The 144,179-nt window shown below is 42.6% G+C and overlaps 4 protein-coding genes across 6 annotated transcripts in view; 3 read left to right on the forward strand and 1 right to left on the reverse strand.

The window, feature by feature from the left end:
* The first annotated feature begins 17,484 nt into the window (after positions 1-17,484).
* Positions 17,485-35,030, forward strand: CIMIP5 (ciliary microtubule inner protein 5). The gene is made up of 3 exons (XM_089672051.1): positions 17,485-17,916; positions 29,275-29,314; positions 31,029-35,030. Exons 1-3 carry the CDS (start codon positions 17,681-17,683, stop codon positions 31,218-31,220), a joined length of 468 nt encoding a protein of 155 aa, XP_089528177.1. The 5' UTR covers positions 17,485-17,680; the 3' UTR covers positions 31,221-35,030.
* KRTCAP3 (keratinocyte associated protein 3) lies at positions 32,354-54,562 on the reverse strand. Of its 2 annotated transcripts, none has more exons than XM_089672049.1 (7): positions 54,484-54,562; positions 43,406-43,590; positions 41,122-41,181; positions 40,216-40,416; positions 35,165-35,299; positions 33,618-33,714; positions 32,354-32,686 (listed from the first exon to the last, which is right to left on the reverse strand). In XM_089672049.1, exons 2-6 carry the CDS (start codon positions 43,562-43,564, stop codon positions 33,631-33,633), a joined length of 639 nt encoding a protein of 212 aa, XP_089528175.1. In that variant the 5' UTR covers positions 43,565-43,590; positions 54,484-54,562; the 3' UTR covers positions 32,354-32,686; positions 33,618-33,630. The 2 variants fall into 2 exon arrangements, with proteins under 2 accessions (XP_089528175.1, XP_089528174.1); XM_089672048.1 differs by lacking the exon at positions 54,484-54,562 and adding an exon at positions 54,203-54,278.
* Positions 54,563-54,704: 142 nt separating this feature from the next.
* SLC66A3 (solute carrier family 66 member 3) lies at positions 54,705-79,094 on the forward strand. The gene is made up of 7 exons (XM_089672050.1): positions 54,705-54,974; positions 63,406-63,488; positions 67,482-67,551; positions 69,753-69,810; positions 70,817-70,937; positions 71,854-71,895; positions 74,585-79,094. The coding sequence occupies exons 1-7, from the start codon at positions 54,826-54,828 to the stop codon at positions 74,689-74,691; spliced, it is 630 nt and encodes a 209-aa protein (XP_089528176.1). The 5' UTR covers positions 54,705-54,825; the 3' UTR covers positions 74,692-79,094.
* Positions 79,095-104,708: 25,614 nt separating this feature from the next.
* The window catches only part of LOC149467250 (5'-3' exonuclease PLD3-like), a 65,780-nt gene continuing 26,309 nt past the window's right edge, over positions 104,709-144,179 (forward strand). Inside the window, exons 1-3 of one of the 2 annotated variants that reach the window (XM_089672053.1) lie at positions 104,709-104,851; positions 135,714-135,776; positions 139,549-139,617. In XM_089672053.1, coding sequence (XP_089528179.1) covers positions 135,750-135,776; positions 139,549-139,617 — 96 coding nt within the window. In that variant the 5' untranslated portion in view covers positions 104,709-104,851; positions 135,714-135,749. Of the gene's footprint in view, positions 104,852-135,527; positions 135,547-135,713; positions 135,777-139,548; positions 139,618-144,179 lie in introns of those variants that run through there. The other variant, XM_089672052.1, reaches the window with a different exon arrangement.

Here is a 144,179-nt window from a genome sequence, read left to right on the forward strand (position 1 = left end):
TCACACAAATATAGCTTTTTTTTGGTGGTATTTAATTGCTGCTGGGTGTTTTATTGTTTGTGCTATAAACAAAAAAAAGCAAAAAATTTGTAAAAAGAAAGTTTTTCTTTTTTTCTAATATAAAATTTTGCAAACAGGTAATTTTTCTCCTTCACTGATGTGCGTTGATGAGGCTGCACTGATAGGCAGCACTGATGGGCACTGATGGGCACTGATAGGTGGCATTGATGAGGTGGCATGGATAGGCAGCACTGACAGGCAACACTGATGAGCTGGCACTGATGAGGCGGCACTGATATGCAACAATGATGGGCAGCACTGATGGGGGGCACTGGTGGGTGGCACTGCTGGGCATAAGTGGGTGGCACTACTAGGCATTGATGGACAGAGGTGGGTGGCACTGCTGGGCACTTGTGGGTGGCACTGCTGGGCACAAGTGGGCGGCAACTTCATTTACCGGTAATCTGCTATGTCATTGGACACAGGAGGGTGTGTTCTGGGAGGACCTCATATGATGCCCTCCCAGAACTGGACAATCATGCTGTAGCCATCATTCGGCTATAGCGCGGTTGGCAAGTGGTTAATCAAAGTATAGCATCAAGTCAATTAAACTCCTGGGATATTGATCTGGTCAGTTAAGTAGCAGAGAGAGTTGTTAATCAGTTTCAACTGCTTTGCTGTTAATGAAAAATTAACAACAGATGCACTAGATGGGCAACAATGAGACGATCCCCAAAATAGGAATGGTTTTACAGGTGATGGCCACTGACAGTTTTTTCGCACTCTTCTTTTCTGACTGTTTTTCACTAGTTTTTCATTTGGCTAGGGTCAGTGTCACTACTGGCAGCATGAGGTGATACCTGGACCCTACAGAGGTTGCACAGGCAGTCCAACTCCTCCAGGATGGCACATCAATACGTGCCATTGCCGGAAGGCTTGCTGTGTCTCCCAGCACAGTCTCAAGAGCATTAAGGAGATTCCAGGAGACAGACAGTTACTCTAGGAGAACTGGACAGGGCCGTAGAAGGTCCTTAACCCATCAGCAGGACCGGTATCTGCTCCTTTGTGCAAAGGAGGAACAGGATAAGCATTGCCAGAGCCCTACAAAATGACCTCCAGCAGGCCATTGGTGTGAATGATTCTGACCAAACAATCAGAAACAGACTTCATTAGGATGGCCTGAGGGCCCGACATCCTCTAGTGGGCCCTATGCTCACTGCTCTGCACCATAGCGTTCAATTGGCATTTGCCATTGAACACCAGAATTGGCAGGTCTGTCACTGGCGCTCTGTGCTTTTCACAGATGAGAGCAGGTTCACCCTGAGCACATGTGACAGGCGTGAAATGATCTGGAGAAGCTGTGGAGAATGTTATGCTGCCTGTAACATCGTTCAGCACATATATACTGTATATATATATATAAAATTCTAGATACCTCTTTTTTTATTTTTTGTAAGTGTCCACATGACCTCTGTTCTCTACTGCATAAGGCTACATTCACACAGAAAGAAAAGACTGCATTTACAAGCATTTTTTATTTATGGATCTACACACAACTTCATTGTTTTCGATAGAGACATTCACACAAGTGCATAAGCATGCACTATGCTCAGATTACATTTAGATCCATAATAATCCAAAATCCAAAAATCTGCATTTTAGCACATGCACATACATGTATACCAGATGGAGGTACTAGGGAAAAAAGCAGGACAATTTTACAGATTTAAGGCAGATCTAAAATCAAACACATACACGGGAACTTTTATGCTAGAAAAAAACATGCATATTAAGATCAGTAAATTTGTGAATCCATGTTAAGAGAGGTGGGGTAGAGAGTGCTTATGACAATGGATTGGGATGGAATGTAGCAGCAGCAGGTTAAACAGAGAACATCCAAAGTCCATTGTAAAATGCAAAGACAGAAGAGCTGTGCAGGGGGGATGTCAGCAGGAGGCAGAGAAAGCAGCAGTACAGTGATCTTCCCAGTGAAGGGGTGAACAGCTGTGTGTGTGTGGGGGGGGATGTGTCTGCAGAAGTTTGACCACTGGAGTACAGGCAAGCTGTGCTCCCAACTAGAATGCAAAGAAGATGAAACATTAATGTGCTTACATGCCTGACATGGTCAGTTTGAAATAGGAAAGCAATGGGACCGATCACTATGTATTTCACACAAATGAAGCAATCCAAAGAGAACAGGATACCATTAATACAAGAACAATGTAACACAGACACATGCCAGAAATATGAAATGTTGGGATAGCATACACTTTAACTGTTACAGATGTGTTTTAACTTAAACTTACAATGAGTCCACTCACATTTGGAATTGTGAAAAAGAGGTTAAAGATATAAGTGGTCTTCAACTTATAAATAACATTTGAACTTCCCAGCTCAGGTAGTATTGCTGTAACCGGAACAGTGAGTGCTAGCAACCCTTCCAGGATGGATACGGCTGTGACAGATGTGAGCAGGTTGTCCTCATGGAAGCTCACATTAGAGATCTGAAGGAGCAAGTTGCAGCACTGAACTGACAACCTCAAAAAGAGTCTTCTGCTCACTGAGCAGGTGTTTAATGAACTTGATGTGGAAGATAGATGGGTAAGTCAGGATGATCAGGTGGGTTGCTTTAGTTAGAGGCAGTGGTAGGGGGTCCTAGAAAAGGAAGGCCAATTCTGTGTTTGTGCACCCAAATTTGCCAAGTTGGGTAAAATTAAGCAGGAGGCAAACCCAGAGGTGGCAGCCATAGATCTCACTGCTACCCCTAACAGCCTTAGGAGCAGCCCATTTAGTAGGGGTAGTGAGGGTAATGCAGGATGGACTAGACATTTGGTGGTAACTGAGGATTCTACAACCAGAAGGACTATTAGAATCATTTGTTGCACTTCAAATAAATGTTTTGCTTACTCCCTGGTGCCAGGTTTTGGCATGTAGTGGACTGGGTGGACAAATTACTAGGAGGGGCTGGGCATGACCCTGATGTCTTGGTCCATGTTGGGACCAATGATAGAATACATGGAAAATGGAGGATACGTGAAAATCAGTTTTAAAAAATGGTCTGCAAGTTGAAGGAAGTGCCTGTATCTTAAACACATCTGGGTTTAAGAGCCATTCTCTCAAACAAAGCTTCTCATGCTTCAGGAAATCAGCTCTCACGGCTGGTATCCTTATTAAAAGGACTACTGACAAAGAAAGAGTCCATAGTTTTTTTAATTTGAAAAATCCTTCCCAATAGAGCTATGAGAGCTGGACTGCATGGGCCACTGTGCTTGCTGCGGAGAAGGTCCAGAATGCAGAAGACCTTCATTATGTACCTTCATTTTTGAAAGCACAGGTCCCCATATACCACACGGTACAGCGTTCAACCACATCCAACTGCAGCCTGCCATAAACTTTGACCCTGTAGGGGCTTTTCATTCTTCAAATACCCTTTTATTGCTTGTAGTTCTATCCATATTGCCATTATTTCTTTTGATTTAAGGTGAAGCTGTTCCACTGCAGACCCCGGAACTTAAAGCTACAGTTCCTACACTTTAGGTGCCAACCCACCAGACCCATATCTCTAGTGAATATGACCTATTCACCACTGACTCAATAGGCACAGATTGTATTTTGATTTTCTATTGAAGTCTTGTTACTTTCGTTTTCAAGAAAAATTAAAGAGGGATCTCATAGGTCCCTGATGCCTAAATAAAGAGGACCTGTCAACTGCCACATGCTATCACAAAGGGGGCTTGTTAGGCACCTTGTGATAGCAATGCAGGTAATTTTAAATTTTTTTATAATTTTGAAAAATATAACAAAATTTAACAAAACTAAAATTAAAAGCACACCCGATGCCCTACAAACACACTTATGAACAGATGAAGAGTGACATCATTATGAGGTGGGGGGCTAGGGATAATAACCTGTACATCTGGATTGCTGGTCCCAACATCTGGGCCCAGACTGAGTATATATTTTTTCACCAAGTAAGGCAGAAAAGCATGATGGGTTAGAATGGGAAAGTTTCCACTTTTGCCTGGAATTGGGCTTAAGGAGGTCTTCCAATTGAGCTCAGAGATGTGCAGAAGACTGAGCGTGATTTACCGCTCCTAACTGCAGCAGTATATGATTCTTTTTAACACATCAAAATCCTCACAAGTACTAAACAAGACTGATGGATTGGGAGAGACAGCTACAAACAGACATCAACAGATGCACATTGTGATGGATGGAATCAGGTTGTGACAGGTTGTAGACTCTGAGTAACAGACATCCCTTAATAAATTGTACAGTTAGGTTCATATACAGTATAGATAGCCATGCTCTTCTCAAAAAGCATTCTCTGCAAGCACCTGAAGGTACGCACAGATACACAGATTCACATTCTTTGGCAATACCAATACTGCACCATAAACAGCAAGAAGTTGAAAGCAGATTTACCTGGAGTCTTACAATGACCTCCCTATAGAACAGTAAAAAGAGAGATCCAAACTTTTACAAAACTTCAGTACTGTTTGGACCTTGAAGAAAGAGACATACCCTGAAAGACAGTATTCAATTGTTCTTCAAACTTGTACAAAGCAACTATAATGCTCTCATGTGTGTGACTCTACCCAGGAAAAAGATGAATTGAAACAATATATTGCTAGGTAGGGAGCCGCACAATACCCCCTCTTTTTGCTGTGGGTGGTATACACACAAGAGGTCTTCAGATGCCTTCAGCAAGTCTGGATCTCTCCAGTGACTTTGTAACATATGTAGGAATAAGTTGTATTGTAGTTTGCCTTTAGGGGTATCACTACTGTGATACCAAAGTTGTTTGTAAACTTATTGGTTATCTATTCATTGTAATAGACATGCCTTGTCAAGATTTCTCTGCTTCATTAAACACTTGGGGATTCATTTATAAAGAATATTCATAGCCATTCTCCTAGTGATAGTGCATGTACATTTGTGTGTGCAACAAAAAAAAAACAAGGTTACAGTACATCCTATGGCTTTCCAACTGTAAATCATTGATTTAGTATGGGAATTACCACATTTGGCCAATAGCTGGAGCAAAGTATTATAGGAAATTTATATGATACTTATTTCCATCTAGGGATCAAATGCACTATTTTACATTTTAAATCAATGGTTTACATCCCTGGCACCCAGCATGTTGCATGTGGCTGCATCCTGTTGGGCACTATATAGATAGCAGAGTGACACCAGGGTGCTGGGTGCTGGAATGCTTTTTTTTCCAGCTACTGGCACTGAAAGAATCACTGTATTGTGAGTTATCTCCACCCACAGTAGAAGTAAAATCCCGGCCTAGGGAGAGGGATAGTGGCGCAGGAGCGGGTGATCAGGTAAGAGGGATGTGGGGGATAACTTTCACTACCACTGACCACCAGTGATTTTGTGGGTGTGGCTAAATATGTGGATGTGATTTTGTGATGGTTATACATGGACATGGCCAGTAGGGGGTTCCCTGATTTCATTTCAAATTACTGTGCTGCACATTGATTTGGTTTGGGGACTTTTTTTTATTATTCCTTTTGTCCCTTCTCTCCATAACTTGTAAAAATAATTATACTGTTGAGTGCTAAACCCTTCTGCGTATTAGCCCTAATTTCCATACACTACACTGATGATGACCAAAAAGTGTGAAACAGTTGAATGCATTTTGGCTCTATAACATTAGCCTATATTCACAGTGTACACCGTTGGTTCTGGATGTTATTTTTTATAACAAAGGCACTGAAATCAAAACGTCTTTCCCCAATCCCTCTAAAAGAAAAAAAAACACTTTAAAATCACTAGGAATACTCTCTGCTCAGGTGGTAAAACAGTCTAAGTGCTCTAGTATTGCCACAGCTGGAGGAAAACACCTTCAAATAAATCAGAGTTTGAACACTGCCTCTGGTTACTGACCCACAACAGCTTCGTTTATTTTTAGGAAACCCTTTTTTTATATATTTTTTTTAATCAAAAGTCCTAGATTGTAAGCTCCGAGGTGCAGGACCCTCAAATCCCTGTTGTATTGAACTGTATTGTTACTGTATTGTCTCCCGTTATATTGTAAAGCGATGAACAAACTGTTGGCGCTATATAAATCCTGAATAATAATAATAATAATACACTGTGTGTGCCAAAGGGAAATGTCTTGCAATCTGCAATATAGCTAAAGTTTGCCATCTACTGGCTAAATATGAAAATGGTTCATGTAAAATTATGCTCTCCCTCACACTCATGAGTAGGGACGAGCAAATCTGCCTAGGATGGATTTGTGGGGGTTCATTGAATTCTGCTTGAAATCCACAAAACTCAAAGAGCAAACCCCACTGAAGTCTATGGGGGTGAATTCTGATTCTAAATTGTGTTCAATCTTTAAGACAAGGTATTGTACAAAAAAAAAAAAGTAGTCATAAGGAGCTGGGCACTGGGACATTTTATCCAGGGCCAATCACTTGCAGGTGATTGCTGTATGAGTGATTGCATGCAAGTGGCCATGATTAGCTGAGAGAACGGGCAGTCTCCCATTGCTTTCAATGGGGCTGCCTTTCCACTAATCGCCAAGAACCCCCACTGGTGATCTTGTATGTAAACGGATTCAGACCAATTAGCAGGACTGAATGCAGCCTAAAGCTCAATTACAGCTTAGATTAACTGATGCGTGCGTGAAATGGTTAAAACAAGTTTATGGCTGCAGCTTCAACCATGACAACTTGACAACTTGGTGTCATTTTTTTCTGCAGAAAGAGATCAGCTGTTCTATAAAAGTGATCCAGGTGGCTCTACAGCTGACCAGATCAATTGTAGATTGTAAAATTGTGCATTCATGCGTAGGCATATAGATCTTGCAAGTGTATGTAAACCAAAAGAAGGGTAGTATACAGTGTTTGTGTGCACTATAATTAATTTTATTGTATCCTAGATAGAAAGACAACAGCAGAGTCACCTGGTGAAAATGCAGTAAAAACAAATTAAAAAAATAATAATAATAATAATGTAGTCAAGACATCTAGGGAAAGATGAACTGCAACTATAGTGTTACCAAACCCACAACAGTAAAATCAGTCTGTATATGCAGTAAAGCATGCTTGTTATACTCATATTAACCTAAGGGGTTAATCCTCCGCATTGTGTAAAAATGCAGTTTGATCCTTTCTTCTCTGTTCCTCCCCTTTTTCAAGTGACCACCTCTTATATCCTGATAAGACAGACTGAACCGTACGCATTTGCACATGCTAAGTTTGGTGTGTATTGCTAGAGAGGTTTTTTTCCCCTGGGGGATTTGGCCGGCGGCTTCCGGTCTTCTCATGTCACATGTGTTGTTGGGAAGTTGAGTAGAGTTGCAATGTGAGGAGCTGTACACAGAGCTGCATTAGGAGAATGGCAGAGCCATTGTTGGCAGCAGAGGAAGCAGTGAGGGAACTCCAGACCAGACCATACTTATCCTTAAAGGGACCTTCAGCTGACCTACTCAGAGTGTTATCTCTAAATGCGTGATTTTATTGTGCATCTGGTGAGTGCGCAATCCTTACATTATTGGACACATCACCATACTATTGGATAGATCTTATAGATCACCAGCAATTAAAGATCATCATTGGATCTTCCGTACATCACTTTTTGGACATTTTAATCAAATATACCAGTACCTTATTAAGCACTATTGGTCACTATACAGTGACAAAAATATATGTTGTCACCAAATCACTTTATGGTTGTTACATTTTCACCTTGATACACATCACTAGTCACTTTAAATTGAATTGAATATTTATTCATATATTCATTATTAATTTTATCTGTGATTATTGCATTTGACACTTTATATTGTGTTATATATTTAGCGCTGCACCCATTTTATATTGATGCTTTGGATGGTTTTTTGGTACCTTTTTGGTGTTTCAGCAGCTCAGACGTTTTTAGCGCTCACTTACCTTTCTGTGCTTTCTAGCGGATTCCACCATTGGATGGATTGGTGACTGGCAATAAGAATTGGAAGATTTGCTTCAAAGAGTCATTTCATTCAATGCTGTTTTGATACTTACTTCTGCTGAGTGCATAATGGTGGAGGAGTAACACGGAAGTCAAGAAGTCACAATCATTGTTTGTTCACATCACTGTCTGGGACTAATATTCAGCCAAGTTCTGTTTTGGGACATATCATAGTGGAGTATCTGCGTCCCTGTTTTTCATATTTTGGACATTCTTTATTGGCTATACATTGTATTGTTTGGTAACACATTTATGCCTGTTTCATATATTTTAGCTGCACCATTTTGTTTATATGTCTTAGTGGGAGCAGAGGGTTTGCTACATTGTGCCAGCTGCTTCCTTTATTATCATTTTCTTTCACTTCATTCACATTTTTTCATTGGCTTGTGAGATACTGTATTCACACAACCACAGCAACTTGGAGTGTGTGTAAACCCCCAAACCCCACCCCGCTGCCATATGCCCGTGGCAGTAAGAAAGGTTAAAGTGACTCCATCACTAAAATCAGTGTAAATAAAAGCTGTACCTGCTGGCACCATAATGATGACTGAAGGCAGAAAAAAGGAAAAAAATAACAGTCATTAGCTTGTCAGCCCCGGCCACACACAGAGCAAAGCGTCAGGCTCATTTCAAGTGAACATTCAGCAAAAATATTTTTCTTACAATTAGACAAAGTGGAGAAAAGTAGGAAAAAAGATATAAAAAACAAAACTCACAACATTCAATGTAGAAAGTTTGCATCTTAACCACTTCCCTACTGCCCTATAGCAGAAATACTAGGGCAGCACAGTGACTAAATGGTTAGCACTCCCGCCTGGCAGTACAAAGGTTCAAATCCCAACCACAGCACCACCTGCCTGGAGTTTGCATGTTCTCCCTGTGCCTGCATGGGTTTCCTCTGGGTACTCTGGTTTCCTCCCACACTCCAAAAACGCTGCTAGGTTAATTGAATCCTGTCTAAATTGGCCCTAGTATGTGTATGAATGTGAGTTAGGGACCTTAGATTGTACACCCCTTGAGGGTTAGGGACTGATGTGAATGTACTATATATATGTAAAGCGCTGAGTAAACTGACGGCGCTATATAAGTACCTGAAATAAATAAATAAATGGCCTTGTTATAGGTGTAGGCCATTTATGTACCTGGCCGCTACTGCTCACCTCTACATCACAATCTCTGAATCAGACCCCCTCACATGGTCTCTCTCTCCCCTGATGCAGTAGCTCAGACCTTCCTGACCAGGCCATTTTTTGTGATACGGCGCTGCGTTACTTTAAATGACAATTCCGCGGTCATGCAACGCTGCACCCAATTAAATTTACACCCTTTTTTCCCACAAATAGAGCTTTCTTTCAGTGGTATTTGATCACCTGTGAGTTTTTAATTTTTTGCGATATAAACAAAAAAGTATTTTTTACTTTTTGCTAATAAACATAGCCAGTAAAAAAAAATGTAAAAATCAAATTTCATCATAAATTTAGGCCAAAATGTCTTTGCTAAAAAAAATCCCAATGCCTGTAAATTAATTGGTTTACGTGAAAGTTATAGTGTTTACAAATGGCGTGATATATATTGGAATTTTTGTTGTTTTTTTTTTTTCACTAATAATGGCGGCAATCAGTGACTTATAGCGGGACTGCAGTGGGCATTCTAAATTCTGACAGGGGGGAACTGACTTGGTGTCACTGACATCTCCAGTGACATCAATACAGTGATCAGAGCTAATAAAAAGCACTGACAATGGACAAATGGCACTGGGCAGGAAGGGGTTAACATGTGGGGCGATCAAATGCTTAACTGTGTGCTGTTTTACTATGTGGGCTGTATGTGTGTTTTACTGTTGGCACACTGCTTTTTATGGCTCTGCTATGCAAAGCTATACAAAGCAGTGTGCAGGAGCTGACAGGGGAGAGATCTGTATTGTTTACATACAGGCCTCTCCCCTGTCGGAAATCCTCAGAGATCGCCGAGTGCCGGCGGGGAATCACCAACTGGGACCCGGTGACTGACAGCCAAGGTCGCGAATGGCGGCACACGCCCCCTACCCAGAACTGCAAAATCACATGCGTATACGTGATTTTGAACACCCGTGCCGCCCTGTATTTCTGCTATAGGGCGGCACAGAAGCGGTTAAGGACGTTGCTAAGTGAGGCCCAGTTTTTACTGTTCACCTTCACCATCACAGGTGTGAGCTCTCAAATGTTGGGCTCATAGCTACTACATCAGGGGAGAGAAAGTGCATGTGAGGGGGTGTGAAGGTAGATTCACACCAGGTGCGGTGAGAGTGCGTTGGGCGGCAATTCTAGTGCAGTCCCATCGCACCCCCACCACAAGAATAGGCAAAATGCCTTGTCAATGCTATGGCCACTTCACACCAATGCATTGTGGTGGTGCGCAGGCAGTGTGTGCTGAAAAAAAAAAGTAATGTATGTTGTACTTTTTTCCAACGCAGCACAGTCACTGCATACCAGCCAAATGAACTTCATGAAATGTCACTGTGTAACATTTCATTAAAGTTGATTTTAAAAAATTAAAAAAAAAATGAACAGTGCGATGCATCGGGATCGCCACATCAGTACTGCCTCCACCACAGTGCATACCAGCCACTTATGCAGGCCATAGACGGTTTGTTTATCGGCCGATTTTTCGTTCGTTCTGTAAACCGTTGTTGCCACCAATGATTTTGAATTTTCCAGCATGGCCGATAAACGAAATGAGGAGGAAGCGCAAAAATCGGCCGATACCATTGCCCCACTAACAGTGCGAAAATCTGCTGATTATTCTTTCGGACGAAAAATTGACCGATAAACGAACCGTCTATGGCCTGCATTAGTTGTAATGCAGCTGATGATGTGAATGGAACCTGAATCACAAAAAGAACTCACTCCTGTGATGGTAAAGGTGAATGGTAATAGCTGGGCCTCTCTTAGCAACATCCTTTACAACGCCCTGGGAGTTATGTAAATGACCTACATCTATAGCAAATGATTCAACTGTGGTCAGAGCTGCAGTTTGTTTTTATCTACAGCCATCATTTATCTGCATAGGCAGTTTTTCTTTTGGTAAAGCTGAACTATGCCTTTAAGATACAATACTTTTATTGGCTCATTAAGTTATTACAAATGCCAATATTTAGGATCCTTCTTGGGTCCCAAAAACTTGCATCTTCAAAAACCTTAAATTAGCCAATAAAAAGTATCACTTAAGGCTGGACTCTGGGCAGATATACAAAAGACACAAATGAATGCAGCTCTGTACTCATTAATACAGTGGGGAAATGAAAGGTCTATAAATTTTATCATAGGTGCATTTTAAATGTTTGAGACAGAATATCAACCAAAAATCTAGAAAACAAAACATGATACAAGTGTTATAAATTGAGTTGCAGTTCAGTGAGTAGAATAAGTTTTTAATTCCCAAGCAAAACACGACTTAGTACTTGGTGGAGACACCCTTGTTGGCAAGCACAGAGGTAAGATGTTTCTTGTAGTTGGTTACCAGGTTTGCACACATCTCAGGAGGGATTTTGGTCCATTCTTCTTTACAGATCTTCTCGAAATCCTTCTTGGCTGTCTCCTGGCAATTCAAAGTTTCAGCTCCCTCCATAAATTTTCTATAGGATGAAGGTTTGGAGACTGGCTAGGCCACTCCATGACCTTACTGTACTTATTCTTGAGCCACTCCTTTGATGCCTTGGCGGTATGTTTTGGGTCATTATGGATACTAAAGTGTGGGGTCTTGTGAGCTACTATGTTGTATACAAAGTGCTAATAAATATTTAAATAATAATATTATAAATAAAACTGAGTTAAAATCAATACAATAATGAAAATAAAAATTGTGTATAAAAGCTGTGAAAAATAGTGGTTCGCTTACACTCTACACATACTCATACCATTGTGTCATAGAGAATAAAATCATAAATAGTGTCACACTCCACTACCAATTGCAAAATTTTGCGAATAAATAAATATTAATTAACTAATAGTCCAGCATTGAAAGAATAGATATCAATATCACTGCAATTATATTACTACTGCAAACATTACGTCCGTGACCTTGACGCTTCTTCTAGTGCTGTGATGCGAAATAATAGCCCTGCAGTCCACCAATTCTAAAAATATATTGTGCACCTTCACCAGTTGTGCTCTTACCTGGTGTGTATGACCAAACTGTTAAGTGAGGTCATAAAAGGCTTGTGTTCCTTTAATTGGACTTAGTGGTAAATGGATGGGATTATCCCTCTTTCCCTGGGATGGATGGATGAACGGAGTGATCCCTCTTTGCAACAGGGGGTCTCCTCGCTTCCTTATGAATTTTCCTGAAGCCAGATGGATGGATGGGAATATCCCTCTTCCGACTAAGCGGTCTCTTTGCTTCCTTAGGGATTTTGCTCCATAAGTGTAATTGCCATGAAATGTAATAAAATAATATAGTGCCTTATCCTCTTTAATACATAATTTATTAAATAAAGTAGTGCACTCACATGTGTTATAAGTTAAAAACACATTAAAATGTTGAAATTTGAATCCACAGTAAAGTTTTCCAATATTGCTGAATACTTGCTGTATGTTGCTTTAAGCATTGTGACGTCAGAGCCCCTCCCCTACGTGTTACGCCACCGGGTCATGTTTCTTCATCAGAGCAGATCAATTCCCCTGTTGTCACAACAGTTGTCTCCTCACCAAGCTTCTTGCTGATGGTCTTGTAGCCCATTCTAGCCTTATGCAGGTCTACACTCTTGTCCCTGACATCCTTTGACAGCTCTTTGGTTTCGCCAGTGGTGGTGAGGTTTGAATGGAAGAGATTCTGTGAACAGGTGTATTTCATAGATTAGGAGCACTAATCTGTGTGCCACATGAGCACATAGCCAGTCTGTGGGAGCCAGAATTATTGTTGGTTGGTAGGGGATCAAATACTTATTTTACTCGCTGAACTGCAACTCAATTTATAAAACATTTGTATTGTGTTTTTTTCTGGATTTTTGGTTGATATTCTGTTTCTATCATTTAAAATACACCTATGATAAAAAATTATAGACCCTTCATTTCTTTGTAAGTGGGCAAAGTTACAAAATCTGCAGGGGATCAAATAATTATTTTTTTCACTTGATATCATTAAGTGTATTTTTTAAATGCAAGCCATGCAAGTACCCAGCTTTGACCTGATATCAGCCTTTTGCAGCCCCTGTACAGCAGAGCTGAAGTGTAAGAAGAAGTAACAGCACAAGCAGCCAATCAGTCCATGTGCCAACAAGAAGCATGCTGATAGGAGGAGAGACCGGAATGACAAAGACATGAGCTTATCATCAGTTTGCTGCTCCTTCTTCCAGTCCAGGATGACTTGGGCTCAGAGAAAGTAACTGAATGATGCTGGCCACAGGGGGTATCTTTTTTATGATTGCACTGGATGGACTTTTTGTCTTTTTTTAGCCAGACTAACTATGTAACTATGTGTCTATTCAGCCCGCTCTGGCTAGTTTTCAGTGAACTACCAGGGAGGTGGTGAGTGCTCTAGTTAGTTCCTTGATTCTTCCTGTCATTATGTAAATGCATACTCATACAGTATGTGGTACGAGCAGACAGCTTACAGTGACAGTCTGCAGGAGCCCTGCATTGCACTCTGTGATCCGCTGATTGCAGGTGCAATGCTCTGCAGGCTCCTAATTAAACTAAAAAAATAAATGCACATTTTTTTTACCTGCAAAAAAGGTATGTATTTATTTTATTTTTAAAAAGTGAACGTATCATTTAAAGCAATATTGTAGCCTAAGATCAATTTGTTATTTTATCTTTAAATAGGCTAGTTTTGTTATTTTGTTATTTGTGGCTGGAGTTCTGCTTTAAAGCGGTAGTAAACTGGAGCTTGCAAAAAAAATAAAAATTTTAAAAATCCCCTGCAAGATAATATCACAATGTGGTAGTATGCATCGCATACTAGCACAATATGAAGGACTTACCTTAAAACAAAGCCCTCCAGCAGCGCTTCCATCTTCACCCGGTCTTCCTTCCAGGTTCGTGAGCTCCAGCTATCTGACTGGCCAAGCCGCGATTACGTCACTCCTGCGCATGCACGTGGGAATCTCAGGCCACAGCACAGTGCTCTGAAGGAACAGCATGGGTATGCCATTCCTTAAGAGCACATGCGCCAGCTGTCCAAAAAAAAGCAACTATTTCTTAAACAGTGCATGTTTTGGAGATGTTCATTTTACCTACAGGTAAGCTATAATATAAGGTGACCTGTAGGTAAAAGATACAAAAGTGCATTTACTTCCATTTTAAGCTACAAACTTTCTGCATTAATCAATGGCTAACAAGGTACAAGACTGTACTACTAACTAGAAATAAAATATATGTTGGTGACGGATAGAAAGGGAAGATACAAGTCAAAATGACTTTCCAATTTGTTAAGAAATTATTAACTCCTGATGGTTGTTTAGCATGCAGAGCAAATCCTGTGTTGCCTAAAACAAGTGTAAACTGTATGTTTCTATTATTTATGCACATTTAGGACTCATAGAATTCATAGCTCAAGCCATGCATTAACATGTGTGCACGTGACTAAACCTGGCCATACAGCCTACAATCTGATTGTACAATCTATCAACAACTATGTAGTGTGGGGGTGTCTGGTACATCCAGTCTGAAGAAGGTAAAACAGGCTGCTGGCTCCTGCCTTTTAAGTAAGGGTTCATTCACAGCAGATGTGCTGCCAGTTGTTGATCAATATACATCAAAATTGAAATTCAATAACAGTTCTCTTGAAAGTTTGATGAAAGAAAAAGCAGACTAAGCCCTATTTTTTTTCAGAGCAACACATATATATGCAAGAATTAAAAGAGTCAGGTAAAGTGGCCTCAAAATTTTTTTCCTTAATGCATTTCCTGCATTAGGGCAAAAAAGGTTTTAGCATTTCTGTCTCCCCTTCTTCCCCCTTATACGTACCTGAGCCCTCATTCAATCCAGTGCATTCCCCTTCTGCAGTGGCTCTCTTCTCTTCTTCCCACTCTCACAGGTTTGGCTGATGGGCAGCACAGCAGCTAAGTGGTTAGCACTTCCGTCTGGCAGTACTAATGTCGTCGGTTTGAATGCCATCCACAGCGCCACCTGCCTGGAGTTTGCATGTTCTCCCTGTGCCTGTGTGAGTTTCCTCCCACACTCCAAAGACATGCTGGTAGGTTAATTCAATCCTGTCTAAATTGGCCCTAGTATGTGTATGAATGAACGCGTTAGAGACCTTAGATTGTACACCCCTTGAGGGTTAGGGACTGATGTGAATGTGTCAGTCAAATTATGTGATGAGAACACAGTCTGCATAATTGACTGTATATATGGTCCTCTTTTTGCTATGATTCTAAGTTTGTATTTTTTGGGTGGTCTGTACTGTAATTTTGGAAGTTTAACCCTTTGTAAAAACCGTAAAAAAGTTTTTGATCTGAAAATAAACAAAAAAAAAATCCTGTGACGAGGGAGTGTGGGCAGGGCTGAGTCTCTTTGTCAATGGTCATAGGCAACGGAGCTCGGGATCGAGCACCCAGGTGTGCCAAGAAGAGGAGAAGCCAGGAGCACTGGTTCAGGAATGTTCTGTGCTATTCCACTGCACAGAGCAGGTAAATATAAACCTGTTTGTTATTTTATTTTTTTTAATTGTAGACTTTACAATCACTTTAAAGTGATATTAAAGGTAGATTTAAATAAACAAAAAAAAACACAGGGCAGCCCCAAATCTCCTCTTCTCAGGTCCCCTGCCGATGCTCCTGGCCCTGCCACCCTACTGAGTGCCCCCAAAGCAAGCCACTTCTGCGTGCTCACTCCTGAGTGCCGCTCTGTGTGTCTTATGCACATGGCTCAGTCCTGCCCCTGCAAATGGCTCCCATTGCTGTCTCTCATCCAATGATGAGGTAGAGACTTGGGAGAGCAGCCGCTCTCGTGCATATCGCTGGATCGTGATTGGACTCAGGCATTAGGAGTGGGTTGCGGGGAAAGCTGCACAATGAAGGTTTTTTTACCTTCATGTATAGATTGCATGAAGGTAAAAAAACTTCAGCCTCCAGAACGACTTTACAGTCTACTTTACAAATAATCCTTTGTGCCGGCCCTTTAAGAGTTTCAGAAGCCGGGAGGCAGGGCGGGGTTTTAGGGTCATGTGACCGCCGTGATTCGCCTTCACGGTGGTCACATGATCGGAAAAGGTCCCAATCGGAAGGGGAGATCGGGACCTTTCCGGGAGTATCGGACATATGTGCTGGGAGCACGCAGGGTGCGCTCTCTCGGCACATATGTATTTTTTAATTGCACACAAATATGCGGCCGCTCGGCATCAAGGCCCAGACACCAAGAGGCCGCATATTTGCAAGCGCTCGGCGTCAAGGGGTTAAAGAAAAAAAGTATTATTTTCAGCCACAACCATTCAACTTTGTTGATCGGAACCATTAAAGTGTTACTAAACCCAGGACCCTGTATTCACTGTATCTGGTCTCCTCCAGTACACACAACATGGAAGTGCAATTATTTTAGTAAATATAAACTGCTAAACACCTTTTCTCATCAACAGTTAGAGCAGTCTTGTGACTTCAGCTGAGCACTGGTTAAAGCTTGTAGGAGGAGTTTTCTCTAGGAGGATGGAAATCCCCTGACCTCTGTCTGGACAGTGCTCATTGGCCTTGTGCTGATCACATGCACTCTGCCAAAAAAAAGAGACCTCTCTAGCAATACACACTAAACTGAGCATGTGCAGAAGGGCACCAGTCTGTCTTATCAGTGAGGGCATTTGAACATTGAAGAGATGGGGCAAAGAAGAAAAGATCAAACAGCCGTTTTACACAATGCAGAGGATTAACCCCTTAGGTTCCACAGTGAGTATAACAAGTATGCTTTACTGCATACACAGACTGATTTTACTGTTGTGGGTTTAGTAACACTTTAATATCTGACATTCATCACAGTTCTGTTATTGTCTCGCTTGCCCAATGTCTGAATTTATAATTTTGTGGAATCGGACATTGATGGGTCAGTTATATCGCACTGTGTAAGGACACCATTAAAGAGTGTATACAATCAGATTGTAAGGTGTATAGTCAGCTTTAGATGTGTTGCAGATTTGAAAGGATTGCATAGATTTAAATGGTAAAAAGAATATTAACAATGGAAATCCTTTTGGAATGTGGATTCTCTTGTCTATTCACCTTGAAAATGTATTGTATGTATAATATTCTATGGAAAATGCATAAAAATGAATATGAAATAAACATACCCTTACAATGTGGTTGTTGTATTGTATTTATAGTAATAAAAAAATATATAAATGTGCTTTATATGTACTGTATGTAATACAATCCAGCCGTATTGATCATTTATTCTCCGTTTCTATCTGGCCCTTGTGCCTTGTGATCCTCCCCATCTCCATAGCAGTCCCCTATGAAGTAATGCATGCAAGTCTTGGCTGCTTGGTTCTTTTGTTCTGCTAAGTATTCATGATCCCTGCCGTAGATCTGGTTACCCATGGCTACAATAAACACACCGGGAATGTGTATACTTCTCTGTGCTATTTACTTCCACAACACAGCAAAAGCACAGCTCACTTCCTCCACCTCCACATATTAATGAAATCATTCTAAGATCTCGTCTAATTACACAACATACAAGAAGCCAAGGATTTCATCATTGGAACTTAATCGCCTTGTCTTTTGATTAAGCAGACACTAAAAATGGGCAGCAAACACATTCCATTAAGGAGGGCCACTTCAGCCGGCTATAGGATGCCAGACAGAACGAAAACAAAGCTGACATCCACTTCCTCCGTGTCACTTAGCCACGCCGGGACCAAACATTCTCCCATTCTGCCCAAGAAGGATAAAGAAAAGGAAGCCTGGGGGGATGTGGTCAGGCAGGACCACGTATGGAGAGAGTTTGTGGATGCCGAAAGGAGAGGTGAAAAACAATGGTAAGTCACTGAGATTAAAAAATATATACATAGAGTTGTTTTGGCACAGTTCTACAACTTTCTCTATTTGAACTGCTACTGATCACACGATGCTCCAAATGTGGGCAATCCCTACCACGTGCTACCTCACTCCATAGGCAACCATTGGTTTGCAATGTGTAGTTATTACATTATAACTAAAGGCAAAATTTTTTTTAGATTTTGATAGAGTGGAGTTTGAACCACTGTCATGTTTTTATTGCTACCTGTGTCCCCTTTAGGGAGATGCACTGTCTCAAAGGCCCCTTTCACACAGACAAAGGACTTTACCACCCCATGCTAAGTTAAATTTGCAAAGCATCATGGCTTGGGCAATATGAATTAACTAGATTAAAGTATAACCAAAGGCAAAACTTTTTTTTTTTTTGGGTAGAGTGGAGGTGTAATAGAACCCCTGTCAGTTTTTATATGTCTGTGACCTGTTAAAAAGATTTACCCTCTCTATTAGTCCTGTTTACCATTATCACTTAAAAGTGAATATAAAAGAAACCCCAAATTTTGAGCTGTCCCCAGAAAAGTAATAGAGGGGAAATCTTTTGATGGGGACACTATTTTGGTCACCTGGGGGTCCCCAAGGAATTCCTTTAATTTGCAAGCATTTTCTTTCATTTCCTGTTTGGCTATGGGACAGGAAGTGAAGGGAAATCTCCACAATGGGTCACAGATGGCGAAAAAAAAATGGGTTATAACCCTCCCTTGCTCTATCCAAAAAGGAAGATAATGGAAAATTGTATCAAATACTTACCATAATTTTCCTTTCCTGACGCCAATCCATTGCAGCATACAGTCAGGTCCATAAATATTGGGACATGGACACAATTCTAACATTTTTGGCTCTATACACCACCACAATGGATTTGAAATGAAACGAGCAAGATGTGCTTTAACTGCAGACTGTCAGCTTTAATTTGAGGGTATTTACATCCAAATCAGGTGAACGGTGTAGGAATTACAACAGTTTGCCTATGTGCCTCCCACTTGTTAAGGGACCAAAAGTAATGGGACAGAATAATAATCATAAATCAAACTTTCACTTTTTAATACTTGGTTGCAAATCCTTTGCAGTCAATGACAGCCTGAAGTCTGGAACGCATAGACATCACCAGACGCTGGGTTTCATCCCTGGTGATGCTCTGCCAAGCCTCTACTACAACTGTCTTCAGTTCCTGCTTGTTCTTGGGGCATTTTCCCTTCAGTTTTGTCTTCAGCAAGTGAAATGCATGCTCAATCGGATTCAGGTCAGGTGATTGACTTGGCCATTGCAGAACATTCCACTTCTTTGGTTGCTTTTGCAGTCTGCTTTGGGTCATTGTCCATCTGCACTGTGAAGTGTCCAATGAGTTGTGAAGCATTTGGCTGAATATGAGCAGATAATATTCCCGAAACACTTCAGAATTCATCCTGCTGCTTTTGTCAGCAGTCACATCATCAATAAATACAAGAGAACCAGTTCCATTGGCAGCCAGACATGCCCACGCCATGACACTACCACCACCATGCTTCACTGATGAGGTGGTATGCTTAGGATCATGAGCAGTTCCTTTCCTTCTCCATACTCTTCTCTTCCCATCACTCTGGTACAAGTTGATCTTGGTCTCATCTGTCCATAGGATGTTGTTCCAGAACTGTGAAGGCTTTTTTACATGTCGTTTGGCAAACTCTAATCTGGCCTTCCTGTTTTTGAGGCTCACCAATGGATTCCATCTTGTGATGAACCCTCTGTATTCACTCTGGTGAAGTCTTCTCTTGATTGTTGACTTTGACACACATACACCTACCTCCTGGAGAGTGTTCTTGATCTGGCCAACTGTTGTGAAGGGTGTTTTCTTCACCAGGGAAAGAATTCTTCGGTCATCCACCACAGTTTTTTTCCGTGGTCTTCCGGGTCTTTTGGTGTTGCTGAGCTCACCGGTGTGTTCCTTCTTTTTAAGAATGTTCCAAACAGTTGTTTTGGCCACGCCTAATGTTTTTGCTATCTCTCTGATGGGTTTGTTTTGTTTTTTCAGCCTAATGATGGCTTCACTGATAGTGACAGCTCTTTGGATCTCATCTTGAGAGTTGACAGCAACGGATTCCAAATGCAAATAGCACACTTGAAATTAACTCTGGACCTTTTATCTGCTCATTGTAATTGGGATAATGAGGGAATAACACACACCTGGCCATGGAACAGCTGAGAAGCCAATTGTCCCATTACTTTTGGTCCCTTAACAAGTGGGAGGCACATATGCAAACTGTTGTAATTCCTACACCGTTCACCTGATTTGGATGTAAATACCCTCAAATTAAAGCTGACAGTCTGCAGTTAAAGCACATCTTGTTTGTTTCATTTCAAATCCATTGTGGTGGTGTATAGAGCCAAAAATGTTAGAATTGTGTTGATGTCCCAATATATATGGACCTGACTGTATATGTGATATACTGTAGCTCTGCCCCTATATCCACCCACAGGACCTGTGTAAATCTATAAACGTCTGACTGAGAGTAACCTCCCCCATTCTCTGTACAACAAAATCAAACAAGGGAGGGTTCGTATGCTGCCATGGATTGTCGTCAGGAAAGGAAAATTACAGTAAGTATTTGATACAATTTTAAGTTTTTATGACGCCAACATGGCAGCATACATGTGATAAATAACTAGCTAAACAGAGAGGGCTAAACTGTATAATCAAACTGAATTACAATGAACATGGAAGCCTAGACTGCAATTCTGTTGAAGTCCATTGACGTATAAGCCCCTGGATCTTTCCTGTAGTGCCCGAGGCGGGTGCACTGTGGTAACTAGCTTGCTGCTTTACACAAGTCTTCATAAACACTTTGCATGCGCTGCCCGAATGTAGAGATGGACCTGGCTGAATGAGCCTCTACCACTTCTGGCGGCTCTTGCCTGGCTGCATGTTTCCAGGATGACCTTGACACTCCAAGATGACAAGGTTTTCTGCAGCTTCCTCCCCTGAATTTGCCTGATGGAAACACGATCAGCGTCTTAGAGGATTTAAACTAGGAAGCAGCTTGAAGGTAGGCATCTTAGATACCTGGTACATCCAGCTTGTGTAGGTTAGGTACTACATGTGCCAGAAAGGATGGAATCACCAATTTGTAAGATGAAAACTGAAGCCACTTTGGGACAAAGGTGCTCAATAGACATAGGCCCCAACTTGTTCAGAAGAAATAAGATGTAGGACTCTGTAGTTTGAAGCTCTTGCCGATCCAAAACTCTGCCTCCTGAAGTTATCGAGGGACACTGCTTCTTGACTGATGTCCTACTGAGGACTCCTTTCTTTTGGTGCAAACAGAGTCCTGGCAAGGAAATCCAGTGCCAGAATAAAATCCCACAGGGGAAATGTTTTTCCTCCTCAGGGCAAAGTCTCAGGACCAACCTCCTGAAATGCTCCCCTGGCAGCTCACACGGTCATATACCCTGATGAAGCTGAAATGGCTGAAATTTGAGCCCTTACAGAACTAGCTGAGTCCCAAATCCAGATCTGTGTGAGGAAATTATAGCAAGTGGGTGACCCCCGGGTTGCTAGGATCAAAATCCTACTCAGCTGCAAAGACTGTGAACCTGTTCCAGACTTCAGAGTAAATGGCATTTGTTGTCATCCTTCCTGAAACCCTGCAGGATTTACCACTGAAAGAGGATGGCTCTAATCCGTCAATCCTTCCTTTTCAATTTCCAATCCATCCTGGGCCAAGTGTTGTGGAAACACTGGTAGCTGAAGTGCTTGGACTCCAGTTCCATGGCTAGGGTAAAACCCAGACCTGCAGGCTAATCGGGCATGCGTGTTATCACAATGAGACTCTCGGACAACAGTCCCCCCTGGAACTTCATGACCAAAGGCAGTAGAGGAAAGCTATTTGCTAGGTAACTATTGCTTGGCTGAGTGAGCTTCCGCTTCCTCCACCAATGGGTGAGGGTAGCATAAGAGGCACCTTGTGATAGAATGGTGATGCAAACAGGATCAACTGAGGGAGGCCCCATACTTGAGTGATAGGGGAAAGATAAAGACCCATTCATTGGGAACCAAAAACACCTGGTGCCACAGCCCCTTTTGGCATCCTGGGCCCCCGCAGCCCCTGAAGATTACATTCGGTCATGAACATGATACTTCCACTTCCATTGGAACCTGCCATTGAGTTTCCTTTATTTCTAAACGCATGACATTGTGTTAACATCATGCTAAATAACCAGTCAAGCCTGAATGCGAGGTAACAGAGGACATAGTAACTGCAGGTGGCGATCCACCCTGTAGCATAGACCACAAAGGTGACAATGGTCCGAGATAATGAACCTACCATACGGGATCAAGTGATCCTCTGTCACACCCATAAACAGACTCCTGCATATCTGAGGAGAAGAGCTTTGAATCAGCTCAAGTGTCGACTTCTGTGTTGCAAAAAGGAAATTCTTTGGAATGTGCAGAGAATACAGTGTGCCCAGGGTAGCATAGGGAATTGGAAAGCTTGACAAAACTTCCAGAGATACCACATTCCAAAGATGCTTCCTGCTCCTTGGCCTATTCTGAGAAGGAGCAGAAGAGTACTCACTTGAGCATTGAACTGGGTTTCCATATTGATGACTAGATGGGTCTCCTCCCACTGTTTTGACACCTCCAATCCAGCCAAAACTTCTCAGGCTGGCTGTATAAATACCCTTTTGAACTAGTAGGTGATCTAGGCTCTGGTCCAACAGCAGAATACCATCCAAGTAATGATGGATGCAAAGCACCCCATTTCCTCAGGGGGGCTACACAGAGATTAGGACCTTCATAAAGCTCATCTGTGAGGTGGGGAGCCATGAAGGAAGGTATGCAAACTGGAATTGTCAATCCCCCACTGAGACTCAGTTACTATAAACTCAACACCAGTTGAGTCTTCCGTCTTCTTTGTACAGACACTGAAGAGAATAAAAGATCTGTGAGGGAGGACTTAGAATCAATGCCATTTGCAGTCATATTATTGATGTACTGAAAGAGGACATCCACCTCTTGAGCAGAAAATGTTACTCTGGTCTGGATGAAGAATAATTCTAGAGGGCAATGTCTGAACCACTAAAAGTGGTTTTAGAAGGCACCCATGGATCCCAAAAATGGGTTTTACCGTCTGTGCGCCGAATAAGCCACACTAGCCTGGGGGGGGGGGGGGTCCTCTCAACAAAATTCCTGTAGGGGTTGAAAGGAACAAAAATGAACGAAAAGGACCATGGCTGTTCTTACTTCAGAAAGGTGCCTTTGCACTCTTCCACCAGCTCTTGAAGTTTCTCATTCTGGCGAAATAGTCTTGAGTCCTGAAATGTAAAGTGGGCCAAACTAGCAAGAGAACTCACCTGAGCCTTGACCTCCTATGAAGAGGAAGGCCAGACTAACCATTGACAGCTCTTGGAATAGTGCTTGGTGTAAGGATGCTGACTGGTATGCAGAGCTGCCTGTCAAATGTGAGCATTAAGGCTTGTTTGCATGTGTAGCTAACATAGCCACTCCCCTGAAAAAGTATTCCATGTAGTCACTTTTCATAGGGCGTTTAACAGTTACTTTAATATTGTCCATATCTTTGCAGTGGAGTGCAGTGCTGTAATGTGTGTTACTGCAATGCCTGTTAAGTGCGTTAGCATGTGGCAGTGCCATTATCTTCAACAGAAGTGGTGATTTTCTCCTGGATAGTGTATTATTTTGCAACCTTTTTATCCTTCCATTTATCAAGCAGAATGGAAGGCTGTACCTTGAAAACGTGAAGTATGTTCTGACATTGAAAGGCAGTCATCTGGGTCATCCCGCTCTGGGATGATTGACCTTCTTCTGCCGCTGGTGAAGCCAGGTGCAAGGCAAATGTGAATGGCTTGGATAAAGGTGCCCTCAGAGCCACGAATAAAGATGGGTATGATGGGCTTAAAGCCTCCTTGGTAAGGAGGGCTAACTGTGGTGCCCTGTACTCCTGTGCAGGGCACAGTCCTTGACGTTGTGCCCGGAGTCTGCTGGCATAAGTGGTTGGAGAACTCAGAGGATCATTAACTATTTGTCCATGAAGGACCATGACTTGCTGGCTCCCAGCCTCCTTTGTCCTTAGAGAGGTTTCAGCAGCAATATCCTCAGACATGTTAGTATGGTATTAGGTCCGCACCGCAAGATCAGCACTTTTTCCCTTTGTCACTGTTAGAGCTCAGGGAAGCAGAAATGCCAACACTCATTGGGAACTTTAGGTGCATCCTGGGTGAGACCTGCGGGACTGGATGAGCCACTGGACTCGTCATGCCATGGCAACGCTATTTTAGCGTGACCTTAAGCGAGAGCGGGCTAGGTTGTACCAAAAGATGAAGGCCACGCTCATGGAAAGGTTCTCTTTTTCCTCTTACCCTACTGATGGTCCCTACCTAAGCACATGGAGGTCTTGGTTATGTGGCAGAAGGCTCATGCTGGAGCAAGGATATCAGCACTGCGCAGAAAGTAAAATGAAAGAGACTAAGAGAAAAAAGAAAAGAGATCATAGACATGTGCCTGAATCATCTGCCCCCTTTCCCTCATTCATCTGCAGCATAACCAAGGGAAAACAGAAGATGTTTCAATGCAAACCCACCTTGCACATGCATGAGCCTGGACATGACTTAACAAAGATGGTCGCCACAAGAGGCCCTCTGCACAGTGTATGTGTGGATGCCATAACCGGCCATGAGACCGGAAACAGCCACGAGTCCGGAAACAGCCACAAACTCTGGACCGGATCGTGTATGCACACTGGTCACAGGTGAAAGGAAAAAACTGCTGACAAAAGAAAGCCCCCCAAATCACTCTCACAAAGGAAAAATGACAAAACCTAATGAAGGTAGAGGCAAGGGAGGAAGACAAAAAGGAATAGCACTAACCTGTGGGAGAAAAGAAAAAGGCAGCACCAACTTCAGTATCATGATTCTGCTCAGGTGTGCAGAGAAACATATGCAGCATGGACCACAGCAAACAAACACCAGCTAAAGTGCAGAACATGAGGTTCTGACGTCTCTGGTTAGAGAACATCTCAGCCCCAAAAGATCACCAGAAGGGGCTCCCCACCTTGTTGGTGCATTTAGCAACCTAAGATACAGGACTGCGCCTGCGCCTGGGGTTGGCAGGTAGGGACTTATCACAACATCACGGTCTTGCAGGTGTAGATCTTGAGGACAAAAAGGAGAATGGGGGAGGTTACTCTCAGTCAGACTTTTATAGGTTTACACACGTCCTGTGGGTGGATATAGGGGCAGAGCTATATCACATGTATGCTGCCATGTTGGTGCCAGGAAAAAGTTTTGCCTATAGTTCTACTTTAACTTGTAGGTAGGTGGTTACGGGGAGGTCAAAATGTGGGCCAACCACCTTTTTATTTTTTTTAACACCCATTTACCACCTGTGTGAACTGGATTGTCCTGATCACCAATGTCACTGGTAATGAAAGGAAAAATAAAAAATTTTGAGCTGACACCAGAATGGAAATAGAGGGTTAATCTTCCAAAGAGAATGTTTGTTCCTGTGACAACTGTATAAAGCTGGCCATATAGTTAGATTTTCACTTGAACGTTCATGGAAAAATCGTTCATCAGGACATTCTTTCTTGTCATCACTAAGTCAATTAATTTAATTTAAAAGCCTTTAAAATTTTGTCCAGAGCTACTATTTGAATGAAATCCCAGATGTAATAAACAGGCTTCATTACAATATGTACGATTTTATTCTGAACAAAAAATTACATTCACAGTTAAAATTTTGTCCATTCACAAACAGTTTTCCATCCTTCTCCTTTGAATTTTCTCATCACTACGGTTGAAAACAAGCATCAGTTTGACTCTGCTATTAGGCCTCTTTCAACCCTTTTTAACAATCCTTAAGTTAACTTTCAGGTTTCGAGGAACCCCTGGTAATAATTACTATATTATCAGCTTATGGTACATTAGTTTGGTGGACAGGGGAAAGAATACTTCTAATATCAATGGTCAGTGGGAAGAATACTTCTTACATTGATGGCCAGTGGGAAGATTGCTTCGAACATTTGTCGTCAGTGGGAAGATTGCTTCGAACATTTGTGGTCAGTGGGAAGATTGCTTTGAACATCGATGGTCAGTGTGAAGAACACTTCTTACATTGATGGTCAGTGGGAAGATTGCTTCTTACATTGATGGTCAGTGGGAAGATTGCTTCTTACATTGATGGTCAGTGGGAAGATTGCTTCAAACATCAATGGTCAGTGGGAAGAACACTTCTTACATTGATCATCAGTGGGAAGATTGCTTCTTACATTGATGGTCAGTGGGAAGATTGCTTCTCACACTGATGGTCAGTGGAAAGATTGTTTCATACATTGATGGTCAGTGGGAAGATTGCTTCCTACATTGATGGTTAGTGTGAGGAATGCCCCTCTTACAGACAGCTTAAAAGATCATTGGTGTCAGTGGTTACTTATCTGAGAGGTAGAAAGTGCTTATTGCTTAAGGAACCCATAGCAACCTTTGGAGGAACCCTGGTTGACAAAGGCTGCATTAGAAAGTTAAATGAACATTCTGGAAATGAAAAAATTCATTCAAAATTCTACTGGTGTATGGCCAGCTTAAATTGGAACTTCACTACACCTGAGCACCACAAGCCAAAAATGCTATTTATTTTTGATATTCAAAGCAAACTCCCATCTTGAGCAAGGGCAGATGAATCATGTAGCAGTTAATTCCTGGAATCCATTTGCCTCTAGCTCCGGCATGCAGGCAGGAGGGTGTGCTTAGCTGAGAAAACCCCTCCTCCCATCCTGCAAACTCCTGGGATGTATGACATCATTTGCCTAGGCATGAAAATCAGGAAGTAATTGAAAAAAATTTAAAAAAAGGTTTAAAACAAGTAAGTATGAAATGCTTTCCTATCTATTTACTAATGCTAGCTGCAAAAGGACTGGAAATAGTCAATGTTGATTGAGACAGTGAAGTTCCTCTTTAAGAGATTTCCTTCACATTGGAAAGATATCCTCTAACTTCCTCACTGTGTCTACAGGGCAGTGAGTTAAGGGACATCTCCGTAATGAGAAAAAAAACTAATTGAAAAACAAAACAGTGGTTTTAACCTTCCCCGATTCTTTTCACAAAGAGAAAAAAAGGTTTGGGCTTTAAATATCATGTAATCCCTAGAAATTTAAGTAGTGTGATTGACTATGTACTCCTAGACTACAGCTTTTCATGGCTCCTTTTATATAATCCTCCTATAGGACAGCTGTAGTATTTGGCTGTTTTTACAGTTCTGTGTAGGTATGCATTAATAAGCATTGACTTCTATGATATTGATGTTGACAGCAATGCTGATCATCAGGCTGCTTGACCCAAGTCTTCTATTCTGGGTCATTTCAATTGTTTTCATTTCAATACATTTTTATTGAAAATTTTTTTGAAGATTTTAAATATACGAGACAGTGATACTTTATTCCAGACTTCTTGCTGACAATGTTTTCAAAATGTTTACAAAATGACCTTTCTCAAAAGTAAACAATTATGATATGAGTGATCATTGATCAGGTATGGATGCGTCTGCCAGATTTCAAGTATCATACACTGCTCGGCCGCTTTATTAGGAACACCTTGCTAGTACTGGGTTGGACCCCCTTTTGCCTTCAGAACTGCCTTAATTCTTCGTGGCATAGATTCAACAAGGTATTGGACATATAAGCATTATTCTGCTGGAAGTAGCCATCAGAAGATAAGTACATTGTAGTCATAATGAGATGGCCATTCTCCTCTGACATCAACCAGGCAGCATTTTTGTCCACATTGCCGTTCACTGGATATTTTATCTTTTTCGGACCATTCTCTGCAAACCCTAGAGATGGTTGTGTGTGAAAATCCCAGTAGATCAGCAGTTTTTGAAATAGTCAAACCAGCCTGTCTGCCATGAACAACCATGCAACGTTCAAAGTCACTTAAATCCCCTTTCTTGAGAGAGAGAGAACTCTTGGTATGAAATTGTTGGTAGGTGAAAGTCAGAGCAAAAGAATAGGCAAGTTGGGAGTTATAGTGGGATCTAGAAAGGACAGATGGGTGTGAGTGGGGCAGGTTGGGTTCTCGTCACCCTGTTGGTGAGATTAACAGCTACTTCGTCAAAGTTTCATCATCGTGCAATGAAAATCATATGGGTGTTAAGAATCAATCCAGCGCATACAAAGTCATTTAAATTTAGGGTTGTGGTCTTGGAGTTATGCTGCCATTTTCTTATTAGGGACAAAAACCAACTAATTTACTCTTTCAATTGGCCAGTTGTAGAGTTTGGCAACCATCATGCTTTTGCTAGAACCTGTTTAGCCACCATGAAAAGAACTGTGAGTAGATTAAATTGGTTATTCATACAGAATTCATGCTTCAAGTTTATTAAAACTTCTCTTGGGTTTTTTTAAATATCTTTGCCCAAGAGTGTATATGCCACTTGATATACACCAGTCCACTATTTCTAATTTTAAGGCGTTCCCACCATACGTCTAAATGGGTACCCTAGATCTGACATGCCCCAAAGAATTTAAAAGAAGCACTGGAGACAAATTTTGCCAAAAGGGACAATGTACCAGACCAGGAGTAATTTCTAATTAGATTCAATTCCCAAGCCACTGTTTTAACTGTAATGAACAGAGAAATTTATCCAGCAACCATTTAAACATTTTTTTTTTGTTTTGGATAGGGTGGGGTAGATTGATTACATTTTCTTTATTTCTGTCTGTGACCCCATTCAGGATATGTTACCTCATTGACATTATGTGGAAAGGTCTAGTCACACTTGCATTGTTTACCATGAATTTTCTATATGTGACTAGGAGGGAGGGTACCAATTAAAAAATATATATATACTGTATATATCTATGTATCTAGCTATCGGTTTGACTATACAGTAGACTATAATAAAGATGAACAATTAAAATTTCAGGCTTGGAATGTTTTTACATAGGTGCATTGGTCCTGCTTGGACCAATGTAACCATTTATATACCATACCTGGGAGATGTCCCTGCATGCTAAATGTCACTCAAGTAGACATCAGTATGCCAGTGATTTCCACTAGCTTCCAGGTACAGTGCCAAGTGGCTGCCCTGCTGTCTCCTGAACACAGGTCAGCCACTTGGCTTGGCCACCATTCAGAGAATGTTTTGCCCCTATTGGATGAGGTGGAGAGACAGAGCAGTGAGGTCAAGGTAATCGACCAGATATGGTATATGGACCAAGCTATAGCAATGTAACTATGTGTAAAATATCCATACCTGGAATTCTTTTTTTTTTTTAAGCTGTTACAAGGATAATGTAACAAACAAGTATTTAAGATAATTTATATTTTGCTTCTTCTAGGCATGAAAATTGGAGCTTCCTAACGGAATATGACGCATTGGTGAGGCAAACTTTTAAGAACTGTTTAAAAAAAAAAAACTGGATAAAAAAAATGTAGGCTGCTGTAACTGCCCTCCTTCTGAAAATGCTAGTTTTCTAGCTGTGTCTTGCTTTAGTAGGTGTGTTAATAGGTGTGTCTTAGAACAAGCATGCAGCAAGTGGAAACCTGATCTGCATACTTGTGTTGCAACTAAAAGTACTAATGTCATTTGCATAGCATAACAGACAGGTAACAAGCATTTTTAGGAGTGGTTTACAATCAGCAATGGTCTGATTTTTTTTAAGAAAAAGGGAAGACAATGTTCCATTTCCCATGAAATAGGACAGTGGATCTGCAAAGGACACCCTCCAACCCAGGATCCCCTCCCACCCCTTCCTTTTCTGCAGCTCGTGACACTACCTGGCTCTTCCTAGTATGGGGAATCATGTGACCTCCTTCCCTGTGAAAGTTCTCAGGCCTATCAGCCAATCGAGAGAGATGTCATCACTTCAGCTACAGTGATATGACATGTATACAGTATGTATATCCCAGCTCCCCTGTACTCCATTATAGTGATATGACATGTATACAGTATGTATATCCCAGCTCCCCCGTACTCCATGATAGTGATATGACATGTACACGGTAATGTATATCCCAGCTCCCCCGTACTCCATGATAGCGATATGACATGTACACGGTAATGTATATCCCAGCTCCCCCGTACTCCATGATAGCGATATGACATGTACACGGTAATGTATATCCCAGCTCCCCCGTACTCCATGATAGCGATATGACATGTACACGGTAATGTATATCCCAGCTCCCCCGTACTCCATGATAGCGATATGACATGTACACGGTAATGTATATCCCAGCTCCCCCGTACTCCATGATAGCGATATGACATGTACACGGTAATGTATATCCCAGCTCCCCCGTACTCCATGATAGCGATATGACATGTACACGGTAATGTATATCCCCCTCCCCTGTACTCCATTACAGCGATATGACATGTATACAGACATGTATATCCCCCTCCGCTGTACTCCATTACAGCGATATGACATGTATACAGTAATGTATATCCCAGCTCCCCTGTACTCCATTATAGTGATGTGACATGTATACAGTAATGTATATCCCCCTCCCCTGTACTCCATTATAGTGATATGACATGTATACAGTAATGTATATCCCCCTCCCCTGTACTCCATTATAGTGATGTGACATGTATACAGTAATATACATCCCAGCTCCCCTGTACTCCATTATAGTGATATGACATGTATACAGTAATGTACATCCCAGCTCCCCTGTACTCCATTTTAGTGATATGGCATGATATGACAAGTACAGGATATGATCAGTGAATTATTTGAGATCTTTCTCACATTACTTAGGACGGATCACTATGGGGTATACTCAGGTGACAGAGAGGAAAAATCTGGGCTGTCAGTAAAGTTGGCAGAGGGAAGGACTGCACAGGGTAATGCCAGGGACTGCACCAATCACGTTGGGCAAGATGCCTAGTGAAGGCAGTGGGATCACCCTCATATATAAGCTGCCATTGCTGACTCCCTAAACACTAACTGCCATTTCCAAGACCATCAATAGGTTAGTAGAAGTAGTACTTATTGGAGGTAGGGGGAGAGTGTCAGGTAAGCTGTACAGGGCCCCGTGATCTTTCACCTCCAACTAAACCAGCTTTGTTTTCTGTTCTGTTTAGGGCAATAAGAAAGAAGTAGAGACGCTACCTGAACAAATGGCAGTTTTCTCAGACCAAGTGCCCAATACCACCAATCAGAACATTGGAAGCAGAATGAGCACAGAGCTGGGGAAGAGCCTCATACACATGGATTTCATTCTGACCAGTGGAAATCAGAAGAGGAGGCTAGGAACAGAACTTCTGCCTTGTTAATCAGAAGCATGTTGAACTGACTACTTATAAATATAACATTGCAGTTGCTGATAAACGATCATGATCTCTATATACCTCAGCAGAACATTTTCTACACATGGTTTTTAAAAGGATGAAAGAACCATGCTACAATTTAGCACTGTAAGCAAGATCGGACCAGGTGTCTTTATGGCAATCTTTGGTAACATAAGACATGGGCCACAGCATTAAGGGTACTGTTTCGCTGCTTGCCTGAAATAAGGTGAAACAGATCAGCTCCCAGATTATCCATTTTTACTAAAAACCTGAAAAGGGAGTTGCAATTTCTAGAAACTGAGAGTCGTGCATTGTACATAGCAACAGATAAGTCAAATTGACCCTTTAGTTTAAACTGGCTAAATAAACTCCAGGCACATCAAACCAAAAAGGTGTTCAATGTCTTGCAGTTTGTTTTCTTTAGAAAGCAGCAACTGCCCAAGTAGAAAAGCCTGTATCCTGCCAGCAGAAACAGGGTGAAACCCTTGCTCACTGTGGGGAAGCAGTGGTTTCATATCAGAGGTCTAACCCCCACCTCCCTTCCCTACCGAGACAGACCTATAGCTCTGTGCTTCATAAAGCTCATGCCCCCAGCTGATTAGGCAGCTGGAAGTTAGACCTCTCCAAAAAATATGCACATCTCTGCAGTAATAAAGAGCCAGCAAGCTCAGTTTTTTTGGCCCTTGTTTCAGCTTTAAAGGCTAACCTCACCTTTTTCACCATGTTATATTTAGGGTGTAACATGGTGCAAATGGGACACCACCCCCCAAAACACAATGTCCCCCCTCTCCTCGCACAGCCATGTCATTCATTCATAGAGATCTTGAATATATTAAACTACAAGTCCTTTCTGCCACCACACTCTTAGTGCAAGGATACTTCCTCCAGTTCTCCAAATGAAAGTTCACACCTCTCTATGGAGCTGGAAGAAAAGTCTGCAGGAGCCTGCCATTGCAGTCATGTTTTTATGCACCCTAACCCGAACTATTAGTTTAAAAAAAAAAATAGCAGCCTTCTTTGAAGATATTTAAAACCTTGCCAAGTGATGCCACACAATGCACACACACAAAATAAAAAAAACATCACTAAAAAGTAAATAAAATAGACAAACCCCTATCTCCTGTAAATATATTTACTTTTCAGAAAGAGTCACAATCTCACCTGAGCAGAATAAACAGGAAACAATGGCTGTGTTTTATTTAATAAAAAATACATAAAAAAAAAAAAAACACAACATGAAACAAATCTTTACATAGGACAAATAAAAAAAAAAAAAATAACAAAAAAAAAAAAATGAAGAGCAGCTCCTGCTGGCACAGGTAATAGTGTCTCAGTTGGAAGGACGCTGTGTAGAAAACATTATGACCGTCAGGTTTTTATATCCTGGTTCTCCAGACCCAGTGGATACTTCACAGAAACACATCCACACAGCCCTCCTATTCATCAAACATCTGAAGGGAAGAAAAACCCAACATATTCAGTGGCAACAACTGCAAATATTAACTTTAAAAGCTATCCAGGACAAAATAGCGTTTATTTAAGTGTAAGAAGTTTAATCTAAATCTATATACAAGGATGCATCTATATTTGCACAGTATATATGCAGACTATAATTTCCTGCTTATTAATGACTGTTCAGCGTCACTGCTGCTCTCTCTTAATATCAGCTTCGGAGTCTGCAGACTCTAGCCAAAAAAAAAAAAAAAATCTCATCTCAGCAATCATCTAGCAGGGTTCTGACTGTACTGGATGAAACAAAAAATTGATAACTAGAGGGGAGGAAAAAAAAAAAAAAGGAAAAAAGGTCACCAAATATTGGGAAGTTAAAGTAGGTTGTCTGCCAAAGTCCTAGTTGTCAGAAACCTAGTACTTCTAGATTTACACACTTCTCACAGGAGATCTGGGTAGGACTGCGGCTTCTTGTCACATGACTAAGTGCTTTAACTTCTTTCCTACCCCACTGTTTGTGTGCCAGTACAGCCTGAGCTACAAACTGTTGTATATGAAGCACTGAGCACATAGGGCTGCTTTCTCAAACTCCGTTTCAGCACTGGTGAGCATGCCATCAGCTACTATAGGGTCTCAAGCTGCCCATACACCATACAATTTTCTTATCAATTCCTACTATGTAGTGCAAGGGCCTGCCTGATTGCATACAAATTTAAAGTGTTTAGGTTTGATATCATATTATATGGTTTTGGTAAATCTGAACGGAAACTTGTACAAGAAAAATTGTATAATGTACAGCCAGTCTTAGAATGCTGGACATCCAGGTATAATATAAATGTTCACGCCCTCATCAGGTCCTGTTTCACTGGTGAATAAATTTAAGGTCTCCTGATAATCCTCCCCAGATATCTGAAGTCTGGACAGGCCACTGACCTCAGTGCAATTCTCAGGCCTGTGCTTCAATCAGCTGGTGGGTTTCTGGTCTTCTTACATCCTCCAGACGCTCCCTCTCAGCCTCCTCTTCCTGAAGCTGAAATACCATGCAGTAGAATTAGTTAGAACCTTAGTAATCCATAACCTCAGGTCATGGCCACCTGGTACTTCATAGTTCTAAATGCTGTATGACCTTTAGAAGTCTCTGTCCTGAAGATTTCTGCACCTCCAGTTCCTAAATTTTTATTGGGTTTGGGGAGAGATAAAATATTTTTTGGGTTATGCAGACAGCAATGGTCAAAAGTAAGCTGACCGTATACCAAGTGTGACAATTTAATTCCCAAAATAAACACTAAAAAAAAAGAAAAAAAATCCTGTTTGCTAACCTTTACACTAGCGGCTGTTGTCACCTTCAAAAAGTAGTCCCCTTGTGAAGCAATTCACTATTCTAGACAACTGCTGGAATCATTCCTAGAATTTTTTTTCCTCAGGAATGCTGTACAGTATCTTTGTCGCAGTGTGCTGTATGCCCAGAATGTAATCCAATCTGCGGCTAAGGCATTTTTTTTAAATTTTGGAAACAGCCAAAAGTTGCAGGAGTTCAAAGTCAGGGAAATAAAGTGGTTGGTCAAGTTTCAGAAAGGATTTCTGGCCCAGTAACTCGATCACTCAAAGCATCACGTGCAGGAGTATTGTCATGGTGGAGAATAAACTTGTCAGGGCAGAGTTCTGATCTTTCCTCCTAACAGACTGTCCACATTTGCATCTGTCCCTTGATGCCCACTTCTAGCGTTCTCATCGACATCTTCCCAACCCTCCTTAAACCGCCTATGCCACTCAAAAACACTTGATTTCTTCATGACTGTTCAGATCTAAAAGTTTCATTACTACTTTTGCCAATTTTCGCGCGAAAATCTGGTAATCCGCTGCTCCAGATTCCGGTCACTCATTTTTCACCAACACTGCAACCCACACACGTTAGTCTTTAGAGAATAGTAGAAGACAGGAGTCAACTGGTCTGCGCCCCAGACGACTGCAAATTAGAACATGCTTGAGTGAGAATGGCTGTGCAACTCCCCACCATAGTGCTGAGCTACATGCATTACAAGAATTAAATTGTCACACATCGTACAGAAACCTTGTGGTAAGCAGATATGTGCTGTTCTTCAGCAATATATATGGTGGCTGAAGATGTTCATTTTTCAGCAATGACCTGCAGGCAACACCATCTACACAACTGAAATACAAAAAGGTTTATGGTTTGATTGTCCAAAGGTTTTGCAAATCTGTATGGGAGACAACCTGAGCTAAAGCTTCCAAATGTTTACAATGACACTGCATATAAGCAACATTTCCCAATATTTATTCTGCCATTTATACTCTTTATATAAAAATAAAAAAAAGTGAAGTGTATCAAGTGTGCGGTTTTAAGACCTATCAGCACTACACCCAATCAGGTTGTATGATAAAGTAAAGAGGATTCTGGCCCCCCAGACAGAAAAGTTCTCTTAGACACTTTTATTAACCCCATTGTATTTGGCATATACCTTTTCTCTGAGGTAAGTCTCTCCACATGGGCCAATGCCCCTCAATATGAATGCCACAACACAGAAGCGGATAGACAGTGCAACCTCCACTGCAGACAGGAACATGGAGGGGAACCAGAGAGCAAGGGTTGTGTCCTGCACAGATAAAGAAGAGACATCAATAGGTACGATGCAAATATATGAAATATATGAATACTGAAGGTAGACTGAGGAAGATTGGTGGTTCTGATGGGTAACCAAGCACATCTGGAGACCGATGAGTTGCTATAGGCAGTTTATCATTTCCTCCCTCTACCATTTTTTGCAATTCAGAAGCATAGTCCAACAGAAATAAAACAGTCAAACTGGCTTCATATTTACAAGGAAAGCTGTGGAAGTAGTAATAAACCCTCTTCTGCTCTTCAAAAGAAATCATCAATAGTGAACAGTGCATGCTCCAGCCATTCCATTAGCTTGGAGAAGGTGGGGTGGATGGGAGTTTTGCAGGGGGAAGAGTGCTTTGTCATTCTAGGCTATGGGGCTGTGTGTTTGACAGACCTATTGATTGATTGCTATAGAGAGATGCAATGCTAGTCCCTGCATGCAAGGATGGCGTCATAGGACACTGCAAAAGAACAGAGCCCACCTGAAACAGGAACACTGGGACAGTGATCATGGCACCAGCCTAAACTGAAAACACATGAAACTCAGGCAAGAAATAAAAAAAGAAGCTGCATACTCAGTAAGTGATTAAAGATATAATACCTTTGTGTAGCAGCATTAGTTTCCTTTTTATCCTCCTCTGCTTTCACCTGATGATCTGGCCAGTAGCATGTATTAGAGTGACCCCACTCTGGATGAAGGAGCACAGGGGGCACAATTGGACAGCAGCATTGTTAATGTAGATACACTAACAAATTGAAGTCAAACTCCAGCTAACACTTTAAAAGCAGTTACAGCCATTTTTTTCCCCTTTTGCGATACATTTTTAAATAAATAAAACAGATCATTGTAAGCACCCCTGCCAGGGGTAATTCTTTGTCTCATCTTTGTAACGGATTCTGCTGGAGAGCTTGTTCTTCCGAAAAACAGACTTACTGGTCAGATCACCAGATACAGTGAAGGAAATAAGTATTTGATCCCCTGCCGATTTTGAATGTTTGCCCACTCACAAATGATCACTCTAAAAATCGAATGGTAGGTGTATTTAACACAGAGACAGACATGCATTTCTTTTGAACTTTTTGCTGCTATTCTAACAAATTATGCACGGATTTGCATGCTCATAAAAAGGGAAATAAGTATTTGATCCCCTATCATTCAGCAGGATTTCTGGCTACCAGGTGTCTTTCATACAGGTAACAAGCTGAGATTAGAAGCAGTCACTTAAAGGGAGTGCTGCTCTCATTTTGTTACCTGTATGAAAGACACCTGTCCACAGGAGCAATCAGATTCCAAACTCTCCACCATGGCAAAGACCAAAAGAGTTGTCCAATGATGTTGGGGACAAGATTGCAGACCTACACAAGGCTGGACTGGGCTACAAAACGATCGCCAAGCAGCTTGGTGAGAAGGTGACAACCGTTGGTGCAATCATTCGCAAATGGAAGAAACACAAAACAACTGTCAGTCTCCCTAGGTCTGATGCACCATGCAAGATCTCACCTCATGGAGTGTCAACGATCATGAGAACAGTGAGAAATCATCCCAGAACTACACGTGAGGATCTTAATGATCTCCAGGCAGCTGGGTTCACAGTCACCAAGAAAACAATTGGTAACACACTACACCGACAAGGATTGAAATCCTGCAGTGCCCGCAAGGTCCCTCTGCTCAAGAAAGTACATGTCCAGGCCCGTCTGAAGTTTGCCACTGAACATCTGAATGATGCAGAGGAGGACTGGTTGAAAGTGTTGTGGTCAGATGAGACCAAAATCGAGCTCTTTGGCATCAACTCTACTCGTCGTGTTTGGAGGAGGAGGAATGCTGTCTATGACCCCAAGAACACCACCCCAACTGTCAAACATGGTGATGGAAACATTCTGCTTTGGGGGTGTTTTTCTGCTAAGGGGACAGGACAACTGCACCGCATCAAAGGAACGATGGACGGGGCAATGTACCACCAAATCTTGGGCGAGAACCTTCTTCCCTGAGCCAGGGCATTAAATGGGTCGTGGATGGGTGTTCCAGCATGACAATGACCCAATACACATGGCCAAGGCAACAAAGGAGTGGCTCAAGAAGCAGCACATTAAGGTCCTGGAGTGGCCTAGCCAGTCTCCAGACCTTAATCCGATTGAAAATCTGTGGAGGGATCTGAAAGTTCGAGTTGCCAAACTTCAGCTACCAAACCTTAATGACTTGGAGAGGATCTGCCAAGAGGAGTGGGCCAAAATCCCCCCTGAGATGTGTGCAAACCTGGTGGCCAACTACAGGAAACGTCTAACCTCGGATTGTCAACAAGGGATTTGCCACCAAGTACCAAGTCATGTTTTGTGAAGGGGATCAAATACTTATTTCCCTCATGAACATGCAAATCAGTGCATCATTTGTTAGACATGCATTTCTTTTTAATTTTTTGTTGCTATTCTGTCTGTGTTACAATACACCTACCATTCAATTTTTAGACTGATCATTTCTTTGTGAGTGGGCAAACATTCAAAATCAACAAGGGATCAAATACGCATTTCCTTCACTGTATAAAAAGAAGAAAGCCTATTAACAGAAAATGAATGAATGCAGCAATTGCATCTAAGAATTGATAAGCGGAAATACAATAAATGTTTGCTTTTTGGTTCAATCACACTAACTGAATGCGCTTAAAAAAAAAAAAAAAAAAAATCAAGGTTTATCCTCACTAAGTGCACAGTTGTTCATACAACCAACTCGCAAAAGGGCAATCTGCCAAACACCAGACTCTGGCTCCTGCATGAAATGCTCAGTTCTCCCTGTGTTGTGGCCGATACAAAAAAGTGATCTGTCACCCCAGCTCAAAAAAGACAAAATGGTGGCCTTTTCATCATATTGAACGAGTAAATATAATGAAGTGCTCCAATCAATACATTAAGCGTACCAAAAACAACAACAGATTCCACAACATACTAATCTAAATAAAGCAAAAAAGTCAGAAGGGATGCAATGCGTCAAGTGGGCATGGTTCGCTGATGTCATCACGTTGGTCGAGCCCAGGACAGTATTTGGATCGGTCTGTCATGGTATGCACTCTGAAGTTTTTTTGCGTTTCTATATGAGTCCCCTGAAGGAAGAGACCTATGTGGAGGAGGAGAACTGGAGAGTGCATCTATTAAAAAGCAATATCAGACCTTTTACTCATTACCAAGATCCATCACAGGAGGTGAGGGTACATCCTTAAACTGTTACTAAACCCAGGACCCTGCATCTGGTCTCCCACAGTACACATAACATGGAAATGCAATTATTTTAGTAAATATAAACTGCTAAATACCTTTTCTCATCAGCAGTATATATCAGTCTTGTGACTTTAGTAGAGCACTGGTTAAAGACTGTAGGAGGAGTTTTCTTTCTGCTCTAGGAGGATGTGAAACCCCTGACCTCTGTCTTGACAGTGCTGCTTGGCCCTATGCTGGTCATAAGCACTCTCCAAAGAAAAAAAAAAAAAAAACCTCTCTAGCAACACACACCACAGTGAACATGTGTATGTGACTAGGATTCAGTCTGTATCAGGTGGTCATTTCAACAAGGAGAATCAGAGGAGAAAGGATCAAACAGCCTTTTTACACAATGCAGAGGATTAACCCCGTAGGTTCCACAGTGAGTATAACAAGCATGCTTCACTGCATATACAAACTGATTTTATGGTTGTGGGTTTACTAATACTTTATGCAGACCTGGGTGACAAGTGTAGAAGATTGCAGACCTACTATCATTTATGTTCTTAATGCATTGAAATTTTTGATGTGATTTACACAAGAGTGTGAGACTTTTGGGGCATATACATTTTCTCGCCAAGCAAAAAAAAATGTTCACGTGGTATTTGGTGTGGGTTTATTGAATTTACACATTTATATACTTTAGTTAAATAATTAGTATATTGTGAAATGCATTGATTGGAGCACTTCACTATATGTACTTGTTCATTTTGTCTTTTTGAGTATGGTGACTGCACATTTTAGTGGGAGCTATTCTATTAGAATTGAGTTATTAGGGGCAGCACAGGGTATTTAATTATTTTCTATAATAATCATTAAAATAAATATAGCCCACCATGTCTGTTCGGTATCTAGCTCCCCAATGGCAGCCTGGAGCTGTGCTGTGGAATGGAGGGGATTGTCACATGGCAGGTCATATTCACGTTCGTGCTTTTAGAACAAGGTTTGTTCACAGTTTTCAATAGCAACCAGATTGCAGGATTGTAGGTAATGAAAAGGTAAAATAGGATAAAAAGGTCCATATGAAGTGCCCATACTACAAGCATTTCAATTGACTTTTCAGTCAAAATAGAAATCTTACTGGGCTGTATTTTTATATCATACTGTGATGCTGAATCAAAGTGTTATCATCGAAGACTGCTTGTTATATTTAAGTTGCAACAAGCATGAATTATAACCATTTCCCATAGCTGAAGTGGTCTGCTATATCATAATAGGTCCAACTAAAACATCAGGCAATCATCTAAAGACACAACCTGCCAAGGGACAGAATTCTGTTCAGCCAGACTTGTGATTCACTAACTGCATGACCACAGCCCTATCGCATGGTCCTGCTTTGCTTCACTTTGTGTATCCTCTCCACTTCAAGGTAACTTATTGAACATTTAATCATCCCCACCATCATGTCCTATAGGCAGAGAGAAGATACAAAAAGCTGTAGCACTAAACCAGTAATTGCCTTGCTTGGCTATGGAGTGTGGCGGTGGTGTTAATCACAAGAATGCAGAATTCCAAATCTTATGGCAGGTAATATAATTTGCATAGACATTTGTCAACTGTGTATTTAGTCATCTTCCTGGAGAAGAGTTTTAAATCTACATATTCAAAATTTAAATAAAACAAACAACCCAACATATATAACCAGTCATGCCAGAAACTCACATAGATTCGTGTAGTGTCGAAGGGGCACTCATTACTCATGATGACAGAGCGGGTGTCCGCAGGGAGGACGGTGGCATTACATCCAGATATGAGGTTCTTGCCTCCATCGGCAATTGTAAGCGAGATGGATAAGACGAGACCCACAAAACAGGCAGCCGATAGCAGAGCGTTCAGCAAGGAGAGGACCAAGAGGGCCCAGTGCTGTATGGATACAAGCAACATGTTGATGACATAAAACTAAAATAGTCCCAATTTAGAAAAAAAAAAAAAAAAAAAAAAAAAAAAAGAAGAGATGAAAGGAGGAGAAGAGTGGTAAACCAAGACATAAGGAAAGATTTAGGACGGAGGTAGAATAGGCTACCATAGACAAAAGGTGAATAGACACAAACACTGTTCTGCCTCTCTGCTCCTTGGCAGTAGGCTGTTTTCTAAGATTGGTCACACTGCTTGCTAATACAGTAGGGTATATGGTCATTCTAGGGGACAGAATATAAGCACAGGAACAAATCTAGAGAAAGTGAAGGGTTGTCCACAGCAACTAGCTTCCTTCTCTTTTTACCAAGGCAAAATGAAACCTGACTGGGGGCTATGGTCAATTACTACACTGGTCTCATTCCACTTATCACTACAGGTAATTCTATAGCACCAGCTATTTACCATATATTGTACATACAGATCAGACCTTGCACTCAACGGGCTTACAATCTGAGGTGCCTACCTCATATGGACATATTAGGGGCAAATAACCTAGCCTGTCTTTGGCGCGTGGGAGGAGACCCATGCAAGCGCCATGGTCCTGGTTGGGATTCGAGCAGAGTACCCTAGTGCTGTAAGGCAGAACTCTGATCAAACAAAGAATTCATGGGAGAAAAGAGATGGCACACATTCACAAATTTTGTCACTTACAAGTTTGGCTCTTGCAATGTTCCTGGAGGCCAAGATAGCGCAGATCCCCGTAGTGATGCTCTGCAGAACACAGAAAACATTCAATATATTGAACATTTCACTAAAACAGTGAAAGTTAGTAAAGGTTAAATGACTTTTCAGCTAACTTTGCTGTACAGAAGTCACTTACAAAGTGTCAATAAAAAAGAATTTAGTATTAACAACTAAAGTCTGGTAAAAGGTGCATAAATTGACTACAGGGGCAAGTTTATTCAATATGGGAGGGTACAAGAGAAATAAAAAAAGTTTAAAAGTAGCAAGTAAATATTTTATTTTATTGTTTAAGGGAAATCCATACAGAGAAAAAGATGGTTATATCGCAATGTTTGCGTCTGTGCTTTTAGGACTAGGCTCATTCTCAGTTTTCTATAGCAACCAGATTGGAACATTGAAGGGAATAAAAAAGGTAAACATAGGACCATAGACTATGTGGAGCATTCATACTGCCAGCACTAATACAGGCTTCCTAATAACAATTCTGGTTTCCTGGCAAGTTCACATATTGTACAGGGAAAAGAAAAAAAATACTAAAATATTTTAAACAGTTCACCACTCTATGAATTATGAAAGAAAGATGTTCCATCCAGGTCTCAATATGTCTATATCTCTTTAGGCACAGTAGAATTAGTTTGCAGATGCAATCTGCCATCCAAAAATCTGCTGGTGAAAAAAAAAAAAAAAATGGTGAATTGGAGGTGTAGCTCCAAGGCAAGGCTATGCTGGAGAACTAACAAATTCTATCTGGCATGTACCATGCCTAAAGACAAGGTCATATTGAGACCTGGGTGGCACTTCCTTCTTTCAGAATGGTGCACTGTAGTAATATCTGATGTAATCGTACCTATGGATAGCATCATATGGTGAGACTTTGTTAATTTTATACAGGTTTTTAAAAGAACCTACACACGCACCCTCTACTAGGTGAAGAACTACTTTAGGGAGAACCATATTACTGGTCATATAATCATTGCAGATGGATGATAACATATACAGAGAGACTGCCACTTTTGTCTATACCAGCCTTTTAAAACCACATTGGCCTTGAGGAACCCCTGAAATAACCTTCAGGATCCTGAAGAACCCTGCTAAACCTACAGCTTATGGTACAGTAACATAACTACAGAATACCCAGGGTTTTTCTATCAACCTCCTACAAAATTATTTTCAGTACAACTGTTGAAATAAAATAGCTGCATAAAGGAAAAGCATATGGAAGAAATCATGGTGTCCTCTAGCATTAATGATCAGTTGAAAAATGACCCCTTGCATTGGTGATCAGCAATGGTGAGATCTAGCATTGCTCACTGCTCAAGGAACCCCTAGTAACCTCAGGAGGTACTCTATAGTTCCACAGAACCCTACCTTTCTTCTTCACATCACATTTGTCTGTACAAAAATACTGTATGCTTTGCATACTTCTAACATATGTATTTTTTTTTTGTGAAACCCCACAAGAGGGTGGCGTGTATTAGAGCAACGCCATATCCAACTTTTGGAGTATTCAAAGTGCATACTTGAGGGGTCAATATCCACAAATCAATTTTGGTACTTCATAGAAGCCATTATCAGCTTAGCACAGGAATCCCTGTTGAGATCGAAACAAATAGCATAGAACAGTGGTCGGCAAGCCGTGGCTCGTGAGCCACATGCGGCTCTTTACAGACTTTAATGCGGCTCTTCTGTGTGCCGGGCGCCCGCTCCCCTCCCTCCTCTCGGGCGGCCACCCCAAAAGTCAGGACTCTGCAGCTAGCCCAGCAATGGGCAAACTACGGCCCGGTGGACCTTTTAATCCGGTCCGCGGAGCGTGGCAAACATTGGCTGTCAGGGTGTAGGCGGGGCAGCCAGGATGTAGGCGGGGCAGCGTGACGAACTCCTCTCCTCTCACAGTCCGCCCTGAAGACCGGTGATTACTATATACCCTACTGGACAGGCCTATGTAGATTTATATATTAATTATAAACTGTATACTATATGTGGATTTAAAATATGTGTATGTGATTTTGACTGCATAGGCCTTTTTTTAGTATATTAATTTATTATGGGTCCATAGAAACCATATGTGCTGGCCAGCCTACCAAGGCAATATTCCTGTGAGTTCCATTCACACCACTGTGCTGCATTGGTATGCATTGGAAAAAGTGCCTAAAGTGGCAATACCATCATAATGAATAGATCACTATAATGCAACACACTGCACAGACATAATTCTTAATAATGCCCCCCCCCCCCCCCAATCCCCACTCACCAACAGTCCGGACACAACAGAGATGATATTGGCGGTGCAATATTCCGGGCTCACCCTCTTCTCTGGATTGGCCACATGCCTTAATACGGTTCCATGAACAATGGCTCCCAAGATAAAATTGATATGGCCCACAAAGATCAGGGCAATACCAGCTCTCATCAACTGCCGGGGCCCCTTCTCCAGGCCTAACGAACAGTAAAACAAAGGCTTAGGTTTTCATTGTATTGAAAATGACTAACAAAACAGTCATAGTAAACCTGTACATATAACCCATTCATATGCTTTCAAGATGAAAGTACAAACATTTTCCCCATTTAGCAAGTCTGTGACCAGAGATTGTTTGCTGCTCTCCTTCAGCTTTTTCAAACTGTCCTGTTGAGGTTTACTGAAAATGGATAGAGTTTTTGTAGATTTCAATCAAGACCACTTTTCTTATTGTGGGACAACAAAATTTACATGTGTACATATGTTCTCAAAGCTGAATGTCAAGTACTGTATATGTTCTGTAAGAAGAGTATTTATACAAATGAAGAAAATGCAAAATTGGTCAACAAGAGACATTTGAAGGCTTAGAAAGCATAAATCTGAACAGGTTGCTGAACATGGAATGCCACACTTTCCTGCTGAAGCCACCCCAGCAGGTCTAAAGGCTGGCCATATATTAGTAGAATGTTTCTGAAATTTTTTAGTTTTAACCACCTTCTGCCCGCCCTATAGTACAATGACGGGCGCAAGGTGGTTCTCTCATTCTGATAGGACGTCATATGACGTCCTACCATTCTCACTGCGCATGCGCGGCTCAGGGAGCGCGCAGCGAAAGAGCCGAAGATGTCGGCTCGGTCATGTGATCAGCTGTGTCCAATCACAGCTGATCACATGTAAACAGGGAAATGCCGGTTATCCGTATTTCTTTCCTCTCGAGCTGCCACGCTGACAGCTCGAGAGGAGAGGAGAGCCGGTAATCGGCTTTCCGTGGAGGAGACATGTACACTGATCATCAGGGCACTGATGATCAGTGTGCCCTGATCAGTGTGGCCCCAGAAGTGCCACCTGTCAGTGCTCAGTGCCCATCAGTGCACATCAATGCCACATATCAGTGCCCATGTGAGCTGACTTTCAATGTCACCTATCAGTGCCACCTATCAGTGCCACCTATCAGTGCCACCTATCAGTGCCAATGTCGCCTACCAGTGCGCATCAGTGCCAGTCAGTGCTGCGTATCAGTGCCATGCATCAGTGATGCCTGTCAATGCCCATCAGTGCAACCTACCAGTGCCTCCTCATCAGTGCCGCCTATCAGTGCAGCCTATCAGTGCCCATCAGTGCAGCCTCATTAGCGCACATCAGTGAAGGAGAAAAATCACTTATTTACAAAACTGTATAACAAAAACTAAGAAAAAACTTTTTTTTCAAAATTGTCAGTGGTTTTTGGTTTAAGAAAAAATAAAAATCCCAGAGGTGATTAAATACCACCAAAAGAAAGCTCTGTCTCAAAAAAATGCTAAAAATTTCATATGGGTTCAGTGTTGCATGACCGCACAATTGTCATTCAAAGTGTGACAGCGCTGAAAGCTGGAAATTGGCCTGGGCAGGAAGGGGGTATAAGTGCCCTGTAGGCTAGTGGTTAAGAACATTCAATTTTCTGATTGTTAGTGGGTGTCAAATCGGCATTAATTTTTGACCACAGTGATGAGAACATTCAAAAATTTTTTTTGAACAAATGAATGGGCTGCTGTGCCTGCACAAAAGCAAGCCACATCAAACGCATAGGTGTGAATTTGGCATAATAGCTATAAGAAAATGCACTAAGAAACAAAAAACACAACTATATCACAAAGCAACTTTAATGCTGTAACAAATTTCCTCCAATAATAAAAAAAAGTTCCCTTGGAAAGGCAAAATCATAATGTGTTAGTATGCATCAGATACTAGCACATTATGAGTGGCTTACCTTGAAACGAAACCCTCCAGTGGTGTGCGGTCATCACTGTAGGCGCTGCCATCTTTACCTGGCCTTCCTTCCAGGTTTACAGGCTCTTGTTCTTTGAATGGCGCATGTGCTCTGAAGGGACGGCATACTCATGCTGTCCTTTCTGAGCTCTGTGCGGCAGCCGTGACAGCCTCACAGAGCTCAGAAAGGACAGCATGAGTATGCCGTCCCTTCAGAGCACATGCGCCATTGACATCATCGGCTGTTGCTCACTGGAATATCTCCTAAATGGTGCATGTTCAGGAGATATTCATTTTACCTACAGGTAAGCTTTATTAAAAGCTTTCCTGTAGGTAAAAGTAGCAGAAACATGTTAACCATCATTTAACAACTATTGAAAAAGTCCACCGAGTCCTCTCCAAATTAGCAATCACATCCACAGTGCTCAAATCCTGCACTGAAACTGCATCGTACCTGTAACTTCAGTGTTTTTATATCTGGTCCCAGTATCTTCTGTCAGCCTCCATCCCTGCCTGCTGGCCCGCCAGCCCACCCACCACCTGTAAGTCTTAACGATTCTTAGATCTGCCGGGTCTAGTCCTGCATTATCTGTCGGCTTGGGTCCTCACACGCCGGCCCGCCCATCACATGTAAGCATTCAGTACCCCTAGATCTGCCGGGTCTAGTCCTGCATTATCTGTCGGCTTGGGTCCTCACACGCCGGCCCGCCCATCACATGTAAGCATTCAGTACCCCTAGATCTGCCGGGTCTAGTCCTGCATTATCTGTTGGCTTGGGTCCTCACACACCGGCCCGACCTTCACATACAAGCATTTAGTAGCCTTAGATCTGCCGGGTCTAGTCCTGCATTATCTGTCGGCTTGGGTCCTCACACGCCGGCCCGCCCATCACATGCAAGCATTCAGTAGCCTTAGATCTGCTGGGTTTAGGCCTGCATCCACTGTCAGCTTCCGTAACTGCCCACCACTTAACAGACCTATAGAACAAAGCCTAGAAGAGTGCTACAGATGATGGGTGGGGTGGGAAGCAGGGACAGAAGCCAACAGTGCATGCATGAATTGTGAGACTAGACCTGGCAGATCTATGGGTACTAAATGCTTACATGTGGTGGGCTGGCCGGCGGGTGGGGACACAAGCCAACGGAACACAGGAAAAGCCGGGACTAGACCCCGAAGATCTAAGGATACTATAGTCTTACAGGTGCTGGGTGGACCAAAACAGAACCTGACAGCTTTGGTCCTGTCACTGAGACGCAAGAAGAGTCAAAGCTCCCAATGCACCCCTTCAACACTGCGCCCAGGGCAGGTGCCCCTTTGCCCCCACCTTGTTCCAATATGAAGTAATTTTTATTATGTTTCAGTGGAGATTGGTTGGCTATGTCACCTGCTTGTTTTTCAAAGACCCCCGCCCTGGGATACTTGGCATCAAAGGACACAAGTACACCATTCTCCGCACAGAGGATAGAAGAGACAGAGCTGAAAAAGAAAGGAAAGGAACAAAAAAAAAAAAAAGCCACAAAACACAAAGGAGAACATATGGTCATTGAGATGTTGACATCACAACGGCACCTACAGGGATATGTTCATGATGGTCAGCTCAGGGAGGAAGGCTGTGCATGATGTCTAGTGTCACACAGGACATAAGTCCGAGATGGGCACTGATAGAAACTTTGCATGACTGCAGAGATTACAGTGTATTGGAATACAGAGGCTTCCAGGCTAGGATTCCAACCACCGAAAAGGCATTGGGCCTGTTCACACCAGATGCCTTGGGCTGTGCTGGGCAACCTTGCTAATGCAATCCCATCTCATAACAAGGCAAAAAGCCTAATTTTCCATCATGACAGTTCACACCACATTGCTGCATGGTGCCATGCAATCCACTAGATCACACTGGACCAATAGAACTGAATGAAATGTCACTTCACAACTTTGACAGTTCAAAAAAAAAAAAAAAAAAAAAAAAAAAAACACACACACAAAAAACACCCAAAAAGCACAAAAAAAAATTCAAAAATTAAAAAGTTACAGTGCTTGGACACCGCTGCCTTCACATGGAACGCCAGCAGGCTATGCAGTAAAATGCGCTGCTGGTGGAACTAGAATCGTGTGTCTGTACCAGGCAATCAGTTGCTCCCTCAAATTTCCAGTACATGACATGCAACTCATTACCCTGTGAACAACACAATCAGGGAATGTTCATGTAGGAGGCTCATTGTGTCTTCTTCCTTCCTCATGGGGAGTCTGGAAACTCATACAAGCCATGTATTTACATGATTGAAGGATCAGAGTGACTGAGTAAGGTCTCACAGCACACAATACAGGCTGGGCGTGGAAGCTGTGATCTCTCCTCTACAATACATGACTACGTCTTAATTGAGTAGCAGGGAGAAAACAGAATACTCGTCCCCAATAAAACCAGGTAAGGTGTACTGAGCAGCAGATAACACACAAAAGGTAAGATCAGTCATAGACATCCATAAAATGATATCTACAGAGCTAAATGTTAAAAATCTGGTATAAATCCTGTATGAATGAGAATTTGTCCATTCCAAGGTGCCAGCAATGACAGCTGTGGGGTCCTTTCCCAGAATTCCCCCCCAGCCCAAGGATCATGCAAATACTCTTCCAGCACGGCATACATTCCAACTCTAGCCAATGGGGGTGGGTCACTTTTTTTTTTTTTTTTATTATGGGTTTTCTATGATCCCTTTGGGGAGATTTCATCATGTCACCTGTTCCTAGTTCTGAGCTCCGCCCTCTGCACTTCCTAGAGAGGGAGGTTGCACAGAACAGAATACGTGAGAAGTAGGCTGCAGACATGCCAGGAGGAATTGTACATATAAATTGAGCAGTCGGGTTTGGCACAATTACAAAGAGTTCAGAATAGGAAAGCAGTTTACTGATCAGTTCAAACCATGGCGGTGATCAAGTAAAACCTCTAATACTCAGAAATGAGTCAATCCATGGATATCTATGATAGCTACGCAGTAAAGGTGGGCAGAGATCATAGATGGCTGTATATTATCACCTTTGCTGAAGAAGGACAACAAACTGTGCATGATCTCCAGGGACAAGCTCATAGGTTAGCGCTCTTAGGCAATGGGAGGGAAAAAAAAAAAAAAAAGTGTCAGTGCCTGTGGTCAGTAAAAGGAGAAATAGTGTCCCATCCTTGGCATCAGTGGAAGAATTCATGACCAATCCTTGCCTTGGAGTCCGTGTCACTCCCATGTATGCACACAGATGGCTGAGCGACGTATGTGGGGGTCCGTGTTCGTTAACTCTGACAGACAGGGTGAAGCAATTATGACAAAAGACAGAGAGTCTCTTCTATCATAAAAATTGTACCGGTCAGTGATTTTTTTTTTTTTCTTTGCATGTGCGCGCTTCAGTTCTTTAACAGTATCTAATGCCAAACATTTGTTTCGTTTCAGAAAGGGTTGGGAATGTTTAAAAACCACAGCTGCCCAGGAAAAGCACTACAAAATGCTCACGGCATGGGACTGCTGCCCCACAACACTTCACAAGATATACAGTCAGGTCCATAAATATTGGGACATTGACACAATTCTAACATTTTTGGCTCTATACACCACCACAATGGATTTGAAATGAAACGAACAAGATGTGCTTTAACTGCAGACTGTCAGCTTTAATTTGAGGGTATTTACATCCAAATCAGGTGAACGATGTAGGAATTACAACAGTTTGCATATGTGCCTCCCATTTGTTAAGGGACCAAAAGTAATGGGACAATTGGCTTCTCAGCTGTTCCATGGCCAGGTGTGTGTTATTCCCTCATTATCCCAATTACAATGAGCAGATAAAAGGTCCAGAGTTCATTTCAAATGTGCTATTTGCATTTGGAATCTGTTGCTGTCAACTCTCAAGATGAGATCCAAAGAGCTGTCACTATCAGTGAAGCAAGCCATCATTAGGCTGAAAAAACAAAACAAACCCATCAGAGAGATAGCAAAAACATTAGGCATGGACAAAACAACTGTTTGGAACATTCTTAAAAAGAAGGAACGCACCGGTGAGCTCAGCAGCACCAAAAGACCCGGAAGACCACGGAAAATAACTGTGGTGGATGACCGAAGAATTCTTTCCCTGGTGAAGAAAACACCCTTCACAACAGTTGGCCAGATCAAGAACACTGTCCAGGAGGTAGGTGTATGTGTGTCAAAGTCAACAATCAAGAGAAGACTTCACCAGAGTGAATACAGAGGGTTCACCACAAGATGTAAACCATTGGTGAGCCTCAAAAACAGGAAGGCCAGATTAGAGTTTGCCAACAACATCTAAAAAAGCCTTCACAGTTCTGGAACAACATCCTATGGACAGATGAGACCAAGATCAACTTGTACCAGAGTGATGGGAAGAGAAGAGTATGGAGAAGGAAAGGAACTTCTCATGATCCTAAGCATACCACCTCATCAGTGAAGCATGGTGGTGGTAGTGTCATGGCGTGGGCATGTATGGCTGCCAATGGAACTGGTTCTCTTGTATTTATTGATGATGTGACTGCTGACAAAAGCAGCAGGATGAATTCTGAAGTGTTTTGGGCAATATTATCTGCTCATATTCAGCCAAATGCTTCAGAACTCATTGGACGCTGCTTCACAGTGCAGATGGACAATGACCCAAAGCAGACTGCAAAAGCAACCAAAGAGTTTAAGGGAAAGAAGTGGAATGTTATGCAATGGCCAAGTCAATCACCTGACCTGAATCCGATTGAGCATGCATTTCACTTGCTGAAGACAAAACTGAAGGGAAAATGCCCCAAGAACAAGCAGGAACTGAAGACAGTTGCAGTAGAGGCCTGGCAGAGCATCACCAGGGATGAAACCCAGCGTCTGGTGATGTCTATGCGTTCCAGACTTCAGGCTGTAATTGACTGCAAAGGATTTGCAACCAAGTATTAAAAAGTGAAAGTTTGATTTATGATTATTATTCTGTCCCATTACTTTTGGTCCCTTAACAAGTGGGAGGCATATATGCAAACTGTTGTAATTCCTACACCGTTCACCTGATTTGAATGTAAATACCCTCAAATTAAAGCTGACAGTCTGCAGTTAAAGCACATCTTGTTCATTTCATTTCAAATCCATTGTGGTGGTGTATAGAGCCAAAAATGTTAGAATTGTGTCAATGTCCCAATATTTATGGACCTGACTGTACAAGTCAATTGCTTTGAATTGCTGGAGGTGCAGTCATCCATGCTCCATATTTGTTGGGATTGTATATACAGTGGGGATCGAAAGTTTGGGCACCCCAGCTAAAAATTTGTATTAATGTGCATGAAGAAGCCAAGGAAAGATGGAAAAATCTCCAAAAGGCATCAAATTACAGATTAGACATTCTTGTATGTCAACAAAAGTTAGATTTTATTTCCATCATTTACACTTTCAAAATAACAGAAAACAAAAAAATGGCGTCTGCAAAAGTTTGGGCACCCTGCAGAGTTAATATCTTGTACTGCCCCCTTTGGCAAGTATCACAGCTTGTAAACGCTTTTTGTAGCCAGCCAAGAGTCTTTCAATTCTTGTTTGAGGTATCTTTGCCCATTCTTCCTTACAAAAGTCTTCCAGTTCTTTGAGATTTCTGGGCTGTCTGTCACGCACTGCTCATTTAAGGTCTATCCATAGATTTTCAATTATGTTGAGGTCAGGAGATTGTGAAGGCCATGGCAAAACCTTCAGTTTACGCCTCTTGATGTAATCCCCCGTGGATTTCGAGGTGTGTTTAGGATCATTATCCATTTGTAGAAGCCATCCTCTCTTTAACTTCAGCTTTTTCACAGATGTCCTTACAGGATGTCTCCAATTTACAAGCCGAGCTCAATGCACAGTTTAATTGGGCAACTATGTGGCAAATGAGGTTTAATGTTGATAAATGTAAGGTTCTGCACTTGGGGGCTAAGAATATGCAAGCATCATGCATACTAGGGGGGTACAACTGGGGGAATCAATGGTGGAGAAGGATCTGGGAGTTCTAGTAGATCACAAGCTTAATGATGGCATGCGATGCCAAGCTGCAGCTTCTAAAGTGAGCAAAATCCTCTCTTGTATTAAAAGAGGTATAGACTCCAGAGCGATATCATATTACCCCTGTACAAATCAGTAGTAATACCTCATCTGGAATATGCAGTTCAGTTTTGGGCACCAATTCACAAAAAGAACATTGGGGAAGTGGAGAAAGTACAGAGAAGTGCAACCAAACTGATAAGAGGCATGGAGGAGCTCAGCTATGAGGAAAGATTAGAGGAACTGAATGTATTATCTCTTGAGAAGAGGAGATTAAGGGAGGATATGATCAACATGTATAAATACATCAGTGGTTCATATAGTGAACTCGGTGTAGAGTTATTCACCCTGAGGTAATCACAGAGGACAAGGGGGCACTCTTTACGTCTGAGGAGAAGAGATTTCATCTCCAAACACGGAAAGGTTTCTTCACAGTAAGAGCTGTGAAAATGTGGAATAGACTCCCTTAAGAGTTGGTTCTGGCCAGCTCCATGGATTTCTTTAAAAAAAAGTGTGGATTCTTTCTTGGATACACAGAATATAACTGGATACTAACATTTAGAGGTAAAGTTGATCCAGGGAATATCCGATTGCCTCTCGGGGGATCAGGAAGGAATATTTTCCCTTGGAGTAGCAAATTGGATCATGCTTTGCTGGGTTCTCTGCCTTACTCTGGATCAACTGTGGGTGTAGGATTAGAACTTTTTTTTTTTTTTTTATATGATTGAACTGGATGGACTTTTGTCTTTTTTTCAGCCAGACTAACTATGTAACTATATGTAACCTAACGAGAGACTTTGAATGCCATATCTTCTCATGTTCCCCACTATTGGGCATGGACTACAGTTGTATGTTAACTACCTTCTATTCTAGTGTACTCACAAACCCCCTCTAATGATCTAGTGTCTCAAGACACTACAGCTTGAAATCATCTCAAAAAAGAGAAGTCCTCTTGTAGATTGTGGTCACCAAACAAGTGTCCCCAGTGGAAGTTTTCCCTTCTATTCCTGTTAAGTAACAACATCATTTTAGATTTTCTCTCACTTTGTATTGGTGAAAGTGATCTTCAAACACAAATCCCCCCCAAAGTGAAATAAAAACTAAATAGGAGTTCTAACTTCTTACTTAACCACTTGCCCTCCAGAGGGTTTACCCCCCCTTCCTGACCAGGCCATTTCTTGTGTTACTTTAACTGACAATTGCACGGTCATGCAACGCTGCACCCAAAATAAATTTATGTCCTTTTTTCCCCCCACAGAGCTTTCTTTCAGCAGTATTTGATCACCTGTGCGCTTTTTATTTTTTGTTCTATTGAAAAAAAAAAAACTTAAAATACTTTTTGCTATTAAACATGTCCAGTGAAAAAAAAATGTAAAAAAAAAATGTAAAACGCTTCAAATGTCTTTGATCATTACTATTATTATTACTAATACAGGATTTATATAGCACCAACAGTTTGCTCAGCACTTTACAATATAACGGGAGACAATACAGCAACAATACAGTTCAATAAAAGAGGGTTAGGAGGGCTCTGCTTATTATTTGGACTATGCCCCTCTCGCCTTATTTAATAATCACCTGACAATTAAAGTGGATGTAAAGGCTCCAGGTTTTTAACAATCTATACATGAAGGTAAAAATCCTTCTGTGTGCATCAGCCCCCCCAGCCCCCTAATATTTAACTGAGCCCCATCACAATCCAGTGATACACATGAGAACCTCAGCTCTCTGAGGACTCTCCCTCATCATTGGCTGAGACAGCAGCAGGAGCCATTGGCTCCCACTGCTGTCAATCACAGTCTGTGAGCCAGTGGGGGGGCGGGACCCAGCCACAGCTGTTTGTGAATGGACACACAGAGCACCATGTCCCGTGGCGTGCAAGTGTCCACTTTCAGCCGATATGTGAGGGGGGTCAGGGTGGGGAGCGGAGCAGAGCATGGGAAGGTTCTTCCACTCCTGTCCTAATCCAGCATCTCTGTGACCCCTATCCTCCCCGCTCATGGGGGCTAATAATGTGTTCACACACCATCATATAGACCGCACATTCTCCAGTAGGACAACACTAGCTAAAGTCTCTCTGTGAAAATCAGCATTCACATGGAATTTTTCATTCAGAATATTTGCAATCTAGAAGATAGTAAGTGAACACAACAAGTACGGTTACAGAAGGCACCTTCAAAACTTCAGAGATCATGTGAGTGCAGCATAATTCATAGTCATAGGGGACAGGACCTCCAATGATGGGGGGTGTAGGAAGGACAATATCTGAAGATGGTTTAGGTGGAGCCATGATGTACCCCTTCATCACCAGTATCTACTGGCCAAGATCACACAACCAGTACTACAGTGCTGATCACATGGCCAATGCCCCAGTGCCAACCACATGATCAATGTCCAGGCGCTAATCACATGACCAGTGCTAATCACATGGCTGATGCCCCAGTGCTGACCGCAGGATCCATGTTACAGCGCTAACACAGCCAATGCCCCAGCCTCCCATAAAGCTGTTGTAAATCCATGCAGAGAAAAATATATAAAATAATCTACAAAAAAATATATATATTTAATAGTGTTAAAATAAAGCTACATCTACATTTCTTCCAGTACATCAAAAGTCGTTATAAAAGGTTTGCAGCTTCTAAGAAAGGAAACTACAACAACCAATCAAAGTGTCCCCATCACTGATCAGATTACATGCAACTGACGTGTGATTGGCTGTTAGGCATCCCTGCACCTGGCTCTGCTCTGTCATCATTAAATATCCCCCTTCTCAGCATTGTGAAGCTTGATGGGGTCAGCCCCGAGCCCCCCCGGTACTCACTGAATCCACAGGGATCACCCCCACTCCTCCCGGCGGCCATGTCTGCTTTCCAAGTTTCACCTGAGCCCCGCCCCGGGAGAAATCATCTTCCCGGGACCCGCCCACTGACATCATCGCACCTGTCCGCTCAGGACTCACCTGAGAACGTTGGGCTTCGAAGTTCTAAAACCCCGCCCCCTGTTTATAGCGCCTCGCCCCTCACTGCCTTCTCTCTCAGTAGGGGAGAGGCCTGAACATTAGGGGGAGGAGTTGGGACATCTCTCCTGCCGCTCAGGACTCACCTGAGAACGTCAGGCGTCCAAGTTTTGAGAACGCCTCCCTTGTGCCCCGCCCCTGTCATCATTTTCAATGTCCAGGCAGTAGGGGAGGAGCCCATTTCATAGGAAGAGGAGCGGCAGCTCATCTGAGAACGTCGGGCTTTCAAGTTCTGAGAACCCCGCCTCTGGAGTTTGCAGCCACGCCTTCCACGGTCTTCTTTCCAGCAATGTACAGGCAGTAAAGGAGGAGCCCGTACACGAGGGGGCGGATCCTGCACATCGCTCCTCCCTCCAGGTCAGGAAGAGGAAATCATCCTCGTCCAGTGGCAGTACACGGGGTAGGGCTCCTCCGGCAGAGCGTTCATCATGGGGCCGGACACGGAGCTGCTGGTGTTCGCTAACTGGAGCACTCTGCTGGTGTGCATGGTGCTGAAATTCCCGCAGATCGTGTCTATCATGGGATCCAGGAGTACGGAGGGGCTGAGCCTGGCCAGTGTACTGCTGGAGGTGACCGGGTAAGATCGGACAGTCCCTGCGCTATGATGACCAATGGGAACGGCCATGAGCTCATTTCTGGCCATGAGATGTATTCCCCTCCCCGGCCAGTCATTGGATCCTGGATGACTAGTGCAGGTTAAGCAGTGGGCTTTGGATGACTTAGAGGGATACTCCACCTTTCTGACAGTCCCCCCCCCCCCCCCAGCCTAAATCTCCCTTCCTAACAGAAATCCCCCCTCCACTCTTAGTGACCCCACTTCCCAAATCCCCCTTCCTAACAGAAATCCACCCTCTTACTGACCCCACCCCCTAAATCTTCCTTCGTAACAGAAGTCCACCCTCTTAGTGACCCCCCAAATCCCCCTTCCTAACCGAAATCCACCCTCTTAGTGACCCCACCCCTGAATCCCCCTCCCTAACAGAAATCCACCCTTTTAGTGACCCCCCCCCCAAAATCCCCCTTCCTAACAGAAATCCACCCTTTTAGTGACACCCCCCCCCCCCCCAATCCCCCTTTCTAACAGAAATCCAACCTCTTAGTGACCCCCTTCCTAACAGAAATCCACCCTTAGTCACCCCCTCCCTCCAAATCCCCCTTCCTAACAGAAATCCACCCTTAGTGACCCCCCAAATCTCCCTTCCTAACAGAAACCCACCCTCTTAGTGACCCCTCCCCCCAATCTCCCTTCCTAACAGAAATCCACCCTCTTAGTGACCCCTCCCCCCAATCTCCCATCCTAACAGAAATCCACCCTCTTAGTGACCCCCCAAATCCCCCTTCCTAACAGAAATCCACCCTCTTAGTGACACCCCTCCAACATCCCCCTTCCTAACAAATCCACCTTCTTAGTGACCCCCCCCCCCCTCCAAATCCCCCTTCTTAACAGAAATCCACCTTAGTGACCCCCCCCTTCAAATCCCCCTTCCTAACAGAAATCCACCCTTAGTGACCCCCCCCAAATCTCCCTTCCTAACAGACATCCACCCTCTTAGTGACCCCTCCCCCCAATCTCCCTTCCTAACAAAAATCCATCCTCTTAGTGACCCCCCACATCCCCTTTCCTAACAGAAATCCACCCTCTTAGTGACACCCCCCCAAATCTACCTTCCTAACAGAAATCCACCCTCTTAGGGACACCCCCCCCCCAAATCCCCCCTCCTAACAGAAATCCACCCTCTTAGTGACACCCCCCCAAATCCCCCTTCCTAACAGAAATCCACCCTCTTAGTGACACCCCCCCCCCCAAATCCCCCTTCCTAACAAATCCACCTTCTTAGTGACCCCCCCCCCTCCAAATCCCTCTTCTTAGCAGAAATCCACCCTATTAGTGACACCCCCCCCCCCCAAATCCTCCTTCCTAACAGAAATCCATGTTTTAGTGACCCCCCCAAATCCCCCTTCCTAACAGAAATCCACCCTTAGTGACCCCCCAAATCCCCCTTCCTAACAGAAATCCACCCTCTTAGTGACCCCCCCCCAATCCCCCTTCCTAACAGAAATTCACCCTCTTAGAGACCCCCCCCCCCTCCAAATCCCCCTTCCTAACAGAAACCCATCCCGCTTAGTGAATCCCCCCCAAATCACACCTTCCAGCACAACCCTTAAATTCCCTCTGCGCCCTGGATAAAATTTGGAAAACAGGTAATTTTTCTCCTTCACTGATGTGCGTTGATGAGGCTGCACTAATGGGCACTGATGAGGTGGCACGGATAGGCTGCACTGATGGGCATTGATAGGCGGCACTGATGAGGTGGCATGGATAGGCTGCTCTGATGGGCATTGATAGGCCGCACTAATGGGCACTGATGAGGTGGCATGGATAGGCTGCACTGATGGGCATTGATAGGCTGCACTAATGGGCACTAATGAGGGGGCATGGATAGGCTGCACTGATGTGCATTGATAGGCCGCACTATTGGGCACTGATGAGGTAGCATGGATAGGCTGCACTGATGGGCATTCATAGGCCGCACTAATGGGCACTGATGAGGGGGCATGGATAGGCTGCACTGATGGGCATTGATAGGCCGCACTAATGCGCACTGATGAGGTGGCACGGATAGGCAGCACTGATGGGCATTGATAGGCCGCACTAATGGGCACTGATGAGGTGGCATGGATAGGCTGCACTGATGGGTATTGATAGGCCGCACTAATGGGCACTGATGAGGTGGCATGGATAGGCTGCACTGATGGGTATTGATAGGCCGCACTAATGCGCACTGATGAGGTGGCACGGATAGGCAGCACTGATAGACCGCACTAATTGGCACTGATGAGGGGGCACGGATAGGCTGCACTGATGGGCACTGATAGGCTGCACTGATGGGCATTGATAAGGAGGCTCTGATGATGTTGCACTGATATGTAGTAATGATGGCCCCTGTTGGGTGGCACTGCTGAGCACTGATCATCAGAGCCCTGATGATCAGTGCCGATCTCCTCTGTGACAGCTGCCGTTTATCAGCAGTACTTTCCTCGTGCTGTAACAGAGTGAGGAAAGTGCAGCCGATAACCATCAACTGTATTTACTCAGTGATCTTCTGTGTCATTGGACGCAGCTGATCACATGGTAAAAGGCCGCTGTGATTGGCCTTTTACCTCATCATGTGATCAGCTGTGTCCGTAGGACACAGCGATCATGGAGATGGTTGGTTCATGCTGCTGGGGATGCTCGGGAGGGCGTGTTCTGGGAGGACATCATATGACGCCCTCCCAGAACTGGCCCACTGCGCTGTAGCCGTCATTCAGCTATAGCGTGTTTGGTAAGTGCTTAAATGACAAGTTCACTTTTCTAGGGAAAAAAAAATGCACCTTTTTTGCATTTATTGTTATTTTCTTTTAGGAGCCCTTAAAGCATTGCACCCATGATCATCGGATCTCAGACTGTCAGTGTACCAGTCTGCTTGTACCTCATACTGGCAACAGTTCCACAATGACAGGAAGCATCAATGAACTACCTAGAGAACTCACCAGCTCCCTGGTAGTTCATTGGGAGCCACATGTCATCAGCCACAAAGGCTGTCAGGACTTGTAGTTCATCTATTCTCAGAGCTCTGTGAAGGAATGATGTAGCTGTGTGGGCAGAGCCCTGCATGGCAGCGTTCTTGTCAAATTGTGATAGCGGGTGCAGGGAGAAGATCCCTGTCCTGCTGTCACAAAAGTGGGGGGTGGATCGGGGAGAGGCTGCCAGAGAGGGAACATGTTGCATGATTCCAAAGGTATTATTCCTTTAAAATAATAATAACCCAAAACATCATCTATTGCAGTTCACCAATCACTGCATGTGGTGCCTGCATTTGTTTTCTTTTTTTTTAGGCTTTTACTCCTCTGTTTTCACCTGGTGATCTGGCCAGTGACACACCTCCTTTTTTAAGCCACCCTGGATGAAGGATCATGGGGGATACCTTTGGGTAGCAGCATTGTCAGTCTGGGGGGAGGGGAGTGTTAGATGTATTAGCAGATTTAAATACACCAACAAATAGAAGCCACACTCCAGCTCACATTATATAGTCCGTTACTGAAAACAGTTTTTTCTTTTAGGATTGAGGCCTCATGCACACTTGGTATTAAAAACTCCTTTTTGATGTTTTTTTTTCCGCCTCTAAACACCCCCCTGTGTTAGCCATTGGGGTTCATTTACTAAAGCTGGAGAGTGCAAAATCAGGCTCACCTCTGCATAGAAACCAATCAGCTTCCAGGTTTTATTGCCAAAGCTTCATTGAACCAGCTGAGGTTAGAAGCTGATTGGTTTCTGTGCTGAAGTGAGCCTGATTTTACACTCTCCAGCTTCAATGAACCCCTGTGTGTCCATACACATGTTGGCTTTGCCAGGTGTTTAGAGGCCAGGAGAAAGGTGTTCAGGAGAGCTAGGCAAGTTGTCCAGTGTGCATGAGGCCAAGGGTTTTACATAAATAAAAGCTGATCATTGTACACTCCCCTGTCAGTGTTCAATGGTTTGTCCCATCCCTGTAAACTGCTACATCTGCAAGGGAGCATGTTCTTTTGAAAAACAACAGACTTGCTGGCTGGGTTGCCAGATGAAAATAGAGGAAAAAAAGCCTATAAAAATGTAAACTAATGCAGCCATCACATCTAAGAATTTTAAGCTGCATTATAATAAATATTTACTTTTGAGTTTTATGCCACTTGAGCCTGGCTTCACACTGATGCGGTGCGGAGTTCACATCAGTTTCTGTGCGGATTCCCCATCGCATCAGTCGCACCCCGTTCATGGGAACCGCTGCAGATGTGTATGCTAACAACATACCGAAATCAGTCCACAGTGCGATGTGCAGAATCGGATTGCATAGGTGTGAATACGCACGCAATCTGATTCTAGTGAGGGCCAAAATGTATGGCTCAGATCGCACCGCACAGAAGTCGAATTCAGTTCCTGTGTGAATCACATGCGATATGCCGCACCGCACAAGTGTGATCCCGGGTTTAATGTTCCATCCAGGGGCGGATTGACCATTTGCGCACTCGGGCACTGCTCAAGGGCCCGGGGTCAGTAGGGGGCCCCATGAAATGCCCCTGGTTCCTTATTCATAGGCTTTTTTGAGTGTGGGCAAGGACACAGGGGCCCCATGATCCCCTATTGCCCGGGGGCCCCATGAGTTGTCAGTCTGTCCCTGGCTCCACCCATATTTGTGGTATAACGTGAAACACTGTGCCATTGTGCAGCCCCGCCCCCTCAGACTGGGATCAGTACACCCTGATTCATGCCTTTCCATTCCTGGAACTTCTTCATGTGCTTCACAAGATTGAGATGGAAACTGCTCTGTGGTTTTCAGTTCCGTTAAGGCTCCTTCCACACGCGGTGGTTTCTGCTCCAATCAGGAGATCAGCTTAGGCTGGCCATACATTATACAATTTTATTGAGAATTTTGCTTTCGATTTACCAAAAACCATATAATATAAGGTTAAATCTAAACAACACTTTCAATTGTGTCCAATTAGGCAGGCCCTTGCACTACATAGTTGAAGGTAAAGCTAAAGGAAATTGGGCAGAAATTGGGCAGAAAATTGTATAGTGTATGGCCAACCTTAGAGACCCCTTGCTGATGGGAGCAGAGCGGGCGGATGACACATCTGTGTCTGCTCAGTTTCTGCAGCGAGGACACAGACAGAGCTTGCTCTGCTCTGTGGGCAGCTTGGAGTAAGTGAACTCTGCTGTCCATTTACCCCCAACTATCCTCCAATCTGCCTAAACGGAAGAGGACGGATACCCTTCTCCTTTTTTTTTTTTTTTTTTTTTGACCAGATCGGACCTGGAGGTAGGCAGATGTAAACATACACAAGTCCATTTACACCCGCCTGTCCTTGGACCTTCTGATCAGGTCTGCCTGAAAAACTAGCGTTCAGACATGAGGATGGGATTGCCCATGTGAAAGGGCCTACGAATTAACAGAATCCCTGCACCTCTGCTATCAGCAGTGTGGTTTTGATGCAGAAAGTGTGAGATTTCACTCAGTCCTGCACCCGTGTATAGTGTGAAGCTAGTCTTAATCTTGATTCACATAGTACGGCTTTGAAATCGCACTACTTCAGATCAGAACCGCAGATCGGTGCTATTTTGACATTCAATTTAATTGCGGCAGAAAAGTAGTGCAGGAACCTTTTTCTCAGTCGCAGTATTTTGAACGGTTTCATTGTCGGAAATGGGGTGCGAGTTGTCATGCGATTTTGAACTATCAGGTCGCTTGGTGTGAACTTAGTGTTATTTTTTTGTGTTTTATTGTCATATTTTTCTCAAGCTTTATTTACACTAAACTTAAGCACTTTTCAGGCATTTTGTTCAAGCGGTTTTTTTCAGACGTCTTTGAGCTTTTTTTTGAGCAGATTTGCAAATATTATAGGCGTTTTTCATTTAGGCATTTTTGCTGTGGCCAATAGAAATAGCTGCTGTTTGAGCTGAAACCGCTTGAAAAAATGCTCATTCCTCTCATTTAGTTTTGCTACAGGAAACAGAACGCTCAGGTGTGAACAGAGGCTATTGGAAATAATGGGATTTTACTTGCTGAGCATTTTTCAGCTCAAAGCTGAAAAACGCTCAAGTGTGAATGCAGGTAGCACTGCACCACATGAAGATTGTTCCATGACTAAAGGCACACAGAAATATTGCGAAATTATGAACACAGCCTTAGGCTCCATTCACACGGGGTGTTTTAATAACGCTGGTAACGTTAGCTGTGTAAAGTCACGTTAAAAATGAGTTTTTTGGGGGGGTTTTAGCATTTTTGCATTACCATTTTGCCGCGTTTTTCATGTTTTATGTTTTTTACAAAAAAAAATTTTTTTTCAGTCAAAAAAAGTCCAAAAATGCTGGTTTGCCACGATTTACTGCATTTTTCAGCGTTAGAGCGTTTTTACAGCTAAAAAACTCCTCTAGAAACCCACTAGTTCTGAGGTTTCTTTTTTTCCAGCCAAAAAACGTTGATTACAGTCTGTGCATGGACACATAGGATAACAAGCTGGGGGGTTTACTAGCTGTAGAAAAAACCATCAAAAGACAAAAACAGCCGCTGTAAAAACGTCCAGTATGCATGAGGACTAAAAATTGCCTTCAGTCACAAAACAAACCCTAATGCAACATTACAATTTTTCTGAACATCCCTGAGCTCAGGGCAGAACATTGATACATTGTATACTTTTAACTTACTGGCCAGTGCAGAGTTCCCACCAATAATTTATATATTCCCATAATATTGACAGCCTGTACCATGAGTTAAATAATTAATTTGTCTTTTTGTTTTTATGATCAATGATTTATCTAATTTAATTTGCGGTATTTATCTGAAATTCTGTATTTTACTTTGAACTGATTTTTTTTTATTGCATAAAAAAAACACCAATATTGTATAGGTAAATGGTAGCGAACTGACCCCACAGTCCCCAGTCTGCTTCTGACCTGACCACTACAGCCTGGGATTTAACATCCATCAACCCAGAATTACCCAGAAGTGAAGGGATGTTCCTGAAAGCAGAACTTCACCCTAGAGGGCATATTCTGCTTTATGCCCCCCCCCCCCCCCCCCCCGTTTTTTATTTTTTGCACTTTTTTGGAGGGGAAAACAGGTACCTGAATGTGACAGATACCCCCTCCCACTTCCAGTTGGATAGCCATGGCAGATACACCAAAAGTTTCCCCAACAACCCTCCCCCCACATCCTTTGGGGATATGTCACAGGTCCCAGAACGCAGTGGGATCATTCACAAAGCACAGCAGTCCTCGCCATGCAGCGCAGTGGGAAGATGGCTATGGAGCTGAAAGGAATTGCAGCCAGCTACCCACAGTCAACATGCTAGGGACCCGAAGAACCAGTTCAGGTGAGGACAGCGTTGGATCCCTGAATAAGTGAGTATCCTTTTATTAAAAGTCAGCCGCTACAATATTTGTAGTGTCTGACTTCGAATGTTTTTCAAACGAGTGAAGAGCTGCTTTACAATGCCCCTGCTTGCCATCCTGAAACAGTTTTTTGTTATACTTGAATGACTAACTTTGAGAAAATCGGGACGTGTAAGGTCAGAACCTTTTCAGGATAGAAATATGGGAGATAACATTGCTGACTTGTTTCTAAGGGTACACGTTCCTGTGACTGTGATTCCTTAACTTGTTTCACTTGTTAGTGTGTCACCGACCTGGAATAAGTACGGTATGCTGGGCAGGCATTTTAATTTTAGAAGCTACATGCTTGGTCTGTGACTTGCTGGCTGGGACTTGTTGAAGAGAGGATAACAATGACCGCACTGGAACTTGCTTCTTAAAAGGCAAGTCAGCTGTGTTCACGACCATTTTCCTGCCCTCACAGGTTCACTTAAAGTAAATCTGCCATGGGAGAAATATGGAGTCCACCATTCAGAGCATCGCTAGTGTGACTTTTAAATTGACCTTCTTCAATACTTTTCGGAAAACCATGTCTAAACATGAATAAAGATCAGCAAAAAGTCAGAGGTCCTTATCTGTGTGCTTGTTCTGGGTCAGTGGCTTAAAGCAGGGGTCTCTAAACTGTGGCCGGATGTGGCCCTTTGCAACCCTTTATGCGGCCCTTGGGGCACTATTCCTCCCACTGAGGCCAATAATGGGGCAGTACTTCTTCCAATGAAACCAATGATGGTGTACTATCCTTCCCATTAATACCAATGGTGGGGCACTTCTTCTCCTACTGACCAACAACCCTGAGGCCATGTTTATTCTCACTGATGCTGGAGCTAGGATATTTTCTATCCTTACTGGCCCTAATCCGGCCCTCCTAAAGTCTGAAGGACAGTATAATGGCCCTTTGTTTGAAAAGTTTGGAGACCCCTGGCATAAAGTATTGGAATAAAAGGGCCATCAAGAAAATGTTCAGCAATGGCAGCCTCCATGTTTCTCTCATGACCTGTTTCTGTAAACCCACCCATAGCTTTCACTGAACCATGCTGCATTGTTTCTTCCCTCCTAGATTTCTTGTATTTCTACGATACCAAATATACTATGACTACCCAATGGAAACCTACCTGGAGTATCCAATACTAATAGCACAAGGTGAGTGTAAAGGTCCCAATGTACAGCTTAGCCTTGTTTATCCCTCAGATACATTTCATGGCTGTATGAACTGACCAGCCTTCTTCTACCGACCACGACCACAGTGCAGAGACTGGGAGGAAATGCAATCATATTTATCCAACAAGATGGTTCAAAGATATCAATGATGTCTCAAGCTTAATAATGGCATGCAATGCCAAGCTGCGGTTTCTAAATCTAACAAAATCCTCTCTTGTAGTAAAAGAGGTATAGACTCCAGACATAGATATCATATTACCCCTGTACAAATCATTAGTAAGACCTCATCTGGAATATGCAGTTCAGTGGGCACCAATTCACAAAAAGAACATTGGGGAACTGGAGAAAGTACAGAGAAGAGCAACCAAACTGATAAGAGGCATGGAGGAACTCAGCTATGAGGAAAGATTAGAGGAATTGAATTTATTCTCTCTTGAGAAAAGGAGATTAAGGGGGATATGATCAACATGTATAAATACATCAGTGGTTCATATAGTGAACTCGGTGTAGAGTTATTCACCCTGAGGTCATCACAGAGGACAAGGGGGCACTCTTTATGTCTGGAGGAAAAGAAATTTAATCTCCAAAACACGGAAAGGTTTCTTCACAGTGAGAGCTGTGAAAATGTGGAATAGACTCCCTCAAGAGTTGGTTCTGGCCAGCTCAGTGGATTGCTTGAAAAAAGGCCTGGATTGTTTCTTGGATACTGTTTTGCCTCAAAACAAAGTGTTTTTAACACTACTACAAATCACTCACTAATACACGGATTAGGCTTAATAAATATTAAAGCAAAACATGATTTATTGAATAAGTTCTGTTAGTATAATAACATAAGAATTGTCAGAATTGCAAATCATATTTAGATCATATTATAGCAAGAATAAAGCATCAATACATCACCGGATATTGTAGCATCACCCACTGCCCAGTGACTGGGGGACTCAAACAGTCAGCAAAGGGGAATCCGGGAAATCACCGCAAGGCACGTCTGCCGCATCTTCAATGAGTCCCAAATTCCCCTAGAATCCCCCGTCTTTTATATACATAGTTTGGAATGTCTTTATCTACTGCCATGCGCAGTATCTCCTGGTTGTATAACGTCATGTATGATTCTGCGGAGTAGTTAGAGTCAACGCGTGATCGGCTGTGCCATCACGCGTAGTTACCTATTTTGATGGAATGCACATCTGGTGAATATCAGCCACATCTCTGGTTTTAACTGGTTTAATGTACACTTCCAACATGTCATTTTGAACTCCAGTTACCTATCTAATGGTTATAATCGTTAGCATTATGACAGTTGAGTGTCAATCACTTCTCATCCATACACCCTATACACTCATGTCACATATGTATCACAGATACACAGAATATAACTGGATACTAACATTTATAGGTAAAGTTGATCCAGGGAATATCCGATTGTCTCTCGGGGGGGATCAGGAAGGAATTTTTTTCCCAGCAGGAACAAATTGGATCATGCTTTGCTGTTTTTTTTTTTTTTTGCCTTCCTCTGTATAAACTGTGGGTGTAGGATTATAACTTTTTGTTTTTTTTTCTATGGTTGAACTGGATGGACTTGTGTCTTTTTTCAGTCAGACTAACTATGTATGACCCCTAGCAATGAATGGGAAGAGAAAGAGCAGGGCCTTCGAACCCCTCGTGTAGTGTATTGTTACTGTCTTTTCCCATGTTCTGTCCCCCTTGCTACTGTACAGCGCTGAGCATACCCTTTGGCGCTATATAAATACTGTATAATAATATTAATTTAAGCTGGCCCTACATCTGTAGAACTTTGTCATTTTCAGAATGTTTGTTTGTTTGATTATCTAAGAGTCATAGGCAAATGGTTTCAACCAGAGCTAGTAACAAAACGAAGAAGGATGCAATTTTTTTGTCCAGTCTAATGAGAACAAACAAATTTCTAATAAGTGAATTGGCTGCTGGCTGAGAAAAATCATAACTAGTCTAATGTGCATGCAACATTACATCACTTCTCCGCACACAGATGTCTTTCTACGAGACACTGACATGGTATTTAACTGAAAAGTCATTCAAAATTAGTCAAGTCAATGAAGGCACCATTTAATGGTTGGACAAACAATTTTTATACTTTCCAAACCAATGCTTGGCAAATCCTTTCTCTTTTTTGCTTTTCCCCATTTAAGTAAACTTGACAGGCTGACAAGCAAAGTTTGTGCATTGCTTTGCAGTGATGAGGAGGCTCCACGTTTGACTGCTCTGTAAAGCCTAGGGGTAGCTTTATACACAGTTACATAGTTAGTCTGGCTGAAAAAAGACAAAAGTCCATCCAGTTCAAGCATTAGTTGCTGACTGGTTATCAGTCTGAGTCTCTGGATGTTTTTTATAGGCTGCTGGACTAAGTCTACATTCACATCGGTGGTTGGTATTCAAGTGATTGGGGCTAGCAGCTTCACCTAGCCACTGAGAGCCGCAGCAGGATTTTCTGCTACAATTGGCACTGGCCCTAAATGCCAGTGTGAATGTAACCTTAGTGCACATCTCCTGCTCCTGACCAGTTTTCCACTGCTGCTAGAATCCACTAAACCAGGGGTGTCAAACTGGCGGCCCTCCAGCTGTTGCAAAACTACAGGTCCCATCATCCCTCTGCCTTTGGGAGTCATACTTGTAACTGTCAATCTTGCAATGCCTCATGGGACTTGTAGTTTGGCAGCAGTTAGAGGGCCACCAGTTTGACACAAGTACCCTAAACCATCTATGAGAAAACAGACTTCCAGTAGTTTTAATGATAGACACATCCCAGCCTCCACTACAGGGACCTCAGAAGGTCCAGTCTTGCCTTGAGGCAGGATCAGAGAAGTTTTTCTGCTCTGCTTTGAGGAAGTAGGTATGTGCACTATGATGGGTTCCAGGGGGTACTTTGGAGGACTGGCCAATAAAAGGAGGGCTGTGCAATGCCACATTATGCTACCCATTTTATGCAAGGTTTTTTTTGTTGTTATGGACTCCAGAAGAACAGATATCAGCAGTGTGGCAATCACAGCACTGCATGATTGGGAAGCCCTCCTACTGGCCTTAGGCATCACAGCCCATTTAAAGTGTCATCTCCTGACAGTTTAACGGAGTTATGCACAATGTCTGATGTCTGGCCAACTCTCCTAGATGCATTTCCTCCTGGCAGCAGTGTTTTGGCAGAAAAAAACGCTTGTCACTTGTAAACATTTAGGCACATCAAGCGTTTGGGCATTTATTCATTTCACTGGCCAAAATAATCATTTTTTCTGGGCATTGAAATGAAATCACACTCAAGCACTAAACGCGCCTAGTGTTAAATGTGCATTTAGATGTGTGTACACATGTTAAGTGGGTTTTTATTTGGGGGGGGGGGGGTTCTGTCAACACACTACTGCTCTTGGATGCACTGGCAGTATTTTTCTTTGTTCTGCCTCTAAATGTTTGTGCGCATGGACACACAGGCTAACGTGCAGGAGGGTTTAGAGGCAAAAAAAAATGCCAGGTGCCCCAAACAGCATTAAAACTTCCAGTGTGCATGAGACCTAGTTTCTACTTTTTTCAGGGTGTTTTTGTTTTTAAATTCATAGCGGCAGCATAGTCTCTGTAATACATTAAATATAATGTTTTTGGTTAAATTTATTTGGAAGTATTTTCATCTCCCTAAAAAGAAAGTAACAATGTAAAAAAAAAAAAAATAGCTCCTGAATTTATGATAAAATGTATAATAAAACATTATACATTCTCTTTTGAAGAACTGATCATCCTTCCTACTTGTCTGCATTATAAATGATCTGACTGTTTCTTTACCTATATATTACTGGTTCATGTGCTGACTATGGTAACTTTCTTTCAATTTCCCAATTTTCGGTTGTAAAAACGACCAAGTGGTTCAAGACAACCGTTGTGGAAAAGCAATTTTGTTTTCTTCCAGTAGGATTCCATTTACCGACTCATGCTAAGTATTTATTTTTCTTCCAGACGTTATTCTTTTGTTGTTTATCTTCTACTACACTGGAAGCATGCGAAATGCCCTGATTTACTCCAGCATGTATCCTTTACGGTAGTTATTAACGGTATTGACAGTTATTAAAACGGTCATTAATAAGGTAGTTGGACTCCTTATGGGAAGGTTGTGTCTAATACTGAGAAGTAGAGAAGCAACAGCAATGTTGGTGGATTCAACAATGATTAATGGGAGCTGTGATACTTCACCTTGCGGAACAAGTATGCAGATCTGGCATTTAGAGAACCATCCTAAATCTTTATGTGCATATTTGTTATTGATCAGTGACTCTATGAAGTATATTTATAATGCATTGAATGTGGTATTCACAAAACATTCACATAAATATAGCCCTACGTGTTGAAGGAAAAGGGTCAGGATAACAACCAGGCAACTAGTATTTGTCAGAAATGGCAGCTTCCTTAATTCCCTACAGACATGTTTCTTTAAAATTACCTACATATGGAACACTAAATTTAAAACCAATTAAACCCCCGTACACAGGGGCCGAATATGTTGGCCAGGTCAACAGGAACCGTTCGACATTTGGTCCATTTGTACGGCAGCTGGGCTGACAGAAGCTGTATGTTTATCTGGCTTCTGTCGAAGGGGCATGGCCAAAAAAGGTCTACCGTTTTAGCTTCTGATCAGTGCAATCAGCCAATGGCTGAGGGCGCTGACTGATGTGTTCTGGTGGGAAATCGCGCTGTACTAATGCAGCTTGTGTTAGTACAGAAATCTGTCACCTTTTTTTTCACGAACGAAAAAGAAACTTAGTATGTACAAGGCTTAAACCCTGATATCCACTGAAGACAGCGCCATCTTAGCATCTATTTAGATCTACAATTGCCATGGTACTACACATGTGATGAACAATGACACCAAACCTTTGAGGACTTGAAAGTTTAGGGTAGATCTGATATAGGCACACTGGCAGCTGTGACAGTTATCACCATGCCTTGAATGTAGCATACACTGTGCATGTGCTAGTAGAGAGACTGTAAATGAAAAAACTTCTGAAAACAAAAATATATGTGTGATTAAGGATTTAATACCATTTATTGAACACCTCTGGTGTGAGCTTTCTTTTGGGAAGCCATAAAATTGGCAGATTTAGTTCACACCTGCCTTGTTGGGTAACATTGCCCACACAGGCCTAGGGTAAAAAGCTTTGCTTTGTTTAGGGCTTGTTGACACCAACAGGGTGGGATTTCTTTGCAGTCTTTAAAGTGATATTAAAGGTTTATTTTTGTAAAATAACAAACACGTCATACTTACCGTCTCTGTGCAGTGGTTTTGCACAAAGCAGCCACAATCCTCTTCTCTGGTCCCCTGCCAGTGCTTGCTATAGGGGCACTGGTGCATGCTGGTCCATAAGACACACAAAGTGTGGGTCGGCCCCCCTGCTGCTACCACCTTACTAGCTGTGATTGACAGCAGCAGGAGCTAATCGCTCCCACTGCTGTATCTGAGCTAATAAGGAGGCAGAGATCCGGGGGAGCCACTGCTCTCATGCACATTGTTGGATCGAGATCAGGCTAAGGTGAGTATTTGGGGGGCTGGGGGGGGAAGCTGCACACAGGTTTTTATATTCATGTGTAGAATGTATGAGGTAAAAAACTCTCAGCCTTTACAACCACATTAAAGCGGAGCTCCACCAAAAAGGGGAAGTTCCGTTTTAAGGCCTCCACCCCGCTCCTGTTTGTGAGATGAGGCTTTTGGGGAGGATGGAGGGAGTGGGTACCTGATTTTTACAGCTACCCACTCCCACTTCCTGTTAGACCACCTAGGTGATCTGAAGCGGAAGTTCTTCTCCCTCCCACAGCCTTCTGGGACACATGACAGGTCCCAGAAGGCTGCCGGACCATTCACCGTGCTCAGCCAACTGTTATAGCTGGATGCCCATAGTAAAGATGCCAGAGAGAGAGGACACAAACTGAAGTGGCTGGGTCGATCACAGCACTGGATCCTGGGACAGATGAGTAGGTGTTTATTAAAGGTCAGCAGCTATAGTTTTTGTAGCTGCTGACCTTTAATTTTTAAACAGAAGACTGGAGCTCCATTTTAAGTATAGATGCCCCCTTTATTATCTGACTCGGCCACTCGGCAAATACAAATCTGTATAAAAATACAGCACAGCAAGAAAATAAAGGTTCCAAAAATCAAATACAATATTGCTGTGAAGTAAACATTATAGTGGGATCTTTCTGAAAATGCACCATTGTTTTCCTTTAACTGCACATCAGTTTTTTTGCACTCTGGAATATTTTGGTCCTCCAGAAATGGATAATAGATTTGGCGCTGGTAAGTCTGATGTTTATAAGGTCAGGTATAGAGGGAATTTTAAGAAATATGAGGTGCTACAGCACCCCTGTACCCCCACTTGCTTCTAGTAGAGTTCAGGGTAGATGGTGAGCATCAGTCCCACTGTGGTCACAAATCCTGGCTTGTGCAATGTGCTGCAATGCATCTCCATAAAACTGTATTCAGTTGAGATCCTTTGTATTTGCCAAACTTGCTGCCATCAGGTAATACTGTTTGTATGAAGGGGTGTACTTAGCAATGGTAGGTAGTACATCTCAAAGTAACATCCACATGCCATGACCTAAGGATTTCCAACAGAACATTGCTCAAAAGCATCACACTGCCTCTGCCAGTTTGCCTTCTTTTTGGTGCCATCTTATCCCCAGGTAAAGGACATACATGCAACTAGCCATCCGCATGATGTAAAAAATGCCAAAAGCGTCAGTGTATAATTCTTACTGTGGCCATGAAGAAAGCATCACAACCACGACATTAGTACACCCTGCTGCCTCTGAAACTAAAGGGAGAACTCTTGGCGGTAAAATTATGTCTCATCGGTAGTGTGAATGAGCCCTAACAGATTCCTTTACCCCACAGAAAAGCTCAGATGGATGAATCTCCCACTGTAGCTATTGAATTCTGACCGCGGAATGATACCATCAATTTTCCACCTGGCTCCTATAATTTTTCAGTTGAAGGACGTCAGGCATTGGAGAGCCAGCAGGGCCACCCATTGCTCGAATTTCAGTTGGTTCATTAGGAACTGGCTGAAATTTGCTCAGTTTATGTCCAGGTTAAGGGAGGAGAAAGTTCCATCAGTCTGGTGAGAGAAGCTTGTACCCTCACATTTATAAACACGGTTGAGTAAAAAGGAACTAACAATGTAACTAACCAAATCTTCATACTCCTGTGTTTTGCATGCCTACACTTAGTTCTTTATGAGCCTGTCAATTGGTTTAGATTACTCCATATGCTGATATATTAACGATAACGTTGTGTCTTTCAGAATCTGTGCACCGTGATCAGCGCCTCAAGCAAGTTTCTTCAGCTGCAACATCTCTGGCGCACAAAAGACTCCGGACAAGCTAGTGCCCTCACATGGGCCATGGCGACCTATACCTCTGCTAGTAAGGCTCTCACCAAGAGTGAAGGCAGAATGTTTGTTTTAAATTGATTTTAAAAAGAAAAGGAAGCTACTATTGTTGACCTCCTTTTTGAAAATGCCAGCTGCCTGGCAACAGTGCTGATCCTCTTGGGTCCATTGGTTCGGAACAAGCATGTAGTAAGTGAAGTTAGAACTCCTGATCTGGCTGCCTGTCCCAGGTCTTTGAATCAGAATGAACTGAAAACATTGGAGCTGCATGACAGCTAGGAAACTAGACATTTTTAGAAAGAGAGATCAGTAATGACAGTCTTCACAGGTTTCCTTTAGTGGAAGCAGGCATTTTATGGAGTAATAGTCTGTCTAGGAAGATCACTGAAAATAAACCGCTTTCCACATTCTTTATTTAAAAGAGAAGTGCGGGATTAAAAAAAAAACAATCATACTCACCTAGGTGGATGGTATATATGTCTTCTGCCACCTATGCGACCGAGAACTGAACAATCAAAGACCACTGATCTCTCAGTTATTGGTCTTCAGTGAGTGACTGTCAGTCACCGGCTCTCTGCTCTGGCTCACTGGAGTGCCAGGCTTTGGACGGGTCAGGAGTGTGCTGAGAGGCTGAGCCAGCTGCCAGTCCAGGCATCTGGGTGGCTCCCAACATTAAAGTCAGGATCTCTCCTGAGCCTGGACCCGGATCAATGACATCAGTCAACAGCGGACTTTAGCCTACTGAACATGGGTCACAGGAGTGCAGAACTAAGTGCATTTCGGTGACATATGGGGGAGAAGTAGGGGCAAAAGAGTTTTGGCCCTACTTCTCCTTTAATAATTAGTAGAGATAACATAGGTTAAAGCTAAGAAAATCTGCAGCATAATTGAAATATTTTAATTTCCATACAATTACACATGTATATAACAAAACTATTATCTCTTTACAGCAAGAATATTTACAACATTGATGACCACAGGAGACAAAGCAGGTACTGTACAGAAAATTCACAGGAAACAGCACTTCAATATTAGCTGAGGTCTGACCTCAATACCATTGAAATCCTGTGATTGATCTAAAACCTACCCCTTCTATCTTTTCACCAATGTACAGTATGTGTGAATGTAATCAGCTTAACCACCTCCCGTCTGGCCGTTGTATATAAACGGCCGGACGGTGGCAGTGCAGGGGCAGGTGGCCGTTTATAAACGGCCTCCTGCTTGTGCGTGCTCCCTGGGAGCGCGCAGCACCATAATCCAGTGCCGCTGTGTCCTCCGGACACAGTGGAACATCGATTGTCGTACGGGACCTCTGTGCGAGGTCCCGATCTTGTGATCACTGATTGGCCAATCAGTGATCACATGCAGAGTAGTAAGCAAGATGTCACTTCTGACATCATTGCTTACTACGTGTGAAATCTGTGAATGATCACAGGGGTCACATGGTAGAAGGCTATTCACAACAGCCTTGTACCATGTGGCAAGCTGTGACCAATCACAGCTCACACAGTAGTTCTCAATGGCTGCAAGAATGCAGCTAGAGAGAAGGAGAAATGATTGCTTTTACATCCTTTATGGGTGTAAAAGCAATCGGTGTAAAAAAAAAAAAAATCTTCATCACACCCACAGGTAGTACAGTGTCACCATGGTGACACTGTACTGCTAGGGTGACAGTATGTAGTAAAAAAAAAAACAAAATAAAAATGTAACAGCAATTTTTTAAAAATTATAATTTTTGGTTATAAACTAATTGGGTTATTTATTTTTTTTTTTAATAAAAAGATAACAGTAAATTTTGGCCAAGATTTATGATGAAATATTTATTTGCAAAAACACTTTTTTTCAAAATATAGCATAAAAATAAAAATCCCAGTGGTGAATAAATAACACCAAAATAAAGCTTTATCTGTCTCAAAAAAAATGCTAAAATATTCATATGGGTACAGTGTTGCATGACCGCGCAATTGTCATTCAAAGTGTGATAGCGCTGAAAGCTGAAAATTGGCCTGGACAGGAAGGGGGTAAAAGTGTCCGGACTTGAAGTGGTTAAAGCAAATAACCTTCTCAATGTGTTAATGGTTTGTAAAATTTGTTCCTGTGTATAGTTTTCTATTTTTTTTTTTTTATGTATAGTATATACTGTGCTTCATGCTTGGTACACCTGCACAACGGTTGGAAATTCTGTGTCTCTCTCTCTGTGCTTACAATGAAATCACTGTGTCGATTAGGGTATCATCCATGTGATCTCAGAGGTTTCTTTAGCGCATTACTGACTGAAACCAAGAAAGCAGTGTATGCAATATAGCCACAAATATATGAAAAAGGAAGCATGCAAGAAGTGAAAGTCACAGAAAAATGTCTGGATAATGTTATAGCAACTGAAAATGGAACCCCAGCCAAATTTGTTTTAAATTATGATGGAGAGGGTCAGAATTTGATTCCTTAGATCTTGATGCCTTCAGTGATGCATCAGAAAGTAAGTGAAGAGCTCAACAAAATGAGTGGGAATCCCACTTTAAACAGGTGTCCTCCATGAGATTTCCCTGTTATTGTTGCTGTGGTGGCAGCTGTTGATTTTGTTTTTGTTTTTTTTTTTCCCTTGCTATGACAGTGGCCACCAGCACAGTAAGTGATGTTGAACCTGCTAAGAGAGGTTCCAGCTCTTCTACATTTTTGGCTGGGGTTCTCCCCCCCCCCCCATCCTATCCATCATCACCAACAACTCCACTATCACTCCCGCCCCGCAAGCCAAAGTCCTTGGCGTCATTCTTGACGCGAACCTCTCCCTCCAACCACATGTCAAATCACTCACAAACACATGCAGGCTCCATCTTCGCAACATTGCCAAGATACGCTCCTTCCTCACCCCAGACACCACCAAACTTCTAGTACACTCCCTCATCATCTCACGCCTTGACTACTGCAACTCCCTCCTCACTGGCCTACCCAAGTGCAGGCTCTCCCCGCTCCAGACCATCCTGAACTCAGCTGCCAGACTCATCCACCTCACCACCCGCTCCACCTCTGCCACCCCCCTCTGCCTCTCCCTCCACTGGCTCCCGATTGCCCAACGCATCAAATTTAAACTCCTAACCCTGACCTACAAAGCCGTTCACAACACTGCCCCTGACTACCTCACCAACCTAATCACCAAGTACCACCCTACCCGTACCCTTCGCTCCTCACAGGACCTCCTTCTATCCTGCTCCCTGGTCTCCTCCTCCCATGCACAACTGCAGGACTTCTCCAGGTCCTCCCCCATCCTCTGGAACTCACTGCCCCAATCCATCAGACTGTCGCCTTCCCTATTCACATTCAGGCGCTCCCTCAAAACCCATCTCTTCAGGGAAGCCTACCCCACCCTCACCTAACGGCCATCCTCCCTCATTCCTCCCACCACTTCATCCCCCTCAGCCACTTCCTACTGTACCTTTACCCCCTCCCTCCTAGATTGTAAGCTCGTAAGAGTAGGGCCCTCTTACCCCTCGTACGTTGTTTGTTGTTGTACTGTGCCATGTATTGTCCCCCCTATTGTACAGCGCTGAGCAAACCCTTTGGCGCTATATAAACTCGTAGTAATAATAATAATAATAATAATAATTACACAACATATGCCATAGTTTGCCTGTTGTGTGAAAATTGTATTGCACCAGTAGTAATATATGTTATCCTCCTTTGCAGTTTTGCTGCGGTTCATCGTTCTGCTAATCCTCAATCTGTGGGTCACACTGGTCATTGTTAAATACAGGAAGAAGGAAGATAAGAAAGATGCCAAGAAAAGAGACTAGCATCTCCTGCATCACATCATAAATGGGTCGAACATAACCAGGGTATTCCTGCTATGTGTTACACAGCAAGGTTAGCAAGAAAAAGGACCAACCGTGTTCTATAAAAAACATAAAAATTAAAATCTTGTACACAGAACATGGAGGACGACGTTACAGACCCCTACTTCTAATAATGCTAGTTGCCTGGCTGTTAATGCTGAGCCAATGGCTATTATACGTATATTAGGGCAATGTTTCTCAATTTTTTTTCAGTCTAGAAGACACCCTTTAAAATGATGCACAATTTAGGGGAACCCTATTCTAAAATGTAAAACCAAACTAATAGTAATACATAATGCACCAACATTTACACATGTAGGACACCCAATATTAGAGGATATTACTGTGCAGATGCCCAATGTCCTCCTTATCAACTGAACGCCATTCATTGTTAGGATGCCAGTGGCTGTAAGCTTTCAGTAGTGCACAAAGAAAGCCTGTGGCTTTGTGAAACTAAATGGCAGGCTTCATCCACTCGCTGGCTTGTATACATTTTTTGGTCAATTTTAGGTATTTTTCCAAGGCACCCCTGAAGAAATCTGAAGGCACCCCAGGGTGCCTGGGCAACCTGGTTGAAAAAGGCTGCATTAGGGCACTAATCAACAACAAGTGAGTTCTGAATAATCTAATCTGCATGCTTGCTGTAGTTCAGTGAAGCAAAGTATAGAAGTAAACCAGGCCATTCCTTCCATGAGGCCAGTTGTGTGGCCACTCAAGGAGTCCTCTCACTAACATTCTGGTCTTGCAGGCCCGGCGTTACTGAGCTCACTGCCCAGCCTGTTCAAACTGCAGGCACAGTATTGGTGAGCACAGTGCTGCCGGCCGCTGCACCTGCCAGACACAGCAGATGAGCAGCGACTTTTACTCTGACGCTGATCTGTGTGTGCACACATGGGTAGCACTCTTGTCGCCCTAGGCTGCCCTAAGAATGGCCAACTCAGGATCACTTCTGGAAAGCCAGTGAACTGCTGTAAGCTCTTAAGAGCAGGGTCCTCTTAACTTATTGTTTTGTAACTACTGTCTCCCTTTCGATTGTAAAGCACTGAACAAACTGTTGACGCTATATAAATTCTGTAACAATAAAAATAATAACCACTGTTTAAAAGAGGTCAGCAATGGCACTCCACTTCCTTCCTATCCATTTCACTCGTTTTGCTGTTGAAAAAGCACAAAGGACACATTAGCCAATGTTCTGAAACTTTGCAGGATCCCTTTCTCAAGGAGACAGCTTGCTGTCTGTGATCTGGGGTTCTGGAAATAAGATGTCTTGTTCCCATTATTTTTATCTTTATCTGTTCACCCGAATTTCTGGTCTCTCTGCAGCCAGTTTTCAATGTAGCACATGGCATATATACAGTACATTCCCTTTTTAAAAGAATCCTTTAATGACAGAAAGATACGGACAACTTCTGATGCTAGTTATCATGTACTTTAGATCACTGACCCCCCCCCCCCCAAAAAAAATTATGGAAGACTTCTGAGTTTTCTGACGTACATACTTGTTCCAGGTCAGTAGTTCACAATGTACTCAGCCAGCCAGGGATGTAGAATATCAGCATGGAATCTAACAAAATTCTAAGCGTACTGCAATATCCCCTAAAGGCACTAACAGACTTTTTGATTTCAGTGTTGGCTGAAGTTACTTTCTAAACCATATCTTGCATGCGAAAATGTGGTACATATGCACAACAGAGGGTTGCTTTTTTTTTAACTTTGTTACTGATTCTATACAGATGTAAAATTCGTCATTTTAATGTTGTGTATGTGTCTGTGTGCGTTTGTTTGTTTTTTTTTTTTGTAATGGGGTGAAGAGGGGTTAAACCTTGCCCAGGATATATAAAGTTTGAGGTTGCAGCACCTGGGGTATGTTCACTCTGCATGTGGTGGGACTATGTTGGGTTCCAGTGCAGTCCCACCACAGACAAGGCAAAATGCATTGTCTCCTGTATTCCTGGTTTTCACCACTGCGATACACTGCATGCAGTACTTTTTCAGCACAGCTCAATGTGTGGCAATCCACTGCCTTGCACTGTGCGGCCAGCAGTTGAACTTTTAAGAGATGTATGTGTGACATCTCCATAAAGTTCGTTTAAAAAAAAACAAAAAAAAAACGATGTGATGCACCAAGCTCACTACATCATCACTGTGCTGATCTTGACCCCACTGCACCGCAGCATTCCAGCCACTGTGTTGCAATGCAGTGGCTGGTGTGAATGAGCCCTTAAAGGATTTTAGTCCAAACAGAGGAGTTATTTTTTTATTTGTCCATTATAGCTGCATGCAAATTAATGTTGTGCAAATAGGGCAAAATCAATCGTTCTCAGGTTATATTCTCTGCAGATTGAAAGCTATTCATTAAAAAAAAAAAAAGTGTCAATGGAGAATATACAGCATTATGGCCACTAGAAGCAAATGCAATAGTCTGTATGCAACTAAGAATACACCAAAACATCTGTTGTAGCTAGTTGATTTTCTTGTCAAACAGGACTTCTGGCACCTAAATGAATGCCGGGAAATAAATTCTTAATCTTGACAATTTCAGTCTTGTAGTGCCGCTGTAAGTGTTCCATTTGGCTTATGCTGCTGGCCTTTTATTGGGAAGTTTGGCTGCCATTCTCACATGGGAGGGAATTGTTTCTGCCTATAAACCTCAGATGGCAACAGAGTACCATAAATTTAATAGGCCAAATATGCCAATCTATTGTTAATTCTTGTTGACAAACTTGGGCACTGCATTTTGAACACGGGCTTCTCTAAACAGTTTTACATTTCTTGTAAAGTATTTTTTTTTAATAACAAACATGTTTACTTACCTGCTCTGTGCTATTGTATTACACAGAATGGCCCTTAACTTCCTCTTCTGGGGGCTCCCGCCGGTTCTCTCTTCTCTCCTCTTCCTATGGGGACACACACGCAAGCGCGCTCCCAAGCCAGGCTGTGTGCATCTATTGACACACAGCACAGCTCGGCCCAACTCCCTTCTCACAGCATTCGGCTAACAGCTGTAGCCAGTGGCTCCCACTTTTGTCTCTGAGCCTGTGAGAAGAGAGAGAGAGCAGCGCTGCTACAGACTGAGGTAAGCATTTGGGGAGGAGGGGGAAACAACTAGTGGAATAGGATATGTACCTTTTCAGCAAATGGTTTATAGTACACATGTGTATATACCACAGTAGTATCTGTTTTAAAGGACCATAGAAAAGGGTCTTGTGCAAACACTGCCTAATTTAATAACTGCATATTAAATGTTCCAACCAGACACTGAATATTCACGCATGAAAACAAACAAATGTGCGATTGTCTAAAATAGCATGCCATTAATTAATTTATAGATAGAGAAATATATATATACACACACAATGACCAGTCATTAAACGTTAAGATTTATTACAGGTACTTCTATAGCGCTGTCAATATATGCAACACTTTACATATATATCTGTACGTTCACATCAGTCCCTAACCCTCAAGAGGTGTACAGTCTAAGGTCCCTAACTCATACATACTAGGGCCAGTTTAGACAGGAGCCAATTAACCTACAAGCATGTCTTTGGAGTGTGGGAGGAAACCAGAGTACGCAGAGGAAACCAACACAGGTGGTGCCATAGTTGGGATTTAAAAGGACAACCCTAGTGCTGCTCAGCGGAGGTGCTAAACACTTAGCCACTATGCTGCCTCTGAGGGGGTTGACTGAAGGAAAAACTTTTGATCATATGGGTACAATCCATGCAGTTTAAACAGAAAATATTATAATGTCGTCCCAAAAATGGGAAAAGTTTTCATCATGATGAGGTGTGTATATGCAGCCAAAATTATTTGCACTTTGCTGATGTAATATTACATTAATAAAGGTTTGCAGTTTTGCAGCATTGATTTCTGTTTAAATGACTATTTTAGTCTCTCCTTTTACATTTCTTATTCATGGAACATGTCTTAATTCATATTTTCTTTCCAGTCAGCAGAAAATAGTCATTTCCTAGATTGTAAGCTCGAAAGAGTAGGGCCCTCTTACCCCTTGTGTGCTGTTTGATGTTACTGTACTGTTTCATGTATTGTCCCCCCTCTATTGTACAGCGCTGAGCAAACCCTTTGGCGCTATATAAACTCGATAAATAAATAAATAAATAAATGTATATTTTGGTCAAAAATTAGCACTATATTTTTGAGTTTTTATTAACTATCTTACAGCAAGATGAAATGTATCTTTTTTGGTATAAAGGTCATGTACAAGGTATATTTTGGTTGAAAATGGAGCGCTTGTATATTTTTGCAATTTTGTTTTTAACCAACTATGAGGGCAAATGGAAAAAGTAAAATGGGTGATTGGTGATTTTGTTATCAAGTAAAGAAAATGTTTAAACCTGAAATAGAGTGGTGTATTTTATCATAGAACTTGTCTGCGTTTTGTTTTTTTTCTTGACATTGGACTTTGACCTGCTAGAAGTCCAGTCTGGATGTGACACAAGATTTTCTAACTATTACAGACTGGAGGGGGATTCACTAAAGCATAATGCATGAAACATTTTTTCATCAGCCTTGTGTTATTTGATCATATATAAAATTTAAAATGTTTTACATTCTCTAGAGCAGGGGTCTCCAAACTTTTGAAGCAAAGGGCCAGTTTACTGCCCTTCAGACTTTAGCAGGGCTGGATTGTAGCCAGTGGGAGTAGAAAATGCCCTGGCATCAGTGGGAGTAAACAATACCCTAGGCTTGGTGGTCAGTGGGAGCTACAGCACCCCGTCGCTGGGGTCAGTGAGAGCAACAGCGCCCTGTCGCTGGGGTCAGTGGGAGGAATAGTGCTTCATATCGGTGGAAGGAAAAGTGCCTCAAGGGCTGGATAAAAGCAAGCAGAGGGCCACATCCGACCCATGGGCCGCAGTTTGGAGACCCCTGCTCTAGAGCAGGGGAGGGCAGCCTTGTAGAAGTATATAGAACTACCTGAACAACATGGAGGAGATAGAAGATCACCAGGGTATATTACCTTTTTTAAGGGAATAAACTAGCAAGGCCCTATTAAAAACGGATGTTTGTAAAAAACTTAATGCAAATGTTTCTGTAAAAAGTAAACCAATCTCTCCTTTTAACCATTAGCCGCCCGGCCAATGGCCGTTTGGCGGCTTGAAATGTGCTCCTGTATTCCGGGTGCACGCCATTTGGCGTGCTCCCGCACATGCGCGGTTGCAGAGCGACGCAGCAGTGCGATCTGTCACCGCCCGTGCACCTCGGACACGGCCGATGACAGATCCGAGTACCGGCTCCCGTTGCTGGTACCATGTGACCTGCTGTGACCAATTACAGCAGGTCACATGACCGTTGTATACAATGGATGGCTTCATTCATGATGCCATCCCTTGTATACTAGTGCCTAGCTGTGAATGGTCACAGCTAATCACATGCACATGTCATGTGATTAGCTGTGACCAAATCACAGCTAAGCATAAAAAAAAAAAAAAAAACTGAATGAATCGATTTCATTCAGGTAAATGCTTGCTTATAGCAAAGTAATTCTTTGCTATAAGCAAATTGTGTAAAAAAAAAAAAAAATACTGATCACTTCCCCAAAGTAGTACAGTGTTACTATGGTAACATTGTACTATTTTGGTCATAGTAAAATATGAAAAGAAATCTTAAAAAAAAATAAAAAAATGTAATAAAATTAAATAATAAAAAAATTAAAAAAAATATATATATTTTTTTTTTTCATACTGTCACCAGTCAGTGTCGCTGTTCACCGCCATGCCAGTTATATGATGACGCTGTACTGCACTGGTGACAGTATGTAAAAAAAAAAAGTGAAAATTTTGTTAATTTTTTCATTTTCCGAAAAAATTATGACAAAAAAATACAACTTCAAAAAACTCGCCATGCCTCTTATGAAGTATGTCGGACTGTCTACTCTGAAAAAAGGGGTAATTTGGGGGATATCTGTACTGTTCTGACATTCTTGGACCTCAAGATATTAGATTGGCTGTCAGTACTTCAGGATTGATCAATATTCAGATCTATACCATAGTTTGTGAACTCTATAACTTTCCTACAAACTAAATAATACATCCTAATTTGGGTTATTTTCACCAAAGACATGTAGCAGAATACATCTCGGCCTAAATTTATGAAGAACAATTATTTATTTGTAAACTTTTATAACAGAAACAAAGAAAAATGTGTTGGTTTTTTTTTCAAAATTTTTGGTCTTTTTTTGTTAATTTAGCAAAAAATAAAAACCCCAGCGGTGATTAAATACCACCAAAAGAAAGTTCTAGTTGTGTGAAGAAAATGATAAAATTTTAGTTTGGGTACAATGTTGTATGACCGCGCAATTGTCATTCAAAGTGTGAGAGCGCTGAAACCTGAAAAATGGCCTGGGCAGGAAGGTGTAAAATTACACGGTATTGAATTGGTTAAGCTTGACCTGGCTGAGCTGAGTTTAAATTTGACCTGGCTGCCTAGCTAGCTGGGTTGAGTTTTGGCCCGGCTAGCTGGATGGCTGGCTTGGTTAAGTTCAGGCCCAGCTAAATGGTTAGATCAGTTCATCCTTTTAGGAAGATGTATAATTTGGTTAGGACAGTGCAGGGCTCAATAGGAAGTAAAGCAGAGTGCAGAGGTCAGTAGGTAGTAATGGGAGAAGGTAGGGAAGCAAGATGCCAGCCACATTGCTGCATTCAATGGGTTGCCAACCTTCTGATCTAGGGTGTTTCATAGCACGGTTTACAGCAGGGCTGCAACTAACGATTATTTTTGTAATCAATTGGATGGCGATTATTTTTGGCTTAAATAATAAAAACCTAAAATAAGTGTGGTGTGCAATTTAGTTAACATGGAAAGTTAAAAAATATATTTTGTTGAAAATCTATATGCAGCGGTAAATAAAAATAACCTGCTGTATGGTTGGGGAACAAAATATTCAATGCACTCTCAGAATAACAGGAGATGTATACATTTATAAATATAGAATCTGGTACATATGATCAGACTCAGATCAAAAATTTTATATTAAAGAAGAAAAAAATTAAAGACCTAAAACACTGTTTTGCAGATTTTCAGACAGAACTGTAACAATTATTATGATACAGGATTTATATAGCGCCAACAGTTTGCTCAGCACTTTACAATATAACAGGAGACAATACAGTTCAATACAAGAGGGTTAGGAGGGCCCTGCTCCTCAGAGCTTACAATCTAAGAGGGAGGGGCTAGTGGTACAAAAGGTAATAACATTGGGGGATGGACTGGTAGGAGGAAGAGAAGATTCCATTATTAGCTGAAGGCAGGATAGACTAATATGCATAACAGACTCCCTTGTCATAGGAAGGTAGCTTGATAAAAGCTACCTGTGCCTGCTGTCACTAAGACATTTACTATAGTAGCAGCAGCTTGCTTTTTGTATCACCTGTCAAGATGGGGTTCGAAACCAAAAGAAACTTCAAGTACAGATGCAGCAGATAAGCACTACTAATAAGGGGTTCATTTATACTGTGAAACAGTGAAAATAATTAAAAAAAAAAAAATCTTGTACCACCTATGGAACAATAAACATACCCAGAAGTAGGATATGCAGGGTGTTCTCTGTACCACCATTTTAATTCTCTTGTGAGTCCACCCATTTATTTCTCTATTAGAATTTCTCAACCTTTTACTCTGCAGAAACCCCTGAAATAATTTTGAGGACTTAGCGAAACCCTGAATAAAAATATTATCGTATTTTTTTTTATTTTTTTTTATATATAGTAAAATGGCGTGATCAGTAAGTTGTTGGAATATTTAAACAAAGGAATATGATATATCTAGAATATAGGACACCAGGATCTTATGATTTTACAACACTCCTTTGCACTATATGCTAGTATTAATCATGAGAAAAAAATATTAATAGCCAGAAAAGAAAAACACTGTGAAAATTGGAATGTTCCCTCACACTAGTTGTCAGTGGAGAAATGCCCTTTTACACTGGAGGAAAAAGCCCATATGCACTGGTGATCCGTGCAGAAGTAACCCTATTGCTCACTATTAAAGAGACCCCTAGCAACCTCTGAAGGGATACTAGGGTTCCATGGTTGAGAAAGCCTGCTGTATACTTAGCTCATGCCCTGTAGAAGGGGGCAGTTCTGATCCCCTGAAAAACATTTGCTGCACCTATAGATCTTGCTGAATGATTTAAAGCAGTTTTGGACACCAACGCCCTGGCGTTGCACTCCTGTTCTTTATTTTCTCTCAATTTCTATTGAATGTCTGTAGGAAGGCAAAAATGAAGCTACTAAAAACAACCTGTGGGAAATAAAAGCTTGCAGTGGTTAAAATCCAAGACCACATAAACATCATAATCATGTAAAATAAAATGTCTGCTAACAGATACTTAAAAAAGATGCTCATGAAGCAATACTCCCCTTCAATCAGCAGCTGTCCCACACGTTGAATTCCTTTCTGGCCTCAAGATGTCCTCAGTCTTCTGCCCAATGTCATTCAATCCAGAAAACTGAGTACATACAAAGTGTAGGATGTCACCATAAACCCCTTATTAACAGTAAGGATGCAGAGAGCAGCCCTGATGTCATCCAATCAGCATCTTTAAGGCCCATCAGCACCAGGGAAGAGACTCCTGCATGTCATGCACCTGGCCTGAAGACAATAGGAAAAGATAAGTTTAGAGTGATCTTGACTTACCCGTAAATTCTGTAACTTGGGGACACAGGCTGGATTTTCACAGACCTTGGGGTAGAGGCTGGTTCCTTCAGGTGAATGGACACTATCTAAGCTTTATTGCCTATAACAGTACCCCACTCCATGAGAATTCAGTTATTTAGCAAGCAACACAGGAACAGAGGGAAGGGAGGCCTGTGTTCTTTACTTTATTCCAAGATATAGAATTTTACAGGTAGTTAAAATTCCTATCTTAATAATACAACACAGGCTTGATATTCATAGACCCTGGGATGTCCCCAAGCAATGAATTAGAAGCGTGGGAAACAAGCCAAACAGAACTGTCAAATCAAATTGCTTTTGCAAGAACCTTGTGGTCAAAAGTTGCATACATGGAAGCTTGGACATCCACCTTGAAGAACTTGGAGAAAGTATGAACTGAAGAACAAGTAGTGGCCTTGCAAAGCTTAGCCACAGATGCATAATGTCTGAGTGCCCAGGAAACACCCACCGATCTGCTACATTGAGTGCTGGAGGTGTCTTATCCAATGATTTAGAGCTACAGTCAGGTCCATAAATATTGGGACATCGACACAATTCTAACATTTTTGGCTCTATACACCACCACAATGGATTTGAAATGAAACGAATAAGATGTGCTTTAACTGCAGACTGTCAGCTTTAATCTGAGGGTATTTACATTCAAATCAGGTGAACGGTGTAGGAATTACAACAGTTTGCATATGCGCCTCCCACTTGTTAAGGGACCAAAAGTAATGGGACAATTGGCTTCTCAGCTGTTCCATGGCCAGGTGTGTGTTATTCCCTCATTATCCCTATTACAATGAGCAGATAAAAGGTCCAGAGTTCATTTCAAGTGTGCTATTTGCATTTGGAATCTGTTGCTGTCAACTCTCAAGATGAGATCCAAAGAGCTGTCACTATCAGTGAAGCAAGCCATCATTAGGCTGAAAAAACAAAACAAACCCATCAGAGAGATAGCAAAAACTTTAGGAGTGGCCAAAACAATTGTTTGGAACATTCTTAAAAAGGAGGAACGCACCGGTGAGCTCAGCAACACCAAAAGACCCGGAAGACCACGGAAAACAACTGTGGTGGATGACTGAAGAATTCTTTCCCTGTTGAAGAAAACACCCTTCACAACAGTTGGCCAGATCAAGAACACTCTCCAGGAGGTAGGTGTATGTGTGTGTCAAAGTCACCAATCAAGAGAAGACTTCACCAGAGTGAATACAGAGGGTTCACCACAAGATGGAAACCATTGGTGAGCCTCAAAAACAGGAAGGCCAGATTAGAGTTTGCCAAACGACATCTAAAAAAGCCTTCACAGTTCTGGAACAACATCCTATGGACAGATGAGACCAAGATCAACTTGTACCAGAGTGATGGGAAGAGAAGAGTATGGAGAAGGAAAGGAACTGCTCATGATCCAAAGCATACCACCTCATCAGTGAAGCATGGTGGTGGTAGTGTCATGGCGTGGGCATCTATGGCTGCCAATGGAACTGGTTCTCTTGTATTTATTGATGATGTGACTGCTGACAAAAGCAGCCGGATGAATTCTGAAGTGTTTCGGGCAATATTATCTGCTCATATTCAGCCAAATGCTTCACAACTCATTGGATGCCGCTTCACAGTGCAGATGGACAATGACCCAAAGCATACTGCAAAAGCAACCAAAGAGTTTTTTAAGGGAAAGAAGTGGAATGTTATGCAATGGCCAAGTCAATCACCTGACCTGAATCCGATTGAGCATTTCACTTGCTGAAGATAAAACTGAAGGGAAAATGCCCCAATAACAAGCAGGAACTGAAGACAGTTGCAGTAGAGGCCTGGCAGAGCATCACCAGGGATGAAACCCAGTGTCTGGTGATGTCTATGCGTTCCAGACTTCAGGCTGTAATTGACTGCAAAGGATTTGCAACCAAGTATTAAAAAGTGAAAGTTTGATTTATGATTATTATTCTGTCCCATTACTTTTGGTCCCTTAACAAGTGGGAGGCACATATGCAAACTGTTGTAATTCCTACACCGTTCACCTGATTTGGATGTAAATACCCTCAAATTAAAGCTGACAGTCTGCAGTTAAAGCACATCTTGTTCGATTCATTTCAAATCCATTGTGGTGGTGTATAGAGCCAAAAATGTTAGAATTGTGTCGATGTCCCAATATTTATGGACCTGACTGTAGTTTTATTGGTCTGAGCTCTAGGATGTTGACATGCAAATTGGCTTACTTAGGTGACCATTTCCTGAATTGTGAGAGATTGGAACACTCTTCCCCAGCCTGTGAGGCTGGCAACTGTTATCACCTTCCATGGGTGTGGTATAAATAACATCCCTATTGCCAAGGCTGGATTGTAATACCACCAAGCTGGGCTGGAGAGGAGGTTGAGAGATGAAGCGTACTTGTTCCAGACCAACCAAGATTTGCACTGGAGAGGCCCTGAGTGGAATTAGGCAAAGGGGACACCCTTGAACAAAGTTACCATGAGACCCAGAATCCTCCTAGAGAATCACACCGAGGGATGTCTTTGATCTTAAGATCTGAGCATGAGATCTTGAAAGAGAGATTTTTTTTTTCTGACATGTTTGTTAATTTAAAAAAAAAAATGTAGCTTTAATATCACTTTAAATAGAATCTCTTGAACCTGTCCCCCAGAACAACCACTCCTTGGGACAAGAGGTAGTTTAGAGCAACCTGTAGATCTGGCTGTGCCTGAGAGGATTATAGTTAGTTTGAAAGAAGAAAACAATGAAGGGGTAGAGTTTTGAACATAGGTCTGAGACATGTATGACCCAGAGAAAGACAAACTGTACCAGACAGCCCCTTCATTGTGAAAAGGGTTGTGAGGTGGACTTGCTAGATTGTTAGTTACAAGTCTTGCAACAAAAGGAAGGACTGAGTGTTGGCTTTGAATTTGAAACCTGAGCAGAGCAATGGGACACTTCTTGTCTATTTAAGGGAGGTAGAAGCCCCTGAGGAAGAAATTCTTTTCCTCCTGAAACATCTTTTAACAATTTGTCAAGTGCCTCATCAAATAGAAACCCACCTTCAAAGGGCATGCTTGTGCAAGCAGCTTCTGCTGTCCAGGCTTTTAGCTATAAGATTCTAGACATATGGATAAAAATGAGAGCCGTTCTGGAGATCTGTGTCACAAGTTGTTCTAGGGCGGGTGTCGGCAACCCGCGGCTCCAGAGCCACATGCGGCTCTTTTTCATCTTTGCTGCGGCTCCGGAGCACACTGCCCACCAGGTGACAGGCAATAGGGTTTCAGTGGTCGGCAAGCCGCGGATCGCAAGCCACATGCGGCTCTTCTGTGTGCCGGGCGCCCGCTCCCCTCCTCTCGGGCGGCCGCCTCAAAAGTCAGGACTCTTTTAATCCGGCCCGCGGAGCGTGGAACATTGGCTGTCAGGATGTAGGCGGGGCAGCCAGGATGTAGGCGGGGCAGCGTGACGAACTCCTCTCCTCTCACAGTCCGCCCTGAAGACCGGAACACAGCGCGGGAACACAGCAGGAGGAACGCGCAGAGCAAAGGTAAGTGAATTGAGACCATATGGAGAATTAATTACTACATGGGGGATGAATTACTATGGGGGATGAATTACTATGGGGGATGAATTACTATATGGGGGATGAATTACTATGGGGGATGAATTACTATATGGGGAATTAATTACTATATGGGGAATTAATTACTATATGGGGGATGAATTACTATATGGGGGATGAATTACTATATGGGGGATGAATTACTATATGGGGGATGAATTACTATGGGGGATGAATTACTATATGGGGGATGAAGCTAACTGCACGATCCTGTATATAGCATTAAGGTAAGAAACAATATATGCAGTGTCGGATTTGTTTTAAATGTTGCAATGGTTTTGCGGCTCCCAGTCTTTTTTTTCCCTTCGGAAACGGGTCCAAGTGGCTCTTTATGTCTTAAAAGTTGCAGACCCCTGTTCTAGGGCATGAACATACAAAAGTAAAGCAGAGGGCAGTGTCTGCATCTTTGTTCCACTAGTTTCGATCTCTTGCTCTGGGTCCTCTTCATTGGAAAAGAGGCTTGGTTCTTTTGTGGTCTGGACACAATGGCTGTATTAAGGCTGTTAATTGTCCGAGAAAGTCTAAAATGGTTGCAGAAAAAGTTGCCTTGGTCAGGTATAACCTATTTTTAAAGGGGTCTCCTCGTTTAAAGTGGGGACTTTGATATGTGAATGGTGTTAATTTTTTTTTCAAAGAAAGCCCTTCTCCTTTTGAAGTGGGGAGTCTGATGTGAATGGCGACATTATTAAAGGTTTTCCCTATTTGAATTGAGGTAATTTAGGGGTGACTAATGTGAATGGCAGGACATCCTTGTAAAGAGTGGCCTTTAATTTGAAGTTAGAATTCTGATGCTTACAAAGGAGAGGCATTGAGATTTACAAAGAAATAAATAGGAGGGTGATGGAGAAGGAGGTTGTACAATTATATTGTATATTATAGACCAGGGGTGGCAGCCCTCCAGCTGTTGCAAAACTACAAGTCCTATCATGCCTCTGCCCTCTGCCTTTGGGAGTCATGCTTGTAACTGTCAAGTAATGCCTCCCAATGCAATGGGACTTGTAGTTTGGCAACAGCTGGAGGGCCGCCAGTTTGACACCTGAGTTATAGACTATGGCCAGCTTTAGGGAGGGCAGAGAAATGTTGTGTTGGAGACAGAAAACGTAATGGCCAGAAATTCTCTAATACATTATCATCCTTAATAATCTTACATCATGTCTTTAATTGCATCTAGTGTTATAAATGTAATTTTTATAATCTCAATTCAATTGAATTTTCTGCCATAAAGTAGACTATACAGCAGAAGTGTGAGAAAATCGGATTGCACCTACATTTTGGACTTGGCAATTCTAGTCCTTGAAAACACATCTCATCTAAATTGGAAACATTTACAAAACTAGGCTTAGTCTACAATGCTGCAAAGTCCAAATGGGGTCTACTCTTTAACTGAGGCAAGAATCAATTGTAACGAAGAAAAGACACAGACCTAGTGAGGCTGGTCTAGTAGGAAGGAGTCTTGTTGGGAGACACGTAGAGGCAGAAGGAATGAGAAAGTCTCTGAGAAGGATAGTGAGATAAGCAGGGTATACACATTGAGCTTTTTTGTTCAACCAGCAGGCAAAAAAAAAAAAACCCTCCATATCCCCCCCCCTCCCCATCAGAATACACAAATCAGAGATGCAGATCATTGGCTGCATGTGCTGATCGAATGCTGGTTTGAGAAAAACTGGTCATTAGACCATCTTCTGTCAAACAGACAGTGGTACACATGGAGCGAAATTCACCTGTTCCTACTAAACCATCGGAATTTTGGTACTTGTATATGCTGGTAAAGTTTAAGATATCTTGCATTAGAGACAGAAATAAAACTGATAAGTTAGAAAGGGTGGGCAGAGATAGAGAGGGCATTAGACTGAACCTGTCTGTATCCATTTTTGTCCCTAAAATTGTAAATTCATGTATTGGATTGTTTATGAATTTTATTAAAATGTTATATCCTATTTTATCTCTATTTTTAAATGGCGATAACTGACATCACAATATTGTTAGACAAAATATCCATTTATTCATAAATCACCAAAATATTATTATGGGTAAGAATCAACAATAGTAATGCAGTAGACTGTATAGTGATAGTTTAGTTGTTTAAGAAAAAGGTGGATGGAGGACTGCTGAGAGAAAAGGGAAATGCAGTTAGAAACACCGGGTAAGAGATTTGTGCTGAAGAAAAAGATTAATTTACTTCAATCACATTTAAAAATATAATTTCCACTTGTAATCATAGCCTGTGTTTAAATTATAGCAGAGAAGTTAATGACAGAGCGGTAACAATGTTCACTTGATTAGGAAGAATAATTAATATAAGATGGTTGACTTTTAATGAACTGGATATTCACCCATCCCTGCAAGGACACACAGAAATAAATACTTTAATAGTTGCACTTTCACACCACTTACACTTTTGGAGTACTGCTTAGAATTTTCGGCAGCGTGCTTTTTCCCCAGCATAGAGAATGGCACCCCATGTCACAACACTTCAGCTCCACGCACTGCGCTGATGTGTGGAGACATGAATGAGACATTATTATTATTATACAGTATTTATAGAGCGCCACAAGAGACATGAAACTGTACCGCAATTGTCTCCAAACTGTGTCCCTCTGCTTGCTTTTATCTGGCCCTTGGGACACCATTTAATCCACTGCCACCAACAAATTCCTCCCAGTGATACCAGCAATGGGGCACAATTCCAACCAATGACACCAACTATGAGGCACAATTCATCCCAATGATACCAAAAATGGAGCCCAATTCCTCTCACTAACACCAAAGATGAGGCATTGTTTATTCCCACTAATGCTGGGACATTTTGTGGTCCGGCCCCCCTTAAGTCTGAAGGACAGTAAACTGGCCTTTGCTTAGAAAATTTAGAGACCCCTGCTCTACTATATTGATTCAACAATTCAAGAGTTGACCATGGAAGGTGAGGTTCTTTAAGTTATCATTAACATAAAGATGGAGGCGAAGAGAGAGATATTTTGAGAAATTTACCCAGTAGCAAATGTGGGAACTTGATAAAGGGATGTGCAGATTGCCACAAAGACAAGTATTCTAGAAGTCTTCCAGTAATGGGCAGAGTGAGCAGTGGGTCATATGGGACGTTATATTGAAAGGAGAGAAGAAGCCTATCAACTAATTTAATATATTAATTTTAGGGACAGGCCTAAAAGGGTGGGTTGATCATGATCATGGTTTTCTTATAAGCACACAGGAGTGGGCTATCGCCTTATTTGATGGTTCAGTTTGTCAATTATGTTCTTAGGGAATGTTTTTGTTTTTCGGTTACAACTACTGCTGTTGTGTCTTATATGTTATAAGGTATAGTATGGAGTTATTTACAATAAGGTATAGTATGGAGCTATTTAAAGTAAAACTTAAGTATTTTTTTAAAATATTTTGCAATTAAACCACTTGACTGCAATACATATATAAACGTTGCGGATGTCATGTGGTTTACCAGGGTTATGGATGAAAATCAGCCATAACCTTGGTATTTTTTGTTTCAGCCAACGGACAGCTTTCTATTGAAAGCAGTCCTAGCAGCTCTTCAGCCACTGACTTTCTGTAGCAGCAGAAGGGGCCTCTTCCCCCCACACACCTGCCACTCGCTGGTGTTCCTCGGGCTTACCATGAAAACCAGTGCACCCGAGAAACGATCTGACGGTGCGGACAGCTGAAGATGGAGGACCGGAGCAACGTCTTGACGTCACTGCCAGTCGGTGGTGGATGTAAACGTTTTTTTTCTTTTTAAAGCAAATGTTAAAAAAATGTTTTTCGATCTTTTGTTTTTAAAGGTAAAGGAGAGATTTGGGGTCTTTTTGACCCCAGATCTCTCCTTGAAGAGGACCTGTCATGCATATCTTTTATTACAAGGGAGGTTTACATTCTTTGTAATAGGAATAAAAGCGATAAAAAAAGGGACAGTGTAAAAATAAATAAGAAAAACATTTTTTTTAAAGCACCCTCATCCCTCTATGCTCGTGCGCAGAAGCGAACACATATGTAAATTGTGCACGCATATGTAAACGGTGTTTGCAGCACACACGTGAGGTATCACCGCATGCGTTACAGCAAGAGCAATAATTATAGCGCTAGACTTCCTCTGTAACTCTAAACAGATAACCTGTAAAAATTTTTAAAGCACCGCCTATGGAGATTTTTAAGTACTATAGTTTGTCGCCTTTCCACATGCATGCGTAATTTTAGGTATCGGTTTACTCACCGTAACATCCTCTTTCATATTTAACAACAAAATGTCAGTATATATTGTGTTTTTTTTTTTTCACTAAAGTGTATTGTTAGCATTTGAAAAAACACTGCGCAAAACCATGTGACAAAAAATATTGCATTGATCGCCATTTCATTCTCTAGGGTCTTTGCTAATAAATGTATAGTGTTTGGACATTATAAGTAATTTTTTAGCAAAAAGTACGGATTTAAACTTGTAAACAAAATGTCCCAGAGAATGCTTGGTCTTCAAGTGGCTCATCAATTTATGTATTCATAATTCTTTTTAATAATAACAACAAAGCCTAATTGCATGCAAAGTCCTGTTCATTTTCATGGAGAACTCGTAATAAAGAAACCATGCTGCATGCCTTTCTGCAAAACCAAGAAAGAAAAATGAAATGGCGCAGATACTAATTTACCAAGGGCATGGAAGTGAAAATAATGCTGTTTGAATAGTTCTGGCTGGGAAAGATATCTACCATGTTTGTTCATGACATTTTTCAGATTACAAAATGAGGGGCAATTATAAAGTGTTGAAATCAGATACATTCCCATCACTTCATTTTGAAAGAATATTACCAAAAACACTTAGCAAGAAATATAACGCACAAAGTAGTCATTATGAACACATCTACAGTAAGTGTCAACATTTCGATGCATCGGGTTCTAGCCAAGAATCCAATGTTCCTTCAGAAAACAGTTGTGCAAACTATTCTTAAACTTTAGATCTAACCTGTGATACTGCTTCTGAAACTTCAAACACATCTGGAGACTAAAAAATACTTGAACCTCCTTTTAGCAATTGGACTGTGGATACTGATGATGGCTTATATTATCCTCCAGATAGCAGGTTTAATGTGAGCCTGGTAATCAAGGAGCTAATTAGCAGACAACCTTTTCTAAGCAATCATATTCGTGTATTATCTAAAGCAGGGGTCTCCAAACCTTCTAAACAAAGGGTCAGTTTACTGTCCTTCAGACTTTAAGGGGGCCCAACTGTGGCCAGTGTGAGTACAAATGCCCTGGCAGTGGCAGTAAACAATGCCTCATCATTGGAATTAGTGGAGGAATTTCCCACTGTTGGTATTAGGGGATAGAATTGCGCACCATTATTGGTATCAGTGGGCAGAATAGTACTCTGCTACTGATGTCAGTGGGAAGAATAGTGCCCCATCATTGGTGTCAGTGGGAAGAATAGTGCCCCATCATTGGTGTCAGTGGGAAGAATAGTGTGCCATTGTTGGGGTCGGTGGTAGGGATAGTACCCTGTTGTTGGAATCAGTGACAGTAATTATGCCCCATTGTTAGTGTCAGCAGGAGGAATGGTGCCTTGTATCAGTGGGACAAATTGTGCCCCAAGGACCGGATAAAGGCAAGCAAAGGGCCACATGTGGGCCACAGTTTAGAGACCACTGATCTAAAGCAATTCTAATTCAAAAACACAATAAATCTATACAGTTTAAAAAGAGAAACATTGTATTTTATAAGAGAAATTCATATTCCTACTAAATCTTTTTCAACTGGTACAGTTGTTGCAAATTACTCTTCACAGATTTTCTTGGCACATCATACATCAAGAAAGTTTCAAGTAATATTTCAGAATCCATACATTTTGTTTCCAATTTGGAATTATCAAGCAGTATGCCACCTAAAGATAAGGAACTTGAAAACTGTTATTGTCCAAGCTAAGAGGAAGAGGAATAAAATTGAGGAAGATCAGAATAAAAATGCCTTTTTTCCTACTCTCAATCCCAACCAATCTTTTGTAGAAAGTAACATTTTTAATGAAAATACCAACCTGGCACAGAAAATGAAGTTCTAGTATTTAAGAATTCTTTAAATTATATATATATATATATTAGCATGCAAATCAGATTGCATTGGCACAACTCAGTTTGAAAAAAAACAGCTGGTGGGTTTGGCTATATTGGCACGTGCCTTCTGTAGCAAACTACTTTGTTTTACTCTGTGGAGTAGCCAGCCCTTCTAAGGGACAATGCCTGCAGGAAGCTTAGCTATTTTGGCTTCAATTTCATGTAGCAGTTTAAGTCTTCTGAAATTTATTTTCACTGCTGCAAATGCCAGATATTTCAGCTACTACATATTACACACATTAAAAAATATATATTTTCCATGTTTTAACATCATTGGTGCAAAGAAATAAGTAAAGTTATTGACTATCAGAGACAAAGGTATAGCTGTGACAGGAGATTGCTACAGTGACTCTCCAAGATTCGGTGCAAAACATTGCAAATATACTTCACAGATGCAGTCACACCTGATCGTGGACTTTAAAGTTGACCAGCTTCAGTCTGGAAAAAGATCTGTTTCACTTGAAAAAAAAGTTGTTAAGACACTCAATCGATTGCTGAATGATCACATTAAAATCAAGGACATTGCCATGGACCATCATAGGTCGATAAGAAAGGTCACTACTGTCACATCAAACATGAGTTTGATTTATGGCATATGGCCAAATCAATTGGTGCCAAAATTTATGCCACAAACCAAAACAAAAAACCTCTAGAGCAGTGTTTCTCAATGGGGGTTCCAGGGTGATCTTCCTGTCAGTCACAGGCAACTAAGGGGTAGATCGTATCTACTCTGCTAACTCGTGCACAGCTGTACAGGCAAGCGGCTCTGCTTGTGTAGCTGTGCAGCACCGCTCCCTACCAGCCCATTCTGTCCATCCCAGGTGCTTGTATGTGACATCACCTGAGATAGACAGGAAGGGAAGATTGCAGGAGGGGTTGGCGGGGAAGAGCACAGCAGTAAAGAACTCATCACAGCTGCTTCCCTGCTTACCTCTGCAAATTAGAGGATGCTGCCCTGTCATTTTCCCTGATCCCATGTAAGGTGCTCTGATCCCATGTGCCCTGATCTGGTTTAAGGTCAGCTGATCCAAGGGGCCTGATCCCATGTGCTATAATATATATATATACACACACACATACAAACAGACTGACCTTAGCTGACTACTGCTAAAAGCAGGTAACAGAAAATACATAACATATGTACAGGATATCAAAAAGGATATGAAGCACCTCCCCCACGAGCGAAATCCTTCATGGCATGAAGAGGTCTTCTTCTTGAAGCAGCCATCTTGAAAGCCTATAGAACAGTGAGAAAAAAAACGTAGAACACAATACAGCCCCAACACTGGCTAACTAAATTATGAGGCACTTCAGTAAAGTCCTTTGAGTTAGACTTGTGGAGTAGCCCCTCCTGAAGGAACAGTAGGAACTAGGCAGTTTCTTAGACAAATCCCAGGCCAGCATATCTGGGAACAATAGGACCGAGTCCGGCCTAGTCCATAAAGTAAATGGCAGGGCCTACCGGGATGGGATCCTTCATCAACCCTTAGTATTTGTGGGGGCTGCGCAATTTAACAGTGGAGCTGTCAGTCCTTTGGGTGGTGATAGAGTAGGTCACTTTGGGCCTCCCCACCCTCATGACCAATACCCTATCTTTGTAGATAGCCCAGCCCCTGCTCCACTTTTACTTATTGTCCTGGAAGCAGCTGCAGGCCTTGGTGAGATAAGGCCCCCTCAAGGGTTTGGGGACATGCAGATTTCAGATGAGACAAGACACTGGTGGCACAGGCCCATCAGCGGCATCTCCGGGTGATAGGTAGGTCACAGCAAGCCAAACTCTGGTGCTGGGGTCTGTTGAGGGTGCTGGAGAGTCATGGTCCCGGGACTCAACGCCTCTCTGGATCTCCAATGCAGAATCTTTTCTAAGATTCTAGAGCATGGGGAGGTATCAGAACTGACCTGCAGAGCCTCCCAGCCCTGACCTGAATTTAACCCTGCTAACTATTACACCCAGGCTGCTACTCAACCCTCCTGACTAAAAAAAATTAACTCTAGCTCCCCCTGGCTGTCTAGGGAGGCGCTACATAAACTTAACTGTAGGTAAAAGTCACAAAGTGGTGTTCACTACCGCATTCATCTTTATACCTTGTCCTACATAAAATGGAGCTTGTCATATCAGGCACAAGAAAAGTGTCTGACTTAAGACCAGCCTAGGGTTCCTCTCAGTAGCTAGTCTGTCCTCTTCAATATTTGTACTTGCTTTGAAGGGGAGAATATTTCATAATAAGAATTATTTGCTAAACCAGCATTATGAATTCCACTGACCTGTTTTAAAATTCACCCTGATGAAGTCACGAGTCACATGATGCAACGCGTCAGTACGTCATTTCCGGTACGAGGTGACGCACTTTCGGTAGCGGCCATCTTACTATACCCAGTATACCAGGCAGTACACCCATAGGATGTGGTGACAGGCATTTTTGTTACTGGGGATACATGTGAGTGCTTTACCTACTTTTTCCTGCAATTTAAATAAAAGGATACTGCACTATGGAAGGTTTCTTGCTTTATACCCTATATATGCAATCTTGAGTGCAGGTGGAGTGAATAAGGTGCGCTGGGCAGAGGTCTTTACCCTATTCCAAAGTCCCTGTGATGAGGAGTGGAGAGGATCTGTTACTATTAATTATAGCCCTGTGGCCCTGCGCGGGTCAATGTGTGGAGGTGAGCAGGCATTGCTGCCATTTGAGGATTTCTGTTTAATTTTCACTGGAGTGAAGATCACATCAGCACGGTTTCACTTGCATGGACTTTATGTTTTTAAAAAACACAGATATAATTTGATTTGTTTGCTGTTTGGTCACATACAGTGTGTTTTTTAGAGATTGATATATAGCACTGGATGTTTTTTCTCCTTAAAGAACCCCTTCACTACTATATGTATTATGTCACCATAATAAGGTTATGTTTCACTTATATATTTGTTGAATGAGATGCATTTGTTTGCAATAATTTTTCATTGAGCACCATTGTGTTTGCATGGCAAGCTATATTTAACACAAATTTACTTATTAGATAGATTTTGTTTATAGCGCTGCACTATTCACAGTTATTTTGCAATATTACTTATTGGTTTAAGTCAAGTGGCAGCAGCTTTAGTTTAGGTTTGTGACTTCCGCAATAAACGCAGGAGGATATTTACTGTTATATGTCACACATACTGTATACACACACTCATCACATTCAAGCAAAAATAAAGGGTCAACTTTCACTGCACGCAGAACATGCAGGTGGCTTTTCTGTTCAGTTACTGACACCTTGGTGGAAAGGTACAAATATATTAGTACAGATAACTTTATTAAGAGCTGTGCTTGAACATATTTATTTTTTGAATTGTAATTATATTTGCAAGTAGCCTTTTATGAGTTGTGTCTACACTGTGTGCGGCCTACGTCCATTGTCTTCAGTTGAAACACTTAAGAGGGTTAGAACTTTGCTTTATAGAATTAAGTTATGAGACAGGTTTTAGGGTGGAAACTGCTCTGTTCTTCTGTGGGAACCACTAGAAATACCCAATATATCTGGATAAAGGGCAGCATGTACGCCTCTCCCCTTCCTTTGGCGAACTAGTGATCAAGGATGAAAGGCAAAGTGGATGTCATATTTAAAGGTACATATGGATTGTGTACTATATGAAATAATTGTGGAACCCACATGCCAACAAATGCATTCTCTAGCACAGTAACCTTATTATATGGTTCATTTAAAATCATAAAATATGGTGTATCCAGGGGCGGACTGACAACTCAAGGGGCCCCCGGGCAATAGGGGATCATGGAGCCCCTGTGTCCTTGCCCAAACTCAAAAAAGCCTATGAAAAAGGTACCAGGGGCATCTCATGGGGCCCCCTACTGGGCAGTGCCCGAGTTTCCAAATGGTCAGTCCGCCCCTGAGTGTTTCATACATATGCAGGCATAATGTGCTAAAATGATGCCTACCTTTTAGCTCCACCCACCCTCCCAAACGAAATTGGTATATTTCTTACACGCCTTGGGGCAACAGCACTCTCTTCCGATGGTTAATATATCATTAGTTTATAGTAAACATATTCGTGTTAATAAATATGTGGTGGCAGAGCTTGAGTTATCCATATGAATTTTGTAGTCCTTTCCATCCACTTCCTCAGGAAACATAGGAGGTTCCTCAAATGAACCGGTAAAGGAGGAGTAACATCCTTCTGCCAGAACTCCACTATCCCCCTCTGGGAACCACAAAGGTACTATCTATCCATAGGTGCTGTCTAAAATGATATTCTAGAGATGTAGTACTGTAAAGGGTCACTAGATGTCACTGTCACTCAATGGTTGGCTGACTATGGGGTTGGTTTACTAAAGGCTTAGGATTCATGCCAAAACTTCTAAACTCAACTCCATAAAAGCCAAGGTGTCCATGTACACACAGGCTTTTAGCAGAGTTTACAAGCTGCTGCGTTTAGGTGAGGTTAAACCTCTCTCTTCTGAACACAGAAGAATAGCGTTCAGGATAGGAATGTTTTGACCGCCACAAAAGTGTAGCAAAATCGCAGTACCACGGTTGCTGCGATTTGCATTTTCCTGCGGCCGGTGGTCAGGGTAGGCTCATGTACATGGAGCCTAATAGTCTGTGCACCATACAAGCTGCAGTTGCACTCTGCAAGTGCAATTGCTCCAGAGCTTTGTAAATGAGATAAAGATTCACTTTGCAAGGAATACCCAATCATGTGCAAGGAAGATTGAACAAAAAAAAAACACTTTTGCTTGCACGATTGGATGATGGAAGTCAGCAGAGCTTCTGCTCATTTATTAAGCTCTGGAGGAACTGCACTTTGCAAACTGCACAGTCTATTTGCCTTTAGTAAATCAAACCCAATGTGTCATAGCTTTATTATTCTGGGCTCAGTGCACCAAAGATTCATGGATCGCCTTCACTACCCTAAGTGCTGTGCACACAGCTTGTACACCAATGAGGTGCTCAGTCACTGCCAGGGTCCACATCAACGGCAGGCACCTCTGGTTTTTATTATGTGAAGTTTATGTATATTGCAGTCCCCATGGTTGCAGGCTGCTTAAAGAGGAGGTCCAGGCTCTCCAAAAAAAACAAATACTGTAGTTGCTGACTTTTAATATAAGGACACTTATCTGTCCAGGGGTGACCCAGGCTAGTTCTTCACTAGCCTCCAGGTTCCCAGCGCCAGCATTGCAAGTGAGGGTAAACTGGAAGCAATGCCTTGTGACTTCACAGCCGGTTTCCTACTGCGCATGCACGAGTCGTGCTGCACCTTGAGATTGGTCCCGCAGTCTTCTGGGACCTGTGATATATTGGGGGAAGGAGGGGGGCCAAACGTCCGGTTCAGTTTGCAGCAGAACCCGCTCCCCCCAAAAAAGTGCCAAATGTGGCAGTGGAGGGTGAGAGGAGGCAGAAAAGCGGAGATTCCCCTTTTGGGTTTAGCTCCACTTGAAGCTCCCCTTCCACATATTTAAGAACACTTTTACAGTTTTATAGTTTGCTTTAAACTAATGACATCAAAACCACAGAATGGGGAACAGTGTGGCGCCAAAGGGGCTATGAATTATTTGTTGATTAATTAACCTCTTCACGCTGGCGCCTCCCAGCCCTTTAAGGGGTTTCAGACGCTGGGAGGTGGGGCAGGGTTTAAGCCTGGGTTCACACTTGTGTGGTTCAGCTTATCGCTTGTGATTCACACAGGAATCGCACCGTGTTCTGTGCAAATCACATGCAAATTCTGTGTGGTGTGATTTGTGCCATACCTTTTGTATGGCTCAAATTGCATTGCATTCACACCTAAAAGGTGCAGGACCCTTTTTTGGGACCGCACTAGAATCAGATTGCATGGGTATTCACACCCATGCGATCTGATTCTGCACATTGCACAGCGTTTTGCGGACCAATTTCGGGGTGTGGTTAACTTAATACACACACCCACAGCATTTCGCATGAATGGGGTGCAATTGTGATGAGGTGCGGAATTCGCACAGAAACCGCTGCAAATTCCACACCGCATCAGTGTGAACCCAGACTTAGGGTCATGTGATCGCCATGATTCGCTGACACATGATTGGAAAAAGGTCCCATTCACAAAAGGGGAGTGGGACCTTTCCGTGAGACACTGACATATGTGCTGGGAGCGCGCACTCTCAGCACATATGTGTTTTCAAATGGTACACAAATATGTGCTTTGTGATTGGCCCTGCAGTCTTCTGGGACCTGTCACGTATCCCAGAAGACTACAGGGAGGGAGTGGGGAGGAGAACTTCCGCTTCCGATCGCCTAGGTGATCACAGCAGAAGTGGGAGCAGGTTCCTGTCAAATTCGGGTACCCACTCCCCAAAGGTTCCAATCCTTAATGGGGAGTGGGGGACAAAGGCTTAAAGTGGAACTTCCCCTTTTGGGTGAAGCTCTGCTTTAATTGAACAAGCTGAGGCAAGAAGCTGATTGGTTTCTCGGCAGAAGTGAGCCTGATTTTGCACTCTCCAGCTTTAGTACAAAAACCCCTTAATGTGTTTATAAATAAAAACTAGTTTCATAAACAAACAAAAATATTGTTTTTTTATTTTGACAAACAAAAGTGCAACTTTAAATGATAAAAAAATCCCCAAAACTGTAAACTTGGCTGTAATGCCAAGCTGCAAGTGGGGATGGGGAAGTAAATGGGAGTGAGGGAGTGCAGTGAGCAGAGTGCTTTATACTTTAGGGATGGGGAGGTGCCCTGCAAAAGGGGATGGGGAAGTAAATGGGAGTGAGGGAGTGCACAGCGCAGAGAACTGGACAGTCTGGAGAGGCTGTTATTTCACACAGTGCTAAGCACTGCCACCTTGCTGGGAGGTGAAACACTCACCACCTCACATCCAGTCACGAATCTGACAGGGGAGTTCCTCTTCTGTGGTTTTCAGGGCATTGTTCCAGAACTCCCGGACAGCAGGCAGAACACTGGAGATTTTAGTCGACTAAAATACAACTTTTAGACAAAAGACAATGACTAAAACTAAATCGAAATTTGATGTCAAAATTAACAATGGTTCTCCCTCTAAAGAACTATTGGTCTTTTTTTTTTATCAATGTGGAATGTGCAGGCTGCCTGCACTGGAAGTTGCACCCATGACCTGTGTGGGCTGCGATTTCTGGAAAGGAGCAGGGACCTTTCCCCTGCATTTTGCGAGGCGCAGTAGCCCATTCACATGAATGGGATGCCATGACTCAGCCCGCAAAACTGCATTAGTGTGAATTGAGGGTTTGGGAGATTTTTTTTTTTTTTTACTTCCAATCTCAAGACACTACAGCTTGAGATCATCCCCCCAAAAGAAGAGAAGTCCTGTTGTCAGCATACAAGTATCCCCAGTGGAAGGTTTCCCTTCTATTCCTGTTCCAGCAGCAACATCAATTTAGATTATCTCTCACTTTGTATTGGTGAACGTGGTCTTCAAGACAAATCCCTCTAGTGGGGTCACAAAAGTACAATTAAAACTAGATAGGGCTTCTTACTTTTCCCTTAAAGTGGTACTAATGCCTCAAATTTTTTAATTCATTATTATTATTATTATTATTAGAAAACCATCCCTCTTGCCTTATTTATCAATCACCTGACAATTAATGATTATTTGCCATCATAATTTCCTGTCTGAATGTATACAGAAGTCTCCCTCCTCCGGACTACATGTTCCATCATCCCTAGCACTGTTGTTAGTGATGCACCATTATATTGGCTGCTGAAAAGTATAGGCCAAAAATATTTTTTTTTTTTTTTTTTAATTATCCTGCAGCATAGTTAAGTTTTTTTAATATATATGATTTTTTTTTCAATTTTTGTGTGTTACTTTCAATAAAAATTATTTTACATTCCTGGATTGTATTTTTTTTAAATTAATGTTCATTGAATACATGGTATTAATTAAAAAGTCGAATATAACACATTTATTAAAAAAATATACTTTTTTAAACTGTCCATTTCGGTGAATTCTGAATTTTCAGTTTTGGTCCAGAATTTTAATTTCAGTGCACCACTAGCTGTTGTGCATGCCCACCCCATCATGATGTCATTGTGTTTATTCCCCTGGGCTGCCTATGGAGAGTAGCACAGGCCGTGGCTTCTTGTACTCTGTGAGTGTGCATGTAAGGATGGCTCAGGATGGGCTTCATAGGACCCTACATGCCAAGGAGCCTCCCTTATAATGGAAAGTGTCTGGGGGATCGGATGAAAAGGGAGAAAAGACAAAAACAGAAATCAAAAGAAATCAACAAGCAATGCAAGTCTTTTTAGCAGTAAGTTAAATTATATAAAAATGTTTGAGTTTAATGTCACTTCTAAATAATAATCCTCAAATTGTACAGAGTGCACCAGATGAAGCCTGTACTCACCATCCCCACACCAATCCTTGCCACTGCTCCTTTGAAACCCCAGTTCTTCCAGGTATGGGACACGCCGTGCACAATTCATTGCTGGAGCAGCCAGTCAAGGGGCTGAGTGCTACACACAGGGCATGTCTGATGGTGTGCAAGCCTCCACTTTCAGTAAACGCTGAGATGTGAGGGGGGTCAGGGTGGGGAGCAGAGATTGGGAGCATTATTACTCTCCTGTATTAATCCAGCATCTCTGACTCCCCCCCCCCCCCCCGCTCATGGGGCTATTAATGTAGTCACACACCATCATATAGACCACACATAGCTCCAGTAGGACAATTCTGGGAAGACCCCACCTGAATTCTTTAGGTGTTGTCCTGGCCCCTTCCAAGCCTTCTGTTGGGGATTGGCCAGGTTCCCTCAGGAGTACAAGCCAGCCACTCCTCAGATCCACCTGCGCTGCTGCTCAGCCCCCATCTATCTGACACACACCCCCCTTCACACAGCACACATGAACAAAGTGAGGCTGTCAATCACAGGCTGCGTGCTGGAGATCCCTCCCCTGTCCTCTTTTTTACTTCTTGGTGTCAGGAAAACTTGTCAGAAGTGATCCATGCAGATAGAGGAAGGAGGCAGCAGACCAAAATGACACACACTATAGAGGGATATGCTTTGTTCATACACTATATTGCCAAATGTATTGGGATGCCTGCCTTTACACTTCTGGAGGCACACCCCTTCCAGCCTGGCTCCCTCCCAAGCTCTTGTACCTCAGCCACACTCTTCCTCCTCCTCCCACTCCTGAACAGGCTTTGTGACTTAGAAAATGTATATTACATAGGGCGCGCTTGTTGGAGCCCAACCTCTGTAGCTCTAAAATAAAGGTGCCAGATGGATATCAGGGATGGATGGGAGCAGTAACACTGAGGCAGCTCTTCTTAGAGTGGAAGCAAGGCTCTAATGCAGTAACAAGAAAAAGAGAGGAAGGCGCCTCTAAGTGCAGTATTGACAATTTATTAGTAAACAATGGAAAATTTGCACTTACAAGATAAATGGTTAAAAAGACTCATCGTGTGGTAATTGGATCCAGGTGGGACATCCAGCCGTCCAGCAGCAAACTATGCCTATAGGATCAGGAAGTAGAGTCCAGGATGTGCCTGTACATCAAAAATGAAGCTTGGAGAGCAGAGTCAGATGTAGCAGGTAAAGGGGGCGGTAATGCATTTCAGAGCATGCTCAATAGGCTCCTTCTTCAGACCTTCTTTGAGGTGCCAAAGGTATTGGGATGCCTGCCTTTACACACACATGAACTTTAATGGCATCCCGGTCCGTAGGGTTCAATATTGAGTTGGCCCACCCTTTGCAGCTAGAACAGCTTCAGCTCTTCTGGGATGCCATCCACAAGGTTTAGGAGTCTCTATGGGAATGTTTGACCATTCTTCCAGAAGAGCATTTGTGAGGTCAGGCACTGATGTTGGATGAGAACGCCTGACTCGCAGTCTCCGCTATAATTCATCCCAAAGGTGTTCTATTGGGTTGAGGTCAGGACTCTGTGCAGGCCACTCAAGTTCCTCCACCCCAAACTACCTCATCCATGTCTTTATAGACCTTCCTTTGTGCACTGGTGCGCAGCCATGTTGGAACAGGAAGGGGTCATCCCCAAACTGTTCCCACAAAGTTGGGAGCATGAAATTGCCCAAAATGTCTTGATATGCTGACACCTTAAGAGTTCCCTTCACTGGAATTAAGGGGCCAAGCCCAACCCCTGAAAAACAACCTCAAATCATAATCCCCCCTCCACCAACCTTTACACTTGGCACAATGCAGTCAGGCAAGTACGGCTCACTTGGCAACTGCCAAACCCAGACACGTCCATCGGATTGCCAGAGAAGCGCGATTGGTCACTCCAGAGCACACATCTCCACTGCTCTAGAATCCAGTGGCGGCGTGCTTTACACCACTGCATCTGACACTTTGCATTGCACTTGGTGATGTAAGGCTTGGATGCAGCTGCTCAGCCATGGAAACCCATTCCATGAAGCTCTCTATGCACTGTGGTGGTAATCTGAAGGCCATGTGACGTTTGGAGGTCTTTAACTATTGACTCTGCAGACAGTTGGAGAGTTCTGCGCACTGTGGTGTGCTTCACCATGTGCTGACCCCGCTCTGTCATTTTACATGGCCTACCACTTCATGGCTGAGTTGCTGATGTTCCCAATTGCTTCCACTTTGTTATAATACCACTAACAGTTGACCGTGGAATATTTAGTAGCCAGGAAATTTCACGGATGGACTTATTGCACAGGTGACAACCTATTACAGTACCATACTTGAATTCACGGAGCTCCTGAGAGTGACCCATTCTTTCACAAATGTTTGTAGAAGCAGTCTGCATGCCTAGGTGATGATTTTATACATCTGTGGCCATGGAGGTGATTGGAACACCTGAATCCAATGATTTGGAGGGCTCGCCCAATACTTTTGGCAATAAAGTGTAAATCTATAAAATATATATATTACTAGTATTATAATAAAGATACGGCTACATTTCAGGACAAAAGTTGTTAGAAAAGGTTTGCAACTTGTGGAAAAGCAAACTACACCAATCAAAATGCCCCATCACCGATCAGATTCCATGTAACTGATGTGTGATTGGCTCTTAGGTATTGCTGCACCTGGCTCAGCTGACATAATGAAACCCCTTCTAGTCATGTAAACAGCACCCGCCCCTTGAGTTTGAAGTCACGCCTCCCCGTCTTCTTTCCAGCAATGTATAGCCAGTAGAAAAGGAGCCCGTACACGAGGGGCGGATCCTGCACATCCCTCCTCCCTCCCGGTCAGGAAGAGCAAATGATCCTCGTCCAATGGCAGTACGCGGGGTAGCGCTCCTCCGGCAGAGCGCTCATCATGGGGCTGAACACGGAGCTGTTGGTGTGCATGGTGCTGAAACCCCCGCAGATCGTGTCCGCCATGGGAGCCAGGACACAGCATTTCACTGGCTGCAGATATTCATGTTACATGTTAGCCCCGCCTATTGAAAAGGTGGCCTGTACGCCCCACCCCTGTGGGAGTACCGAGCCTACTGGGACCCAGCCTTTCTGTATGTTCATTGGTCTGCTGGAGCGGGTTTCCGCCCCCCGTGTGTATACCGCCCCTATGTCTATTAAACTGGACCTGTTGTTGAATCCGCCTCTTTGAATATACCGCCCTCTTTCTTGGGGCCCCGCCTCCTTTCTTCCTATACCGGTGTACCGGCCCCTCTGAGTGTTCCCAGCGCTTGCCGAGGCGTTTCTCTTCTTGTGTATAGACCGCCCCTCCTTTATGGCTCCGCCCCTCCTGGTGTACCCCGGGCCTGCTGGGGAATCCGTTGTTGTGACTTTGATGGACGGCTGAGGATCTGCTTTGTGTCTGTGCGGTAAGTACCCGGGACACCCCACACTGGCCGATCAGGACATCACACCGACCTTTTGTTCTGCTAGTACTCCGTATTATATACATGACCTCTCTGCTCCTACATTCACATGCATTGTCCCCCTCTGCTCCCATAGACGGGTGGGCGACCTTCCAGGGGTGAGATCTCCCTGACAACATGGAGGAAAGCAAAGATTCCAAAAGAGGTGGCAAGCGATCCACACTCTGATTGCTCTTCAGAGGTGTTTGTCATGTTTGATCTAAACCGATAACTCCCCCAGCACAGTCACTCGCACTGCACAGCAATTCTACGTATAAATCCGGCAACGGATCATCTTCTCACCTCCGGGCAAACACAGATCACTCTTCAGAGGAGCAGCACTGTCTGCTGTCCTTGGGAATGAGGACATTTGGGGGTGGCACCCTTCTGACTCATTCACACAGGTGGTGGGGAGGGGGGTGGTAAAACCCTGGTTTCCCCCAATCCCTGACCCCTTGAACTGCACAGGAGGTAGCCAAAGGTGTCCACATGCAGGAATGACCCCCCGATAGACACTACCGTCCGCTACTCATGACCCATTCAAGGAAATGGGGTCACTCTGCAACCCCCCCGGAACTGCATTCTTCTGTGGGGTCCAAGGGGCGCTACATTGTGCCCGATCTGCCTGCTGCCGCTTGGTATTTTGGGAGTGCACAAGGCTGCAGAGCGGCTGCTTTCACTTGAATGGATAATGCTTGGTGGATGCCGCAACAACCATGACAGGGCATCTGAGGGCACAACATGTTCACCCCTGGCCACTGCAGCTAAAGAGGTTGTGGTTGGGGCGGGGGTGGTAAAAACACGTTGTAAAGTGTTAGTAAACCTAGGACCCGCATTCACTATATCTGGTCTCCCACAGTACACAGAACATGGAAATTTAATTATTATAGTAAATATAAACAGATAAATACCTTTTCTCATGAGCAGTTAGAGCAGTCTTGTGACTTCTATCAGTGTTCAGCAGAGCACTGGTTACAGCTTGTAGGAGGAGTTTTCTTTCTGCTCTAGGTGGATTCAGAACCCCTGACCTCTGTCTGACCAGTGCTGATTGGCCCTGTGCTGATCACATGCACTCTCCCAAGAAAAAAAAAAAAAAAACCTCTCTAGCAATACACACCAAACCGAGCATGTGCAGAGTGACTCTACACCAGTGGTCTCCAGACTACGGCCCAGGGGCCAGATGAGGCCCTTTGCTTGCTTTTATCTGGTCCTTGGGGCACTATTTCATCTACCGATACCAACAATTGGGTATAATTCCCCCCACTTACACCAATGAAGGGGGCACAACTCCTTCCACCGACACCATTGATGGGGCACTATTCCTCCCACCGACACCATTGATGGGGCACTATTCCTCCCACCGACACCATTGATGGGCCACTATTCCTCCCACCGACACCATTGATGGGCCACTATTCCTCCCACCGACACCATTGATGGGCCACTATTCCTCCCACCGACACCATTGATGGGCCACTATTCCTCCCACTGACACCAATAATGGGCCACTATTCCTCTCACTGACACCAATAATGGGCCACTATTCCTCTCACTGACACCAATAATGGGCCACTATTCCTCCCACTGACACCAATAATGGGCCACTATTCCTCCCACTGACACCAATAATGGGCCACTATTCCTCTCACTGACACCAATAATGGGCCACTATTCCTCCCACTGACACCAATAATGGGGTATTATTCCTGCCACCAACAGCAAGGATGGGGCACTATTTTCCCCTAATGACACTAACAGTAGGACACTATTCCTCCCACTGACATCAATGGTGGGGCACTATCCCACTGACACCATTGATGGGGCACTATTTCCTTCCCACTGACACCAAAGGACACTATTCCTCCAACTGACACTAATGTTGGGGCACTATTCCTGCCACCGACACCAACGATGGGGCACTATTCCTCCTGGTGACACCAACAACTGGGCGCTATGCCTCCCACGTACACCAGTGAAGGGGTGCTATTCCTCCCCTAATACCAAAGCTTGTTTACTCCCACTGATGCCGGGACAATTTCTACTCTCAATGGCCATAGTCCGGCCCTCTGAAAGTCTAATGGACAGTAAACTGGCCCTATGCCCGAAAGCATTGCACCTGCGATCTGAAGACCTCTGGTGCCATGCAGGTCTCCTGCAGATCTGTCAGAATCTCTTCTTGCCTGTACATCCCATATAGAAGGTATACTGACAGGAAGAATCCATGAACTACCACAGTTCTTCACAGCACCATGGTAGTTCATTGGAAACTACAAGCTCACAGCCGCTAAGGCTGTTGGGACTTGCAGTTCATTCATTCGCAGAAGTCTGAGAATTAATGATGCGGCAGTGTGGGCGGAGTCCCGCACGGCTGCACGGTTTTAAAATTTGACAGATAGTACGGAGAGAAGTCTAACCATACTGTCAGAGGGAGGGGGCAGCGGCTGCAGAACATGTTACATGCTCTACCCTAAAAACAGGTGAAACGTAACATATTCCCAAAGGTGAACTTACCCTTTAAGGCAGTGGTCTCCAAACTGCGCCCCTTACTTGCCTTTTTCCGGCTCTTGGGACAGGATTTAATTCACCAACACCAACAATGGGGCACAGTTCCTGCCAATGACACCAGAAATGGGGCACAGTTCCTGCCAATGACACCAGCAATGGGGCCCAATGACACGAATAATGGGGCTCAATTCCCACAAATGACACCAATGATGGGGCACACTTCCTCCCCATGACACCAACAATGGGGTCCAATGACCCTTATAATGGGGCACAATTCCTAACCAATGATGGGGCACAATTCCTACCAATGATGGGGCACAATTCCTACCAATGATGGGGCACAATTCCTACCAATGATGGGGCACAATTCCTACCAATGACGGGGCACAATTCCTACCAATGACGGGGCACAATCCCTACCAATGACGGGGCACAATCCCTACCAATGACATCAATGATGGGGCACAATTCCTCCCAATCGCACCAATGTTTGGACACTATTCCTACCAATGATGGGGCACTGTTCCTACCAATGACATGAATGATGGGGCACCGTTCCTTCAAATGACACCAACGATGGGGCACTATTCCTTCCAATGACATCAACAATGGGGCACTATTCCTCCCAATGACATCAACAATGGGGCACTATTCCTCCCACTGATACCAATAATGGGACACTATTCCTCCCACTGATACCAATAATGGGACACTATTCCTCCCGACATCAATAATTGGACACTATTCCTCCCACTGACACCAAGGATGGGGCACTATTCCTCCCACTGACACCAAGGATGGGGCACTATTCCTCCCACTGACACCAAGGATGGGGCACTATTCCTCCCACTGACACCAAGGATGGGGCACTATTCCTCCCACTGACACCAAGGATGGGGCACTATTCCTCCCACTGACACCAAGGATGGGGCACTATTCCTCCCACTGACACCAAGGATGGGGCACTATTCCTCCCACTGACACCAACGATGGGGCACTATTCCTCCCACTGATACCAATAATGGGACACTATTCCTCCCGACATCAATAATGGGACACTATTCCTCCCACTGACACCAACGATGGGGCACTGTTCCTCCAACTGACACCAACGATGGGGCACTATTCCTCCCACTGACACCAATGATGGGGCACTATTCCTCCCAATAACATCAACAATGGGGCACAATTACTCCCAATTACAGCAGTGATGGGACACCAATGAGACCAATGATGGGGCACTATTCCTACCAATTACACCAACAGGGGGGCCCAATGACATCAACGATGGGGCACAATACCCCACAATGACACCAAGGATGGGACATTGTTTACTGCAATTGATGCTGTGACATTTTCTGCTTCTGGTGGCCACATTGCGGCCCCTCTAAAGTCTGAAGGACAGTAAACTGACCATTTGTTTAAAAAGTCTGGAGACCCCTGCTTTAAGGCAAAGATTGCCACATGATCCTGTCCCATGACAATAGTGGCAGAATCTCTTCATTGCTCGTTGTGAGTGTTGTCACATTGGAGAAACTAGTGCTAGAGTTCCTGTGTGCTGTGGGGGCATGTCAGGGTGCAGTAAATATCTTTCTCTGGTGCTTGTATTGCAGAAATTGCATTACTTGAACAAAGTACAGTTTTAGCTTTCCTTTGTGCTGTCAGATTCTTCCAGTAGAACTTTCCTTTATACCCCACTACACCTTTCTACACTTCTGTAACTCTAATCCCGGTGACCTATGTTAGCTACATCATTTTGGAATGATTATACAAGGGTTGTGTAGTTGGCCAAATCACGTATATCCAAAAACTGGTAATCCTGGATAGCTACTCTTATGTTCGCCATTAAAAGAAGAATTCCATGGATGGATAGTTTATAGGGATGCATCAATTTATCGACTACTGAAAAGGATTAGCCGAAAAGAGGATTATTGGCGTTTTTTCAATAGCAAAAAAAAAAAAGTGCCGATAATGATATTTTACTTCAATGCAAAATCGCATCCCATTGACTTCAATGCAAATAGGCTTTCATTTGAGTTTTTTAATTTTATATAGATTTCATTTTATGTTATGTCTAATTTTTGTGTGTTGCTTTCAATAAGTTATTTTACGTTGCTGCATAGTATTCTTTACATTCTTATTTATTCAAATTCATTATATTAATTAAAAAGTCAAATATATATATATTCTCCAGAGCTTCCCCCATCCTCTGGAACTCTCTACCCCAATTTATCAGACTATCGTCTGCTCTGCTCACTTTTAGGCGATCTCTGAAAACCTATCTCTTCAGTGAAGCCTATCCTGCCCTCAGCTAATAACGGAGTCTTCTACTTTTCCAACCAGTCCATCCCCCACAGTTACTACCTTTTGTACCACTAGCCCCTCCCTCCTAGATTGTAAGCTCCCAGGATCAGGCCCTCCTATCCCTCTTGTATTGAACTGTATTGTTGCTGTATTGTCTCCCGTTATATTGTAAAGCTCTGAGCAAACTGTTGGCGCTATACAAATCCTGTATAAATATATATATATATATATATATATATATATATATATATATATATATATATATATAATTTTTTTTATTTTTTGAAATATTTATTTTAAACTGTCCATTTTGGTTTCTGGTTTTTCCAGAATTTTCATTTTGGTGCACCACTAATGATTTATACATAGTTATATTGGTCCAGCTTGAACTAGTGTAACTATGTTATTATTAGAGGTACTTGTATAGCACCATCAATTTACGCAGCGCTTTACAGATATATATGTTGTACATTCACATCAGTCCCTAACCCTCAAGAAGTGTACAATCTAAGGTCCCTAACATACTAGGGACAATTTAGACAGGAGCCAATTGACCTACCAGCATGTCTTTGAATTGTAGGACGAAACCAGAGTACCTGGAGGAAACCCACGCAGGCACAGGGAGAACATGCAAATTCCAGGCAGGTGGAGTCGTTGGGATTCGAACCAACGACCCTAGTACTGCCAGGCAGAAGTGCTAACCATTTAGTCACAGTGCTCCATTGTGCTATACCGTATATATACCATACCTGGTTGATGCCCTTGGAAGTTGGAAATCACTGAATTAGACTCTGCTACTCCAGTGATCTCCACTTACTTCGAGGTCCCTTGCCCAGTGGCTGCATTCTGAATGCAAGAGGTCGGCCACTCAGCACAGGTGCCATTCAGAGAATGCTTTGTATATTCTGAATGAATGCAAAGCATTCTCTGATTGGATAAGGTGCTGAGGCAGGCAGTTATGTCATGCTCCCCACCTTGTCCAATCAGAATGTTTTGTATTCTTTCAGAAAATACAAATCAGTCTCTGAATGGCTTGTGTGTAGCTGTGTCTACTTTAATGTACTATGTATAAAATATCCATCCCTGGAATTCTTCTTTAACCGCTCCCCGACCACCCTATAGCAGAACTACTGCTACAGGGCGGCAGGGCTGCTCAAAATCACATATATATGTATATATAATTTTGTATTTCCAGATAGGGGGTTCATGCTGCCCCACCCTCACCACCTTTTGTGGCTACAGCTGTTGATCTCCGGGTCCTGGCAGGAGATTCCCCGTTACTCAGCGATCACCGAGGAACACTGACAGGAGAGAGGTCTGTATGGAAACAATACAGATCTCTCCCCTGTCAGCACCAGCATGCCGCTTTGTATGGTTCTGCATAGCATGCTTACATAGTAAACCACACACAGGCCACATAGTAAAAAAGCTCACAGTTAACCCTTTGATCACCCCAGATGTTAACTCCTTCCTGCCCAGTGTCATTAGTACAGTGTCAGTGCTTTTTTTTTTTTTTTTTTTTTAGCACTGATCACTGCATTAGTGTCACTAGGGTTGTCAGTGGCAGTTAGTCAGTTCCCGCTCAGTGTCAGAATGTTTGCTGCAGTCCTGCTATAAGTCACTGATCGCTGCCATTACTAGTATATATATAAAAAAAAAAAACTTCCAGTATATATACCGCCATTTGTAGACTATATAACTTTCACATAAACCAATTAATTTACATGTGTTGGGATTTTTTTTTTTTTTTAGCAAAGACATGTAGCAGAATACATTTTAGCCTAAATTTATGAAGAAATTAGATTTTTTTAAAATGCTTTTACTGGATATGCTTTAAAGCAAAAAGTAAAAAAATATTGGGGTTTTTTTTTTTCAAAATTGTCGCTGTTTTTTTTTTGTTTATTGCGCAAAAAAATAAAAAACGCACAGGCGATCAAATACCAGCAGAACAAAGCTCCATTTGTGGGGAACAGAAAAGGATGTAAATTTAATTTGGGTGCAGCATTCCATGACCACGCAATTGTCAGTTAAAGTAATGCAGCGCCGTATCGCAAAAAATGGCCTTGTCAGGAAGGGGGGGGGGGGGTTAATCCTCTGAAGGGCAAGTGGTTAAAGTGGTAGTAAAGTTTTAATGTTTAAAATCTGCTGACATGCAGGGTTTTTATAACAGAAGAGGTCCTAGTGGTCTTTATTTATCATAAATGTCTCTCCTGCATGTCAGTGGGTAATGTGATCTGAGTCGCACATGCGCAGCTCAAATCACATTTATGGCCCGCTTTGTGTGCCACTGCAGTGCGCATACGCAGTAGTGGCGTCAATGCAGCCCTACCATTCATGCGGCCAAAGATACAAAAATTGGAAGGAACACCGGGCGAAGATGGAAGGAAGTGCCAAGGGAGCCGTGACAGCACTACATCGGAGTGCTCTGTTTGCAGGTAAGTGTCATAATGTGCTAGTATGCAGTGCGTTCTAGTATACCATGGCTTAACTCTGCAGGGGACCAGCATGTTTGTTTTAAATGGATGACTTTACTACCACTTTAAGGCTTGTTCACACCATAATGCAGTATGGGAAACCCTCATTCATTGCGCATTTCCCGCACTGCGTGTGCAATCTGCTGCGGGTATCAACATCTGCCCAAAACCCCAAACTCAGATCATAAATGCAGTGCGTTTGCCTGCACTGGATCACTTGGCACAGCAGTACCATGTGATTTGGTGCAGTGCCTTTCTAAACAGTAGGGCATGCATTACTTTTTGTTTGATCCTATGTGATATTCAAATGAATAGGCTGAAAATCACACTGCAAAACAAAAAAATGGCACCTACCCCAGTCTATAACTTGCTTTTGCAGAAAGGATACATGAACTGGGTGACACATGTCAAACAAGAAAAAGAGGAAGGTTCAGTAATCAACTTGCCAGCCAGTTTGCCAACAACTGAATTAACCTGTCTAACAGTATGCGTTAAAAACGGGTTTAGTTAGCACACATTTGCAAATACATACGTAAGCCACAGAGCCACAACACAGCACCCTGGTATTCTGTGGTCCTAGCTCTACAAATTTTGAGAGCCCCCATAGTAGAAGCACATGTATTTAATGGATAGATCATGGGGGCAGGTGAACCTGAGGGAGCCCACCCTTCTTAAAGGTACAGGAGCACACTGGACACCCAGCATATAGCACAGGGGTAGCCAGGGTGTCCTAGAGCACCCACTCCCCTACAATTTAACAATACAAAAAATGGCAACTGCCCCAGTCTATAACTGGCTTTTGCAGCAAGGATACGTGAAGCGGGCGACGCATATCAAACAAGAAAAGAGGAAGGTTCAATGATCAACTTGCCAGCCAGGTTGCCAACAACCGAATTAAACTGTCTAACAGCATGTGTTAAAAACAGGAGTTTAGTTAGCACACATTTGCAAATACGTAAGCCGCAGAACCACATCACGGCACCCTTGTATTCTGTGTTCCTAACTCTACAAATTTTGAGAGCCCCCATAGTAGAGGAACATGTGTTTAAATAATAGATCAAGGGCAAGCAAGTTGATCATTGAACCTTCCTCTCTTTCTTGTTTGACATGCGTCACCCGCTTCACGTATCCTTTCTGCAAAAGACAGTTATAGACTGGGGCAGTTGCCATATTTTGTATTGTTAAATTGTTGGTGAGGGGGTGCACTGGACACCCTGGCTGCCATTGTGCTACATGCTGGGTGTCCAGTGAGCTCCTGTACCTTTAAGGAGGGGTGGGCTCCCTCAAGTTCACCTGCCCTGGATCTATCCATTAAATAAATGTACCTCTACTATGGCGGCTCTCAGAATTTGTAGAGTTAAGATCACAGAATACCAGGGTGCCGTGACGTGGTTCTGTGGCTTACGTATGTATTTGCAAATGTGTGCTAACTAAACCCCTGTTTTTAACGCATACTGTTAGACAGGTTAATTCGGTTGTTGGCAAACTGGCTGGCAAGTTGATCATTGAACCTTCCTCTTTTTCTTGTTTGACATGCGTCGCCCGCTTCACGTATCCTTGCTGCAAAAGCCAGTTATAGACTGGGGCAGTTGCCATTTTTTGCTCCTGTAGCTTTAAGGAGGGGTGGGCTCCCTCAGGTTCACGTGCCCTGGATCTATCCTTTAAATACATGTGCCTCTACTATGGGGACTCTCAAAATTTGTAGAGTTAAGACCACAGAATACCAGGGTGTCGTGACGTGGTTCTGTGGCTTACGTATGTATTTGCAAATGTGTGCTAACTAAACTCCTGTTTTTAAGGCATACTTTTAGACAGGTTAATTCGGTTGTTGGCAAACTGGCTGGCAAGTTGATCATTGAACCTTCCTCTTTTTCTCGTTTGAAAATCACAGAGGAATGCAGTTGCACAGGAATGCAGAGTGCGTTTTTGTGAAATTCAGATGTGAACTGGCTCTTAAGTGGAATTAAATTTTGCAAATACTTACCCCACGCTCCAACGATCTGAAGACTGCAAAGTCCTTGCTAGCTCAAATGTTTTCCCACCACTGGCTTCTTCCGGACATCATTGGTCATCTTGATTGGCTGGCAAGGGACGATGTAACTTCTGTGCGTGTGCAGGAGTTCATTTGTCTCAGCACTGCGCCCAAAATGTACACTGATCTGCACATGCGTAGTTCGGTGTTCATTCTATAGAAGCCATTTTTTTCCGTTCTAGTTTCACTTGAATGAGACAAAGGTCAGCGGAAACTAAAGCTTGCCAAACACAGTACTCATTCCAGCCATGTCCTGCTGAATCCATTGAAGTTGGATCAATGGGTGGCCCTGCACACCGCCTGACTCAGGCTAGGTTCACACCTATGCAGGTTGCGTTTGAGCCGTTTCTGCAGTGTGTTGGGTTTTTGATGCGTTTTGGGATTTTGTACATTTTTCTTGTTGCTAGGCAGATTTAAAATGCATCAAAAACACAATACATGCTTTTTTTCAGTGTTTCCATTGAAGTCTATAGAACCAAAAACACAACTTTTTGCATTCAAAAAAGTCCCTTCCAAAAAACACACCTTGTGAAAACGCGCAGATATGAACATGTCCCATAGGAAATCATGTTAAATGGACTGTACTGCGCTTCTGCAAAACGCTGCAGAGAACGCTTAGGTGTGAACCTAGGGTCAACAAACTTCAAAAGAGACGGGCAGAGAATTTGCGACCGAAAAGTGACTGCAGCCACTGTTTGGGTATTCTGACAGCCATGAGCCCTAGCTGTCAGAATAGTCGGGGAGATTTATCCATCCATGCTGTTTAGTGCGGATGGAGGAAAGAAATCTGTGTGCATGGCCAACTTTACACTTTCAATATGATTAAATTGAAATAGAGGAAGTTATGAAAAGTTTTAATAATTCAAATTATTAAAAGTTTTAATAATTTGAAGGCATTTAAAAGTGTATGCATGAGCAAAACTTTTTACATATAGAAGGGAAGGATTCAAGTATAACTAAAGGCAAAACATTTTTTAGTTTTTGACAGAGTGGAGAGGGATTAGAACTCCTGTCAGGTTTTATTTCTGTCTGTTACCCCGTGATTCGCCCTCTCTGTTTGTCCTCTTTTCCAATATCATTGAAAGTGAAAATAAAAGAAAATCCAAAATTTTGGGTTGTCCCCAGAAAAGTAAGAGGGGAAATCTTCCAACAGGTACACTAGCTCTGGTTCAAATTCCCTTAATTTGCAGAGATTTCCTTTCACTTCCTGTTTGGCTATGGGACAGGAAGTGAAGGGAAATCTCCACAATGGGACACAGATGGCGAAAAAAACCTGATAGGAGTTATAACCCTCACTTGCTCTATCCAAAATGAAAGGAAAAACAATTTGCCTATAGTTAGTCTGATTGAAAAAAGACAAGTCCATCCAGTTCAACCATTAAAAAAATATTTTTTTTTTATAATCCTACACCCACAATTGATCCAGAGGAAGGCAAACAGAGCAAAGCACGATCCTATTTGCTCCTGCAGGGGAAAAAATTCCTTCCTGATCCCCCGAGAGGCAATCGAATACTCCCTGGATCAACTTTACCTATAAATGTTAGTTTCCAGTTATATTCTGTGTATCCAAGAAACAATCCAGGCCTTTTTTTAAAGCAATCAACTGAGCTGGTCAGAACCAACTCTTGAGGGAGTCTATTCCACATTTTCACAGCTCTTACTGTGAAGAAACCTTTCCGTGTTTGAAGATTAAATTTATTTTCCTCCAGACGTAAAGAGTGCCCCCTTGTCCTCTGTGATGACCTCAGGGTGAATAGCTCAACACAGAGTTCACTATATGAGCCACTGATGTATTTATACATATTGATCATATCCCCCCTTAATCTCCTCTTCTCAAGAGAGAATAAATTCAGTTCCTCTAATCTTTCCTCATAGCTGAGCTCCTCCATGCCTCCTATCAGTTTGGTTACCCTTCTCTGTACTTTCTACTTTAAAACCATTGTGAAGCAATTTTTGTAGTTTTGTTCCCCTAGGGAGTTTCACATTCTATGGGTTGTCACTGATGAGAAAGTCCAGCATTCTGAGTTGTCAGAGATATGGAAATCTTCCAATGGTGGCTCCAGTTCATGTGACAACTCTCTGAAAGGGGAATTCCCTTCAGTTTGTAGATAAATTCAGTTTCTTCCTGTTGCATCTCAAGGACAGGAAATTTCTCAGAATGTGCATTTCCCGAACAGTGTTTTGGTATGACCAAGGCTTTACGGTCAATCTTGGCCTATTAAATATAATCCTTTGCACCAGCTGTAGTTGTATAAACGTTATTAGAATGGTGGTTTATACATTTGTAACAATGCTGAACATAGCTGTGAAAGTCTTGTGTGCTGATAAATATCAAAATGAATTTTGAAGAAGCCATATCAATCCTAATTCTGCATAATGAATGTTAGAAATGAGTTCCAAGGCTGAAAATGATTACGGCAAAGGTAGAGCTTAGTGAATGTAGCCATTTGGAGATGAGTGTACCCGGAATGGCTGCCTAAAATGTCCTCTCAGCATATGGCCATCCGTTGACCTTTGTTATATCTTTGGGTATGGATTGTTCTCACCATGTCTGTTTAGCTGTGTTTTTCTACACGCCACCACACATGTATGTAGTGAACAAGCCACATACTGTAGATAACAATTGCTTCCCATGTGCCCATTTCTCACCATACATGTGCAGTGGTGTGTAGAAAGTCATCTTAAGGGACATGGTGTTTACAAGGCCTAAAGTTGATCCTGTGAGTGTAGAAATATGGAAGCCGCTATTGTGGACTTGTGTTAGGCCCATTCACATCTGAGCAATTTGAAGGTTCAGTAGAAGCTCTTCAATGCATGATACTAGGATTATTAGTATGTTCAATGGTACTTATTAACACTTGAGTCTAGTATAGCTTGAAAAAGTACATAACCTGCTTTTGGCGGCAGTGTTTCATGTTTTGGACCCAGAGAATTCCATAGGAGCAGCTGAAAAAACGTGTAATGTGCATTTGTAATGCATTTCAATTACTAGTAAATAGTTAGTTGGTAAGGTTAAATGACACCAGTCCATCCAGTTCAACCTTTGTGGGTGTGTGCGTGTGATTATGTCAATAATTTCCATATCCCTGTATATTGCATTTGCTAAGATGCCCATCTAAGAGTTTTTTTTTTTTTTTGTTTAAACTATCAACACTCCTCACTGACACCACCAATTGTAGAAGGGAGTTCCACATCCTTACCACTCTAACAGTAAAGAACCCTCTTTGCAGTTTAAGGTTAAACCCCTTCTCCAATTTCATTGATTGGCCACGTTCCCTGAAACTGAATAGAATCACTTTAGAGGTATTTGTATATCTCTCCAATATCTCCTCTGAAATCTCTCTTCTCCAGGGAGAAAAGGTTTAATGCTTGTAGTAGTTCCTCATAACCGAAGTCCTCCAGTAGCAATAGTTTTCCTTTAGCTAAAAATAATGTTTAAAAAAAAAACCAGTCAAGCCTGAAATGCATGTAAAAATGCCTGTACAAACTAAAAAGATGTCCAAAAAACACCAAACATGCTCCTCATGTGTGAATGGGGTCTCAGATGGAAGGTCTGGAGGCTATCATCTGTTGAGCTGCTCTCTACTCAAAATGCTCCTAGTAAACATCCAGCTGTGTCATTTCTTGCAGATAAGTGATTCACTAGTGAATCAGTGATCGGGATAAAAGTCCTAGATTGTGGACATTTAAAAGTTTACAATCACTATCCCTGGTAATGGGATTTTCAAGACAGCTGAGCTAGAGATTGCTTTCCTTTAGGTGCAGGAAGGGCAGGCTTTGAGTCCCAGAAAGCTGCCATATTTAGTTTAGATTGTCTGATGAAAGTTTGAATACTTGGGCAGGTGACTGCTCTAGGTCCCTTAACACCATTTTGAATTGCACCCCCCACACATCTTCACAATGCACTTATTTTGCAGCACACCACCATATGTTGTGGTGCTCCGCTTTAGAAAAGAGGTGCACATGTGGTGTGTTTTTTTTTTTTTTTAATTATTATTATGGTACATTGGCAGCCCATTCAAATTAATGGGCTTCTTTAACACAATGCAACAGAAATAAATGAATCCGAATTCAAAGGTGTGAAGGGGCCCTTATATTTAGGAAACTGTAACAAGAGCCCTCCCTGGCCATGAAGATCTTGTCCTAGTTGAATGTGAATTGGCATGGCCTTTATTGTCTAGTAGCCCCAATGTAGCGTAACATCCTGTGACTTCAGACAATGAAGTCTGGTTCTTTTTCATTGGACGGCTCTTGGTAAAAAGTGGCGAGAGACATTTCTGTGTCTTGATGGACAGTCTCAATTTTGGGAGAAATCTCCTGTTTCAAAAGTGGACTGATCGCTTCTACATCCATATCTAGATGTACCCCGCAAAAGGTGAGGAGGAATACTCACATTTCTGGTGGGCGGTGTGTTGAAACTTGTGTACTATTACTATCTGACACTTCCAGGTGTATTGAATAGCATGTCCCTTACTGATAACGTTTGTTCCTCCAACCAACCTTTGCATCACTACAGAGCAAGAAATGTCACCAGCACACCAAGGATCTCCAGAACAGGTCTAAAGCTTTATTCAACGGTCACATCCTAGTTACAAAAGCGGCTTTTTGGAGCCTTGCAGAATCCCTTTATCAGATATGCCTGATAAAGAGGTCCTGTGAGGCTCTGAAACACCACTTTTGCAACGATGATGTGACAATTGAATAAAGCTTTAGACCTGTTCTGGAGATCCTTGGTGTGCTGGTGACATTTCTCACTATGAATTTCTTTGGTTCCCAATCAGTGATTGCAGTAGCACCCACATACATTTACAGCCACTTTCAGGAATGTGTGCGTTTGCAATATTGTGCTTTTCCATCTCTACAGGACACAATACAAGTTCACTTTAAACAGAAACTCTAAATGGTGGTGGAATAGATTGGTGAATTGCTCCATGTTCCAGCAGGTTTTCTTAATACATCTGCCTTTGTAATGGAGAAGAGGTGACCCGTGCCTGGTTTGGCTGGCTGTGTAAATGGATTGAACAGTGTATTTTATCCAGATGTGTGCATCACCCTCATTTTATGTGAATTATACCTTTATTCACAGGCTGTATAATGGGATTCCTTTTCTGTATTTTCCAGCCAGTCTTGTCTATAATCATGTAGTCCATCCCATTATGCTTTGTAAACAGCTTAGTGCTGAATTGCTAAGTAACAAATGTGGTAAGATTGCATTCCTTATTGAGATCATAGGTGTGGACGGATGGTGACAGCACTTTATTTAAAAGATATCTAAACCCAAGAACAAAAAGATGCAATAAAATACCTTCCCTGCTTTATTGAAAATTTTTCTACAATTTTTCTGTAATATACCAGTCCCACATCCCCTTCTATATAAAGGCCTGGGAAAAAGAGCTGGGTAGACCACTGCATGAATCTGATCTAAAGACATTTACTTTTACCCAAAAGGCCTGTAAAGCCTCCTCCGCTTAAGAATAATGGTTTAAGATCTTAGCGGGCTTGTATAGGTTCCCCTATGATATTTGGAGGATTTTCCCCTCTGTCTCTGATCACTGTTGGCGCTCTGAAAGGGAGATATATATATTGGTCTTATCTCCGTATCGAACCGTTTAGTCCCGTGTCTTTAGCACCTGTAAGGCACTTTGGGGTTTGGATGTTCCTGTGACTCCAGAAATAGCCCTCCTCTTGGTATACCTGGCTCCATCTCTACAGCTAAAAGGAGCTCTCTTCCCTTCTTTATGCTAGCCCCAGAGCAGTTCTCCCCAGCCACTGGAAGACTATGCAAGAATGGACTACTGAGTTGTCCCTTGGCTCTATGATCGATACACTTTCTACGTGAAAGCATGGGCCACCTGATTAATGTTATCCGGGCTCTTCAGACCCTAATTTTGATCATCTGATGTACATTAGAGACCCTGATGTAGTCATAATCACTTGACCTCGCCTCCGAGCACCTAGTACTGTAGTTTTCTTGTTTCCTTCTAATTTCTGTTTCTATGTCTTTTTTCTGTTTAATTTTTATACTCTTGTTCAATTTCTCTCTTGCTCTAGGCTCATGTTTTACTTCTCATACTTTTTATCATCTCTGCGGCCTGCTGTCCTGGTGAGCCAATGGAGCCAATTACCCATTCTTATCTTTCTTTTTGATACTGTTAGTTGTTCTGACAACCCTAAATGCCCTTACTACAGTAATTCCTGTGATGGGCTTAGTCTTCTCGTTTAATTGGTGATGCATCTTATTATACCTTATTGCCTTCCTTTTTTTTTTTTCTGGTATTGAGTTCTGACTGTTTTGACACTTGACAATTTTTTTATAGATTTTTTTTTTTTTGCAAAGAATAACGTTTTGGCTTTAAGTACACCTTAGTTAGTCACATTTAGATGTATGCAAACAATTGTCTTTTATGGAAATAGTATGCTGGTAACTTGAAAATAAATGCTTTATTACTGGAAGTGAGGCCATAGGTCTAATAAACCCACTTTTGTTTTGTACCTTTTGGCCTTCACTTCTTTCTATTGGCTGCAGAGTGTGAAGAGTGGGTTTGCTTGACAATAGGAAGATGTGAATAAGAAGGTGCAGGTCGTGGCATAACCAAGAGAATGAAGTTCCCCTTTTCAGTGCCACAACTTTCAGCACACGATTTAAATTGTCCAAAAGGGTCAGAATTTGTTTTTCAAGTTTGTAACTTGAAGTATTGCAACCAATGTATCAGCATGACAGTCAGGAATGTAGCCCCCTTCCCTCTCTCTGACCACAACCTTATTACCTTCTCTGTCTCCTCGTCCTCAAACGCCTACCCCTCCAAATGTCAAACTACTACCAGCTGAAACCTCAGCAACCTGAACCCTGCCCCCCTCCACTCTGCAGCTGATCAACTCTATGACAGCATCCTTCCCCTGTCCTGCCCCGACCTGGCCACGACTGCTTAAAACAACTTGCTGTCAACTGCTCTTGACTCGCTAGTGCCTTTAACCACATGAAACATCAGACCCCGACTGCTCCAGCCCTGGCAGACTGATCATACCAAAACTCTCAAACAATGCATTCGTGCGCTGGAGCGACTATGGCGCAAAACCAGATCCCAACTAGCATTCACCCACTATATATCTGCCTTCCACACCTACACCTCCTCCCTCCATGCTACCAAACAAGCCTACTTTCTGACCCTTATCAATACCCTCTCCTCCAATCCTCGCCTGCTCTTCTCTACCTTCAACTCTCTACTCTCTTCGCCCCCACCTCCACCCAGCACCTCACTCACTGCCCTCGAGATTGCCAGTCACTTCAAAAACAAGATTGACACAATTCGCAGGGACATCGCCGCTGCTCAGACCTCCTCCCCACCCATCTCCTCGCACAGCAACCCTTTCAACACCCCTCTCCCTTAGCCTCACCACTGTTCAGACCTCCACCCCACCTAACATCCCTCACACTGAAGCCGCCTCAACACTACACTCCTTCGACCTCACTACCACCGAGGAGGTCACTAAGGTCTTCGAAGCCCGCCTCACCACCTGCCCCCTCGACCCTGTCCCCTCACAACTCCTACGACCTCCCTCCTCCTCCATCCTACGCTCCCTCACCCACATCTTTAATCTCTCCCCCTCTTCTGGCGCATTCTTCTCCCCTCTGAAGCACGCGCACATCACTCCCATACTCAAAAAGCCCTCCCTAGACCCCACTGACCCGAACAACCTTAGACCCATCTCCCTGCTGCCATTTACATCCAAACTCCTTGAGCGCTTAGTCTATAATCGCCTAAGCTCCTACCTCAATGACAACAATCTCCTCGACCCCCTACAGTCCGGCTTCCGTCCCCTACACTCCACCGAAACTGCCTTACTTAAACTCACCAACGACCTGCTAACCGCCAAAGCTAATGGCTACTATTCAGTGTTCCTACTCCTCAACCTCTCCGCGGCTTTCAACACAGTCGACCACCCCCTCCTCCTCAAACTACACTGCCTTGGCCTCAGAGACTCCGCTCTCTCCTGGCTCTCGTCCTACTTATCACAACGCTCCTTCAGCATTGCCTATAACGCTACCACCTCCCCCTCACTCCCCCTCTCTGTCGGGGTCCCTCAAGGCTCTGTCCTTGGGGCCCCTTCTCTTCTCCATCTACACCTCCTCCCTTGACCAACTCATACACTCACGGCTTCAACTACCATCTCGTCGACGACACACAAGTCTATCCCTCGACCCTTCGCCTCACCCCCTCAGTCTCCGCCCGAACCACTAGCCTGCTGAACAACATGTCAGATTGGATGTCGCTCCACTTCCTTAAACTGAACCTCTCCAAAACCGAGCTCCTAGTTTTCTCCCCAGCCCTTGCACCCCCCCCCCCCCCCCCCACTGACTTCTCCATCACGTCCAACAATGCCACCATCAGGCCCACCCCGCAAGCCAGAGTACTTGGTGTCATTCTTGACTCCAATCTATCCTTCCTGCCCCAAGTCCAATTGCTAACAAACTCATGCAGACTCCACCTCCACAACATCGCCAAAATACGCCCATTCCTAACCCCAGAAACCACTAAACACCTCATCCACTCCCTCATCATATCACGACTCGATTACTGTAACTCCCTCCTCACTGGCCTCCCTCACCACAGACTATCACCGCTTCAGTCGATCCTGAATACGGCAGCCAGACTCCTCCATCTTACCAACTGCTCCATTTCCACCACCCCCCTCTGCCAATCCCTCCACTGGCTTCCGATTTCCCAACGGATCAAATTCAAAATCCTAACACTGACGTACAAAGCTGTCCATAATACTGCCTCAAATTACATCACCGACCTGATATCCAAATACCACCCAACACGTACTCTTTGCTCCTCACAAGACCTCCTACTCTCCAGTTCCCTGGTCTCCTCCTCCCATGCTCAACTCCAGGACTTCTCCAGGTCATCACCCATCCTCTGGAACTCCCAACCCCAATCCATAAGACTATTGGCGCTTTATAAATACTGTATAATAATAGCACTTTTTGGAAGAACATGGTCAACAATGGCCAGTTGGTTATAAGACTGACACTCTCCAGTTTGGATGTTGAGTTCACGGGATGGTAGCTCACTAGATTCGTTCTTCACAGTTCTAGGACCATTTTACTGGAGGCAGTTGAATACTAGCACAGTAAACTCTTAACTGGTATTTCCTGGAATCTAAAGCTGTGTATATGTGATCTGCCTGTGTAGCTTACCTGTTTGGTGTCATTCTGTAGCAGTGAAGATTTAGCTTTCATGCTCATTGGACGTTTTTACAGCTTTTGACATTTTTTTTTCCTACAGCTAGTAAACTTCCCAGCATGTTATCCTATGTGTCCATGCACACAGGCTGTAATCGGCGTCTTTTGGCTGGGGAAAAAAACCCAGGACTAGTGAGTTTCTAGAGGAGTTTCTATAGCTGGAAATATGCTCTAAAGCTGAAAAATGTGTCAAAATGCAGTAAACTGTGGCAAACTGGTGTTTTTTGGACTTTTTTTGAGCACAAAAAAATTTTTTTTGGTACAAAATGCACACAGCAAAACACTACTAAATGCTGAAAAACGTGCATTTTTATCATGACTTTTCACAGCTAACCTTACCAGCATTATTAAAACGCCCCGTGTGCATGGAGCCTTATACTGGCAAAGCTGAAGGTAGAACTAATTATGGCTATGGTGGTTGGCAGCAGACTGGTAAAAATTCTACTGGGCTTCCTGCAAACATTATTGTATACTCCTAAGGCTGTGGCTGTTTGGCACCAGTTCAGGATTAAAGACAGCACTCCATACCCTCCCAAAATTATCTATTACACAATCAACTGACTTCTTGGTATATAGGTAGGAAACCAACCCAACCCAGTATGACCTGATTACCTTGCAGGAAATCTGACTCATTATATTGTTCAGTAGTTACATGTAATGTATAGTGTGTGCTTTATTTATCAAGACTAAAAATAATTTGAAATTTATTTTTTTAGGTCGGTTTAAATATAAAATATTGCATAATATACTTTTTTTTTTTTTTAGCCAACAGATGGGATTGTGGTCTTCTTTTTTGTAGCTTCCTGGGTTGTTTTTTCTGCTTGGTTGGGAAAAAAAATATTAGAGGGCTGAAGAGCTAAAGCAGAAGGCAATAGAACTGAATGAGTTAAAATAGTTACTTTTCCCAACTTTCCTTCCCCTCTTTCCTTTGTGCAGACTGCTGGTACAAGGTTTGAGTTTGGAGAGCTAATCTTTGCTACTGTTGACTGTTGCCACTGCACTGCGCTACTATGCTTGGAAGAAATCACAATGGAAATTCCTATCTCAAGTCTTCGTCCAAGCAGTCGTATGACCGAAAATCTCCAGCAAGTGTCTGTTGTTGTGGCTGGTGGGAGTTAACACGTGCAGGGCCAACAACACCTTAGCAATGGACTCTGGTGGGATGACATCACTGGTCCTAGGATTCTGCAAATTGTGGGGCCTGCAAAGCCAGGCACATTGTTTTAGTCCTGCCTTCTTCTATTGGCTGGAACCAATGTATGTGTGTGCCATACCTGGCCGATCTACCTAGAAACTGGAAATCTCTGTAGTAGGCACTCCTACTCCAATGATCTCCACTAGCTCCTGGGTCCCATGCCAAGCAGCTGCCCTGCTGCTGAACATGGGCGGTTGCTCTCAGCTTGGGTGCTGTTCAGGGAACACTTTGCATTTTCTCAATGAATGCAAAGTGTTCTCTGATTGGATGAGGTGGAGATTGTGATGCCCCACCTCTACACCTTGTCAAATAACAGGGGCCTTTGCATTCACAATGCAGCAGCAGGGCAACCCTGCATCTCTTCACTGTAGCAGCAGAAAAAACAAATTGAAATGGTTATACCCAGAATCCCTCTTTAAACATAACTCTGTATACTTGAGTAGTAGCCTATGAGCTATTAACCAGGACAGACACCAGTGTCTCAACAAATTGTGCTGCAAAATCCCATTATATCCAATATATGGAGTCCAAATATTCCCAGCTCATACAGTTCTAAAGCTCTGATGAATGGGGTGTTGGAGCTCCTGAAAAGCAGTTACTACTGAAGTCACTAAAGGCAAATAGACTGTGCACTTTGCATGTGCAGTTGCTGTAGAGCTTAGTAAATGAGGCGTAGCCTCACTTGGCAAAACATACCCAATCACATGGAAGGAAATTAGAAAACAAAACAGCATTTTTGCTTGCACGCGATTGGATGATGGAAGTCAGCAGAGCCTCCCCTCATTTAATAACCTCTGGAGCTACTGCATCTGCAGAGTGCAACTGCATTTTGCAAAGTGCAGTCTATTTGCCCTTAGTAAATAAACCCCATTTGGCTTTGTTACTCTGATATATATAAATCCATGATCTCAGACTCTAACATTGTGTGGCACTTTTAATACATTTTTCTTTTCTGTTGCCAGACTTATGAAGAAGGAACCTGCATTATTTGCTGGGGGTCACTGCTCTGAGCAGCTTGTCATTACAGCTTGTAGTGCAGGCATCACTAAACGGCAGATCATAGTCTGAATCCGGACCATGCCACTGTCCCATCCAGCCCTGTGGTCGTGCCATTTATTTGCCGCGTGTTCAACCCTGCCCATTCTCCAATACCAAGGCAGAGTGGAGAACTGGAGCAGGTTATTGTATAGAGGACAGGAGGCACAGCCTCTTTGGATGGAGGGCAGGAACGAGGCCAAGGTTAACTTTTCATAGGTGAGGTGATTAGTTGCTAGGACTGCCTGGTGGCCCTAGCAACCAATCCCCAGCTAGTTAATATGAAATGTTAACCTCGGCAGCTCCCACTCCCACAATCCATTTTTAGAGGGGTTTAAGTGAAAGCAGAGCAGTGCTTTGGAGGGAGGTTGATGTGAAGGGGTGCAAGTGCTATGGGAGGATGATGTAAAGGGGAGTAATGCTGTGGGGGGGTGATGTGAATGGAGGCAGTGCTAGGAGGTAATATAAAGGGGGGCAAGCGCTGGGGAGGGGGGAAAGAAATGTAAAGGGGGGACTTTGGGGGGGGTGAAAAGGAGGGCAGTGCTGTGGGGAGTGATCTGAAGAGTGGCAGTACCTTTGGGGGGGATGTGTGATATAAAGAGGAGCAGTGCTGTGGGGGGGAGATCTGAAGAGAGGCCATGGAAGGGGGGGGGGGATGTGATGTAAAGAGGGGCAGTGCTGTGGGGGGAGATCTGAAGAAGGGCAGTGCTGTAGGGGGTGATGTGAAGGGGGGCAACGCTGGGGGGGGAGTTGATGTGAAGGGGGCAGTGGACACTAATGTGAAGAGGTGACTGATATAGGAATGGAATTGTGATCTAAAATGAGGAGGTTGTGATTGGAAGGATCTGAGACATCACACAAATGTAATTTGGACCTCCTGTAGGAAAAAAATTGTACTGATCAGACCTCCATGAAGTTTAATTCAATACCCCCGTATGCAATGCTTTGTGCCATGATTTGAGAAAAAAGGACAGATCTTTTACCCACTAACATGAGAAGGTGTTGCAATTGGAAGGACGACAGGTCTGATATTTGCTGACTGCAGTGATGAATCAGCTGGGACTGAGACAATTTGTGTAGCTATCACTTCCTCATACCAGGACAGCACATGACTTCTAAGATGCAAACAGAATTGCTGCAAACTGCACGTCTTCCAGAATCATATCTTCAGACCAGTGATGCACCGATCTATTGGCCACCAAAAGTTCTCAGCCAAAAATAGGTTTATCGGCAATTTGCCAATAGAAAAAAAAAAGGTGCCAATAAAGCTGACGTTCACCTTTTAATTACATGTTACACCCATATTCAGGATGTAACATGTTATGAAAGGACCAGCCTCCACTCCTCCCTGTTCACCCACATTGGCAGCTAGGGATGTTCTCAAAATTTAAAAAAAAACAAAAAAAAGCATGGCCTTATGTACAGTGAAGGAAATAAGTATTTGATCCCCTGATGATTTTCAGTGTTTGCCCACTCACAGAGAAATGATCAGTTTAAAAATATCGAATGGTAGGTGTATTGTAACAGAGACAGAATAGCAACACAAAATCCAAAAGAAATGCATGTCTAACAAATGATGCACTGATTTGCATGTTCATGAGGAAAATAAGTATTTGATCCCCTTCACAAAACATGACTTAGTACTTGGTGGCAAATCCTTTGTTGGCAATCAGAGATCAGAAGTGTCCTGTAGTTGGCCACCAGGTTTGCACACATCTCAGGAGGGATTTTGGCCCCCTCATCTTGGCAGATCCTCTCTAAATCATTAAGGTTTGGTGGCTGACGTTTGGCAACTCGAACTTTCAGCTCCCTCCACAGATTTTCAATTGAATTTAAGGTCTGGAGACTGGCTAGGCCACTCCAGAACCTTAATGTGCTTCTTCTTGAGCCACTCCTTTGTTGCCTTGGCCATATGTTTCGGGTCATTGTCATGCTGGAATACCCATCCACGACCCATTTTCAGTGCCCTGTTTGAGGGAAGATGGTTCCCACCCAAGATTTGATGGTACGTTGCCCCGTCCATCGTCCCTTTTGAAGCGGTGCAGTTGTCCTGTCCCCTTAGCAGAAAAACACCCCCAAAGCAGAATGTTTCCACCACCATGTTTGACAGTTGGGATGGTGTTCTTGGGGTCATAGGCAGCATTCCTCCTCCTCCTCCAAACACGTCGAGTTGATGCCAAAGAGCTCGATTTTGGTCTCATCTGACCACAACACTTTCAACCAGTCCTCCTCTGCATCATTCAGATTCAGTGGCAAACTTCAGACGGGCCTGGACATGTGCTTTCTTGAGCAGAGGGACCTTGCAGGCACTGCAGGATTTCAATCCTTGTCGGTGTAGTGTGTTACCAATTGTTTTCTTGGTGACTGTGGTCCCAGCTGCCTGGAGATCATTGACAAGATCCTCACGTGTAGTTCTGGGATGATTCCTCACGGTTCTCATGATCATTGATACTCCACGAGGTGAGATCTTGCATGGTGCACCAGAACTAAGGAGACAATTGTTTTGTGTTTCTTCCATTTGCGAATGATTGCACAAACTGTTGCCACCTTCTCACCAAGCTGCTTGGCGATAGTTTGGTAGCCTAGTCCAGCCTTGTGTAGGTCTACAATCTTGTCCCTGACATTTGTGGACAGCTCTTTGGTCTTTACCATGGTGGAGAGTTTGGAATCTGATTGTTTGATTGCTACTGTGGACAGGTGTCTTTTATACAGGTAAAAAAATTAGATTAGCAGCACTCCCTTTTAAGAGACTGCTTCTGATCTCAACTTGTTACCTGTATGAAAGACACCTGGTAGCCAGAAATCCTGCTGAATGATAGGGGATCAAATACTTATTTCTCTCATGATCGTGCAAATCAGTCATCATTTGTTAGACATGCATTTCTTTTGAATTTTTTGTTGCTATTCTGTCTCTCAGTATTACAATACATCTACCATTCGATTTTTAGACTGATCATTTCTGTGTGAGTGGGCAAACATTCAAAATCAGCAGGGATCAAATAAATATGTCCTTCACTGTATGGGCAAGCAGACATATGGAAAGCTCTGAGGGAGTCCTGCATGGCACCAGTGATCTGCTGACCGCTGGTGCAGTGCTTTCCGGGCTCCTGCAAAAGAAAAGAATGCACATTGTTTGACCTGCAAAAAAAGTATCATTATTATTTTTTTTTTTTTTTTGTCAAAAGGTGAACTTATCCTTTATATTGAGCAGCATATACATAGTAAAAGAAAACCAATATCTATCATGATATTTTTCCCCATTGAGATCTGATGTATTTTCAAAGTGTTCCTTTAACCGCTTTCCCACCGCCCTGTAGCAGAAATACTTCTACCGGGTGGCAGGGGTGCGCAAAATCATGTGTATATGTACAGTATGTATATGTGTGTGATTTTGCATTTCCGGGTAAGGGGGGCACGTGCGACCCGTGCCCTACCCGCACCACCATTGGTGGCCTCACCTGTCGATCACCGGGTCCTGGCTGGTGATTCCCCGCCAGCACCTGCGATCATACAGATCTCTCCTCTGTCAGCTCCAGCACACTGCTTTGTATTGATCTGCATAGCATAGCCATACAAAGCAATGTAAAGCACACATACTGCACACCTTAACAGCACAGTTAACCCTTTGATCGCCCCAGATGTTAACCCCTTCCTGCCCAGTGTCTTAGTACAGTGTCCGTGTTTTTAATTAGCACTGATCACTGTATTGGTGTCACTGGGGATTTCAGTGATAGTTAGTCAGTCCCCCCTCCCACTGCCAGAATGCCCGCCGTAGTCCTGCTATAAGTCGTTGATTGCCGCCATTACTAGTATAGAAAAAAACATTCAGTATCTATACCGCCATTTGTAGACGCTATAACTTTCACATAAACCAATTAATTTACACGTATTGGGATTTTTTTTAGCAAAGACATGTAGCAGAATACATTTTGGCCTACATTTATGACGACATTTGCTTTTTTTAACTGGACATGTTTATTTGCAAAGTCAAAAATATAGTTTTTTTTTTTTCTCAAACATGTCTTTTTTAATAGCGCAAAAAATAAAAACCCGCAGAGGCAATCAAATACCACCAAAAGAAAGCTCTATTTGTGGGGAAAAAAGGATAAATCTAATTTGGGTGCAGCGTTACATGACTGCTCAATTGTCAGTTAAAATAACGCAGCACTGTATCGCAAAAAATGGCCTGGTCAGGAAGGGGGGTAAATCCTCTGGAGGGCAAGGGGTTAATTTTTTTGAGCAGTAACAAATTCTCGTAAGACAGAATACAATTTTGGATGTGATGTAATGTATTCTTTCGTTCTGAGCATACGTGGTCTTGGTGTTCTGATTCTGTTTTGTCTGTTCTTCTCGGTGTGTACTAGGCATTGCCCTGTGCTGCCATTGTTTTCCTTGTAAAAATACTGGTTTCAATACTATCTAAAGCTGACCATATACTATAGTAGACTATACACCAGTAGAATTTCATTTTAAAAATATTTTCAGGACGCTCGTTCAATTTTCGAATGGTTTTTGGGATCAATACAATGATTGTTTTCAACTGTAGTAACAACTAAATTTTAAGGATCTGGATGGAATTTTTTTTTTTTTCCAAGCTAAATTCTAACTGTGAGCATGGTTTTCATTTGGGAGAAAAGCATACATATTGTGATGTACATGTTCTAGGCACAAAGGAAACATGTTTATAGGTCTGGGATTCCTTTTAAATAGCAGGCCTGATTTGCGCTTTTAAAGTGGTTGTAAACCTCAGACATGAAATATGAACAAAACCTATCCATTTATAGTGTGTACTGGTCTCAATCCAGAGCAGTAAGTGTCATTTCTGTCTGCTGCCTCATTTCTCTGCTATCCACATGAGTTATTTCTGACAAGTTTTCCTGACATCAAGAGAAAAAAGGTGAGACGGGAAGGAGCTTCAGCACTGTTCCTGTGTGCTGTGTGGGGGTATCCCTTCCCTTTCAATCAGACAACCTTTATAAATTCTGGACTTTGAACCGATGTAGAGAAGCGAAAACTGCAGATAAACAGGTACAACTTATGTAGGAAGATTTGATTAATCTGTGTATCACCTGAGGCCAGTCACTTCACTGAGTATATGTAAGGGTTTACAACCACTTTTAAGGGCTTCCGAACAGAGTTTTTTGACTCGATGGCAAGATTGAATGCTCTGATGAACAATTTCACAGAATTTCCATACAAACTTTGTAGTGAAATTCTACTGATGTATGACCAGCTGTCCAAGCTGCTGGCTCAGAACAAGTATGCATATTGGGAAAGCCAGAAGTCTTCCCACACTTATTTCAGGTTAGTGACTTTAAAGTGATTCTAAGGTTTGCTTTTTTTTTTTTTTTTTTTTTTTTTTTTTAAATAAAGTTATATTTTCCTGCTCTGTGCAGTGGGTTTGCACAGAGCAGCCCCGATTTGTCTTCTTAGGTTCCCCGCCAATGCTCCTGGCTCCATCCCCTTGATCAGTGCCTCCAAAAGCAAGTCTCTTGCCATAGGGGCACCAGTGCACGCTTGCTCCCGAGCCCCACTCTGTGTCCATAAAACAGAGGTGTAAGCTTGGCTCCGTTCTCCCCTCATTGGCTGTGATTGACAGCAGTGGGAGCCAGTGGCTCCCGCTGCTGTCTCAGCCAGTGAGGAGAGAGAGACCCGGGACAGCTGAGGCTCTGCACATCACTGGATCAAGAGGGGGCTCAGCTGAATATAAGAGAGGGACCGTGGGGGAAGCAGAACACAGAAGGTGGGTTTTTTTTTTTTTTTTTTGGTTTTTTTTATAGGGGTGCACCGAAATTTCGGTGGCCGAAACGTTTCGGCCAAAACACCCCTATCGCCCGTTGGCCGATATGAAAATAAGCGGCGATACAGGTGCCGAAAATAACCCCTCCCCCTTCACTGCCACCGCTTGGTAGTTCTCAGCCTTACCTGAGAAACCACTGAACCATCCTGGCGCTGGGCATAGAGGTAAGTGAAGGAAAGATGGCCTCCACTCATCTCTATTCCCTTGGAGGACCGGAGCGATGTCACTTTTGGTGCCTTTTTTTTTTTTTTTTGATCCAATGCTTTACATTGCAGAGGAGCGATGTGGGGTCTTATTGACTTCATATCTCTCCAAAAAGAGGACCTGTCACTAATTATTTCTATCACAAGGGATGCATGCATTTCTTGTGATAGGAGTAAAAGTGATACATTTTTTTTAAAGGACAATGTAAAAAAAAATTTTTTTAATAAATTAAATAAAAGTTTACAGTGCCCCCATCCCCTCCCGTGGTAGCAGTAGTTAACGCATATGTAGGCCACGCCCACATATATAAACTGTTCAAACCACACATGTGAGGTATCACCACGAATGTCAAAGCAAGAGCAATAATTATAGCACTAGACCTCCTCTAACTTTACACTAGTAACCTGTAGAAATTGTTAATCACTCATGGAGATTTTTAAGTACCATAGTTTGACGCCATTCCACGAGCGTGTGCAGTTTTAAAGCATGATGTTGGGTATCTATTTACTCGTCTTAACATCTTTCATATTTTACCAAAAAATTGGGGTATATATTGTGTGTTTTTTTTTGTTTTGTTTTGTTTTGTTTTGTTTTGTTTTTTGTTTTGTTTTTTTTCTTTTTCCCAAAAAAAAAAAAAAAATTTTAAAAACTGTCCATTTCGGTCTTCGGCCAAGTGCATCCTGGATTTTCGGTTTTGGCACCAGAATTTTCATTTCGGTGCATCACTAGTTTTTTTACCTTCATGCATAGAAAAAACAACCTTCAGCCTTTACAACCACTTTAAATTGAAGCCGGAGGGTCTGCATGACAGCTAGCATTTGCAGAGTGTGAAATCAGCATTTGCATCCTATTTTATCTCTTAGGATGCCATATTATAGGCATTTATATAGTTCCACCCATTTACAGTATTGATAAAATGGTGACCTCCCTTTTATTCAGTACAGTTTAAGTGATTCTAAGCCTTTTTTTTTTTTCTTTAAAATAACCATGGAATCACTTGTGACACTCATCAAAATTTGCCTTATATATATGATGCAGGGCTTTACTGCCTGCCAGTCGCTCCGGCGATGCGCAGCCTCAGCATTCGGATCCCAAGCTCTCCCATCTTACCCCCCCCCCCCCTTATAATTTTTTTTCTTCTGTCTCCCTGCTCTTTTATTTTACTTCATAATGTACATATTTTCTCTTATAGAGGTTACTTACATATTGGTGATCTTTGAATGTCTATATACTAATTACCTAGAATTTGTGTCACCATACTGTGTGCCACACAGATATGACCACATTACTGAAGGAATTGCTCTTTATGACATTTAGGATGTTGGCAGATGGTGTTATATCCTTGGTCTCATTATTTTTACGTTGTAATCTTACTACTACCACCAACGCTTTGCTTTTTTTCACCCTTGGGGGTGATTTCATGTACTCGGTACACACTCTATTTGTATTGGTCTGGGCTGATACCCTTTATATTATGTGCGCTAACATCTCATGTGTACCACCTCTATTGTACGAATGATACAATGTGCATTTTTCCTTACCACACCATACATTTGTTGTGTTTGCTTAATCTTTAAAAACTCAATAAAACAGATTACATATAAAATCATCATGTTATATTTACCTGCTCTGTGCAATGGTTTTGCACAGAGCAGCCCAATTCTCTTCTTTGGTCCCTCTTCGGAGCTCCTGGTACCCACCATAACAAGCCGCTTGCCATGGGGGCACTTGTTGGGCTTGTTCCTGAGCCATGCCCTGTGTGTGTATTGACACACAAAATACGGCTCAGCCCTGCCCCTTGCTCTCTCCTCATTGGCTGTGATTGACAGCAGCAGCCAATGGCTCCTACTGCTGTCTGTGAGCCTACAAGAAGGGAGAAAGTGGAGAAACCAGCCTGTCTCGTGCACATCGCTGTATAGAGATTAGGCTCAGGTAAATATAAAGGTGGGGAGGAAGGTTTGTTTGCCCTACTGCATAGGATACATGAAGGTAAATAAAAACCTTCTACCTTTTTAGAATCACTTTAAACTGGTTCACTAAACTGCCAATCAGATAATGAAATTTACCCTCATCGGGCAGCAGAGTGGCTAAATGGTTAGCACTGGCAGTACTAGGGTCGTTGGTTTGAATCCCAACCACTGCACCACCTGCCTGGAGTTTGCATGTTCTCACTGTGCCTGTGTGGGTTTCCTCCGGGTACTCCGATTTCCTCCTACACTCCAAAGTCATGCTGGTAGATTAATTGGCTCCTGTCTAAATTGTCCCTAGTATGTGTATGTATGAATGTGAGTTAGGAACCTTAGATTGTACACCCCTTGAGGGTTAGGGACTGATGTGAATGTAATATATATGTAAAGCGCTGTGTAAATTGACGGCACTATATAAGTACCTAAAATAAATAATAAATAAATCAGGTGTTCTCTTCTTGTCAGTAAGCTTCCTTTGCTAAACTGACAGCACTACACAATGCAGTAGGATAGGAATGACTCACATTTCAATACCATACCATCTTAAAATGTGATCATTGTCTGACAGATCAGCTTTATTATAAGAATAAATTGTTTAAAGTAAATGTTAACCTTAATTATGAACTTGATCTGATTTTTTTTTTTTTTTTTTCCCTTTTTACCCCAGGATTCTTTCAGAGTAAAAAGGTTGAGAAATACTGTTCTAGAGTTTATCCAGAAATGGGGCGATTCCTCATGCACCTCATACTTTTTCTTACTCTGTATTGTTTGTTGGCTGTTTTGGATTCACCTAAAAGTGCCTTTAGATGCCAAATAAGAGTGGTGATCAAGCATTGTGTGTTATGGCCACTTTTGAAGCTCAAAGGATAAGTTCACCTTTGGCAATATGTTACACGTTCCACCTGTTTTTAGGGTGGACCATTTAACATGTTTCCAATGCTGCAGCCCCCCTCCCTCTGACAGAAGTATGGGGAGAATTTCCCCCGTACTGTCAGATTTAATAACAGCTTGGCCGCCCGCACAGGGCTCCGCCCACACAGCCGCGTCATTCATTCACAGATTTCCGTGGAATTTCTTAGCGGCTGTGGGCTTGTAGTTTTCAATGGACCACCATGGTGCTGTGGAGCGCCATGGTAGTTCATGAAATCTTCCTGTCCGTATATAGGTTTGCTCATACATACTGTACAGACAAGCAGATATACTGACAGATCTGCAGGAGACCTGCATGGCACCAGCGATCTGCTGATCATTGGTGCAATGCTTTTCAGGCTCCTGCAGACAAATAATAAATGCACTTTTTTTACCAACAAAAAAATGTACATGTATTATTTTTGTGCAAAATGTGAACTTCTCTTTTAAAACTGGCCAAACGCTGATCGAAATGTGGCCAGTGCAACAGGGACCCATTGGACATTTTTCCTCTATTGGCGGCTGACAGCAATTATCTGCAGCCATTGATCATTGTAGTCTGACAGTGATGAGTCCTACTGTTAGAATACAGTGTCTTGGCAGGGGGATTCCTCCATCCACCTCAGTTTTGTAGATGGTGGAATCTTAGGTTTTTTTTTTTTTTTTTCATTCAGCCCACTGGTTGAAAGGCAAAAAAAATGACTGTATGGCCAGCCGCAATCAACAATATTCCTTCGTGCACAGCTAGTCTGTAGAATGCTGAGTTAATGCCACCATCCAGTCACAAGATTAGCTGCAGGGCCTCTCATAAAAGTGATTACACAGCCAGCTTGTCAGGAACTGCTGTGTGGCCGTATAGACTTTCACAACTGTGTAGCTTACTCATGTAAAAGCACGTGTCTATTTCACTTGGTGTATAAATGGAAAGGGGTTTCTGGCTTTAGTTGGATGTCAGTGCTACAACCAGTGACCCATGAACACATACCTGTAAGTACAATCTGGTCTATAAATTCCTTGAACCGGGGGCTTTGCTTGCTAATGTATTACGGTACTTAAATTATATTCATGTAATAGAATCCAGATGTGAATTGAAACTGATAAAATAATAAGTTCAAATAATAAAAGTGATAATATAATTCTTTGTGTTCTTTCAGGACAGTGAATTGGTTAGTGGTGTGATCTGGCACAAAATGAAGCCCAAAATTCTGTACAAACCAGTGAGTATTTTCTGATGCATTCAATCTCAGTCCTGTATGTATCCTTCAAACTTATTTCTCTGATGGGAAAAAGTGGATATTAAAAATATCTGGTGTTTTCAGTATGTGTATGTATGCAAGTACCTATAATAAATATCTATATATATATCTATATATCTATATCTCCTATTTTTTCTTTTTGTACATGTTAAGGCACATCTCCGGGCAAAAAAAAGTTTTCCTGGTTAACTGCTCGTTTTTTATCTAGAGGAGATATACTTGCCTAATCCTTCAATCATTCCTGCACAAGACCTGTCCGACACCCCTACATTCCAGCAGCCTTGAGTTGGACTGTTCCTGATGTCATCAAGCTTAGAGCAGGCTCCATAGACCAGAAGCAGCCCAACGCTGGACTGTGGGGGAGCACTGTTTTTTGGTGGAATGAAGAATCAGGTGAGTATAAGCTGTCTCCTTACCCCTAAACAAAATAAGCAGTTCTCCCGTGCAGTGAGGGCACAGCCCAGCTGCATGGGGAAATTTTTTTTTTTTTTTTTTGTACCCAGAGTTGGGCTTTAAAAAAAAAACAAAAAACAAATCGGCTGCGTTTTAAATCCATGTTATCAGAAAAAAAAACAAAACAAAAAAAACATACATACACTGTCTGTAATTATATAGTCTCAAGGATAGCCATTGCACTCTATATTAAGGTAAGCCCAGAGCGTTATCAAGGTAAACTTCATACAACTCCAGAGAAGTTCAGAGCCACTCATGGAGATTGAGTCAAAGATTTGATGGTTATATAAATATATACTCCTGCGCACAACGGTGGAGCGTGTTTGGAGAAAGGAGGTGGAAGAATCATCCTAGTGTGGTGGAATGGAGGTCTGGAGGCTATAAGAGGGGGTGTAGGATCCCTAAAAGTCCTAAAAGGCTTACTAATCGCCATTATCTGGTGAGTGCGATTTAATGTTGGTTTTTTCACTGGTGGATGGTAGAAGCACTTATCACAGAAGGATAACCACAATAAATATTTATTTGTTTTTGGTGAAGCACTCTGAAGTTGGAGAAAAGTTTTTATATATATATATATTTATATATATATATATATATATATATATATATATATATATATATATATATATATATATATTTATAATTTTTTATATATATATTTTTTGGACACTTTAAATCAAAATATGAGTTTTTCACTTTATTCCTCTATTATGTGAAATTTGTTGGGTTTTGTTTTGCGCTGTTTATTATATAATTTTTAAAGATTTGATGGATACCTGTCCATCTTTTTCAGTTTTGTGCCCCAGCAGTGCCAACTACATTGGAGTTGTAATTCTTTATTGTTAAACACTGGTTGACAGGATTCTCAACAGTCTGTCATGTAGATCTCTGCAGGTTGTCTGATATGAAAAAAACTCTGGTTTACTTCAGATGTTAAATGGAGAAGTTTAGCCAAAGCTTTTTTGGCTATACTCCTGTGGATCACAGAAGTGCCTTTAGTTCAGCAGTCTTGTGACGAGCTCCCAGTCGGCTGATGTCACAGAGCCGGTTCAGGCTCTGAAAAGATCACAGCCATATGACTGGGTCCACCCAGAAGCCTAGACTGCCACCTGGCTCAGGCTCTCAGCGATCCACAGAGCCTGAACCAGCCACACCTGCCCACTCCACAGCCCAGGGCTCCACTGTCAGTCACCAGCTCTCTGCTTACTGAAGACCAAGAACTGAGCTATCAGCGGTCTTTTGATCGCTCAGGTGTCAGTCTTCAAGCCTGCGGGGAACATCCACCTAGGTGAGTAAAAGTGTTTTTTTTTTTTTGTTTTTGTTTTTTTTTTGTTTAACCCATACTTCTTTTACGCTCTGTTCTGGGTCCTGAAGCCTTTGTAGGACTTTGTGGAATAAAGCTTCTATTGCTACCTGGTAGCTAGACCTTGTTCGTGTCAGTTCTCCAGACCTTTTATGTATGTGAGCGGACTTCTGCTCAGTGCTCTTTCTTGTTCTCTGCTTGTGGGAGCTTGCTGCTGGGTGAAAAGGCTGAGTGCTCACAGAACTCTCAAAAGGTACATGAGCTGCGTGTTACGTGAAATGTGTGCATCTGCTTAGAGTGATTCTGTTGCTATACATAAAGTTTGAATGAAAGATGTATTTGCAAATAGAAACATAAATACTTTTTTCAGATTCCAGCACCACCAAACTCCGCTCTAATAAGTCATCCCCAATTCTGCTGCAAAAACTGACACTACCGCAGCTGCTAAACACAAGACTGACACCCCAGAAGTTTCAGTTTCTGGAAAGACTTTGGGGCATGATTTTCCTTCATTAGAGTGGTGTTTGGTGGTGCAGGTTACGGAAAAGATAAGTATCTGCATTTTGGTGCATTTTAAATTGAGTGTCGTCAAATAATTCGTTTTAACAATACATACCTGCAAAAAAGGTAAAATGAAGCACCACACCGCTACTAAAAGATCCAGATATGAGTTTGTTCCACTAAAGGTCAAGGGGGAAATTGAAAAAATAGCCACTGCATTTCAGGGGTCCACAACTTCATCAGCACAACAAAACCAGATACTCAGACGATAGTATTGTATGAATAAAAATGAATACTAATATTATTGGGTATTTGGTTTTAACTATGACCCTGAGAGGATATTATATTGATATGGAAATAGCCTTATGTTTTGTTTTTGTAGCCCTGAGAAAGGGGATGGTGTTGGACCCCTGAAAGGCATCAGAAACTCTTTCCATTGTCCTGACCTTAATTGCAATAGTCGTATATGGACCTTTTTTTTAGCAGTGGTGTGGTGCTTCAGTTTACCTTTTTGTTAGCTTGTACAGCAAGCCAAGGAGGTCATGGAGATCCTTTTGGGGTATAGAAGTTGCCTTCTTGGGAACCAGTTCACCTGCATCAACATCAGCACCTTTAAGATAAGATGGCAATACCAAAAAAATTACTTTACAGGTCCGGCACTAATATTCTACTTTTGTAAAGAATAACTAAAGGCAAAACCTTTTTTTGTTTTGTTTTAGGCAAAGTAGATGGATTGTACCGCCTGTTGGGTTTTTATTGCTATCTGTACCCCCATAAGGGAGATTCACCCTCTTTGTCCTGTTTACCATTAACATCAAAAGTAAAAAAAATCCAAATTTTGGGTTGTCCCCAGAAAAGTAATAGTAGGGCCATTTTTCTAATGGGCACACTAGTTCTGGTGAACTGGGGGTCCCTAAGAAATTTCCTTAATTTGTAGGGATTTCCTCTCACTTCCTGTTTTGGTTATGGGAAAAGAAGTTAAGGTAAATCTCCCCAATGGGACACAGATGGCAAAAAATAAACTGACGGGTCATACAGTAACCCTCCCTTACGATATCCAAATTGGGGAAAAAAATGTTTTGCCTATAGTTCTAGTTAACTTTAAAGGGTATATCCATGTTTGCAGCCACATTTGGATAACACCTGCTTTATATTTGTTACATGCCCCCGTTTACATAGCAAAATTAAAAAAAAGAAAAAGAAAAAAAATTTCAGCTTTGCTAAACCCGATCATGGGAGACAAGGCAACCAACATAGTGTTGTATTTCATTATCGCACTCACAAGAGTGACTGATAATGCTCAGTCACTTTATCTAGTATATACTGTACATGCTTTTGAGTACAAGTTTTGTTTCTTCTTGTTTGCTCTGTTTTTTACATAAGCTTTTACAAAAGGGATGGGTACTACAATTGTGTAATGACTGATAAAGAAATCAGATTGTATATTTTTATTTATGTTTATATATTTCTTTGTAGATTTTCTCTCCGGAGGAAGAAGACTCAGTGGCTGTTCAGATGGCTCAACTGCAGGATAATGCCCGCAGGGTAGGTCTGCCAGGACTATTACTTTTTTCTAAATATTGTCCACTCTGCATCTTTTCTGGGTGGAAAAACTTCTGAAAATTCACATCAAAATAGTTTTTATTAAAGTTGTGTAGCTATAAATGTAGATGTATTCATCTGAAAGTATATGTGATCTTTTACTGTCAAAATTATTATTAAACCCCACTTGAGATGAGATGCGCAGCTAAGAAGTTAAATACAGCCCTCCTAGCTGTGGTACCACCTCTGATCCCACTTTCTGTGGTTGGCAAAGTGTTTCTGCGGTGTTTATTATCACCATTTCTCCCTGCTATGCAGTTAAATTGGTACCAAGCTGAAGTTGGGACATGTTGTCCCTGATTTACTAAGAATAGTGTCAACAGCAGACACTGAACATTCAGCCAGACCCAATTAAATCAATTAAGACCTTTCAGTGGTCCAAAAAAACGTCTAGCAGGCAGACTGAAAAGCATCTAACACAGACTGAATTCTCTTCCTAAATCTCTAGCCAACATGGACACAATTGTAGGAGCAATGCCAGATATGGTTCCTAGGTGGCTCACAAGTGTGGGCTTTGTCCTCTTCACAAAGCTATTGAGTAAATGATATCAAATAAACAGTAATAAATAGCCATAAATAGGTGACTGGTAAGTGCCAGAAAAAAAGTGCCAAAGTCTATATAATGAATAGTGATCCTTCGTGTGTCTTCTGGTGATTAAATATTCGAATTATACACTCACCAGATGCATAATTCCAATATGCATTAAGAAGACTAATCACATCTCTGGAATCCTCTTAAGGACTTGTCTAGCATCTCTGGGCACCTCTGTCCATCCAGGGTTCCCTTTGGATCATCCGATAAAGCACCTCTCAGCTGCCTTCCCTGGTGGCTCAGTGAGTGGTGGACTCAACACGAGTCCCAAGAAAGGATGCCAAGATAGTGTAGTACCGTTTGAAAGGATGATTTATTGATCCAAAGAATAAGACATAATAAAACAAAACAACTGACCATGAGAAGTATAAAAGATGGCCGCCAGCCCGCATGGGACTCTGCAGCGTGACGTCTGGACTTCGCAGCTCTTACCCTGATATGTTTCGTGCTAAATGCACGTAGTCATAGGGAGTGTGCCCAGAGGGAAGCCCAGAGATGCTAGACAAAACTAGTCAGATGTTTTGCAAATCGCAAGGAAATCCGCATTTCACCTGATTTTGAAATCGTGCGACTTCACTGTAAGTTTCATTTCAAAATTGGATTTGATGTGAACAGAGCCTAATAGTGGACAGTAGGGTGTGACTTGGACTACGATTTGCAAGTTGCCTGGTATGCAAATCGCATTCCAAATCGCACCCGATGTGACCGGAGGATAAAGTCAACTCAACAAAGGAATAAATCTTTAAAGGCATGAGGTATTTATGTAGTGGTCCAGGCATGCAGTATGTACTGGTATCTGCCAGTACTGTCATGGATTGTTAAGGAATGGCATGCCGTGGAGTCCCCCAAAAACTATGAGCCATCAGCTGTCAGCGGGGTTCCCCACTGACCGCTGAATCTAAAAAGAAAGAAAGGTCAGCAATTAAGAAATTAAAAAGAAAAATGGCGTGTGGTCCCATCCATACCAAGCCCTTTGGGTCTGGTTTGAATTTTGAGGGGAAGTACCACACCAAAATAAAAAAAAAATGGTGTGGGGTTCCCCCCCAAAATCCATACCAGACCCTTATCCAAGCATGCAGCCCAGCAGGTTAGGAAAGGGGGGGGGACTATCTACTTTGGGGGACACTCTTAGTTTCCTTCTTTTAATAAAAGACTTTTCAAAGACTGCCTTCTGTCTTTGACACTACAGCTTTTTTTATGTGAATGGGTAGTGATACCATGTACCCCATACTCATTCACACAGGAGTGCCCTCCCCCACTCCTGAACTATACCAGGCCACATGCCCTCAACATGTGGGGGGGGGGGGTGCTTTGGGGCAGGGGGGCTCCCCTCCCCAAAGCACCTTGTCCCCATGTTGATGGGGTCAAGGGCCTCTTCCCCACAATCCTGGGCTGTGGTTGTGGGGGTCTGCAGGCGGGGGGCTTATCAGAATCTGGAAGCCTCTTTTAGCAAGCCCCCCCGTTCAATGAGTGTGGATTTTGGGGGGGACTCCACGCTATTTTAATTTTTTTTAATTAATTTTGGTGTGGTGCTTCCCCTCTAAATCCATACCAGACCCGAAGGGCTTAGTATGGATGGGAGGGGGGACCCCCATGCAGTGTTTTTTTTTTTTTTTTTTTTTTTTTTTTTTTTTAATTGCCGCCATTTTTTTCTTTTATATTCAGCTTTCAGTGAGGAACTCCGCTGATGGCTGCAACATGAACGCTGCATGATTTTCACAACTGAAAGGCCGCATGACTTGATACAATAACTCATGTGGTATTTTAGTAGTGTGTTGTTTTTTTTTAGAGAATTCAAACGATTTTTAGAAAAAAATTCTGTGCGGGATCCTACCACATACTTGGATGCGGTAAGATACTGCTTAGTGAATTGTGCCCATTATGTGATTTAGCCCAAAGGGCACAGGCTCTCCTCTCCTCTCCTTGCTTGACAAACCCTTCCCAAAAGGGGCAGAGTGCAAACCAGCATTATCAAATCAATCATTAGTCTAGGCCCTTATCTCACACCATCATTTGACATTCACATAAGGCCCAGCCTTGAAGGAGCTGAAACATGGACAAGGCCTCAATCTAATTCACATACTAGGGATCATTTAGACAGAAAGCAAAGATGCTGCCAGCATGTCTGTGTGAAGGCAGCCACCCAGGGAGAACATGCTGCTTCATTGCCGTGGTTGGGATTCCAATCAATGACCCTAGTGCTCTGAGGCAGCAGTGCTAACCACTTAACCACTGTGCTGTCACACACATTCAGACTGCATTTCTGTGGTGTGAATCCACCCTAAGTCCCTGGGCAAGGTCAGTGTAACTAGCCAGATATCTCAAATGTGACACAAATGTGCTATGTTGCAAATTCAGATGTGTGTTGGTTCTGTGTATCCAAATATAAAGGATTGCAATACTAATATTGTCCTATTATCCTCCAAAATGTGCTATGTGTACCAAAATCAGGGTGAAAAAAGCTGTAAATAGAGGGTGACATCACTATTGCAATGTGAAACCAACAAACATTGACTGGGGGAAACACATTTTGGGGGATAATATTGTGAACATTTGAGATTGCGATACATATACCCAACATGTCTCATTTAGTAACACAGCATAACACCTGTATTCCTTTTCATTTTAAGTTTGAGTTTTCCAGCAGCGCTGGTTTGGTGTGTGCTGCGTGTGGACAGCTGAGGGAGATTGGCTGAAGATTATTTTTAAATGTTGCTTACAAAGTGCTGTTGGGCCCAGGGGCGGACAGACAACTCATGGGACCCCCGGGCAATAGGGGATCATGGGGCCCCTGTGTCCTTGCCCAAACTCAAAAAAGCATATGAAAAAGGTACCAGGGGCATCTCATGGGGCCCTCGGGCAGTGCCCGAATTTCCAAATGGTCAGTCCGCCCCTGGTTGGGCCACCATTTTGGTTATATCTCTCAAAATTCAAAGTCCATGAGCATGTTAAGTTACACAAGGCACAAACTCAGAAATGGCAAAGTCCCTGAGCATGCTCAGTGAAACAAGAAACATGTCTCAAATGGCTAAGTCTCTGGGCATGCTCAGTGTAAAAAAGATATATATGGAAGACATAAGTCCCTGTGCATGATCAATGTAAAGGATAGAACAGACAGAAGTGTATATATACTGGAGAGACTATATGCTTCCAAAAATGTACTAGCATTCATTAAATGTGTCACAAAGAAAATGAATGTATTAGAAACACCGAAACGCTGCTTACAAATGATTAATGGAAAATGAAAGTTATGAGATTATCGTTGTGGAGATTTAACTTTGTCGCCAAATTTCAACAGTTCGAATCGGGGAGGTATACGTGGACATATATTTTAGGCTCAATAATATATATTATCTAGATCTTTGAAATATGATATATAAAATTCACAGCATTTCAAGCGAAATATACAGAAATATGAATAAATGTCATGTAAAACCATCACAGAAAATCATTATAAAGGATAAGAAACAAGATAAGGGCCTGAATTAATGATTGTCTTTGCCGTCTAAAAGTAGACAGATTCCAATGAAAAGTAGACTTTAGCATACGGAAATGCGCCTAGACACCATTTATGCACTTTAGTAAATCAGGGTCGTTATGTCTATGACCTGTTCTTGCTTGACCTTATCGTGAAAATGAAATTGCAAAAAAAGTTTCTTCTAAAATGTAAGTACATTTTGGCTGCCCACACCTCCAAACACCTTTCCATTAAAGAGGAATCTTCTGCTGAAGTCTTTAGAGCAGCCTTTCTAAACCAGGGTTCCACCGAACTCTAGGTTTTCTTCACAGGTTTCTAGGAGTTCCATAAGCAATGAGAAATTTCTGCCTCTCAGGTATATTACCACTGACACCAGTGATCTTTTTAGCGATTTGTAAGGGAGGGGGGGATGCTTTCCAAGGGCCAACAAAGTAA

This window comes from Staurois parvus, unplaced genomic scaffold (genome assembly GCF_062004578.1).
Source record: "Staurois parvus isolate SC_StPar_1 unplaced genomic scaffold, SC_StPar_1.0 ptg000118l, whole genome shotgun sequence".
In the NCBI taxonomy this organism is placed as follows: domain Eukaryota; kingdom Metazoa; phylum Chordata; class Amphibia; order Anura; family Ranidae; genus Staurois; species Staurois parvus.

Coding starts and splice junctions, on each gene's coding strand:
- CIMIP5 (XM_089672051.1), top strand. CDS start 17,681: ATGGGCAGCAAACACATTCCATTAAGGAGGGCCACTTCAGCCGGCTAT. Junction 17,917..29,274: donor AGGAGAGGTGAAAAACAATG/GTAAGTCACTGA, acceptor TGCTTCTTCTAG/GCATGAAAATTGGAGCTTCC. Junction 29,315..31,028: donor TAACGGAATATGACGCATTG/GTGAGGCAAACT, acceptor TGTTCTGTTTAG/GGCAATAAGAAAGAAGTAGA.
- KRTCAP3 (XM_089672048.1), bottom strand. CDS start 54,242: ATGGCCGCCGGGAGGAGTGGGGGTGATCCCTGTGGATTCA. Junction 40,417..41,121: donor ACATTGCAAGAGCCAAACTT/GTAAGTGACAAA, acceptor GTATCCATACAG/CACTGGGCCCTCTTGGTCCT. Junction 33,715..35,164: donor AGACTTACCTCAGAGAAAAG/GTATATGCCAAA, acceptor ATGGTATTTCAG/CTTCAGGAAGAGGAGGCTGA.
- SLC66A3 (XM_089672050.1), top strand. CDS start 54,826: ATGGGGCCGGACACGGAGCTGCTGGTGTTCGCTAACTGGAGCACTCTG. Junction 54,975..63,405: donor GTACTGCTGGAGGTGACCGG/GTAAGATCGGAC, acceptor CTTCCCTCCTAG/ATTTCTTGTATTTCTACGAT. Junction 69,811..70,816: donor GGATAATAGATTTGGCGCTG/GTAAGTCTGATG, acceptor TGTGTCTTTCAG/AATCTGTGCACCGTGATCAG.